Source organism: Orcinus orca, chromosome 8 (assembly GCF_937001465.1).
Source record: "Orcinus orca chromosome 8, mOrcOrc1.1, whole genome shotgun sequence".
Classification (NCBI taxonomy): Eukaryota; Metazoa; Chordata; class Mammalia; order Artiodactyla; family Delphinidae; genus Orcinus; species Orcinus orca.
Window position 1 is genome coordinate 42,074,816 of NC_064566.1, and position 144,179 is coordinate 42,218,994.

Consider the following 144,179-nt stretch of genomic DNA (forward strand, 5'->3'; position numbering starts at 1 on the left):
TAACCACTGGACTGCCAGGGAAGTCCCTGCCTCTCTTCATCTTGTATATAAGTATAGGTATTGTATGTGATCTGTGACAAAGGAAGGGAGGGAGGGAGGGAGGGAAAGAGAGGGAGAAAGAAAAGAAAGAAAACGACAATTATAGCCTTATTTGCCCACCATAAAGATATTTACCTCATATTTATCACTTTACATTTTTCTATATAAATGTATTCTTACAGCCATCAACTTGCAAAGGAGCACGTCAAACTTAATGTTACTCAAATTTTCTTTAATAAAGGAAAATCAAAGGAATAATTTAACAAATATGCTCAAATGACAAAGATGATTTGTTTAGGAATCTTAAGGGTAGCAGAGATGTATGCTAAGAGAGTACCATCATAAAAAAAAAAGGCATTCATTCATTCTATGACTTGAAAATGTCTCAAGATAAAAATACTAATTCAATAAGAAAATATTTCATATTTCTTTTATCACAGAGACTGTAAATTTAATTAACACATTTCTATATCAAGTTATGCAGTATACCTTCCTTTCTCTAGCTTCTCATGCAAAAGATTAGGGAGTTTTTCTCAAAATAGAGCAAGTCTGTGCTAATATTTTCAAGTCACAGCTTGGAGTCAGCCTAGAAGAGCTTGGCTAGGAAGGACATTTATATTCACCTGTACCCCAGCCTGATATCAGCTCTCTCCTTTTTTAGTTACCCTCTATAACTAATGAATGATTCCTTATACTTACTCAATAGACAAATTACAACAAATGTATTTATAAATTAATATAATATCATTCAATGTGGAGGAGAGGAGCTGGAGCCTAATGATACCCTGGCACTGTTTTTAGAAAAACCACCTCATTCCAGCTAATAAATAAAAATGATACTTTAACAAAAAGTATTCATCCTGCCTATATGCTTCCCCTAAAATGCTGTGTAAGAGATTTAGAATTCAATAAAATTAGGATATAAAAAGTAATGAGTACACCTTTAAAAAGGTAAGAAGTATAAATGAGAACTGTTTCCCGTAATCCTAACCACATTACCCCATGAGTAATTTTCAGGACAATTATTGTAAAAATACAATAAATACTATAATGGAAATATAGGGATTCATTTATTACTTTTTGGTTTACAAACAAAGGCACCCAATAATGCTTCTATTTATTTCTTATAAAAGACTATCGATTTACATTTAAAACAAAAAGCAAAAAACCCTGAAACAGTTCCTACAGACAAGCACAAAAAAGGGAGAGAAGATTTTTCCTCCCTGCTTCCAAGCTTTATTACACAGATTCAGAAAATATTTATTTTATACCATCCTTAAGTCAAAGAATGTATTGCCATGCTTCTCTGTGTTGAGTTTTTGAACATATTAATGTTGCCAAGTCAAGTTTAAATACAGTTATAATGACTTCACGACTGACAAATGCATATGTTAGAATTATAAGAATCAAGGGTGAATAGCGGGAAAAAACCCAATGTTTAAAAATCAGCTTTATCAAATGAGTTAAATGAAATATTAGATTTATTTAACAGGCTATCCTGTTAAAATTTGAGTTTGTGTGTAAAACACAATCAGAAAGAACTAAAAACCATATCTAGCAAATGACATAAATACATATGATTTCCAAAATCTTTGAGTTAAGCTTAAAGTCAAGTTGGTGAGGATTAACAACCTATATACTTTTTATACTAATTTTAGAACTTTAAGTTCCAGAATGACATATTAATTTATTCATTAGCTTTCTTTTGACAGAAGAATTCTAAACACACAAAATTAATGCAGTGGCCTCAGCACCCTCCCAGTTATCATTTCTTTAAGTTAGATTACAAGAACAATTACTAGAACTGACAGAGTTCAGAGACATCACATTCCATGTGCTTCACACACCTGCCAAAGTTGTACCTGATTCTTTTGCAAGACACAAAGACAATTCATCTGATTCTAAGTATATTCAGCAGATGTGTAAAAATCATACAAATGTTAGCATGTTTTCAACACATTATGGAAATGTATTTGGAGAGATGGAGTACTCAATGTATAGAGCATCTATAGTTAACTTTGTGGGCCACTTCAAATCAAAGGCATCGTCATTTATTCCATTTTTAGACACTGCCATGGTCTCTCACACCTTACACAAGGTATGGTCCTAAACCAGAGACTTTAGTATCATTGCAAAGAATACATATGTATTTATATTTATATACATATTTCTTTTAAAATAATGTTTTAAAAGGTTTACTACAGAAAATCTGGCTTCAACATGGAAGCATTTTCCTTTTCAAGATTATACACCTGCATGGAAGAAGGTGGTTTCCTTTACATTTAGTTTTTTCACAATAACAAAATAAATTTCTTATACATTGCATTTAAATTGATGAAGAAAATTAAGATGTAAAGTTCTATGTAACTTTTTGTATTGTGAACTTTCATTAAACATATTCAAGATACATTGTTAATGATTTAAATATAGTACAACTTGATCAGCTAAATTAGAACATGTTATGCTGATATGTTAAAGCAAATGTGTTATAACAGTAAGGAGAGTTACCTATTAAGATTTAAAGGGAATTATAATGTATCATTAAAATATACATCGATTTTCTTGCTATTACTTGTTTCTATAATGAATTCCTTTCTAAAAGCTAAAACCACATGCAGAAAAAAATAAATGATATCTTTAAACTCATTCAACAGTTTGCTACTTTATGTGGTATGTAAATAAAGTTCTTTAATTTTATACACATTATTTTATGTATTATTTTGTTTTTCTGGAAGAAATTCAGCTCTCAAGGTCAAAAATTAGTATGTGTTTACACACGAGAACATTTTCTTAATGCTATGACCACCTGCAAATACATTCTTCCATAGTAATGTACTTTTAGTTTTCATTGGAAAGACAGTATAAGCCTTTTAAAGTCCTATTAATAAAATTTATAAAGGGCAGAGAGCATAAGTATGGTGAATTCCTCCCTGCACCCACACCTGCTTGTCAAAGTCTCAAGTAATCATCCAGCTTCAAAATATGAACAAAGTGTCACAGAACGGATTTTCATTTGGTCATAATGTGGTCAAGAAAAATGTATTCCTGTTCTTTTTGATACTGTCTTACTGAATTTTCATTTTCCTTCTAAAAACACATAGCATATGTTGACATGATTCTCAAACTCATTTAGATCCAGTAGGGCCTCTATAATAATATATAGCCTTCTGATTATGAAAGCAACTGACTGCTTATAGAAAAATGATATGCATCAGACCTCTAATCAGAGAAAGAAAAATGAGAACGTGTCTCTCATGTCTGAGACTACTCAATAACTTACAGGATGAAGTGAAAATAGTTTGGTTGTAATTTTAACAAAACTAAAACCCACTTGAACTGATGAAAAAAATCAAACACTGAACAATCAAATATCTACCAATTAGCTAGTATTCCTGTCCAAATAAATGCTTTCCACTGCACTAAATATTATAATTAGAAAATCACTGTATGTTAAGGCATATTTTAATTAATATGTTCCAGAATTGCACAGTTATACTGGTCAGTGTTCCTATTTCCCCACTCCTATCCTCACCCAACCCCTTTTCCCCAGGGATCAAAATGTTAAGTCATGGTTTTGGTGGCTATTATAGATTTGAGTTGGCATACCACAGTGTATTCACTAGGTTTTTATGAGCATATGTTACATAAAACGTTCCATAATTTACTCCACACTCTGAGTTAAGATGGTTTAATGTCTTGACAAAAGGTGAAATGACTTAAGTACATTTTACATTTTGTGCATTTAGACCACCATATACATAGATGTTCTAATGCTAAATTCTTGTCTTCAGTATCTCATAGTGCTGGATGCTCGGAAGTAAGACAGAAACTTGTAGCACAGACTAACCACAAAGTACCAGATGTTTCTTGCCATTTGTGATCTTGCGATAAAAATGCGCCAAATCAGGATCACGAGGATAGTATTGAAACCGTAACGTATGTTCCTCAACCTGAAAAGCAAATCAAGAAATGTAATGGATACTATTTTCTAGAATAGAATATTGTTGGACAGCAGATAATTCATGCTCAGTTTTAATCTAATCAAAATTCAAATCCATATTAAGCTGCAACTTATTTAAAAACTAACTAGAAGCAACTTCCCTGGTGGTACAGTGGTTAAGAATCCACCTGCCGATGCAGGGGACATGGGTTCGAGCCCTGGTCTGGGAAGATCCCACACGCCACAGAGCAACTAAGCCCATGTGCCACAACTACTGAGCCTGTGTGCCACAACTACTGAAGCCCGTGCACCTAGAGCCAGTACTCCGCAGCAAGAGAAGCCACCGCAATGAGAAGCCTGTGCACCGCAATTAAGAGTAGCCCCCGCTCTCCACAACTAGAGAAAGCCCGCTCGCAGCAACTAAGAACCAACGCAGCCAAAAGTAAATAAACAAATCTATTAAAAAAAAAAAAACTAACTAGAAGTCCTTAAATTAGAAAGTTAGCAAACATCAAACAAATCTGACTGTGCACATTCTGGACAAGAGTCCATCAAACAATGCATTACCTCTATTAATAATGAATAATGGAAAGTTTTTTTATAACTACATTTGGGATGCAAATTTATTTATTTAACAAGTATTATTTAGCATCCTTCTGTATGCCCTATACTGTGCTAGTCAGCAAGTACATTAGTAGGTACAATAGACATATCTCTTGCACTTTGGAGCTTCCTATCTAATCTAAAAAGGTAGATTCATCATATACATCATCCTACAGACAAAATAAACATTTTTTGGACATCTTTAGCTGCTTACAAGTTGTCAGACAAGTGAATTTACTCCTTCAGTCACAGGATCAAAAGCCAACTGGACAAGTCCTCATTCATGAAAGAAACATGGCACTTGCTCTAAATAGGAAGACCCTCCTGTTCTCAAAGAGCAACATGCACATTATCTTGCTCATGTTTCAAAACATTTTTGATGTTTTTTAATGGTGTTAGAAAGGAATATAAATCCTTTAGATATGCAATACTGTTACATAAATTCCATTAACTTCAACAGGCAGTGAAAGATATAGGACTACAGTTGATCCTTGAACAACGTGGGGGTTAGGGCATCGACCCTCCAACAATCCAAGTATAACTTCACAGTCAGCCCTTCTTACCCGTGTTTCTGCATCAGTGAATTCAACCAACTTCACATTGTGTAGTAATATAGTATGTATTTGTAGAAAAAAATCTACATGTATCAATAAATGGACCCATGCAGTTCAAACCTATGTTGTTCAAGGGTTAACCAAACAACACACAAACAATGGGTGTAGACAAAAGAGCTTTGAATTAGGAGTCAAAGATCAGTATTCTAGTTTGCCCTGCCACTTAATACAATACAACCTTGTCAAACACAATTTTCTTAAGTCTCCATTTCCTCATCTATACAACTAGCTGCCCTACAAATTCTCAAAGAGTTGAAAACACAAGAATAATAATGTGAAACTTTTGAAAACTGTTATAAAACTTGTATTAAAAAATTACTATGGGGGCTTCCCTGGTGGCGCAGTGGTTGAGAAGTCCGCCTGCCGATGCAGGGGACACGGGTTCGTGCCCCAGTCTGGGAAGATCCCACATGCCGCGGAGCGGCTGGGCCCGTGAGCCATGGCCACTGAGCCTGCGCATCCGGAGCCTGTGCTCCGCAATGGGAGAGGCCACAACAGTGAGAGGCCCACGTACCACACACACACACAAAAATTACTATGAATAAAAGAGATTACTATTAAAACTAACTGCATCTCTGAATAATGGATTAATAGTAATTTTTCCTTTTCTATTTTCTGAGGTTTTTTTTTTTAACAATTAGTATGTATTACTTTTATAAGAGACTAAGAGAATAATTACAACTATTTTATAAACAAGGAAAAAAATTCTATAGTGAATAATGTATTATTATACCTCTTTTCCTCTTCTAAAGATGTATTTAAATAGGGTAAAAGAAACTTTACATTACCTCCAGTTTAAAATATATTTTTATTTTCTCCTAATATCTTTACTTCTTCCTTCACTAGCATTAAGGGAAGATTAAAGTGATATTTAAAACTAAATTCCACCTGACTTTATTACTAATGGACAGTATAAGCTGATGAAAATAGTAAGGTTCCACAATCATAGGCTAAATTAATACTACCATAGTTACAGCTCAAAGGCAACCACTTTTCTTAAATATTGATACAATATGTTATTAGCAGTATCTCAATTTATCAGCTTAGAAAAAATTGTAATATTTCATAAGGAAGACAAGATGAAATCAAACCCATATAAAAACGTACTTGTTCAGATGTTTTCTAGCTGCAGGGAGGCCAGACATTTCTTCATTCAATACATATTTCTTAGTTCCCATACAGTAGTTCTCTATATATTCTGCCCAATGTAACTGTCGTACATCAATATTAAAAGTCTACATAAACAAAAAAATTATTGGTTACTTTCTTGGATAATTTTTTTCACAACCAGTCAAAAATTCACACTTTTTCTAAAGGCTAATTCCACATGACATGATTACAAAACATTTACTGTATTAATTGTTTAAATGTTACTGCTATTCACAAAAAAGTTCTTATTTCATATCGTCCATTAAACAAAGAAACATTTGAGAAGATAATCTAAAAACTCATGTCAGCTTTTAAAGAGGAGTACATGAAGAAGAAAGAAGCCTGCACCATTAAAAATAAATAAATAAACCGACAAAATCCCATTGTCCAAATAGACCTAAGTATTCCTTTTATACATGTAACAATACACCTGTTTCCAGTTTCCTTCTGTCTACACTATCTCTTCTTTTTGAACATCCTGCATACCACACAGATTAATTTTCCTAGAGAAACAGTATTGACATCAAGAGACAGAATATGTTATGAAAGCTGGCTTAGGAATTTAGATAACTTTAAGTAGGCCATTTGATGAAAAGGGTAGATAAATCTGAAAAAGAAAGCCTTACAAAAATGCTATTTCATGACAAAATAAGAGGGCTATACACTGCTCAGTGCTCCTCCACACACAATCAGGTAATTTTTTTGGTGTAATAAATTATTCACAATTTAATTTACCATTATTTCTGAAAATAGCAAGTTCTAGACCAAAAATAAAAAAGCTACCATAAATAAATCACTAAAGTACCAGTGCACTGAAATGGAGACTTGACTTAAGATATATTATGAGAAGGTCACACATATGTGCAACTGTATTCCCATAGGAAGAGTGAAAAAGAACAGAACAGAAGCAGTATCCGAAAAGACAATGGCTGGAAATTTTCCAAAAATGGTGAGAGACCAAGCCAAAGATTCAAAACACACATATACCACATATACACACATATATCTACACATATTAGAGTAAAACTGCTGAAAGTCAAAGAAAAAATTTTTTTAAAAACCAGAGAAGGCACTGTGGATTACCTCCAAAGAAACATTAGTCTGACCAACTGACTTCTGAAAAGAAGCAGTAGAAGCCAAAAGACTATGAGAAGATGTGTTCCAAGTGCTCAAAGAAAGCTGCTAACATAGAATTCTATACCAGTATAAATATCTTTGAAAAATAAAAATAGTCCCAGAAGAATAAAAACGGATACAAACTGACATCAATAGAAGACACACACTAGAGGAAGTATACTAATGGGTACTCTTCAGGCAGAATGAAAATGATTCCAGATTGAAGTCTGGAATCATTAGAGGAGGGTGGACGATGGAGGAAGAAATAAGAGCAGTAAAAGGACAATTATGCCAGTAAATCTATATGAATACTAATTGACTAGGCTACAATAGGAATGATTGTGAGGCACATAACATAAATACAGAATTAAAAAACATAACAACATAGCAGATAGGTGTTACCCTTTGCATTATCCAAGAAAAGGTAGAAGTATCAATATTATATTAGACCTTGCTAAATTAAGAAAGGATACTGTAAAGCAGCCGCAAATTAGACTGGCTTTTCAACACTAAGAAAATAAGACAAATATAAAAAGAAAGTTGTCTTTAATGTGCTGAAATCATGTAATCACAAACTGAGAATTCACTACCAACATACCTGCTACTCAAACATATTCTCATATTCTGGATATATTTCAAGCAGAAAAAAAAATAACCCTAAAGAGAAGATCCTATAGCAAAGACTCTAGTAAATATATAGTTAAATCTCAGTAAAACTGAACAAAATAATCATTTCTAATTATGAGGTTTAAGTAGAGAACTAAAGTAACATATAACCATATAAGTTAATGAGGATGGTAATCAGAGCTAAAACATTTTATGGTCCTAAATATTATTAAGGAAGAGGCTATAGAAATTGCTCAATTTAGACTTTGTTAAGTATGCATGTTCAAATATCTAAGGTAACCTTAAAAAGAAAATACAGAGTTTAGTCTCAAACTAACAGAGAGCAAAATGTGGAATGGCAAAAAGTAAAAGAGTATACAAAAGCAATTTCTGAGAGGTTTTCCTTAAAACTTAAAGAAAACAGAGTGTTTGGGGGGAAAATGCATAAAGAATTCAAAATTCTCTTTGAATCTGGCATTAAAGAGAAAAAGAGAATCAACATGTCAATCATGCTTTGAAAATACCTCTGCTACTCTCATACTTACATTATAAATTCTAGGATAAAGCAACTTTATCACCACCAATTATGACTGAAGCTTTAATGGGAGAATATAAATAGATCAAATTTCTTATTGTATAATGGTTGGGGGAAATACTCAATTATTTCTCGGGTTGCTAATTAGCATACTCTAATTAGTATGCTACTTGTTTTCTAATATAAAACAGAAATTACTTGCCTTTTTATCTTCCGGGTTTAGTTGATTCATTAACATATTGACATTGTCAGTATTCCAAACCCAAGAATTACTTGTGAAATATTCAAGAAACACCATAGCTTTGTGAAGACGAGTTATTGTCTTCATCATCCTGTATTATAAGAAAAATTGAGATTCATAATTTGCATAGATAGGGAAAAATCTCATCACCACCCAGGGAACCAGTTTCTATTTTGAGACATTAACAATAAAATTGTAACACGTAATTCAATAAGTGTACCAAACCACCAGGAAATAAGAATATTTCTGCATCTTAGAAGAACATTCTATAAATCCAAAATGAATTTAATACAGCAGCAGTAAGTTTAAGCAGCAGTAATTGAATTTAAGCAGCAGTAAATGCCTAAAGAGAGTTCTGCTGATATATGAAATTAATTTTCAAAGGAAATGCAATACTTCAAGCTCAAATTTTCTACATACAATACTAAGCAAATAAATGGATTCAATTAGTATTCCTTTCCTTTTTGTTCCTTAAGCCACATTTTAGTTCAGCTGCATTTTACTAAGATTATCTGTGAATTCATAACATACTGTTCCATTATAATTTCAACTCTTCATGGAAGCAAAGTATACAGAAATATTCATTTGCCATTTAGTCAACTCTCTCTATATATTTTAAATAACTTTCTCTTGAACACTAACGGGTTCCGTGATTGTCTGGACGTGCCATGAAATCAATGACTCATGTTGACAGCTTTCTGAAAAAAATATTCAAGATATTCAAGATATTCACTCACCTTCCCAAGTCCCCAATATCCATCCTTATGGAAACAAGGGAGTTCGATACTTTTTTTGTTTCTTTTTAGAAGTGTGAAGGGCTTTAATCTTTAAATTTGTCATTTTATATATCATGGCTCACCATAAGTCATTGATATCGTAACACTAACCAGAAAAGCAACATCTATACAATAATAATTACCTATGATAAGTAGAGGAACGGAAGAAAGAACTTTTTGAAACAAAACACACACCAAAAATTCCTAACCTCTGGTAAACAGAAAAATTACGTGTGAAGTAATACTTTAAAAGAATTCTATTTATAGTCCCACAATAAGTAATAGCATTATATGCAGTTTAGAAGTCCCAAAACTATGGGCTTCAGAAACGGGGGAAATAGGAGAAAATTAGAACATTAGAAATGGGGGGGGGGAATCAAAACAGTAACATTAGCTAAGAAATTCTGATGACATATACATTTAGAAAGAAACCCTAAATCCAGAATACTGAAAGAAAAAGAGGCAACATGGACTATGTAAAGAAAAACTGTACTTCATGCAAGGAAGCAATTCCAAAATAAAACCTCCATTAAACACAAAAAGAATTATTGAGCATCAAAGGCTAAATGTGGACAGGAATAGTTCAAATAGAAAGTACTTGAAGGGAAAAAAAAACAATTCATGCTGCTTTTAGAAAAGCGATTAGGCAATTTTTTTCTAAAAAACAACAAAAAGATTTAACAGATTTGTAATTAACACCCACTATCACAGCCAGTATAGTACACTTGAATCACACATATACACATATTTAGTTAATGTGATTTTCCAACATACATCTTACTAAAAAGTTTTTCTTCCTAACTCCTTTTTCACTGACAATTCTCACCTAGTCTTATTTTCAGATTCATTCAAGTGACAGAATTACCCTAAAACCAATCACTGATTCAGCCATAATGACAATAAAAAATTGGAGGGGGAGAAGGAAATCTGAAAGGTCATATATGTGTGAAGTTCACAGAATACTTATCAAGCAATAAAACTCTGGATTGAATACTATGGGGGATAAAAAGAAACTTAAAGCTTTGCACCATCAATCTTTGGTTAAACATGCTGTAAGAGCAGATGCCTGGGACTACACTGCCATGTATGTTCTGAGTATTTATTCTTTATTACAGCAACCTGTAAAAAATAATCACAATCTTTTAGAGGCAGGCAAGATCTTAATGGTCATCTAGTCCAGGGTTCCTCAACCTCAGCACTATAGACATTTTAGGGCAGATAATTATTTGTGGTAGGGGGCTGTCCTGTGCACTGTAAGATGCTCGGCAGCATCCCTGGTCTCTACTCACTAGATGCTAGTAGCACCCATCCCCCAGTTGTGATAACTAAAAACATCTCCAAAAATTGTCCAATGTCCCTTGAGGGAGGCAAAATTGTCCTCCACTGAGAATCACAAAGATAAAAAAATATCATATTCAGAGAAGTTAAGCTGGAGAAAGTTAAGCTAAATAATCAAAAAAAAACAAGACAATGGAAACATTTTTTTTAAATACCATTTTAAGAGTGATGAAATATCTACTACATTTCAAGAGCTAGAGTAAATAATTTATACTGCTTCTACATGTGATAATATCATGCATCTTAGTCCCCAGTGACTATTAACCAGGAATCCATATGATGTGTATACTTTTTAAATTATGTCAAGATATAGAGTAAGTCAGATTTTTATCTAGCTGGTACTCAGAATAATGTAAATGAGTAAACTGGACATCATGAATGACATGACTGACATTAGTTTAATGCAGAACTAGGCATTATATTAAGGCCCCAATATAAGGTATAGAGGCCAGTACCTTGCTCAGTAAATATCTGAACAAATTAATATAAACTACATATTTATATTTGTAAATATGTAATTTATATTACATATAAATTAATATAAATTTGCTATATTTATATTTAACATTTATAATATTGCCTAATAAAAAACCTTTATGTCTCTTGTTGCTTTTACAGTATAGGCTCCCAAAGCATTCCTGCTTTGATACTTAGGAAGCCTTGTACAGGACAAACCTCATGTAAGAAGATTCTTTATTTGATGTTTCCTATTTGTATTTTAATTTCCAAAGGTGGCTGCAAATATTATCTCCCATCTTACATGTTCACCTATAATATCACCTTAATTATCGCCCTATTAAGAGGTGAAGGTAACTTATACAAAAAGAATGAGGAGGAAGTGACACTGTGTGACTTCCGTGGGGAGGTAAGAAAAAGTGATGTAGCTTTCTGCCTTGCTCACTGGAATACTCACCCTTGAAGCCTTCAGAGGTCATGTATGCTGTCCAACTCCCCCTGAGGCTGCCAGGCTGTGAGGAGGCCCAAATTAGTCCACGTGTAGAGACCACATTGAAAGGCTCTGAGACTATATGAAGAGAGAAAGATGCCTGGCCACCCAGCTGCTCTGTACCCTTTCTCTCCTTTACCATTCCTACAGTGTACCTGTTCCAGCCCCTATGACTGCAACCACTTGAAAGATCCTGAGAAAAAACCACCCCATCAAAGGCTTCTAGAATTTCTGACCCACAGAAATCATGAGCAATAAATGAAATGATTACTGTTTTAAGATACTAAGTTTGATGTCAATTAGATCTCAATTTTTTAAAAAAAGAAAGATAATAAATTTGAAAGATTTGCTATGCAGCACAAATAATGGGAACTGAAAGATTTGTTATGCAGCACAAATAATGGGAACAGATATCAGTACTGGGAGTGAGGGACTGCTATAATAAGAATCTAAACATGCAGTACTGACTTTAGGATTAGGGGGCAGACAGAAACTGGAAGGCCCTGGAAACCACTGCTAAAACCTGGAAGGACCAAGAGTGTTAGTGGAAAAAATAAAAGGGCTCTAAGGAAACTGTTGGTGAGAGTTTCAAGGTAAGTGAGGAAAATAATGTTGGAAGTTAAAAGAACAAAATTGTCACCTGTGGTCACATGGAAAATGTATCTAATAAACTCGATGACCTAGCTAAGATTTCCTCAAAGATAATCTTAAAAAATGAACTATCTGTTTGGGTGCAACTTGGAAGGAATGTAAATTTCCAGCCAGGAATTCTTTAAGAAACAACTTCTGGGGATAGATCAAATCCAGAATGTAAATATAAGATTCTTTGTTAGGACCGCAGAAAGATTTAAGGTAGTATACTTCATAGAACCTTTCAGACAAACAAAAGTTTCACTCTAGATGTTAAAGACATGTCTTACATAAGCTCTATTGTTTAAGAGGCAGGATGTAAGAGTCTAAGGATCTAAGATTCAAGGGTGTTATCCCACAGTAACCTCATAAGGAACCCAAGATAGAGAAGGTTATGTCTCAAAAAGATATGTGGGCTTTGGTCTAATGGAGTGGATTGTTTTAAAATAGATACAAGGGAAACCCACACAGTTTTAAAAGGAATCCTATGAGTTTACACTTAAAAGGACAGAGACAGTACCAAATGAAAAGAGGCCTCTGGATCAAGGGCCAGCAAACCAGAGCTTAGGGGCCAAATCCACCTGTTTTTGTAAATAAAGTCTGATTGGAACACAGTCATGCTTATTCATTTACATATTGCCTAAGGCTGCAGAATTGAGTAGTTACAAGGTGGAAGCTACATTTAACAGCAGAGTTAAGTAGTTACAACAGAATCCATGGCTCACAAAGGCTAAAATATTTACTATATGGCCCTTTACAGAAAGTTTGCCAATCCCTGCCCTGAAGATTCCCAACTTTTTACAGGCAGGAAGTAGGGTACGAAGGCTGTTCAGTTGCAAACACAGGCCATTTTTTTTATGGGAAAAGAAGGATGACTCAGAGGGGAGAGCCAAAAGCCTCAGAAAACAACCAGGGAGTGGGAATGAGCCCTAACTAAGAAATCATCAAACGGGACCCTGCTGGAATGCAGAACTGTTATGGACCACTGATTGCTGCATGCCTCTCTTTTTCTCTCTTTCGAACAAGACTGTCTAAAGTATTTCCTATGCTTGTCTCACTATTATATGTTGGGTGGACGGGCAGCAGGTAACCTGTCACTTTAGTTCACAGGTTTCAGATTAACACTTGAGGAACTATACCTGAAAAAACACTCCTAAAGAGCTTCATCCACAATTTACCAGATTTCGCTGACCACACTGGCTTCAAGCTGATGTCAGAGAGGTTTTGGGGGGAAAAGGCAAGAGTATTTTCCATGTAGGAGGAATATGAATTGTTTGCACCAGAGGCCTGACTATAGCAGACTGCACTTTCCAAAAATGGCTGCAACAATACCTTTCATCTCACCCGTTCATTTACAAGATGATCTTGACTATTCTCTATATCCCTTCTTCAATCTTGGAGGATCTGTGACTCGCCTGTGACTAAAAGAATGAGGTGGAAGTAGTGCTGCATGATTTCCTTAGGTAGGTCAGAAAATGCACATAACTTCCACCTTGCCTGCTGAAGCACTTTTCCTTGAAGCCTTCAGTTGCCAATGTAAGTAGTCCAATTCCCCTAAGGCTACCACTGGTCCTTGCAAAGAGACTCTATGAAGAGATCCTGACACAACATGAAGAGACAGTGATACCAGCTGTTCCACTGCACGCCCCCCTTTCAGCTCCATCTGACCACAATCACATGAAAGACCTCTAAGACAAAGTTGCCCAGTGGATTCCTTCCTGAATTCCAGATCCTGAAAGAAATAAAATGACTACTGCTGTTTTAAGCCACTAAGTTTGAGATGATTTGTTATGTAGCAACATCTACTATAAATTATTTAATAAACTTTGGCTCTTCATTTTTTAAGTTTACTAAGCCCCATTTTCTGTGTAAAGCACTGTGATATATTTAACTTATTTTACTTTTTTGACCTAGTTTTGATTGTTCTGCTCTAATTTGCAACAACTTTATTAATATCAAGACAGCATCACTGCCATCACTCATAAATTTACATCTGCTTTTTAGCCACGAAAGAATGTTGCCAATGACAAATACTGTACTTTGCAGATCATTCTAGGAAAACTTGAAGATGGTTTTAATGTATTTTGGATCTTCTTTCCACTGAGTATTTCTTTACCTATTCTAAAGTTGTTCAATTCAACACCTCTCTTGTATTTCAATATTTAACATACAGGGTTAGAAACATAATGGACAACTGAATCCACAGAAAATTCCCTACATGTAACTCAGATCTTGATACACTATAACTGGAAGATACCTCACTTTTATTTTTTTGAGCAGTTGATGAAAGTTCTGGAATCAGCATCTTCTTTATACATAAATACTCAAATCCTGAACTCTCTAATCAAAGGCTCCACTATAATGCCAATGTAGTTAAAAAAATAAATATTTTATAGTATATTTCACTATAATTGTGGTAAAGACAGTAGGATTACTTTATTTAAGTTTGTGGGGTTTCAATAAAAAAGAAAAGAAAGAAAGGCCATAACAACTATAATAGAAAGTTTTCCATTTGTTAACTTCTGTTTTAAATTCTCAACCTTAAAAATTAGTCAAAAACGGTAATTACCATATTATAAGCTGAATAGGAAGCTGAGATAGCTCAAGCAGTTAATTTTCTAGAAGCATCCTAGGTTTTTTCATATAAAACTGCACAATCCACTTAAAGCAAAACATTCAACCCTTAATCCCCTATAAAACTCACCTCCAAGTTTTTAACGGGGAGAGAAGGGCTCAATTTCAGCTTGTAATAACAATGACAACCTTGACGCTGGACATTTCCTATATTATGGGATTTTGGAGGATCAATGGCCCAATCAGATGAGATCCACAGTTAGTCTCCCCAAATATGCTTAATTTCTAAGAAATGTCCTAGCATCCTGACTGTGATTGTGATTAATCAGGTTAGTAATTCTAAAGGTAAAGCTCATGCTAGCGACTTTTTGTCTCTCCAGCAAGCTTCCACCACCTTACCAATACATAGTGTATTTACTGCTATTCTTCTTACCACGGTTTCTGACCTGTCAACCTGAGTGCAAGATCGAGCAATAATGCAGGTACTGTATGTCTGACACCCTTCCAATAATGAAGCAATAAGTTGTTGGAATACAACTTAATATTGGGGCGCCTGAATACTTGGTTTAAAGGATTCATCTTGAAGGAATGATTTAGATAATATCCTGTAGGAAAAATAAGCATCAAAGCATTTTGAATGTTATTTGTTATTCAGAAAAAATACCTGAAGTTAGACCTAGAATTCAGCACATGACAATAATTTATCATCCAAACTTTAAAACAGAGTGAATTATAATACTACCTTCGCTTTTCTGACAAATTCTTAAATTCAAGAGTCTTCTCATTCACAAAAGGCCATTAAGCCTTATCATAAGCATAAACAAATACAGAGTTAATATGCATTTTAGCGTAAGCATGGGTTGCTTAACAGTCAGAGGAACAGATAAGACAGAGCTAGTCACCATTACCTTGGGCTTCTTCCAGTCATCCTGAGGTAGATATCATACAGGAATGCTGGGGCCTTATGGCTTACAGCAATCCAGTAATGATATAAAAGGTGATTGGAGGTTAGATTTACATTGGGCCGTCTGAAGGCCTGTTCGAGAGGATTCCTCTTGAAAGTGGAAATTACATGGTATTCTGAGGAAGAAAAGTTGTGTAACAGCTTTGATAATAACCATGTAATGAAGTTTTGAAAAAAAAAACAAAAACACATGTTTTTACAAAGCAAAATATTTTACCAAAGATGTAAGAGTTTGCTCATTTAAAAAACAAACTTTTCTATTTTCTATAGTAGCTAAGAGAATATGGGTATTAGACTGCGGAACTCAAATGATTTTAGAACTGCCACTATTTATGAATTTTAATTAGATGAATGAATTTTTGCTAAAATTCACTCTTAAAAATCCTTTTAATGTTTTACCTACATCAGTTTACAATGTCAGTTTCTATATTTCACCTCTCATGATAGCTTCTTTCTTTCTGTTCCTCCTTCCAGATTCTTATTACTGTACTTACTTAAAAAAGAAAAGGGAAACCATCATCCTTTGCTTGTGAATAATTAAGTTGCTCAAATTAACATATATCAACAAGCTTAAAACAACCCCAAATTAACTTCTGTTGTAATTTATTTAGGTTATGCAATATCAAAATAATCAAATCTATTATCATGTATGTTAATACTTCAATGGAAATGTATACTGGAATATTCACTAAAATAAAGCTCAACTTGATTTTTGCTAAACTTCATAACACAATGAAAGACTACAAAAAACCTAACTCATTAAAGTGTTTTAAAATTCTTAAAAGAATACAAAGTATCATAAAATTAAAAGCACCCTAGATTTTCTTTTTCTTATATGCTCTAACAGTCAATCTTTCAATTGAAATAAAAATGCCATAAAAAACCCGAGGATGAAAGACAAAGATTTACTTTAAAATCAAATCGCTCCTCAAGGGTAACAAAAATTGTTCAATTAGAGGTAAAATAAGACCTAGTACTAAATCAACACTGTAAATACATTTTACTTTAAATTTGAAAACATAAACCAACAACTTAAAAATGATTCAATTTAAGTAGGCCTTTAAGTTATACTATTCCTATTCTAAAACAAGTAACATAGCATATACACTACCTGCTGTGAATCTGTGAATTTAAACAGATTAATAAATGTAATAGAAAATATTCTGGCAACATGTATTCTACTTGCTAATTCCTTCAGTTATTACTCTTAGGACAACTAGCTATCTCCTACAATATACCAACTCTTGTAGTTGGAAGTGATACTGCCTGTGAACAGGGAACATCAGGATTGAGAGTACCCACGAGGGAGGAAAAAAGCATTATTTCCATACCACGAGTATCTATAGGCGTTGCTGCAGATGGCAGCAGAGAAATAGTAAGGGTCAGACAAGGGTGGGATGAGGAAGGAATATACAGCAGGATATTTTAAAATTTATGAAACATTATTAAGGACCAAAAGGCAGTACTAGTAGATATTCTAACATGGCAATTAAAATAAGAATAAATTGGTAACTGGTGGCTTTAATGCCTCATGGGTTATTCTAACGTAAAAACTCAGTGAACATTTTAAGTTCGTTAAAATTTATTCTAACATTCAAAAACACAGGTAAAATCATACCAACTTCACCCCAGTGGAAAGGATTAGTGCTGCCTGTTGTACAATTATACACCATGATGTTTCTTGGTCTGCAAAGACAAAGATCAAAGCAATGAAACATAAAAAGAGGCTAAACTTAACCAATCTAAATCTTACATGATACTTAAGTAGGAAGAAATGAGGATGATGGCTACCTCTTCTACAGTGAATATTTAAAATATTACCTTTAAAGGATTAATTTTTGTGTCTGAACGACTATTTACACTACCCTTTTTCCCTATTCTACCAAAAAAATTATTTATAAAAAATAATATAGACTTCATATTTTCTTCTTTGTATTAGCAGGAGTGTCTGTTTTTCATGCGAGGAAAAAGAACAACAAACAACCTCAGCTCTTCCTATCTCCTTCCCATTTTCAGAGGCTCTAGCTGAAACAATTATGAATTGAGTTCCCTTTCACCAGAAACAATATATTCATATAATCATATCCCTCCTTTTTAAGATATAAAATACTGACTTCAAAAATAAGGGCAGTTTATTATTTAGAAAAAAGTTACTAAGAAGCTTAGGTGTTTAGGCTTAGGTGTTACCTGTAAATGCTACTACTCCCTTTTAAAAGGAGGCCCATGAGTTGATTAAAGTGCTGTAGTGTGCATATTTGATATATGTAAGCCATTCTCTGCGAATTTTAGCTCTTTATATACGCCAAGTTTATACCAAGTTCTAGTTTGGATTTTTAAAAAAACATGTTTTTTTAATTTCTAATGACCTTGTCCATCCTGTGGGCAGTACACAAGAATTTATGTTAATTCTTAATAATTGCTGATGGAACCACTTCATCGCCTATTTAAACCAACTCTTGCAGTTTAAAGTGATAATGCCTATATAATATTGGTATGGGTTAATAAAACTGATAAATATCAGTTATGAGGGATTATTTAACATTAGTATTCCCATCTCAGTTACTATATATTTAACAAGTGACACTGTCATCTCATATACCTATTAACTCCGGAATACCAGGCTGCCGCAAGACTCATGTTGACAACTACATCTACAGGAACAAGATCTGCAAGGGCATTGTTGGAGGCACGCATTGTTCGAAGAATTCCTTTCCCTGCCTTTGTTGAAATTAAAAACAACACCTTAAGATATATAAGCCAAAGCACATATACACAATATACAGATACACAGAAAACAGAAAAAAAGTACAGAATATTCAATAAAACAAAAGGCTTACTTACCGCAATAAAGAGACCACTTGGTCCATTAAAGTTATCAATCCATCCCTAATACCAAAAATTAAAAAAAGGGAGGGAGCTTAGAAATATTATGAAACTAGAGATTTATCATTTGAAATCTATAACTCCACATACATACTTGGTAGTTTTCTTCTAAAAACTAAAAAACAGACTAGATTCAGGCCAGAATATTTCTCCCCATCTTAAATAGAAGCAGTCTTCCTCTGAGATTGCAAATGACTAAGTAAAATAGTTTTCAAAGGCATACCTACTCTTCCATTAACTCTCTGCAAAGAGAATTTTTAAAAAAGGAGTTTATATCTGTCAAATATTTTAGCTAAATGATGACTGTTTAAGTTTGATTTTGTGCTATGTACTAAGGCAGCAGCCTGAGATTGAGGGAAATGGTAAATCCTCCTCAAAATTACTGAATAAAACAGAAGAAAACAGAATAATGCCAAAGCAACAGAAGAGATACTATCATTTACTACCATTACAGAGACCTAAGTTTTTCCTAAATCAATTTATCTCTTATGTTTTCTCTTATTTCAGGGATTCACAAATACCATAATGCCTTGCTTTTCTACAGCAGATCACAGAAATCTCTTATCTTCCTTAGCTTGTAATCTATACAGGGAGGAGTCAACCTCTTGGAAGGCCTGCCTCTTTTTGGTACTAAAAAGCAAATGAAATAAAATAAGATCTGAATATTCTCATCTCTATTTCCTTCACCTCTGCAAGGGAAACTAATCTGCAAATAATTTTAAACTCCAACAAACGTTGACGTGTCAGAGTCCAATCCCTCATCAATCATGAAGAAAACTCATGGTCTCCTTTGACTCCAGACAACACCATAGCCTTCGATTTAATTTTCAATTAACATTTTAAAAATTGATCTGCATATGTATACATACAGTATTACATTAGAAATAAAAGTACCAATAAGAGTGTCTCTTTCTACAAACAGAAACAACTTTGCCATAGTAAGCCATGTTCAGTAAACAAAACCCGCTCATAAAAAATTGCCAACTCTTTTTGTACAGAATTATGCCTTAAAATTCCCAATTCCAATTATTTACAAAGATTTCTAACAACTTACTGGAAAAGGTTCTTTCCAACTGGCACCAACAATTGATGGCCTCACAATCGCCACATTTAGCTTTGCTCCTTCTTGTTGTACAACATATTCTGCCAATGCTTTTGTGTATATGTATGTATTAGGTCTGTCTCCTATCAATTTTGGTGTGATGTCATTTACTAGGCCATCATCCATCCACCTGGTAAACAAAGAAATTGCATGCAAAAATATTTTCGGATGTTTTACTATAAAATGAAAAAACACTTTGCATATTTCAAACATATCTGTTGCTCTGACTCAAGTGATCTGACAACAACTTTTACTAAAAAAAATGGAAATTAGCTTTACTTTCATTAAATATCAACCAGAACTCCATTATCTCTTATATCCAGTTTCTATACCCACAAAGGTCTGAAAACCAAGAGTTCTTTAATAACTCATATGGTCGGTAGCAAAAGTGAATCAGAACTGATTTATGTTCTTTTTTTTTTTAAAAAAAAACATCATTTAGTTGTACGTATTCATATACTTCATATGTGTTTGATGAGGGGTGCTACCCCGAATCCAGTTGAAGTTATTTCATATTACACAATACATAGATTATATTTCCTTTCTAAAGTCTAAATAAATTCCAAAATACATCTGGCCCCAAGGGTTTCAGATTAAGAATTACAGATTTGTGTATAATCACCATAACAGCATAACATGTAAATTATATACATTTTAAATGAACATACATTTACAATCAACATAAAAGGTCTAGTAATCTAAATATTTAAGGTGAAGCACTAAAACTTGTTATACTCTCACTAGCAACACTAACAAATACTGGGGTAAATGATAAAAATAAATTGAACCGTGCTGTAAAAGTTCAATTAGCAACCTACTGTGAAGTCACAAAATTCCTCCAATTCTCTCAGTGTCTCTGAAGAAAAGTTCTACTATGATAATCTGTAAGAGGAGGGTGATACACTAGGTGATCTCTATAGTCTTTTCCAGTCTAAATTTCTAATTCCAAAACATTGTGTACTTGTTTTCAGATAGTTTTTCTTCCTGTCTATAATACAATGCATACTAAGTACTCTATCAGTGCACAAATGATACCCATACTAACTGATAAGGGTGCATAAAATGGAGACTATCAAGATAAACTTTCTTCTGTATGTGGAAGTACTTTTTGCATGTAGAAGGAAAAGAACACTAACAAAATTGAAGGGAGGTTGCTACTCAACTTAGGAAAAATTCCATAGTGGAGATGAACTTTGAAAAATGGAAGAGAGAGCTGCTATATTAAAAAAAAACAAGGGCTTCCCTGGTGGCGCAGCAGTTGAGAGGCCGCCTGCCGATGCAGGGGACACGGGTTCGTGCCCCAGTCCGGGAAGATCCCACATGCCGCGAAGCGGCTGGGCCTGTAAGCCATGGCTGCTGAGCCTGCGCATCCGGAGCCTGTGCTCCACAACGGGAGAGGCCACAACGGTGAGAGGCCCGCGTACCGCAAAAAAAAGACAAACTAGCTAAATCGAGGAAAGACTTTTAGAGTCAGTAAGCCTCATCACTGGAGTGAGTTTACAGAGCCAATCTATGAGTTATCCTAAAATTATCTGTTGGCCAGTTGGTCAGATTTCTTTGTAAGCAAAGAAAGGAAATAATAGAATTAGAAGGTTATAGGCTCTTTCTCAGCAACTTCGATGTCTGGACATACAAACTGCTAATAAGAGAAAAAGTAAAAAGATTTATTAACTTCCACACCCAGCTGTTCCCAGAGATATTAAACACTTCTGCCTACTGACCTGAGGAAAATGAGGTAGACATTTGGGACCATCTAAGAAACGAATTAGAAAACAGAAACCAGGGAACTGCCGTAAGAATGTCTCAGTAAGCTCCCATACTTATTAGTTTCCTTACAAACCTGTCCACTTCCTCATATTTCCAGGAAAACTTTAAAGAAATGGACTTATGTGTTTATTTTAGAAGAAAACTTGGAGAAGGAGCTACCAACATTCTGTAGCACCCTTGGGAAGAAAAGAATTCAACTGAGAAAACAGGGGATGGTAACTGAAGAGCTGAACGTGAATAGGATTCCTTGGAAGAAAAGAGACCGAAAAGCAAACAGAATAAAGGAGGAAAAAGCTCACAGGAATATTATATGAGTATTAACAAGTATGTGAAGATACGGATACTGGAATTTTCTATAATTATCGTCTATAAAAGACCCTTTATTTATTCTTGCTCTGATCCTGTTTGTTTGTTTCACTCGATGAGAAAGTAAAGGCTGAAGCAAATGAAATCTTGGCCATGCCTATTTGTATCCATCAAATGCAAACATTTCTCAAGTAATAATTGATGACAGGATCCTAGTCCTCAGAAAGATGACAAACAACAACACTAGGAGTATCAATTAAAGGACCATGACTCCTCCGATTCCCTAATGATTCAAGGCCTCTCTGCAGATATACAGTTGACACTTGAAAAACATGGGGTTGGGGCGTTGACTGCGTTGACTACGCAGTCAAAAATCTACATATAACTCTACAGTCAGCCCTCTGTATCATGGTTCTGCATCAAAAGATTCAACCAACTGCAGATTGTGTAGTACTAGAGTACTTATTTATTGAAAAAAATCTGTGTATAAGTGAACCCACATAGTTCAAGCCCGTGTTGTTCAAGGGTCAACTGTACTCCATTGGGCAAAATAAAAGGATAATCTTTTAATAAATTAGACCTTGCGACTGAATAGGCAGTCATTAGTCTCCATGGATATCAGGTACTTCTTAGCAGCTAAGATTGATTCCTTGGAAAAACGGAGACTCTAATACCATGGATGAGTTGTTCAGAGGCTTTCCTCCAACCATCACACCTGGTCAAAAGTGAAAGCTCTACACTGACTTTACACATTGACTTTATGGAAAGTCATTTAGGTACAAATCTATACAATAAAAAGAACATAGTAGATACATAATAATTTGCTGAATAAGGAAGAGGTAAATGTATACATAAGCATGGGTGGAGATTTAGAGAGAAAGAGATAGAAACTGAAACAGACCAAGAGATACATGTAAATAGATCCAAAACTCGGATCCAAAGTTTGGGGTCAAAGCAAATGTATATAAATTTCAAACAAACGTACTCTAAAGAATCAATCAGCTTCTTGGGATCCACAGGGGGTGGATAGACTACTTCATCAATATGCTTTCGATTGCAGTAGGCATATGCCGTTGATACATGCATGAACACTTCCAGATTCTTCATCTGTTGTGCAAGCAGAATAAGCTGTCGTGTAGCAATCACATTTAACTGAACAGCATCTCTGTAAAAGAAAAAGTGACAATAAAAAATTGGGAAGCTGTGTCATTTTTTCACCTGTTAAAAAAATCTTATTTCCATTTTAGAGCATCAAAGACAGAAAGGGACAAAGAGGTTTTTGTTTCTTTACAACTGATCCCTTAGCTCAGATTTCGTGTGTTATTTCAACATGAAGTACAACCATTCTACCAGTTGTGTTTAAAATTTTTCTGATTATAAAATAAACTTCATATTAGGATTGTAAAAATAAAAGCACAAATTAAAAATTTTAAATTACCCAGAAATAGACACAGATAATTTCAGTCTTTGGCTTTTATGCATACATTTTTGAAGTCATTTTAGACTTCTTTTGCCTCTTGATTTTTGAAAGCATACTGTTTTCTGAATGGCTATACCACCAGGAGAAGTAAGAATCATTAAGTAAATCAATAAGGGTAAAACAGTCAAAGAAAACTCAAAAACATTAAATTATATTAATATATAATCAAGTAAAAGTATGTTTACTTCTCTCTTTGTAGCAATTAACCCAAACACCTTTTTAAGACTACCTTACAAAATTCAAAGTGGTGTTATAATACATTTGTTACAAGAGGCAAATGTAAGACCCCAAGATGATCTATATATTCCCTTCTTGAAATTTATTTGAGGTAAATAATTTCACAAATGCAAAAGTATATATGCAGAAAAATAATCGATGAAGCGTCATCTAGTAATAGCAAAAGCCTAGAGAGCTCAAATATTCACTATGAAATGGTATAATAAAGTAGGTATCTTATCACAACGAAAGAATACAGCCATTAAATAACTGACAACTATAAAAACATGGAAAATCTGTGTGAATAATATTTTTTAAATATATAGATTATGAAGTGAAACAGGATTAAAAACAAGACTCTGGAATAAGACCTGGGTTCAAACCCTGGTTTAGCCTGCCTATCAGCTAGGATTAGGTGACCCTGTAAAGTCATTCAAGCACTCAGGCCTCAATTTCTTCATCTGTAAAGGAGAATACATAATGGAGACTAACTACTAAGATTTGTATAAAGTTAAATTAAACAAAACAGCTTGCAAGTATTCAGCATTATTCTTAACATAGTCCCAAAATAGGCATTCAATAAATATTACTTAAGGGGTGGATAGTTTTTCCTTTCTATTATACTTTTGTTTATAGCTTACTTGAGGGAAAAAAAGTTGAAATACCCCAAACCAGTAATACTGTGAAAAAACTGGCAAAGTAATACACTGTTGGTGACACTATAAACTGATACAACTGATCTGAAAGAGACTAGGACAAAGTACCAGGAATTACAGAGATGACAGAGTTATTAATCTAGTTAACCCACTGAAATTAACTAAGAGGAAAAACTTGTTCTAACTGTAATTTTTCAAACAGAAAGAAATTAAGATTCCCTAAATTTGTTTTTTGGGTTTTTTGGTTGTGTTTTTGCTTTTGTGTTTTAATTGAAGTATACTTGATTTACAACGTTGTGTTAGCTTCTGGTGTACAGCAAAGTGATTCAGTTATACATATATATTCTTCTTCATATTCTTTTCCATTATGGTTTATTACAGGATATTAAATACAGTTCCCAGTGTATATACATTAGGACCTTGTTGTTTATCCATTCTATCTATAATAATTTGCATCCTCTAGTCCCCAACTCCCAATCCAACCCTCCCCCACCCCTACCCCTTGGCAACCACAAGTCTGTTCTCTATGTCTGTGAGTCAGTTTGTTTTGTAGATAAGTTCATTTGTGTCATATTTTAGATTCTGCATATAAGTGATATCATATGGTATTTGTCTTTCTCTTTCTGACTTACTTCATGTAATATGATAATCTCTAGGTCCATCCATGTAGTTGCAAATGGCGTTATTTCATTCTTTTTCATGGTTGAGTAATATTTCTCTGTGTGCGCGTGCGCGCGCACGCGCGCGCGCACACACACACACACACACCCCACCACATCTTCTCTATCCATTCATCTGCTGATGGACATTTAGGTTGTTTCCATGTCTTGGCTATTGTAAATAGTGCTGCTATGAACACAGGGTTGCATATATCTTTTTGAATTATAGTTTTGTCCAGATATATGTGCCCAGGAGTGGGATTGCTGGACCATATGGCAACTCTATTTTTAGTTTTTGAGGAACCTGCATACTGTTCTCCATAGAAATTGGCTGCACCAATTTACATTCCCACCAACAGCGTAGGAGGGTTCCCTTTTCTCCACACCCTCAGAAAAATTCCCTATATTTGCTATACTAAGTGAACATGACATAAATTACAGTATAATAACATGATGAAATATCATATCATGAAAATTATAACTATGAAAAAGTTAGAAATATGGAAATTGTTTCAATAAGTAAAATTACAAATTCTATGTTTACGTTTTATGGAAAACAACGTATTTTCAAAGAGAAACCACAAGAAAATTTTTTTAAAAAATAAAAATAGTTTTGAGTACTTTCCGAAATTCTTACATTTTCAGTATTTAAGAAGAAAAAAATCCAACTGTTCTTTTAAAAGGCCAGGATATGTCACAGATAGAATCTGGTCTACTTGACTGTAAAGTAGTTCTTTGATGCGTATCACATTTGCAAAACAGTGGGAATGGGGAGGGTACTGTTTTCGAAAAGGTATACAGAGAATATCCTGTTACAGGTTTCTGAGGACAGAACAACAAGTTCTGGGTCACTAGGAATAAGAAGTAATTCATGAGAGGAAAAATTCTTGGGACTTATTTTTTCTTTTAATTTAATATTATCTGAGAACCTATGAAGACATACTAAAAGAAAAAAAAATTTTTAATGGAATAATTGGGCTGGGATCTTAAAAACATGAGTGTATCTTTTTCCCTCCTTATCTCAGCTGAGGGAGGAAAATCTGTTTAAATAGATATCCAGCAAAAAAGACGTTTCACAGAGAGGATACTGTCCACTAGACTATAAGGCAATGTGCTATTTTCTTTTGCATTTGCAAAACAATAGTGGTAGGGAGAGTGATGTTTTGGGAACAGAACACAAAGGATATTTTGTTACAGGTTCCTGAGGATGGTGACAGAATTTCTGGGTCACTGAAAATAAGGAATAACTTGAGAGAGGAAGCACTCCTGAGCTTTGCCTACTCACCTCTTCCCATCCATCTGCACCTGACAGCGCAAACCTGAAGGCATTTTGTGCCCATGTAAATAACTTAGTATCTCTGCCAGGCTAGTATCCTCATTCTGTTTTACTACCATCCAATTTGTACACCTTGAACTTTAGGCTGAGACCCTGACATGTTAGATCTGAAAGCATTTAGCAGTACCAAACAAACATAAAGTTCTCACTATGTTTTGGTTATGGGTATTCATAAACGCATCTTATATAACACTGGCTTTTTGGGGGGAGAGCAAAAATGAATAAATCTTTGTAATTATGGTCCATCACTAATGTAGACATAGAAACCACTTTAATAAAGGAAAAAGCTCAACTTGAACTGCCAATAAATTTTCTTATTCACCTGTCTTCTATTGACATATTGGGTTGTTCAAAATCTATGCTGATAACACTTTTAAGACCTTAAACCAGAGATCATGCTTTGCTTGACAGACACCTGTGAGCTTATTAAAAATGCAGATTGCTGGCCCTCATCTTCAGGCACTTTTTAATGTGTCTTAAATCACATCTTTTTTTTTTTTTGCAGTACGCGGGCCTCTCACTGGTGTGGCCTCTCCCGTTGCAGAGCACAGGCTCTGGACGCGCAGGCTCAGCGGCCTTGGCTCATGGGCCTAGCTGCTCCGCGGCATGTAGGATCTTCCCGGACCGGAGCACGAACCCGTGTCCCCTGCATCGGCAGGTGGACTCTCAACCACTACGCCACCAGGGAAGCCCTTAAATCACATCTTATATAAGCTCCCCAGGCCATTCTGATCTCTTCCTCATCACTCCCTTCCCCACCTCTGAGAAAATACTACCTACATGAGATCTCATCACTATACTGCTGCTGATTTTTTTTTAACTTAATGAAGATATAGAAACAGATGTCTATTAAGGGGACAATCAATCAGGGTAGGGGATCCAGTCGTTTGTAATTTAAATCACACCCTAGGCTCTTATTAAAAATGAGGATTCCTGGGTATTATCTCAAAACAAGAGGGTCTGAATTTGGCAAATACAGTCCAAGACTATGCTTTTTTTTTTTTTTTTGGCAGTACGCCGGCCTCTTACTGTTGTGGCATCTCCCGTTGCAGAGCACAGGCTCCGGATGCGCAGGCTCAGCGGCCATGGCTCACGGGCCCAGCCACTCCGCGGCATGTGGGATCTTCCCGGACAGGGGCACGAACCCGTGTCCCCTGCATCGGCAGGCAGACTCTCAACCACTGCGCCACCAGGGAAGCCCAAGACTATGCATTTTTAACACATTTTCCAGTAATCCTTAAGATTCATAATACATTCTAAAGTTTGAGAGTCCATGCCCTTAGGCTCAACAGTTTCTTGATCTTTTCTAAATCATCTATCTTTACTTCCACTCCTTTCTGAACACCTACTCTCATATTCATACCCTGGGCCCTCTCACCCAAAATTGCTCTAGCTCTAAAATCTCATACTATGAATTTTCCCCAGACCACACTATCCGTCCTCCCATTTCTGCCCTTAAGCCTGTTTTCTGTCCTCATCATGGTCTTTAGTCTTCTGATACTTCTTTACTCTCAAGTCCAATGGCCCTGTTCTACCTTCACTTTCCTTACTAAGAGATACCATACCTGTGGTCAACTATTTAAGTAACTCCCTTTATTATCCTCAATATCACTCTCTCCTCAACTTTTGTCAGTATTTCTTTATAATTCCTAATCTTGATATCCATTTTTTCCCACTTCAAGATTTATAGACCACCGTATCTGAAAATAAATGAGCTCTGCCACCTCTCAACTCTCACAGCACTTTAATGTATGCTCTTCAGTAACTCCACATTTTCTATCCTATTTTATGGTTATTTAAGTATATTCCATTTCCTCTAATAGACAATATGGACTTTGCAAATAGGATCTGTGTACAATTTATTTTGATTTCTCCCAAAATACAGAGTATAATGTTGGGAGTAAAATCTGGATTTTCTTGTCCTGGCAGTAAAGGCTCTGAACAATTTTTTATTTGTGGGCTAACTTAAAAAGTGGCTATAAAGAATAATTGTTTTGTAAGTAGTTATTATATGTCAACCTACAGTATTTTAGAATGTTGTAGTATCACCACTTAGACATCAATATCCATTAAAATTGCTCCACAGAAAACAATAATCTCAATTAATGACTAGGATTAGGTCAGTAAATATGCATGCCCTGACAAGGAAGAGAAGAACAATAAATTTTCTTGTTCACCTGTCTACCTCCTTCCACTATGGCATCTCTAGTGAAAGAAGAAAGAATAATAATAAAAAGATTTCCCTTTTGTTAATGGTAACCTTGTTTACCCTGAGGGGAAGAGAAAGAGGAGAAAACATTCCCCAAAAGTATTACACTTTGGTTCTCCTCGTTACTTGGATGAGTTTCACCCTAATGAATGTTGCCTGTTTGTAAAACAACTTCCCCTTCAAAAGCATCTGATTTTCCCTTTGAGGACTATACCATAATTATCAAGTATCTATATACCTTTTTCCTTGAAAACAGTTTCATAAGGCTATGTGAACTCTTTCTTTTGGTTATGAAAAAAATGAAAGCTAGAACTACAGGGAAAAATACCAGTTAGACGGACTATTTCATATTAAAAACCTACCTGTAATCGCACTATCCAAATATAATAACTGGCCAATATTAAAAGATATGTATATAAATACACATTTATGTACATACATATTTTATGAAAATGAGATTATACTATAGTTCTAATAAGATTCTTTTGTCACTTTTGAATCCTGAACACATAATTGCTGCATAAAAAGAACTAAAATGTAAATAAATTATTACCACCAGATAATAAAGGATAAAGTCAAGATTAGAACTAAGGTGTGTAATTCCAAAGCTCATGCCCTCTCCATTATACAGTGCTGCCTCAGCTTCCTCAAGTATAAAATAGATTTGACCATTATACTACATTGGGTAACATAAAGCATGGAATGAAATAATGAGCGAGAAAACACCCTGAAACTATAAAGCATTGTTAGAGGAATCTAAGGGACTATTATAGTGTCCTTACCTGCAATATAGGCAAAACCCACTGTAATGCTTTGGCACTGAACTGTCATGTTATACATTGTCGATTAAGGTTTATACTTCTACACATAGACAATATGGGGGATAATCTCAAAACTCTTTACAATCAGAATTGAACTTAAAAACATTTTAAGAAGGCCGTCAAGCAATTATGAAATCTAAAGAAGTGTGCACCATTTTAATTGATATGAGACCATACAATTAGATTAACATTATAAAACTGTATATAACATCAAAAAATGCTCTGAATTAAGCACCATTATTTGAAATGTGTATTTGTTAGATTTTTAAAAACATAGTGACCATTTAAAATGTTATTTTTTTCTTGAAATAGGGCATCTTGAAGGAAGTCCAAACCGTTTTTAAAGTAAACCTATATCCAATGTACCCTGCCCTTAACACTGATACCAAAGTTTTAAAACAAAAACAGGGTATGACTTCAGTGTATAAGCCATTTCATCTTACTCTGCAAAACCTGAGCCTAACTTTTTAAAATTTTCAGATGAATATGTGTGAAGTAGACAAAGCTGCTGGGGTATATACTTCTGAAAGAATGGAGGGCAGAGGAAATAAACATTATTAGTTGTTAAGACTAATACTCCTACCCAAGGGAAACTTCTCTTTCTTCTACTCCACACTTCCCATTTCTTGCCTCCTCCCTGCCCCATATATAAATTTATGGCAACTTCTAATAAACATATACTAGCTATCCGATGTTTTTAAACTGTTAAGAAGAGAAAGAAAATTCTTTTAATACTCTGTAGGACACGGAATGCTACAATTAACAGAGAGCAAACATTTTCAAAACACTTTCAAATGACTTGACTAAAAAGTAGAATTAAAATTAGATCTTTTAACTGTGCTGCAGTTCAAATATCATATAAATACCTTTACTTACCTCAAGTTTTCATTAAACCTTACTGTAGCTGCACAGTGGAATATAATATTGGTAGACTCTATGATGATCTCTTTATCTTCTTCACTAAGAGCCAGTTTAGGTTGGGTGAGTTCACTGTTGACTGCTATGATTTTCTCCCTAAAATCTGGATTTTCATCTCTCAATCTGTCAAAAAGCTATCAAAGGGGAAAAACATTTTAGGGCAGTATTTTTCAACTTTCTAAAACCCATCATCACCACCTTTTCCTCCCCCAAGGATCACTATTTTTTAAATTTCAACTACGTGAATCCTAAGGTTGCTTAAATTGCTATCATTCTGCATGAAAAACACTCTATGGGGTCCACATTGTTATCCCCATTTTATAGATGAGGAATCTGAGACACAGAGAGGTTAAGTAACTTGCCAAAGGACATAGGGCTGGTAGCTTGCAGAGTTAAATTTTAACTGTCCATGCCTTTGTTGATTAGATTATATTATCTCTCAGAATAGACATAAGCAGCACAGACATCAGAACAATGTTTACAATGATCATCCAGAGACTTCCTGGTGGCGTAGCGGTTAAGAATCCGCCTGCCAATGCAGGGCACATGGGTTCAATCCCTGGTCCGGGAAGATCCCACATACCGCGGAGCAACTAAGCCTGTGCATCACAACCACTGAGCCTGCACTCTAGAGCCCACGAGCCACAACTACTGAGCCTGTGTGCCACAACTACTGAAGCCTGCACACCTAGAGCCCGTGCTCTGCAACAAGAGAAGCCACCGCAATGAGAAGCCCGTGCGCCGCAATGAAGAGGAGCCCCTGCTCCCCACAACTAGAGAAAGCCTGCATGCAGCAACGAAGACCCAACTCAGATAAAAATAAATAAATAACATTTTAAAAAAAATAAATAAAAATAAAATGATCATTCAGATTTCTAAAATCCAAACCTTAATTTATCACTGCATTTTATTTTGCTTTTAGTCTCTTTTAGTAGATTAAAATACCATTAATCATACTCTACCTAAAATCTTAGGAAAATTTTAAAGGGGAAAACAAAGTAAGTATGTTAAAGGAAAAAAAATTTGGTAAGCAAATGTGAATATGAAGCTGGATAAACTTGAGAAATACATATAGGATTCTAACTTGAAAATAGAAAATTCAATATTCCTTAAGTATACTCAAAGGAATAAATTTTTAACTAGAGAATCAGATCCCAAAATGGTTACAGTATAAAGGTACATTCAATTTTGAGTCAAATTTAATTTTTTATCCCAGATTTTATAGAGGAACAATGATGTCACCTCCAGATCACTGTTCTATTACACCCTGACTCTCCACTCCATTTAAAGTCCATATTTGTAGTTTAAGCAGAGATTCTGAAATCTGGGGAAAAAGTCTATAAAACATATATGGTACTCGCTTTCACCTTCCCAGGTGACTTTTAGTAAGTAACAGTCTTCCCCTCCACCACTGCTAGCTAGTGACTTCAATATTATTGTTTTTTTATATTAATTAATAAAATATTTACTAAGCATTTCAGATGAACTAAGTACCTTCTAGACACTGAGAAAACAAGAATTATGACCTTTGCCTCAGGCTATTTAGAGTCTAATAGGAAAAATTAGACAAGTAAACAGTTAAAATATAATGTTATAAGTAATAAAATAGGGATAATATAAGTGTTATGAGACTGTACAGGAGCAACATCTAGCCCTGCTAGTTGGGAAGGACCTAAGATTATAAAGTAGAAGAATAGTGTTTCAGGTAGAGAAAGTAGCATGTATAACCACCTAGAAGTAACAGAGCATTAATGTTTGGGAAATTTAAAAAACTCAGTAAGACTTGGCCAATGACTGGAAGAGGGATAAGGAATATAAACTCCATGTGGACAGGGACTAGGTCTATTTTGCTCAGAACAAAGGCCCTAGATAACAGAGTGCCTGGCAAGATAGTGACATGATAAACATTTGTTAAATGAATAAATTCATTAGGTGGAAAACACTGGAAGAGAAAGAAGTACAGCTATGGAGATATGAGTTCAGTTTTGTGAATGCTGAGTGTAAAGTGCCAATGAGAACACACCAGAAGACTGGTCTAGTAGAGATAACTGGCTCTGTGGGTCCTGAGTTCAGGGAAGAAAGAGTCAGACTACTGATATAGATTTTATTAACCACCCAGTAGCAGCAGTGATGAGCACCCAAGGTCCAGACTATATGAAGCTTTTTCCAAATCTAATTTAAAATACAACCTTTCACCTCACACAAAACAGAAGGTGCTGAGTAATTACCTAAATGGACCTAGTAAAAAGAGATCAAGGCCTAGGACAGAATTCTGAAGAATATTTAAGGGGCTAGCAGAGAAAAAGGAGCCTGAGGAATGACCAGAAAAGTACTTTTAACACACTGAATTCAGACTTTTTCATTCTCCCAGACTGCCAATGACCTTTAATTCCCCTTCATATCAGATATCTCCACCACTACCACCAATACATGATCACGCTGCTTCACAAGTTACATCTCAAATGTGATGCTCTTCCCTTCTTTAGCTACCATCTCTTTATTCAATACCATCTTTTCCAAAGTTTTTAACCCACTGGTATCCCAATTAGTTCCTACTTTACTAAGTCCACTAATGCCCTCTTTAATGTATTTTATTCCCTTTCCAGAATTTATTTTGTGGTCCACTATTTGCACTCCTTGCCAGCAATGAGGTTTACCTTCCCAGAGACATTCCTGTAAATCAGTGGTTCTCAAGTTGGGGCAATGTTAGCCCCCAGGGAACATTTGGTGATGTCTGAAGACATTTTTCTTTGTCAAAACTGGGATGGTGAGGAGAGGGAGCTGCTGGCATTCAGTGGGTAGAGGCCAGGAATGCTGACCACCCTACAATGCATAGGACAGCTCCCCATAACAAAGAATTATCTGGCCCAAAATATGAATAGTGCTGAAGTTGAGAAATTCTGCTATAAGACAATGTCCCACTATAGTATATGCTCTATGCCTATGCTCTTTCATTCCTGTTTCAAAATCATAGAAGGCTCTACCTAAAAGTTTCTTAACAACTTTAAGTGTACATATTCACTGCTACTTGATATAAAAAGAACTCATTTTATTGATTCACCAGAAATGCTATACATAAGTGGGAATGAATGGCCCTAGGAGTAAGTGGTGGGATGTGCTGGGAGGAATTAAAAGCATAAGATAAAATGACAAAATTTTATAGAGTATTTTAGTTAAATATTTATTTAGACAAACACTTGGGGACAAGGCATTTTTATATTGAAAATAATGGCCATATGTTTAGACTAAACTATAAAAGTTCAATGAAATTTCAGGCTTTCAGTAGAAGATAATCATTTTCTTTACAAATCAGACTTACTGGTGAGGAAAAATTTTAGAAGCATTACCCTGGAGACCCCAGAGAAGATGCCCAACTCTTTCACATTTTACTTAGGTCCTCAATTCCAACCAAGACATCAGCTTCAATAATTGCTCCTATCCAATCTCTCTTAACACCTCTACACTCTCTCTTCCTTCCCTCCTCCCTCTTAAAAACTCTCTAGACTGTAGGCTCCATTAAGGCAGGGACTCTTATTTATTCCTGAATTCAACCCCTTACATCAAGTCAAGTGCCCAGCACTGAGTACACACAATAAATGTTTTCTGAAAAATAAAAAATGAATAAGAAAAAATAACCTCTCACTAGGGGGAAGGAGGGTGTTGGGAAGGGAATTACAATATACCAATTACAAGTGGTTCATGATAAAATGCCAAGATGAGTAAACAAAGGGCAGAGATGGCAGCAAAACACACATGCAGGCATTATTACTTAAAATAGGCCTTGTGGTCTGATAGCCCCCTTGATGACTCCCTTCTCACAGGTTTTCAGGGAAGCAAAGAATTCCAAAAGGATCTGGCAAAAAATCAGAAAGAGGAAAAAGAAGAGAGACTAACATACACTATCTGAGTAGTTAAGAAGTTTAGGGATAACTTCTAAATTTTGGAGAAAGGATTTTACATCCTACAGTTAAATAAAAATAAAAGCAACATGTTAAGTATCTGCTGCATGATGTCAAAGAAAAGCTACTGTGACATGACAATTAGTTCTAATCCAAAGAACTATCACAAAGGTATACGAAGTTCATTCAAAGTAAAAAGTCTGGTTAGTTGCTATGTAAGGATTTGCTAATTTTTTTGTTTTTTCCAACAGGACTATAAGAATTTAGATAGACAAATGAGCATCATTCTCTTCCAAAAAAAAAAAAAATAATGCTATCATTGACATTTCTTTGGAGGGATATGCCTATAGAGTCAGAGCCCTTGCAAAACTGAGCTCACAGCTTTCTAATCACTTTGGTTTCTGACTCCAATTTTATTCTCTGAATCTTTACTGCCAAGCTTGGGTTCAAATTAATTTTCGATGTCTGCAAAAGTCAACTCTCTCCTTAAAGCATGAACATTTGCCCCTATTCAGTATATCCATTAGAATGTGCCAGTAGGCTGTCCCCACATGGTCTAAGCAACACTGTACACTCTTAATCAGCACCAGTTCGCAAAGTGTAGAAGATCCTAGGAGTCCCTGAGACTCCCACTTAGGGAGTTCACGAAGTCAAAACTATTTTCATAATAAAAGTAAAACATTATTTGCATTTTTCACTTTCATTCTCTCACAAGTACAGAGAGGAATTTTCCAAAGCTACATGTGTAATGACATCATCACTCTCGATGGCTCATGGAATGTGTGCTTGTATGTATATTCTTTTACTTTAAAAATTTCTCAATTTTAAATGGGACCTAATGAAAAAAGCTTTTGCACAGCAAAGGAAACCATAAACAAGACAAAAAGACAACCCTCAGAATGGGAGAAAATATTTGCAAATGAAGCAACTGACAAAGGATTAATTTCCAAAATTTACAAGCAGCTCATGCAACTCAATATCAAAAAAACAAACAACCCAATCCAAAAATGGGCAGAAGACCTAAATAGACATTTCTCCAAAGAAGATACACAGATTGCCAACAAACACATGAAAGGATGCTGAACATCACTAATCATTAGAGAAATGCAAATCAAAACTACAATGAGGTATCACCTCACACCAGTCAGAATGGCCATCATCAAAAAATCTACAAACAATAAATGCTGGAGGGTGTGGAGAAAAGGGAACCTTCTTGCACTCTTGGTGGGAATGTAAATTGATACAGCCACTATGAAGAACAGTATGGAGGTTCCTTAAAAAACTAAAAATAGAACTACCATATGACCTAGCAATCCCACTACTGGGCATATACCCTGAGAAAACCATAGTTCAAAAAGGGTCATGTACCACAATGTTCACTGCAGTTCTATTTACAATAGCCAGGACATGGAAGCAACCTAAGTGTCCATCGACAGATGAATGGATAAAGAATTGGCACATATATACAATGGAATATTACTCAGCCATAAAAAGAAACAAAATTGAGTTATTTGTAGTGAGGTGGAAGGACACAGAGACTGTCATATAGAGTGAAGTAAGTCAGAAAGAGAAAAATAAATACCGTATGCTAACACATATATATGGAATCTAAAAAATAAAAAAAAAAAGGTTCTGAAGAACCTAAGGGCAGGACAGGAATAAAGACGCAGACGTAGAGAATGGACTTGAGGACACAGGGAGGGGGAAGGGTAAGCTGGGACAAAGTGAGAGAGTGGCATGGACTTACATATACTAACAAAGGTAAAATAGATAACTAGTGGGAAGCAGCCCATAGCACAGGGAGATCAGCTCGGTGCTTTGTGACCATCTAGAGGGGTGGGATAGGGAGGGTGGTAGGGAGACGCAAGAGGGAGGAGATACAGGGATATATGTATATGTATAGCTGATTCACTTTGTTATAAAGCATTAACTAACACACCATTGTAAAGCAATTATACTCCAATAAAGATGTTAAAAAAAAAAGAAAAGAGGAAACTAGAAGAGGAATACAGCATAAAGCTTACTTTGATAAATCTATACACAGAAAAAGATGGGTGAAGAGCTGAACTCGGGAAGCATAGATCATACCTACAGTGTGAATACCCGACTGTTTGGAAAATTGTTCTTGTTAAATAACTCTCAGCACTCGATGAATGATCTAGCAATCCAGTATAAAATAAATCAATATTAATATTGCACTACAATTATCATAAGTACTAAATCACTATCATTGCTATTACTGCTTCTATCATGTTTTGAGTTTTTACTATGGCCCAGGCTCTGTGCAAAATGTTTTAAATAGCAGTATCTTATTTGAATCAATCATTCAACATGTATTTAAAACGTAGTCTGTGTAAGGTATTGTTAAAGTCTCAAAACTTTACAAAGAGGTGTTACGGACTGAAAAAAAAAATTCTCAATTTTAATCTCTACTACGATAAACCATCAGTAAGATATCTGAAATAAAACCTCACAAAAACAAAATCTCTTTGAAGTCCTCAATAATTTTTAAGAGTGTAAAGGGGTCCAGAGATCAAAAGTTTGAGAATCACTGCCTTAAATAAACAGAATCTTTCAACCTATTTGTATGATATGAAAAAATACAGCCATAAGGTAATAATATCAGTCTGCAATACACTGCAGTCAATATACATTATCAAATAATTTGCTCAAGAGTTTTAATTAAAAGTCACTTGGAAAAAAGCTATAAATTATATCACATTTTTAAAAAAGTCCTTACACTAGGCTACCAAATACTTTTAATTTTAAAATGATATTGAATACAGTTTAGTTGATCTTCCCAGTTCTCAGGAAAAACTGAAAATGACCTTTGTACCTACCACACTTTAAGATGGCAAATTCTTCAAGCATAGTTATTATGTAGCTAGATTTTACGGTAGTAAATACTGAAATATTAACTCACATCTTTTTTTTATTGTCTCTAAAGAATTTAGAAACAATAATGAAAATGACTAAAACTTGTCTTTTTGTGTGTGTGTGTGTGTGGCCATTCCCCTTGGCACCCGGGATCTTAGTTCCCCGACTAGGGATCGAACCCATGCCCTCTCCAGTGGAAGCAAAGAGTCTTAACCAATGGATCGCCAGGGAAGTCCCTTGTCTTTTTTTTTAATTGAGATAACTAACACTGGTTTATAACATCATATAAGTTCCACGATTAGGACATTATATTTTGACTCCTATATACACTACTGCGTGCTCACCAACAAAAGTTTAGTTTCCATCTGTCACCATACAGTTGACCCCCTTTACCCATTTCACCCTACCCCCAACCCCTTCCTCTCTGGTAATCACTACTCTGTTCTCTGTTTTCACATTTAACCCACATCTTACTTTTAAAAATAAGTACATAGAAAGTTCATGTGATAATTCCTTAATCTAAGAGTTTAAAGTTAACACTTGCTACATTTTTCTCATGTATAAGTATAAATATTTGTTTGAAGCCCTCTTCCTCAAGTCAAACAAGCAAAAATTTAAAAGAATAATTAACAATTTCGATTGTATTTTAAAAGGCAAAAACCTCACTTGGGTAGAGGAGAGTGTTAGTAGGAATACTCCGGCACTTAGTATTTACTTTACATGCCTTATACAGAGTCCAGTAAAGCAAACACCACAGCTTGCTCTGACACTCTTCCAATCTGCCAAGTAGTTCTCAGAGCCTTTGCCCGTGCTGTTCTCTCTACCTTTAACACTCTTCCTCCACGTACCAATGGATTCTTCCTCACTTCATCATTCAGGTCTCTGACCAAATGTCACCTCAGAGAGAACTTTTTCTGACCATCGTATCTAAAGCAGCACCTCCATCACTTTCAATCTCCCTTTTCTGCTTTACTTTTGAACAGCACGTGGCACTATTCAACATGTTATATAGTTGTTAACTTGTCTCCCTAACTAGAATGTAAATTCCAAATGCTGGGATTTTGTTTTCTTCATTGCCGTATCTCTAGTAACCTGAACAGCTTCTAGTATGTAGCAGGACTCACATCTTTGTGGAAGGGAGGGCAAATGGGAAGAACACAAGTGCATGAGAGTTTGGGGCAATGGGAAGAACGTTACTAGAGTATAACTACCCTTGTGAGCTATACTGTCACTGAGTAGCCCTCAAAGAAGTAGATTTGTTTTAAAAAGTAATTCAGAGAAAAGAAGTTTTTCTAGTTGAAATAAAGATTATTTAAAGTTTTCATGTGGGGACAAACTCAATAAACAGTGGGACAAAAGTAAATATTATTTTTATTCTTTAATGCCCTATTAATAGTTTCAAACAATTTATTTTTTAAAGTAAAAACAAATATTAATTTACATCACTGTTACAACCCTGTAGGTCTAGGATTACCTCTTAATGGGGAGGAGGGGGAATACAAACAAGAAAAACGTGGATGCTTCACAAAAGAGAAGTTTATCTTTCTGAACCAAAATTATATTTGAATGGAAATCATTCTCAACGTAACATCTTAGTAAAGCAAACATTCTAAATATAGTTTAACCTTTTCTTAATTTATCCTAAGTCACTGTAGTGAATATTAGTGATTGTATTTTATTATAACTCTGTAATGTTAAGAAAATTAAAAGTTATATTTAAACCCTCCCACACTTCTGTACAGGTCTTATTGTGTACCTTCTCTTTTTCTCTTAATTATTTTTCTGTTATTATACTTTATCACTCCTAGGAGATAAGCTTCCCACTACTGCCCTAACCCATAAACTGACTCTTATTCCTTCTGATGTTAACCTCTGTTATTCGCTGCCCTTCATGCACTTCTCTTTTGCTTTTGTCGTCTTCTCTTTTAATTTTTGTAAACTTGGGCACCAAGCTTTTTGCCATTGGCTTAGGGAAATTAAGCTATTTTTACTCAGTGTGTACCAGCTACAACATACAACTAGTAAGGTATCCAACTCTCAAGATTACTTTTTCCATTTTATCACAAAGCGTTCCATCATCTTTGCCTTACTTTCTTATCTATTGGGGAAGTAATGCTATAAAGTAGAAAGGGATTTGTTATCAAGTCATCTCCGTTATATCCGACATCTATTAGCTACACAACTTCAGATAAAATAACCACCTCTGAGACTCATTGTCCATATTTGTAAAATGCAATATATCAACATCTGTCCCTGCCAGAGCATGAGCTCTGGTTTCAATCGTTCACAGACACTGGCTCTAACACTAACTATATGACCTTGTAGAATGGGAATAAGACCAGTACTTACCTTGAAGAGTTCCCGTGATAATTAAATACATATAAGGTGCTTTGCACACAGTGCCTGGCACAACTTAAGCACTCAATAAATGTCAGCCACTATTAACTATGGATTTCTACTGAAAGATCAAAACAGGCTGGAATACAAATCATGTCTAATAAATTATTTATTAACTGTAGAGAATTGTTAATCTATAATTAATCAACATATCTTTTGATACTTTTCAGCAATTCTTTCACTGCTCAGAGTAACTCAGAGGTTTCTAGTTTTGGTCTTTTTTGTTTTTTTATACATAAGTCACAGCTGCCCTAGAAGGTTAAAAGGTACCAGATACCCACCTAATAACTAAAAAATTACATAGCTACTATACCAAACTTACTAACAATGAATGTCAGATAAATTCTAAAGCCTATAACTGTGAAATAATTTTACTCCAGCTCATTTCCATTTTTTCTTAGCCATATTTTACTAAAGGTTCAAATGTATGACATACTCTTGTATTCTATATAACCCCTCTGTCACCATGTTCTTATTTGTCAAATGGGAATATGTGACTTTGCTACTTCCTAATACTTTTGTGAGGAGCAATTAGTGCTTACAAATTTTTAACTGTTATCAAAGCACTCTCACAGCATAGCAGAAGTTAGAAACTAACTCATTATTATCATTCTGAAACTATTTAAACATCTAGTAATTACAAATAACCTGCCTCAAATATTCTAAAAACACATTAAACCTTTACCATAAAGGTAATTTAGAACTTGTTATATAATTTTGTTCATCATAGAAGAAAGCTTTTTTCAAAAAAAAAAAAAAAAGAAGAAAGCTTTTTTTCTCCTCCTGATCACAAGTCATATTCAGTTTACTGCCATTCTTATAGGGGTTTTTTTTACCAATTTTTTCAGGATACTTAAGAAATATACTAAGCTGTTGATGATTACAATAATTACATGCACAAACACACACTTTTTTCTCTCTTCCAAATGATCATTTTCCATACTTACCTTGCCACTAATGACTTCTTCTACTCGTTCCTGGGGTGTCTGTCCAGCTTTCTGCCTCACCAAAACATACACTGAATTCACCTTAGGACAAGACCTCAGCAACTTTTCCAGAAGTACCTTCCCTAGGAAACCAGTAGCTCCAGTGAGGAGGACATTCTTGCCTTCATAGTATTCTGGGATTGAAACCATTCTGATCCTATGGAAAATATGACAAATAAGCATCACTTCAAAGATTTATGTTCACTGTTACATACTGAAAATCTCTTGGTATTCAAATAAGTATTTTCAAGGACAGGCAAAAATCAGAGTTCAACGTTAACACAAAAGGGGACATTAACGTTTGGCTCATTGTAGTAAGGTGGAAAGTACAGTGAACTGCAACACTGGCTTCTAATCCCTGTTTTTACCTGGACCACCTCAGACAAGTCACTCACCTTCTCTGGGCCTGGGTTTCTTTAGTACAGTTTGTACCAAGTGACCTCTAAAAATTCCTTCAGCAATAAGAATCCAAATCTTCACTTAAACCTCAGTTAAACCCCAAACATGAATAAGTGGTGTTTCTCTGTCTCCAAAAGTATTTATAACACCAAATAGAGGTCAGCAGCAAGACTCAATTGCCTAGCTTGTGTAACATGGTGAGGTGTCATATTCACCTATCATCACCAGTTGAAACAAGAGGTAACACCAAGTCCTTTCTTTTATATGTCTGTAGTGACAATATATTCAAAAGGTACTTAAACCTCCCTTTTAGTAAGAAATATAGTAAGGAATATATAGACTGACTTATCCTCCCTACCCAAATTCCACTGAAACAGCAGAAAAGAGAGTATACTAACAGAATGAACACACAAAAGAACCATGATGAGTGGAAAAAACAAGATGCAGAAGGACTCATGCAGTATGTCACTATTCAAGGCTCAAACACATTCAAAATGATGCTACTTACTGTTTAGAAATGCATATACATGATAATATTAATAAATGCATTAGAGAGAGTATAATACAATCAGAAAAGAGAATAAGAAGCTTCAATTGTATTTATGTTTTGTTTAAGCTAAGGAGTAGATACCTGTATTTTATATCTAAATTTTTCACAATTATAAAAAATTAAATTCATAACAATCTGAAAACCCATTAACAAGCAAAAAGAAAAGAAGGAAGGAAGGTAGGAAGGAAGGCAAGAAAAAAGAATTTCCACAAGAAACAGATGAGACTAAACTGATAGAGAAGCCATAGCATAAGAAATAACAACCTAAGCAAAACAAACATAGGAAAGCACCATAAGGAGGCAAGAGCTGTCCCAACCCCCTAAATAGAAAACACCAAGTTCAGGATCAAGAAGCTGAATAAAAGCTTAGGGAAATTAAGGTACCTAAAGGTTGCTCACAGAACAGCAAAGCCACTCCTGACAGTCTTACTTCCTGTATAAACTTTGGCTCCCAGGCTTAGTATCCAGATCTGCTGAGAACATCCAGCATGGCTGCTAAAGGACAAAAGAGAAGTAGGGCTAAGTTTGAGGTTGCTCTGTACATCCACAAATGGAGGTGGGGCACTGGGAGAAAGGAAACAAAAACAACCAAAAGAAGAAAAGTCTTCAGAGCACTTGTGCCCCAGAAATAAATTTTAGGTCCTTAGATTATCTGGCTGCTGCTGACCCTTAAAACAAACTCATACAGAGCTCTCAGTAATTCCACTTGGAGAAAAGATCTCTTGGAAAATCAGGCTTCAGAAAACTGAGAGGAAGGCAGTATCAGCTACCAAAACCAATCATACTAGTCCTTCATAAATATGGATAACTAAGGATCATCAGATATTTAAGAAATATCCACAAAATTAAGAAGGACCAAAATGAAAAGCAACAGAATCAACCACGAAAACTAAGGTAATGAAAAATTTACAGGAAATTTAAATTCTAATAAATACCCTCCAAGTCATTCACAAGAATATTGCATCCATCGAGTAAACTACTATGAAAAAGGAACAGAGAATAAGAAACCATTGGAGACGGAGCTCTGCCCACCACAGCAACAGCCAGCTCTACCCACCACCAGTCCCTCCTATCAGGAAACTTGCACAAGCCTCTTAGATAGCCTCATCCACCAGAAGGCAGACAGCAGAAGCAAGAAGAACTACAATCATGCAGCCTGTGGAACAAAAACCATATTCACAGAAAGATAGACAAGATGGAAAGGCAGAGTGCTATGCACCAGATGAAGGAACAAGATAAAACCCCAGAAAAGCAACTAAATGAAGTGGAGATAGGCAACCTTCCAGAAAAAGAAATCAGAATAATGATAGTGGAGATGATCCAGGACCTCGCAAAAAGAATGGAGGCAAAGATCAAGAAGATGGAAGAAATGTTTAACAAAGACCTAGAAGAATTAAAGAACAAACAGAGATGAACAACACAATAACTGAAATGGAAAATACACTAGAAGGAATCAATAGCAGAATAACTGAGGCAGAAGAACAGATGAGCGACCTGGAAGGCAGAACGGTGGAATTCACTGCTGCGGAACAGAATAAAGAAAAAAGAATGAAAAGAAATGAAGACAGCCTGAGAGACCTCTGGGACATTAAACACAACAACGTTCGCATTATAGGAGTCCCAGAAGGAGAAGAGAGAGAGAAATGACCTGAGAAAATATTTGAAAAGATTATAGGCGAAAACTTCCCTAACATGGGAAGGGAAATAGCCACCAACGTCCAGGAAGCACAGATAGTCCCATACAGGATAAACCCAAGGAGAAACACACTGAGACACACAGTAATCAAACTGGCAAAAATTAAAGACAAAAAAAAATTATTGAAAGCAGCAAGGGAAAAACGACAAATAACATACAAGGCAACTCCCATAAGGTTAACAGCTGATCTCTCAGCAGAAACTCTACAAGCCAGAAGGGAATGGCATGGCATATTTAAAGTGACGAAAGGGAAGAACCTACAACCAAGATTACTCTACACGGCAAGGATTTCATTCAGATTCGAAGGAGAAATCAAAAGCTTTACAGACAAGCAAAAGCTAAGAGAATTCAGCACCACCAAACCAGCTCTACAACAAATGCTAAAGGAACTTCTCTAAGTGGGAAACACAAGAGAAGAAAAGTACCAACAAAAACAAACCCAAAACAATTAAGAAAATGGTAATAGGAACGTACATATTGATAATTACCTTAAACGTGAATGGATTAAATGCTCCAACCAAAAGACACAGGCTTGCTGAATGGATACAAAAACAAGACCCATATATATGCTGTCTACAAGAGACCAACTTCAAACCTAGGAACACATACAGACTGAAAGTGAGGGGATGGAAAAAGATATTCCATGCAAATAGAAATCAAAAGAAAGCTGGAGTGGCAAAACTATATCAGACAAAATAGACTTTAAAATAAAGAATGTTACAAGACACAAGGAAGGACACTACATAAGGATCAAGGGATCAATCCAAGAACAAAACATAACAATTATAAATATATATGCACCCAACATAGGAGCACCTCAATACATAAGGCAACTGCTAACAGCTATAAAAGAATAAATCGGGGCTTTCCTGGTGGTGCAGTGGTTGAGAGTCTGCCTGGCGATGCAGGGGACACGGGTTTGTGCCCCAGTCCGGGAAGATCCCACATGCCGTGGAGTGGCTGGGCCCGTGAGCCATGGTCTCTGAGCCTGCGCGTCTGGAGCCTGTGCTCCGCAACGGGAGAGGCCACAACAGTGAGAGGCCCACATACCGCCAAAACAAAACAAAACAATAAATCAACAATAACACAGTAATACTGGGGGACTTTAACACCTCACTTACATCAATGGACAGATCATCCAAACAGAAAATTAATAAGGGAACACAAGCTTTAAATGACACAATAGACCAGACAGAATTAATTGATATCTGTAAGACATTCCATCCAAAAATAGTAGATTACACTTTCTTCTCAAGTGCGCACGGAACGTTCTCCAGGATAGATCATGTCTTGGGTCACAAATCAAGACTCAGTAAATTTAAGAAAATTCAAATCATATCAAGCATTTTTTCTGACCACAACGCTATGGGATTAGAAAGCAATTACAGGGAAAAAAACGTAAAACACACAAACACATGGATTGTTCATATTTTGACAAAACAATATGTTACAAAATAACCAAGAGATCACTAAAGAAATCAAAGAGGAAATCAAAAAATACCTAGAGACAAAAGACAATGAAAACACAATGATCCAAAACCTATGGGATGCAGCAGAAGCACTTCTAAGAGGGACGTTTATAGCAATACAAGCCTACCTCAAGAAACAAGAAAAATCTCAAATAAACAATCTAACCTTATGCCTAAAGGAACTAGAGAAAGAAGAACAAACAAAACCCAAAGTTAGCAGAAGGAAAGAAATTATAAAGATCAGAGAAGAAATAAATGAAATAGAAACAAAGAAGACAATAGCAAAGATCAACAAAACTAAAAGCTGGTTCTTTGAGAAGATAAACAAAATTGATAAACCATTAGCCAGACTCATCAAGAAAAAGAAGGAGAGCACTCAAATCAATAAAATTAGAAATGAAAAAGGAGAAGTTACAACAGACACCGCAGAAGTACAAAGCATCCTAAGACACTACTACCAACAACTCTATGCCAATAAAATGGACAACCTGGAAGAAATGGACAAATCCTTAGAAAGCTATAACCTTCCAAGACTGAACCAGGAAGAAATAGAAAATATGAACAGACCAATCACAAGCACTGAAATTGAAACTGTGATTAAAACTCTTCCAACAAACAAAAGTCCAGGACCAGATGGCTTCACAGGTGAATTCCACCAAACATTTAGAGAAGAGCTACCACCCATCCTTCTCAAACTCTTCCAAAAAATTGCAGAGGAAGAAACATGCCCAAACTCATTCTATGAGGCCACCATCACCCTGATACCAAAACCAGACAAAGATACTACAAAAAAAGAAAATTACACACCAATATCACTGATGAATACAGATGCAAAAATCCTCAACAAAATACTAGCAAACAGAATGCAACAACACATTAAAAGGATCATACACCATGATCAAGTGGGATTTATCCCAGGGATGCAAGGATTCTTCAATATACGCAAATCAATCAATGTGATACACCATATTAACAAATTGAAGAATAAAAACCATATGATCATCTCAACAGATGCAGAAAAAGCTTTTGACAAAATTCAACACATATTTATGATTAAAAACTCTCCAGAAAGTAGGCACAGAGGGAACCTACCTCAACATAAACAGGCCATATACGACAAACCCACAGCAAACATCATTCTCAATGGTGCAAAACTGAAAGCATTTCCTCTAAGATCAGGAACAAGACAAGGATGTCCACTCTCACCACTATTATTCAACACAGTCTTGGAAGTCCTAGCCACGGCAATCAGAGAAGAAAAAGAAATAAAAGGAATACAAATTGGAAAAGAAGAAGTAAAACTGTCACTGTTTGCAGATGACATGATACTATACATACAGAATCCTAAAGATGCCACCAAAAAACTACTAGAGCTAATCAGTGAATCTGGTCAAGTTGCAGGACACAAAATTAATGCACAGAAATCTCTTGCATTCCTATATGCTAATGATGAAAAATCTGAAATAGAAATTAAGGAAACACTCCCATTTACCACTGCAACAAAAATAATAAAATACCTAGGAATAAACCTACCCAGGGAGACAGAAGACCTGTATGCAGAAAACAATATGACACTGATGAACGAAATTAATGATACAAACAGATGGAGAGATGTTTAACATGTTCTTGGATTGGAAGAATCAATATTGTGAAAATGACTTTACTACCCAAAGCAATCTACAGATTCAATGCAATCCCTATCAAATTACCAATGGCATTTTTTACATAACTGGAACAACAAATCTTAAAATTTGTATGGAGACACAAAAGACCCCGAATAGCCAAAGCAATCTTGAGGGAGAAAAATGGAGCTGGAGGAATCAGACTCCCTGACTTCAGACTATACTACAAAGCTACAGTAATCAATATGATGGTACTGGCACAAAAAGAGAAATATAGATCAATAGAACAGGACAGAAAGCCCAGAGATAAACCCACACACCTATGGTCAACAATCTATGACAAAGGAGGCAAGGATATACAATGGAGAAAAGACAGTCTCTTCAATAAGTGATGCTGGGAAAACTGGACAGCTACATGTAAAAGAATGAAATTAGAACACTCCCTAACACCATACACAAAAATAATCTCAAAATGGATTAGAGACCTAAATGTAAGGCCAGACACTATAAAACTCTTTGAGGAAAACATAGGACGAACACTCTTTGACATAAATCACAGCAAGACGTTTTTTGATCCACCTCTTAGAGTAATGGAAATAAAAGCAAAAATAAACAAACGGGACCTAATGAAACCTAAAAGCTTTTGCAAAGCAAGGGAAACTACAAACAAGATGAAAAGACAACCCTCAGAATGGGAGAAAATATTTGCAAATGAATCAACGGACAAAGGGTTAATCTCCAAAATATATAAACAGCTCGCGCAGCTCAATATTAAAAAACCAAACAACCCAATCCAAAAATGGGCAGAAGACCTAAATAGACATTTCTTCAAAGACATACAGATGGCCAAGAAGAACATGAAAAGCGGCTCTACGTCACTAATTATTAGAGAAATGCAAATCAAAAGTACAATGAGGTATCACCTCACACCAGTTAGAAGGGGCATCATCAGAAAATCTACAAACAACAAATGCTGGAGAGGGTGTGGAGAAAAGGGAACCCTCTTGCACTGTTGGTGGGAATGTAAATTGATACCGCCACTATGGAGAACTGTATGGACGTTCCTTAAAAAACTAAAAATAGAATTACCATATGACCCAGCAATACCACTACTGGGCATATACTCAGAGAAAACCATAATTCAAAAAGACACATGCACATCAATGTTCATTGCAGCACTATTTACTACAGCCAGGTCATGGAAGCAACCTAAATGCCCATTGACAGACAAATGGATAAAGAAGATGTGGTACATACATACAGTGGAATATTACTCAGCCATAAAAAGGAAAGAAATTGGGTCATCTTAGAGACATGGATGAATCTAGAGACTGTCATGCAGAGTGAAGTAAGTCAGGAAAAGAAAAACAAATATCGTATATTAACACATATATGTGGAACCTATAAAAATGGTACAGATGAACCAGTTTGCAGGGCAGAAATTGAGACACAGATGTAGAGAACAAACATATGGACACTAAGGGGGGAAAGTGGCGGGGGTGGGGTGGGGGTGGGGTGGGGGGTGGGTGATGAATTGGGAGATTGGGATTGACATATATACACTAATATGTATAAAATGGATAACTAATAAGAACCTGCTGTATAAAAAAATAAATAAAATTTAAAAAAAGCATTGGAAATCAGAAATGCAAATGTACGCAGAAAATTCAGACAATACGTAAGTAAATTATTAGAATTACGAAGTGAATTTGAGAACTAGATACAAGGTTTATACAGAAAAAAAAACAAATGTATTTCTATACACCACCAACACACAAGAAATAAAGTTAAAAAAAAACTATACCACTTATAATACCATCCAAAACACCAAAAAATTATGGAAAATATCAAGTATCGACTGATGAGGATGCAGAGAAACTGGAACTCATGCACATTGCTGATGGGAATGAAAAATGATTCAGCTGCTGTGGGAAAGTTTAGCAGTTCCTCAAAAAGTTAAACAAAAAATTATCATATGACCCTGCAATTCTGCTCCTAGGTATACACCCCAAAGATCTGCAGATAGGTACTCAAAAAGTACACATACACACTTGCTTATAGCAGCAGTGTTTACAACAGCCAAATAGTACAAACAGCCCAAAAGTCCATCAACAAATGAATGGATCAACAAATCATGTATATATAGTGGAATATTATTCAGTCATAATAAGGAATGAAGTACTGACACGTACTACAATGGGGGATGAACCTCAAAAACATACGAAGTTTAAAAAATCAGATATAGAAGATCACATACTATAGGATTTCATTTTTATGAAATATCCAGAATAGATAAATCCATAGAGACAATGCAGACTGGTGGTTGGCAGGAGCTGAAGAGTGGAGAGAGTGGGCAGTGGAGGAAAACTGCTTCAGGAGCTTTACTCTGGAGTGAAGGAATTCTGGAACTAGACAGAGGTGGCAGCTGCATAACATTGTGAATGTAGCAGATGTCATTGAATTTTTCCCTTTAAAATGATTAATTTTATATTATGTGAATTTCACCTCAACGAATTTTTTTGGGGGGCTGAGTTGGGTCTTTGTTGTGGTGCACGGGCTTCTCATTACGGTGGCTTCTCTTGTTGCAGAGCACAGGCTCTAGGCACATGGGTTTCAGTAGCTGTGGCTCACGGTTCTAGAGCACAGGCTCAGTAGTTGTGGTGCACAGGCTTAACTGCTCCATGGCATGTGGCATCTTCCCGGGCCAGGGCTCGAACCTGTGTTCCCTGCATTGGCAGGCGGATTCTTAACCACTGCACCACCAGGGAAGCCCCTGAATTATTTTTTTTTTTGAGAACACCAAAAATTAGAAATAAATGTAAAAGATACTAATGGAAAACTACAAAACATTGAGAGAAATCAAACAATACTTAAATAAATGGAGAGATGTACTACATTCCTTAGATTCAATACAATCCCAATCAAAATTTAAGCTGTTTTTATTTATGTATGGAAACTAAGACTCTAAAATGTTACAGAAATACAAAGGGCCAAGAGTAGCCAAGACAAGCATTAAGAACAACAAAGCTGGAGAACTTATATTACCATGTAACAAGATGTATTATAAAGCTACAGAAATGTGGTATTGGGACAAGAAGAGAAGAGTACAATCAATGGATGTCCATATAGCAAAAAATGAATCTTGACTTCTATACCACACCACACACAAAAATGAATTCCAGACAGACTATACACCCAAATGTGAAAGGTAAAATAGTTATGATTCTAGAAGATGACACAGAACATCTCCATGATCATGGGGTAGGCAAATATTTATTAAATAGGACACAAGAAGTGCTAACCAAAAAGGAAAAATATTGATAAACTGGAAGACACTAAAACTGAGTTCATCCCACAACACTATTAACAGAGAGAAAAGGCAAAACAGGTAAAAGATATTTGCAGTAGTATGTATAAATGACAACTGATTACTACCCAGAATATATGAAGAACTACAAATGAATAAGGAGAAGTGAAAAAAACAATAGAAAATGGGAAAGCCTTGAACAGAAAAGGAAGCATAAGGGAGAGTATCCAAATGGCCAATTAGCACATAAAAAAGGGCTGAGGACTTCCCTGGTGGCATAGTGGTTAAGAATCCACCTGCCAATGCAGGGGACATGGGTTCGATCCCTGGTCCGGGAAGATCCCACATGCCACGGAGCAACTATGCCTGTGTGCCACAACTACTGAGCCCACGCACCGAGAGCCTATGCTCCACAACAAGAGAAGCCACTGCAGTGAGAAGTCCGCGCATGCAATGAAGAGTAGCCCCCGCTCCCCACAACTGGAGAAAGCCTGCGCACAGCAACAAAGACCCAATACAACCAAAAATAAATAAATAAAAATAAAATATAGTTTTAAAAAGGGCTGAACTTCATTAGTTATCAAACCTCAATGTGATCCTGGTACACTGTCCCCAGAATGGCTAAAATGAAAAAGACAGACAATACATAGTATTGGTAAAGTTTCAGAGAGAGAAAAATGGAACTCTCATCTACTGCTGGAGGAAGTACAGATAGTTATAACACTTAGTAAAAGTTGTACAACCTAATAAAGCTAAACAATCACGTATCATATGATGTAGCAGCTCCATTCCTGATTATATACCCAACAGAAATGAGTACATTTGTTCACCAAAAGACTCATAAACAATGTTTACATGTTTGTAGCAGCACTATTCCTACTGACCCAAAATTTTAAAAACCCAATGTCTGGTCAATAGTATATTACATAAATTATAGTATATTCATACAATGGAATATTAAAAAACAATGAGAATGAAGGAATTATCCTACACACCACATGGATGGGGCTCACAAAGAGAACACTGAGCCAAAGAGGCCAGACACAAAAGGTGTATACTGTATGATATCATGCATATAAAGTTCAAAAACAGGCAAAAATCATCTACGGTTAAAAGTCAGAACAATGGTTATATTCCAGGGGAGGAAGAGGTAGTGACCAAAAAGGGTGTGAGGGAGGCTTCTGGGATACTGGTTATGTTCTATTTCTTGATCTGGGTGGCTCATTTTTAAAACTCGGCAAGTTGTACACAGGATTTATGGACTTTCTAAAGGTATGCTACACGTCAATAAAAAGTTTACTGTAGGGCTTCCCTGGTGGCGCAGTGGTTGAGAGTCCACCTGCCGCTGCAGGGGACATGGGATCGTGCCCGGGTCTGGGAAGATCCCACATGCCGCGGAGCGGCTGGGCCCGTGAGCCATGGCCGCTGAGCCTGCGCGTCCAGAGCCTGTGCTCCGCAACGCGAGAGGCCACAACAGTGAGAGGCCCGCGTACCGCAAAAAAAAAAAAAAAAAAGTTTACTGTAAAAAATAAAAGTAAATATAGGGTGACCATATATGTCCTGGTTTTCCTGGAATAAGCCTGGTTTTACACATTATTCCAGCTTAACTTTGATTAGAGCCCCCTCTTCTCAAAAGTGTTCCAGTTTTCACAGTATGGTTACTCTACTTATAATCTGCTTCAGGTCTAATAAGACTATTTCAAGACTTCGTTGACCCCCAAACCTAATTAAAACTATAGAGCATTAAAATGTTGTCATAGGGGAGAAATGAAGAATAATTCTGCATCAATACACCTAACAAATCTGGTAAGTATTAATGACAATTACATACTAAATATATATATTAAACACAGTGTCCTAGACACATGACCTAGAACAAGTTATTTAATTCTCTGAGCTTCATATGTAAAAATCTATTCAAGAAATATTTATTAAGCACCTACCAGATACCAGGAACCAGAAAGTTTTCCACAGGTGTACACATGCATTTAAGACAGAAAAAGATACTAAGCAGTTTGCCCTTTAATAATTGAGGATTTATAGCCTGAGTATGTGATTGGCTCAACCCTAAAAGGATTGGCTCAACCCTTCCTCACCTACCAGGACACCCTCCCTATAAAAATCTGTTAAAACCAAACAACAGAAAATTTTTACTGAATTTAATACTCTCTCCTTAACAGTATAAAGATTATTTGCTAAGAGAGTTGTAGAATGAAACTACTTCTTACCAGTTTCAGGTAACTAGCTTAAAGCTAATTGCATGTGATTTTATCCTTAAGGTTCTCTTCATGGAAGAAAGAACAGATTCCCACAGCTCCCCAACTTTATCACAACACAACCAAAAACTTTACAAGCACCAAGTATTTTTAAACCCTGTCTCCAGGTATTCTTGATTCCCCCACCCACCAATATACTTTACCCTATTAACTTACTGGCAAAGTAAGTGCATATGAGCACTCCTTTTAAGGAAAGTCTAGACTTATCACATCTTCCACATAGTCCTGCTAGTATGGCCAAAAGCTACAGGAAAAGCAGAAGCCAGGAAAGAAATGCTGCCAATCCTTCCAGAGCATGCTGTTTAGGTTCCTACTGTATGATTCTACTTACACAGGAAAATATCTAAAGCTCCTATCAGCTGTTAAAAAGTAGCTGCAGCACTGCAGTAATGAGAAAAGCAGCAATATTATTCCATGTGCCAGGGCAGAGAAGCTGTGAAACATGATTCATATTTATTTTCACTGTTCTTGAGATGCCTTAGGATACACCACCTAGCAGTGGCAGCTGGGTATTTTCTTCAAAAAGTGCCTTATCCTATGGCTCAATAGTTAGAGAGGCAGAAATCTCTCAGAAGACCAGCAAAATGGTGGGTACCAAATATCACAATTACTTTAGAGGCTTTCTTGCTAAAGTGGGTTTTCCTAGTGGGTTTTATGTTACGCACATAAACTTACATTAAGAGAACATATTATAAAGCTACTTAAACTAAGATACCTTCACTTGCTAGTGGCTGAGGTCCAGGCTCTGCCACTTTGAAGCCATGAGATCCTAAGATAAACCTACTACTCTTAACCTGTTTCCTTATCTATAAAAGGAGAACATGCAGGCTCATGGGCAAAAAGAGCCTGGAATGGATGTAAATGGAGAAACCACAGATAATTCTAAGATAGCACTCACCCAATCAATATAAACTGCACCCTTGTAACATAATTGTAGTCTCTTAATAGATGTCCTAAAATTAATGGAAAGCCAATCATGTTGTCTCATTACTTTCAGAAACCTAGTTAAGATAAATAATTAGAGACAAGTTCCTTCTCTCATTTTCAACTTTTTAAAAAAGAGTTCTTTATACTGTGTATAAAGTGGATGACTGGTGAGAGTCTGCTGGGTGGTACAGGGAGCTCTACTCGGTGTTCTGTGGTGACCTAGATGGGAGGAAAATCCAAAAAAGAGTGGATATGTGTAAAAACCTAAAAATATAAACTTAAATTTTTAAAAAAGAGTTCTTTAAATAGACAAAGCAATCAAAGTGAGAGACTGGGGTATTACAGTAACATGAAAACGACAAAAATCTGCCAAAAAAAGCAGCTCTTTAGTGCCAAGAAATGGGAATTCCTTTGCCTATATTACCGCTAAAAACAACTCAAATTAATTAAAACTTTTAATATACTGTCAAGTAGTTGTTTCAGAAACTTGCTAAGCAGAAAGACAAATGTGAACAAAGTACATGGAGATTAGGATATGGTGAGAGGAACGAGGTGGGTCCATGGGCTTGAAGCAAAGCTTTACAGAAGTCATTAGTGATGAGAAAAATAAATAATAAAAGGAAGACAGGAAAAGGAGAGATTAAGCACAAAAAACTACATCTCTCATGCTTTCCAATACAATTTCCTACAAGTCTTCTTAATAATTTTTCTTGCCTAAGGTCACTCAGCACCTATATATAGACAGAGGCAAATTTAAACCAGTATCTTCTAACTAAATTCCACATTTATAGAGAGTATAAGAAGTTTCCACTTGTCCTACAGTGAGGTAAAGGCATCAACTCATGGGTAAGGAGTGAGTGCATAACACTGGAAGAGAAGTTGCAGGAAAGTGAAGAGGCTGGAACAGATGGTCTTCCTTTCCATTTCTAAAGTTGTATGATTCACTATAAGAGGAAATGGACAGTATCTTTACTACAGGGTCTTCTTGGCATATAACGGTCAAGAACCTGCTCCACAGAAAATTTTAGCATATGAAATAAGGCAAATTCTGGCTGAAAAATCCTTAAAACTCCACATCATTTCACAGTAAAAGCTGATGGGCCAATTAAGCAACACAGTTTAGAAATGAGACTATTAACTGGTTCAGGTAGACTCTTAAACAATTAAAGCTCAAGAGCAATTAGACTTTACCAGTATTTCCCTGAAGGCCATTTCCAGAGGCACCCAACAAAGAGAATGAGAAAGGAAAAGGTCTGTTGCCAAACTTAGAACTCGACTCACAAGAACACCGAAGCGGACTTAATTATTGCCACTATCAGTTTGAATAAAAAGACATCATTCTCAGGTTAAGAAATACACACTTATCGAAGGTTAGTGGATTTATTTCCAACTCTACTCTACCCGACCCACTGAAAGACCTTTTCTAAACAGAACTATTTATTGGAAGACTAGAAACAAAAAACTCAAGGCAGTAAAGGTAATAAGATAAGGTAAAGACAAGAAGCTCTGAGAGCTTCTTAAGGTCTTGCTTAAGATTAATAACAAAATTCAAACATGTTTCTATAAATATCTATACCAATATATGCAAATATCTGTACCAATATATATACTATGTATCACACTTACCTACCTTTGAAAAACAGTGAGTTCTGTGTAAGGGAGTATGGGATCAGAATTTACACCCCAAAGCTTATCACTAATAGCACATGGGTTACTTTGAGCTGAAGGAACTGAGATTCAACAGATGCAGAAAGAATTCTTCTCAGAGCTTCCCTCATCTGATTAAAAGCAGAAACTTCCAAGAAATGAGGGCTGCCATAATGAGGACTCTCTGGGTGAGTTTTATGGCCATGAAGAAGATGGAATGTTAGCAACCAATACCTTCTATTAGTTTTCCCACATATTTACCTTCCCACAATTTATTGCCCCTAGAAGCCCAAACTCCTTTTCCTTTGTCTAGTCACTTCTCCATAATTTATAACCCTTTGTTAATATGGTATATAAGCTCTCAAGTCTAACCATCTTTCTTTGGGTTTTCACTTTTCTGTGAAGCCTTTATGCACATTTTAAAAATATACATATGCCTTTTCTATTAATGTCTTTTGTCAGTTTAATTTGCAGGCATCAGTCCTAGAACATAAAAGGATAGAAGAAAAGTCTTCCTCCCTTACATAAGCTATTAAGAAATTAAGTCTCTAGTGAAGCCATTTTCAGTACTCTATTGAATCCGGCCCTGTTATAAACTGCTTCCTGATAAACAAGGTAGGCCCCCTTTGTGGAAACAAGCCTTTCAGATAACCCAATGCCATGATGTAGTGGGGACCTTTGGGCTCTGAGTCTAGCAGGGCTGGGCTGGAATCCAGGCTCATTCATTTATCTTGGGGGTGAGCTTACTTATCTGTTTGTTTCTGTAGTTTCCTCATTTCTAAAACATATAGACAGCATATACATCCCCACCCCTTCACTTCATAGCATCTGTGTAAGGATTAAGGCTGGGCACATAATTACATTTCCTTATTCATCTTCCCCATACTTCTTTGGCAGTGATTTCTCTGTGGTCCCTCAGCAGTCAGTCTGATCTGTAATATTTCAGTCTAAAAAACTTTAATTATCTTTTTTTATGGAAATAATCATTTAGTTATGAGTGTAATTTTTAGACTAGGAAAAAATTTTTATTACCAAAGTAAAAATAATAGCTACTTTATCTCTGGACTGTATACTGTTACAGTCACATGCACATATACCCATTTTTTTAATTCTGGGAAGGAAATTAATGATTTTAGGAGAAGTAGGTTTAAACCAAACCTCTGAGGACTAAAGAAGGAAAGAGGTGGTTCAACTTATACTGATATGAAACACAGCATTCATGATTAACTTTAAAAGCCAAGATGTAATATTCTGTATGATATACCACCTTTTATGGAAAAGGAATGAAAAAATGAATGCATATGTTTATAAATACACAGATTTTTCTGGCAAAAAAGCCAGAAAACTGGTAATAATGGTTGCCTCTGGGAGGGAGAACTGGATAACTAGGGAAGAGAAATGACGGGCATTTGCTTTTCACTATACACACTATATATCCTTTTGCACAATTTAAAATTATGTACAAAGTGCATGTGTTATATATTTTAAACTACTGGTGCAGAAAGAAACATACAGGTAGAGCCTGTAAATAGAAAAATCAGAAGGTACCAAAAAAAATTTGAAAGCGTATATTTTCCCATCAATTAGCCAGTCTATACTATCTTTTGTCCTCTAACAATTTACAAACTCACTTTCATCTATGAGAAAAAAAGTACGAAAAATCTTTTCTAAAGTGAAAAATAAAAGATGAGCATTGTGTTAAGAAAAAAAGTGTAATATCTTTCTTCTGCTCATCTTTATTACTTGAGTTTTTATTTCATTTCTTTATTAGATGGCAAACCTACTAGATTAAAAACCAGATGATGTTTTAACTATGAAACTGTTGTTTAACAAGACTTTAGCAGGCTGGATTTCCTAAATGGAATGTGAGAAATTCTTCCCCCATCTGGATAATGTTGATCTTTGGATCAGATACCACTCTCTCCCATCTCCTGAGAGGACCCCTACGCTCACCATGTTCACCAAGGAGTCAAGTACACAGAATTACCAAACACAGTTCTGAGGTGAAGTTCTGCAGTGAGACTGGCTCTACCTATATGTTTCTTTCTGCACCAGTATTTATTGAACATACAGTAAAAACTGACAAAAGGTAATTGTAAGAACCCTTAGTTCCTTGTTTTAGCTGCTATAAATTTAGGGAAACTAAGCACTGAATATGAAAATCTCTAGACAATGTCTAAACATTCAGTCCAGCTTCCTATAAATTTCCACCTACAGCTACACCTTAAAGTAGGATCTACTTAGTTGTCTTCTTCTTACAAAGTGACTCCTCTGTGCCTCTAGCATGTAAACAAACCCAAAGTAAATAACCTACCAATGGAGACAGTGGGGAGAGCAAAGAGACAAAGAATAAGCTATTTCATCTATCTTTTTATTGAGAGTCACTGATTGACTCCCAATCAGGGGCAATTCTGTGTTTAACACAGACACATCCAATGCTGTTTTGTCTCATAATCCTACTACACCTCTAAGCTGGAGGACCACTTGGCAGGAGTACTGGAGGAAATTCAAGCAGCAGTAGATAGAATGCTGAGCTAAATGGTCTTTTAATATCCCTTAGATTCCATGGCTGAAGAAGTAAAATAAATAAAAGAATTTCAAATATCCTTAAAAGAGGGGGAATTAATTCCAAAATATTCGAAACCAAGAGTTGGCAAAGGTTTCTGTAAAGGGTCAAGTAGTAAATATTTTCAGCTTGTGGGCCATACAATCTTAGTAGCAACTACTCCATTCTGCCATTTGGGGCACAAAATCAGCCATGAACAGTAAGTAAACAAATGGGCATGGCTCTGTCTCAATAAAACTTTATTCACAAAGACAGGAAAACAGTTTGCAGGTCACAGTTTGCCAACCCCTGTTCTAAATAAAGATTCTGAATATTCCACATTCAGAAAAATGAACTACTAAGAAAAGCATCAATGGGAAACCAGCACAGTCTAAATATCCATTGCCTATGATTTCACTATTACTAGAGTTACTATGTATATCACTCTAAAATGGACAGTAAATAATTGATATAATATTTTCAAAACAAAAACAATAAATGAATGACAGGCTTCAGAAACACAGATATGTCAGAGACTAAACACAACACAAAGACATGATCTTTAGCCTTTTTCAAGGTGTACCTAAAAATACGTATTTTTAAAAAGAGAGCCCATTAAGATAAGATGTTCAGGGGTGAAGCTTGGGCGATATTATTTTGGAGAAAAGGCTACAAGTGAAGAAGAGCACAGAATATAATCCTGTCGCAGACTCAGAAACCCTAGACCGCTACCATGTTCAAAAAAATCTTGATATAATAATCAAAAAATAACACAGAATTTAAAGAGGTCAAGAGTTAACCCAACACTGTTGCAGGATACAAAGCTTTGTTTATATACTGTGTACAGGTCTAAAACTACATAGATTATTCTTTTCTACATAAAAGTATAACGTTACTTATAATTTTATGTAGCCAAAGGTTATAATACATGGCTAAGGGAACGGGAACGGAAGCAGAAAAGAGACTACGCACATGGTAAATATCACAGAATTATGAAAATTCCCCAAAAAGCTGCACTGAGCTACAATGACCATGAGGGGATTCCATATACATTACTTCTGCTTCCTCATTATTTTTCCTTTTCGTTTGCTTTTCCACTAAAAGGGAAATAGAAATTAGGTATCTGTAACTGATGGGAATTAATAACTCTCTAATCCAGAAGTTCATGAACAGGCTTGGGGGGTGGCGGGGAAATCCAAGAACGTGTTAAAGTTTCATGCAAAATATTGTTTTGAGTGTGTTTATGTGTGTGTGTACAAGTGTGCACTCCCGTGCATATATCTGTACATTTTTTCCAGAGGAAAAATCCACTGTTCTTATCAGATTCTCAAAAGGGTCAATGAGCGTAAACAGTAAAAAACCACTATCAAATTTTATGTGTAATATGTATGTATGCTAGAGAGAAAGGGGACCTAAACTGCAGAGAATAGAGCTTCATGGTCACTGATTAAAAACCCCATTCACATCTAATCTGGAGTAAAAATGTTTAAATGGTTAACACATAATTATATCAATCTCCCTTGAAGCCTGTTATGGATTGAACTGTGTTCCCCCTAAAAAGATATGTTGAAATCCTAATCCCTAGGACTTCAGAATGTGACCTTATTTGGAAATGGGGTTGTTGAAGGTGTAATTAGTTAAGGTAAATGATATAACACTGGAGCAGAATGGGTCTCTAATCCAACATCACTGGTGTCCTTATAAGAGGAGAGGCATGTAAAGACATAGATATACACAGGGAGAACTCCACCTGACAACAAAAGCAGAGACTGGAATTACACAGCTACAAGCCAAGGAATATCAAAATTGCTAAGAAAAAACTAGGAAGAGGCAAGGAAGAATTCCCTCACAGGTTTCGGACAGAGCATGGATTTTGGGCTTCTAACCTCCAGAACTGTGAGACAATAAATATCTGTTGTTTTAAGCCACCCAGTTTGTAGTACTTTGTTACAGCAGCCCTAGGAAACTAAGAGAAGGCCAAATACCATAGTAACTAAAATTAAGGTACAGAGCAAAAGGCCTTCTAAAGATGATCATATGCTCTCATGACATAATAAACATATCATGGACACTTTCCAACAAACATGACAGTTTCAATTACCAAAATACATTCTACTAAATAGTTAAGGATGGAATGGCTTTTCCAAATGGGTACAGGAAAGAATGATAGAAAAAAAGCTTTATATATCAAAGGTAAAGACCAAAATAAAGTTAATGTTCAGATCCCAGAACAAATCATTGCGGTATATCACTAACTGTACATCTGTACACTGACAAATCTCAGTATATAGTAGCAGATTCAGGGAAAGTAGTGTTCTGATTATCTATTGCTATGTAACAAAATCACTCTAAAACAACATCTTAAAGCAACAATAATCATTTTTATTCTCTCTCATAGTTTCTGAGAGTTAGGAATTTGGGAATGGCTCAAATAAGCAGTTTTAGCTGAACAGTTCTAGCTCCTATCTTAGAGCCTCTTCACGTGGTCTGTCCACATGAGGCAGTCTGGGTTTCCTTATAGCATGGCAATCTCAGGCTATACTGATGAAAAGCTATTGAAGACTTCAAGACCAGTATTTTGGTGAGCTGGATGGAAGCTCACCTTTTCTGACCTCACCTTATTGCTCACAAGTGATTCACAAGAACACCCAAATTCAAGGGAAGGGAACATAACTCCACCTCAGGATGAGAGAATGGTCAAGGTCACAAGAACATGTGAGAAGGGACACATTGTTACAACTACTTTTAGAAAATACAATCTGCCACAAAGAATATGGTAAAGTAACTGCTCATTACTCCTGAGATGGTCAACCATTTGAAACTGTCCCATAGGTTAACAGAAACTGATGACTAAAAGAAATTCTTGAGCTTGTCTTACAGAACAGCAGCTAAGGGAACAGCTTATTAAAAACCCCCCTGATTGTAATATGCTTTCACTGATCAAGCTCATCTTAATTATTTCTTTTGGCTCCTTAACCACCACCTATAGATAACACCTCTGTCGTATGGGTCCCTACAGTATTGGGGGCTTATGCTGTTTTCCAGAAACTTGGAGTCAGCTCTTATCCAGTTCAAGCCAGCTAAGATTTTTGGTTGGGACCACTGACCCTAAAACTGGGCCTGCAAAGGTGTCCAATAAATGACCTTTTGACATCAGAGGACTCAAAACTCCACCCTCAGATCATGCTAAGTGCCTCCATTTTTGAACATGCATCTCAAGAAGAAGCATGTAACTCAGATATGCCTGCAAAGAACACCAATTACCTCACCTTTTCCCTACCTCCAATCACCTTTCCCCATGCCTAATATCACCCTGCTTCTTTATCCCATAAATATTTCAAACCCCTTGCCTTCAGGGAGGCAGATCTGAGATCTGCTCTCCTGTCTCCTGTCTCCTCACTTGGCTGTCTCCTGAATAAACCCTTTCTCTGCTGCAAACCTCGGTGTCTCAGCGTTTGGCTTGCTGCACATCAGGCAAACAAACCTGGTTCGGTAACCCATTTAATCCATGTTCAAGTTACCCAAAATGCCTTAAAAAAAAAATGGCCCCATGGGCCTCATACTTCTAAGTACAGATGATCCTTGAACAACACAGGTTTAAACTACATGGGTGTACTTATGCACAGATTTTTTTCAACAAATGCATATTACAGCATTATACAACCTGCAGTTGGTTGAACCTGAGGAGGCAGAACCACAGATACAGAGAGCCAACTGTAAAATTACACACAGATTTTTTTGACTTCTAGGAAGACTGGCACCCATAACTTCCACTGCTGCTCCAGGGTCAACTGATTTTGCCCACCAAATAATCTCATTCACTGAATAAAAATTTCACTTTCCCATATTCACTTAATTGTGAACTTATAACCAGTAGATTTCCACTTGGAGTTGACATACTTGCAGCCAAAAACAAGCCAACTCATTTTAGTTAGACTATTAAGAGGCCTCATATTATAGGTAAGCATATATTTTCTTTTAAAATTTTTGATAGACTCTCATCTGGAGGCATATCGGGAACCACTGGTATAGCGTCTTTTTACTATATTTTAATAACTCTAGAATATTTAGTGTTTTGATTAAGACAACATAAAAGAAAACCTCTGCAAGTGAACTGTAAACAACAAAAGAAGGACTAAAAAATGCAAACTCAAAATGTACAAGTTGATAAGAATAGTGGGTTCCTTTTTCTTTTCAAAAATTAAGGCTTACAAAGCATTTTTCAACAAACAAAAGAATAACTCTAGCATCTTGGTTTTCAATAAAAGATGCTAGTGTCCAAACCTGTTGTAAGCACCCATTGAAGTGAATATAATGGCCACTCTGTTTGCCTACACAGACATTGATATGCCAATATTTAACTCTCTATATCCAATCTTCCCCAATTTCTACAACACATCTTGGTAAGGAATCTCAGTAGGTTCGTTAGTTCTTAGGGCACTACACAACTATTTTGTATACTGATGTTACTCCGTAAGCATGGCACTTTGGCAAGTTAAAATGCCTCTAAAACCTCATTATCCTGGAAAATATTAAACGTTAAGAAAAATCAGACTCAGAATTCCTTTGAGTGATGTAAAAATCAAACACAAAAACATCCTTAAAAGTCAAGTTCTACTTCATCAGAGAGGAAATGTCAATTCTACAGCATTAAAATTATTTGCTGACAAGAAAACTTAAATTTTTTAGCAATACCCATTTTTCTTTGTTTCTGTCCTTGAGGCTTGTATACCAGTAGGGTAACTTCTCTACTGTAAAGCCTACAGAAGAAGGGCTGTGCTCTTGTTAACACAGTTTGGTAATAAACAGTTCCACAGCTTGCAAAAACATGTATCCAATTCCATTCTGGGAGAAAACAATCTTAAAAAAGTAACCTCCAAAAGTCATACATGATTTTCTTTAGATCAACTATTGTGCTACAGATGCCTTACCTTAATAAAAATGTTTTCATGTTAAATATTGTAATTTTTATCCTAACACTTTCAGACTCAAAAAAGTGAAATACAATATACAAAGGCATACTAGTATTTTAAGTGTATTAGCAAAGATAAGGCTTCTTAAACTTCTCCAATACAACACAGAAATCGAAATATCCCATTTTGCTTAAAAACTCATTAAAGTTGTGCATCTGATTCCATAATATACCTAAGAATTAATATAAAAATATTTCACTCTTTTCCTCTCTGGCTGCTTGAAGATCAGCAACCATCATAAATGACACAGTAGCTCTCCAGACCAGGAAGTTCATGACCAACCAACTACTTTAGCAGAAACAATTGGTCGACATCCTTCACCCTGGGAAGGCAAAAGTAGCTTAGAGAGATATTCAGGAAAAACTAGCCAAAATGTACAAGACCACACCAGATGTCATCTTTGGATGTGGATTCAGAATCCATTTTGGCAGTGGCAAGACAACTGGCTTTGGCAGGATTTACGATTCGTTGGACTACAGAAAGAAAAATGAACCCTAACACAGACATGCAAGACATGGCCTGCATTAAGAAAAACACCTCAAGGAAACAGCAAAAGGAACGAAGAACAGAATGAAGAAAGTCAAGAGGACTGCAAAGGCCAATGTTGGTGCTGGGAAAAAGTGAGCTGTAGATTGGACAACAGAAGGAGTAAAGACTCTGCAGTGATTGTATCTGTGGTGACTGTGCAGATTTTTCATGAGACGATTAATAAACTAAGAACTTTTACGTGAAAATATATACACATTTCAAATTACTCAGCAAAATTGATTTTAACATGAAAATGTTCCATGTATACCGCGAACATTACATGTAGACGTACACATACAAGTTTACCCAAAAAATTGACTCAGGCAGATTACTAATCATGTATCTTGTGTGGTCTGATTTAAAACTACCAAAGCCTATTCATGAAGATTAGTAACTTTAAGAACAAGTTGTTAGAATCAGGTATTTCACTGGTTACAGAAGTAGACTTTGTTTGAAAGCTGTTTATACTCAGTCTGATTATTATAGCAAATAACCTGCAACTCTTAACTACGGAAAAGTGCTTTGAAGTTCCTGCTGTATGCTGTTATTTCCTCTCCATTTCTCTTGTGTCACCTTCTTATGAAGCCTTCTGAATCTGTTCCCAAGGCTGAACCTAAAAACAGGCTCTAGTCCACCAAGGCAGCATTTTCCAAATTGTGGTAAATGGGGCTGGGATGCTGTACATTTTATCCCCAACCAGGAGAGCTACAAAGTGCATTAGCATATCAAAGACCTACAAAATGTACTGAGGTAAAGAAACTCCTAGACCTCTTTTTTTAATTTAATTTTTTTTTATACAGCAGGTTCTTATTAGTTATCCATGTTATACATATTAGTGTATACATGTCAATCCCAATCGCCCAATTCATCACACACACCCCACCACCCCCTGCCGCTTTCCCCCCTTGGTGTCCATACGTTTGTTCTCTACATCTATGTCTCAATTTCTGCCCTGCAAACCGGTTCATCTGACCTCTTTTTAAGGCTGGGCTTTCACCAATTTCCCAACACCGCTAGGGAAACAATGCTCCTGAAAAGCTCATTATTGCCACATCAGCCTTCTAAGGTAATGACTATACAAACATGGACCAAACCTCCCATGGTCTACAATGATTTAGAAAGCATGACCTTCCATTGATCCACAAGGCTACTTATGAATAAACTATAAAGCCAGTTATTAAGAGTTGCAAATATGAGTATGTTATTAGAATGTACCGAAAACTTCAGTTTGTATACAATTAATAACTCTGCTTGCTGCAACTCACAATGCTCCAAATATGCACACTCAAAACTGGAATTCTGTAATTTTCAAGAGGAGCAATCAATCATTGTCAGTGAAACTGGTCATGGTTTTCAATTATCATTATTCTTACTTCTAATTAAGTTGAGCTTAATTATTATCATTTTAGTTGTTTTATTAAACCAGGAGAATGTGTTATATAATTCCATCACTAGAATTTGAGACCTACAGTTTTCTAACTAGTCTAGACTTTAAGATAAGTATATTTTTTGTGATTCAAATAGGAACCATCCATTTCCCTAACTGCTGAAGAAAGTCCCTCTCTCCCCCAAAATGCTTATACCTTGACAATTTAGTTGTTATTACTCCACTAGAAAATGGGAATTACTGAGCTAAAGAATGACCCAGCTAAAGGGCCGGGATTAAAAGAGCTGGAGGGTCACCGTTCTAAAGGTCTTTACCCCAGCTACAGGCGCAGGTCTTCTCCCTGGTCACCAGGTCCACACCAACCAAATGTGGCATTAGGACTTGGAATCAGAGCCCTTCGTGGAAGTAACAGAAACTTCTCTGAACTTGAATGTCAATGATCCCTCCAGTCTCTAGTTTTGAGGAGGAAGCTTCCAGGAATCTCTTTAAACAACTGAATCCCATAACAAAGCCTCTTCTCAAAAATCTTCCTGGTCTAGCTTTAAAACCTTGCCAGGTTCTTATGTAAAGCTTGCAACAAACAAAATGCTGTCAAGCATAGAAAGGTACAGAAAACAGGAGGGAAGTGTTTGATGACTTTGTGGATTCTTAGAATCTCTTTCCAGCTCTGAAACTGACTTAACGCATCTAAGAAGCCCAGCGAATTCTTAGTCAATTTATCAATTGAGAATCAAAGTCACAATGCTAAAAACTCTGTCAAGATATTTCCTTCTCCAGAAACTGAGATCCAGAACGAAAAGACGGCCAAGATAAATAAGAGCAACAGACTACACTGTTGTGACTGCCACTAACCACGTGACCTTGGGCAAGTCAATTAATTGCTCTGATCAGTCATAAAATTCACTGAAGGAGAGGCTAAATCACTGATGGATAAATCCTCTTCTAGCTCTCAAAGTCTATGTATTACTGTATATTAGAATAAGTTTATTTCCTAGTAATACATTAGATACTCAGAAAATTATTAACTCCAATGGGTCACAAGGTTATCACTTTAAAGCCATACACCTAATATTCACTGATCTTCAAACAACCTATGCTCTGCTCTGCAGTCAAATGTCTCATTTAGCAGCTAACTGATCTGTTCCTATCTCCTAAGGATTCTGCTTATGCTAATAACCATTATTACGATTATATTTTAGGTACAATCCACAAATTTTTAAAACCCCATACTTCTCACCTCACACTGGTCAGAATGGCCATCATCAAAAAAAAAAATCCTCAAACAATAAATGCTGAAGAGAGTGTGGAGAAAAGGGAACCCTCTTGCACTGTTGGTGGGAATGTAAATTGATACACCCACTATGAAGAACAGTATGGAGGTTCCTTAAAAAACTAAAAACAGAACTACCATACGACCCAGCAATCCTACTACTGGGCATATACCCTGATAAAACCATAATTCAAAGAGTCATGTACCACAATGTTCACTGCAGCACTATTTACAATAGCCAGGACATGGAAGCAACCTAAGTGTCCACTGACAAATGGATAAAGAAGATGTGGCACATATATACAATGGAATATTACTCAGCCATAAAAAGAAATGAAATTGAGTTATTTGTAGTGAGGTAGATGGACCTAGAGTCTGTCATACAGAATGAAGTAAGTCAAAAAGAGAAAAACAAATACCGTATGCTAACACATATATATGGAATCTAAAAAAAAAAAAAAAAGGTTCTGATGAACCCAGGGGCAGGACAGGAATAAAGATGCAGATGTAGAGAATGGACTTGAGGACACGAGGAGGGGGAAGGGTAAGCTGGGACAAAGTGAAAGAGTAGCACTGACACATATACACTACCAAATGTAAAATCGATAGCTAGTGGGAAGCAGGCGCATCGCAAGGGGAGATCAGCTCAGTGCTTTGTGACCACCTACAGGGGTGGGATAGGGAGGGTGGGAGGCAGACACAAGAGGGAGGGGATATGGGGATATATGCATACATATAGCTGATTCATTTTGTTATACAGCAGAAACTAACACACCATTGTAAAGCAATTATACTCCAATAAAGATGTTAAAAAAAAAACCATACTTCTAAGAAATATATTTAGGCCCATCCTTCAAACTAGATGGACAATGAACACTTATGATCTCAGGGTTCTACAGAGAATCAATCCTCTGTCAGACCAATACATGTTTCTAAGCCTCTGTGTATCATATCTAGGAGTTGTTTTAACACAAATGTGAACCTCAAAATACTTTAACAGATCCTTTCCTCCACAGATCTTAACTATTTAAGGGCAAGAGAGGTCAAAGAAGATTTTCCTTTACCTCTGAAAAAGTGGTATTTATGTATTTATTCATTCTTAAATCATATTCTACTTCATCTTAATTCAGGATGGATAGAAGCCATTATATAAAGTTCCATACACTTATTGCAAAATCTTTGGTAAAATCATTCCTACATATTCAAACTGGCTACAGCTTGTTTTCCCCCAAGAATGCAATTAAGAATTGGTCTTTTAAAAAATTAGGCATTGCATAATGAATTTTATAATTTCACTCAATAATGAAAAACACTTGTTTGACTCAAAATTCCTTCAATGACCACTGCTAAGAATGCAGGTGTCGAAGGATCACTGATAGTTGAGAAAATTTTGCAAAGTTCTTCAGAAGTTGGTTATGACGCTATGCTTGGAGATTTTGTGAATATGGTGGAAAAAGGAATCACTGATCCAACTAAGGTTGTAAGAAGTGCCTTACTGGATGCTGCTGGAGTGGCCTCTCTGTTAACTACAGTAGAAGTCGTAGTCACAGAAATTCCTAAAGAAGAGAAGGATCCTGGAATGGGCGGAATGGGTGGGATGGGAGGTGGGATGGGAGGTGGCATGTCCTAATTCCTAGAATAGTGCTTTACCATCATTAATGAGATGTGAAAGGAAGCTCAAGGCAGCGTTCCTCACCAATAACTTTAAGAGAGGTCAGTTGAAGGAGATGACTGAAGAAAAGGCTGGCTGATGTTTAAGAAAATCACTATAACCATCAGTTACTGGTTTCAGTTGACAACACAGAATGGTTTACTGCTGTCATTGTCCATACCTACAGATAATTTATTTTGTATTTTTGAATAAAGACATTTGCACATTCCTGGTAAATGAGTATAAGAGCCATGTACCAATGTACTGCTTTCAACTTAAATCACTGAGGCATTTTTACTACTATTCTATTAAAATCAGGATTTTAGTGATTGCCATCAACAGATGAGAAGCTAAGAAGCAGCCTTTCTGTGGAGAGTAAGAATAATTGTGTACAGAGTAGAGCAATATCCAATTATGTGACAACGTTTGTGTAATAAAAATTGTTTAAAGTTAAAAAAAACAAAAACACTTATATGTAGAAGGTGAAAAGCACAAAGAAATAAATAAAGTTGAATTTTAGCAGTATGCTATCTGCCTATACATTAAAGAATGGATTATTAAACCAGAATCTGTAAACCTTCAAAGATATCTGAATGGGTTTTGAAAGTCTTATTATTAGCCTCCTGAAATTATTAGAAAAACTAAGTGTATATGTATATTTTTTCTGAGGAGAAGAGATAGCACAAAGCTCTGAGATGCTCAAAGAAGTTTATGACCTTTGACTAAGACTCTGCATCATGGGATATATTTTAAGATTTTAATTCTCAGTTAATAGTTCAAAGTTTTTAAGTCAATACTCCAAAATAATAAGATATAGTGGTAAGAATTCCTTACATTCAAGAAGGATTTCTCCTGTGGCTGCCATGCCAACACTTTTGGCAAAAATTCCATAAAGAACAAGAATGATCTAGACTAGATATCTCAAAGCAATCTTAAAACTGTCACACAGTTAAAACTTAAACACATGCACACACACACTCCACCGATGTCATTTCCCATTTAGAATCTCTAATACTGGCATATGATCTTACGTTGCTACATTCTGTTTTATACATGTATATTCAGTCTCTCCAACTACTTATCCCTGTCCTACAGTAGATTATTATATCTAATTTCTCTTGCTCAGAACAGTATAATATACAAGTCTCAAATATATTTATATGAAGAAATTTCCACTTCACTTAGATTAGCATGTCTATTGTTGCATTTATCATGCTGTATGGTAATAACAGGTAAAAATGTCTAGGGACTTGTTTCAAAATTAAGAAGGAGGAGGGGAGTGGGTGGAGATACAGAAAAAACAAGATTGACCACAAGTTGAAAAATGTTAAAGCTGGTGATATGCATATTATTATATTTTTATGTTTGCAATTTTCCATAATACAAAGTTTAAAGACATTGGCCTCGCCTATTAGAACAGAGAGCTTCTTAAAGACAGGTGCAGGAGCTTTCCTCTTTGTACATCTGCCCAGTAGAGAGCAGTTACTTTGCTAAACACATTTCATTCTTTATGTGAAAGGCAGCAGTACTAGCCTTCAATGAAACTTCAACAACTCTTTGATGGTATTTTATTTAAACAATTCTTTTATTAACCCAGATAAAACATATTCATTCATTCACTACTTACTGGTTACCTACTTTTCTCAGATATCCTGTCTTGATAAATGGAGAATATAAAAAGTAATTCATACTCTCTAATAAATTAAGAATCTGACAATACCCTCAAGGATCCATGGGAAAAAGGGCAGGGAGGGAAGAAAGGGAGATAAAGGGAAAGAAAAAATAGTAAAAAGCAACAAATACAGTATTTTAAGAAAGGGCTCTAAGGCATTCACATTTTTAATTAGAAAGAAGGCATACAGTTTCTTTAAGCTAGACAGGTCTAAAAGTTCCCCTCCCCACTCTATTCTACAGATGAGGAAACTAAAGCTCAGAGAGGGGAAGTGACTTGCCTCAAGTTACACATCAAGTTGCTAACAAAACCAAAAGTAAAATTCAGATCTGCTCATTCACAGTGCAATGTGAATTTTCTACATAAAAAACTTCCTCCTACCCCATAATATTCACTACCTAAAGAGAATGACTATTTTATTATTAATATACACTTCAATTCTGTATTCTACCACACTAAAAAAAAAAAGCAATACACTAAGTAAAGGGAGGAGGCTGGGTAGAAAATGCAAACAAACTGCTAAGACAGTTATACATGAATACTATATGCACATACCACACTTCCTTAATTCTGAGACACATTTGACTTTAAGACATAGTATCCATTTTGTAAACATTTTTTAAAAAATATAGACACTGTAAAATCTTCATTTCAAAAAATATTAAAATGTGAAAACACACACCTCTAAAGCAATAAAATATAACGCACCCTATAAGACACAAAAATCACTATCATTTAAGACCCCATGTCACAGGCACAAACACACAGAGCAAGAGTCCCATCTTCTAAAGTAACGAATAGTTACTAAATACCTAAGGCTATGTGGCATTTTTTTCAGTTGTCTGTATTAATAAACAAGTCCTTTTTGCCATACATCTCATATGCATGAGCTCTGGAGTCAGAGAAAGCAAACTGGAATCTCCAGCTCTGCCACTTAGCTCTCTGGCCTTTGGGAAGTTACTAATTTCTCCAAATCTCATTCTCTTCATAAAACAAGATAACCACCTTAGAGAATTGCCTGAGAATTAAATGTAATAATTTATTTAAGGAACATAGTACAGTGCCTAGATGAAATATTAAGTTTCCTTCCACAATTCCTATGGACCAAATGAAATTAAAACTAAAAACTACGTCCCATTCTTGACTTACAAGATTGGAATAAATCTGTACTAACCCTAGGGCAAATACTACTAATTTCCTTTGGAATAATTATTTGATAAGAAAAGCTTATTTTCTTGAAATTTCTCTCTTTTCTTCTTCAAACTGGGAACAGAAAACAATGACAAATTTTAAGTGTTTAAGTTAAACTTGTTATATGTAAACTCAGCACTTTCATGCTGCCTTTACTGAACTGAGACTCTAAGCCCAATACAAACCCACTGAAGAGAGGAACTATAAGCCTACGTGTGGGAGGAGAGAAGGGTATAAGGTCAAAAAGACACATTTAAAATGACTCAATGTACGACTGGTTTGTTTTTTTTAACCTTAAATTCATTTATTAAACAATGTTCAGAAAAGTCAAGACCATATCTCCATGATTCAGGGTGCTTTAGTAACCTGATCCCCCAGATTAAGCAAATGTAGTTTCAGGTTGTTTCCAACAATAACAAGTCATTGCCAAGATGGGACTGTGCCTAGCAAAGTGGCTCATATGCAGTAGACACTGAAATAAGACCATCTTCTCTCCTACCCCAAACATAGTACAGACTAGACCACCCACATATTCTCTCACTATTAGTTCATTTTAGTTGAATGATTTTTCCCCACTAATGATAAAAATAACAATGCTTTTTTTTAAACTTGGAAAAATACAAAAAGTACCAGCATTTTTAAACTACCCATGATCTTACCAGCCAATAACTAAAATATTACAAAAGGACATACCAACATCTTTCCTATGAATTTGACCATAATTATGATCATACCAAACTTTAAATTTGTATAGAGCACTTGCCACTAAACACAATTAACTACCAATCCATATGTTAGTATCCTCATTATGGCTTTCTTAAGACCAAATTCACACTGTTTTTCCTTACTTAACTCAATGGTTTCTTCTCAATCTTTCCTCTTCTGAGTCTCTACATATTTTGCTGATGATCACTTCCTCTTTCTTAAAACTCTATCCTAAGTTTCCCTAAACAGTATATTCCTCAGTGTCTACAAAAGTCTCTCCAACTAATCTTTTTCTATTTCTTCACTGGCTCTCTTCTGTTAACTCCTGACAATCTCTAAAACATGGCTCAGTCCTGACTTTGAATTTGCTTGTCAACCTTGAATCCCTAGCACTTAATAACACAATGCCTGGCATGAAGCAGATGCTCAATTTACGTTTACTTACTGACTTTGCCAACCCTGACCTGCCACCTACTAGTTGTGTTACCTTGGTTAAATTAAATCTTTCTGAACCTCAGTTCTCTCATTTATAAAGTAGGGATAATCAAAGGAAGATGATGCTTGGAAAGCTCAAAACAGTTTCTGGCACAAAGTTGCACCCAATAAATTTTGCTATTATTCTCAACATAATCTAGTACAGGAATCAAAAATATTTATTATTGGGCTTCCCTGGTGGCACAGTGATTGAGAGTCTGCCTGCCGATACAGGGGACACGGGTTCGTGCCCCGGTCCGGGAAGATCCCACATGCCACGGTGGCAGAGGCCACAACAGTGAGAGGCTTGCGTACCGCAAAAAAAAAAAAAAAAAAAAAAAAAAAAAAATTTATTATTATATACGGTTGAACACCAAATCTACTTCTCAATAACCTAATTTACTTTCACCATATTCCTCTTATCATAACTATCAAAAAACATTTTTGTACTCTTCACCACTTATCTCCAATCCATCATCAACTATTCTAATTTTTCTCTCCTAGCCACCATACAAAACCATCATTTATCAACTAAGCTATAACAACAGACTTAGTTGATTTCTACACCTTTATATCTTCATTCATGGGCTTCCCTGGTGGCGCAGTGGTTAAGAATCCACCTGCCAATGCAGGGGACACATGTTCAAAACCTGGTCCGGGAAGATCCCACATGCTGCGGAGCAACTAAGCCCGTGTGCCTCAAGCAACTACTGAGCCTGCGCTCTAGAGCCCGCGTGCCACAACTACTGAAGCCTGCACACCTATAGCCGGTGCTCCACAACAAGAGAAGCCACCGCAATGAGAAGCCCATGCATCACAAAGAAGAGTAGCCCCAGCGCACCACAACTAGAGAAAGCCTGCGCGCAACAACGAAGACCCAACTCAGCCAAAAATAAATAAATAAATAAAATTATTTTTAAAAAGATCTTCATTCAAATCTTCAATCCTCCTTAAAAACCATTTTTAATTTGTCACTCTTGTCCACAGTTGCTTATAACATGTCCATACTACTGGAATGCCATCCTCTTATCTTGCAATAACCCATGTCCCAACTCCTAGTTCAAAAGATGGCTCAACACTCACCTCTTCCAGGAAACTTTCCCTGATTAACTCCACACCACTCAGATTACTTCTCTGCTCCGAGTCGCCTCAGCCCCTCAGCACTTAGGTACTCTGTTATACTAAGAGTAAAATGTGATCAGTGAATAGCATTACCAAGAAATTACTTCCACAAAACTATTTCTACATCCTAAAGAATGGTCCATTACCTATAATGCTTTGTTGATTTGGTTAATTAGGAAACATCCTATATGACAAATGCCCTCTTTGGGTTTTGTCCTTAACACTATACTACTTCATGTTGGTAAAGAAGCACTTAACTCTTCACAATCCTTTTGTCCTATCCTCAGGCAGAAATAATACCTCAGTTGTATCACCTCCTCCTGTTTAAATCCAATGGAAATGTAGTAATGGACCATTTTCTTTTCTACTATCTTTTCCCTGCCCCCAACCTCTGCCCATACCCCGCAAATAAAACTTCCAAAGCTTTAAACAGAAAGGTAGTAGCAGTGATACCACGTTTTTCTTTCCTGTAAGTGAAAAGAACTTTGAACCTATTTAGCTACAAAACTCTTCCCAAGGCTGAAAAATTTCCCAACAAGCATGATGCATAATCAAATTCTACATCAAAATGCTTGATTCTTATAGAGTAAGACAATTGTACTTATGTTCACTCTTACTTGTGTTACTGTAAGAGATCTTACATCATTTTTATGACACATGACTGTTGAGAAACTCCCCTGTATTGCAGTTTTCGCAAAGTATCCTGTGATGTTGTCTTTAAACTAACACATTCTACTTTTTTTTGATATAAGAATTAAGCGATTCCTCACTGCCATCCAATCAAAAGCAAACAATATTTGTGCCATGGCTTGTGAGAAGATGAGTTCGTGTGCTGCTGAGGCAAAACAATGAGATGAACTGTCACACGGGTGGGAGAAGGGTTGGGGAGGAAGGAGGAGGGTTGGGGAGGGAGGACAATCAACCTCAGCGGTGAGAGTTAACAAGTCTGAGAGTTTGGCCATCGATGAGTAGTGAATGAACCTATGGACCTGGCTGACTGACTCCTACCTGACAAAACCGACAGTTATTCTTGCTGACTTACTCATAAAAGATCCACACCCTTCAGTTACCATACATAAACCTACCTCGTTTGCTCCTCGTATACTTTCTCCTAACTGGCCACCTAACGCTTTCTAGTCTAACAGCCTCCAACCACACCTCACCTAAAACCTCTGCCTCTCAGTCACCTTCCGGCTTTAGTAAGTGCCTCTTACTCCAGATTCACGTGTCCCAAGCCTGTCCTCCCTTCACTCCCAGCTGATTTCCCCCCAGTCTCAATCAATGCCTACTTCCAAGAGGCCAACCACACGCCCCGGCTCCGCACCTTCTCCCCGGGCACCCTTTTCTGAGCATCACCCTATTCCCATCACTTTCTTCGTCCCCAGACCCAAAATCCTGCCATCACAGGCCTCCTTTCACTGCCACCCTCAGGCGCACAAACCTGCTCCTCCGTTAACTATTCCGCCCCACCTTCGCCACCTCTACGCGGTCTCACCGCCCCAGGCGGCGCCCCCAGGCTCCGCGTCTGCAAACCAAGCCCCCCCTATGGCACCGCTCTCAGTCCCGGCTCTCCAGAGGGCGGTGGCCCCGCCAAGCCTCGCAGAGACCATCCGGGCAGAAGCGGGCGCCCCCCGCTCTACGCAGCCGTGGGCGGGGGCGGGGCAGCTGGTGTAGCCCCCGCCTCGGCCAGGCCTGCCTCCCCGGCTCCCAGAGCCGTGGCCCCGGCCAGGCGAGGAGGGACCCGCAGCCCGCCTCTCCCGCCCGGCGTCCCCGCCTCTCACCTAGACGCAGAGGCTCGGGCCTCGCTTTCCTCCTGGCAGTCCAGAGAGGGCTCTGTCGCCGTCGGCGTCGCGCTCCCTTCACTCGCTCTTCCACCGCCCCCGACCGGCCGCTGAAGAGCAAACGGGCGGTGGCACGCCCATTGGCTGCGGCCCGCGCTCGCGTCAGCCGGCCCCGACACGGACCTCGGAATGTGACTGGCTAACGCGGCGCCTCTTTTCCACATCTTGTCCTGATTGGCTCTCTAGTGCCCCCTTACTAGGAGGACCGCTCACCCTCCGCCTGGCTTCGGCCTCCCACCCCCTCAACCCCGTTTCCCTCCGGGCGGGAGGAGACGGGAGCGGGCGCGGGTGGGACACGAACGGCCAATGGGAGGGCGGAGAGAGGGCCGGGAGGTGGGCTCTGCTCCCGACCAGCTCGCGGGGAAAGTTCATCCAATGGTCGCGCGCCCCACACCCCGAGCTCACGAGCGCCCCCGCCGGCAGCTCGCGTTCTGGCGGGTCGCGTCCAGGGCCACACCCGGGCTGCCCGTCGCTTGGGAGCGGCGCCCACTGGAAAAGTGGGGAAGATGCGGCGAGGCGGCCGCGGGTGACCGCTGGCAGCCATTGTGGCGTGCTCCCGTGCTGTCTTCGTGAGTCCCGACGCGCCTCTTGGCGGGGCTGGTTTGGGTCGGTGAGAGCGGAATCGTGGCTCTGTGGTCCCCTGGAGCCTCCGCGGGGTGCCCTATAGAGAGGGAGCCGAGCGTGCGTCTCGTCCAGCCCCGCGGGACTGTGGGTCAAATATTTCCACTTAACACTGCTTCCAGAGTAATTTCATACAAAATTTATCCATGAGAGAAATTAGAATAATGGTTATCTCGCGGGGGGGAGGAGGGGAAATGGAAAGGGCACAAGGGAACCTCACGGAAGCTCGGAGCGTTCTGCCTCTTGATCTGGGTGGTAGTTACCGAGGTGGTGTCTGCCTAGATAAAACTTCACCGAGTCGTACTCTTAAGATTAGTTCACTCAACGCACTTTATGTATAATATCTCAATTTTTTAAATGATAAAAGGATTGTGAGAAAAACTCTAATATTACCATAACCGTAGGCTCCATGGGACACCCATGGTATAAACAATCACACTAGGATTTAGCTATCGTTCAAAAACTAGAAACCAGAGGAAGAAAAAAAGGACTGTGAGAATTTAAAGTGAGTGAAAGCTCCTGGCACGGTGAATAACACTCACAGGTTGGTGCTTTAAGGATGAGCTAAGATGGTTCAGAATGATTTTTCTCTGAGGATTTAGAGCCTGTTTCAGTGCCTGACACTGTTACCAGAACTAAAGCACCCATGGTGCTGCACCCAGTTGGAAACTACAGAAATTTACGGAGCTGCGTACTTTACTTTCATTTGAACACCATGGCTTCTGCCTTGGAGGAGCTCACAGTCCAGCACCAAGTACAGTCACCCTCTGTATCCGTGGGGAATTGGTTCCAGGACACACTCTCCCCCCGCCCCCCCGCAAATACCAAAATCCACAGATGTTCATGTTCCTTATGTGAGATGGTGAAGAATCTTTGTTTCTGAACTTGACATATAAAGTTAGGTAAGATAGTATTTTCCACAGAGCATAGGATATAATAAGGACACAGACATAAACAGATAATTCCACTATAATGCAGGATGAAGGAATACATATAAACAGGATCTTACCCAGCCTAGGGAATTTAGGGGCATCTTCTTAGAAGATGCAGAATTAAGTTAACCACTGCTAACATAACCACTGTGCACATCCTCCCACATTCTTTAAATCATCTCTAGTTAACTTATAATACCTAATACAATGTAAATGCTATGTAAGTAGTTGTAAATACAATGTAAATGCTGGGTAAACAGTTGCTGACAAATAGCAAATTCAAACTTTTGCTTTTTGGAACTTTTCTAGAATTTTTTTTCTGAATATTTTCAATCCACAGTTATTTGAATTCACAGATGTGGAACCCACGGATACTGAGGCTGTCGATACAGTCATTCCTGGCAGAGGGCACTGAACACAAAACTAATACAGCTGCCTACCCTCAGGGATGAGTCATTTCCCTAGGCTAGGCAAGATGTATGTGTGTCTAAAACCCAGGCCATTAGCAAAATTCTGAAATATCCAGGGTCAGATGAAACACTTCTTAGCTATAGGTCAATAATATTCTTCCCAAAATAGCCACAAGAACTATGGGCCAAATGCTAGCCTGTGGAAGGGCATCAGCAGCAAAACAAGTTAAAGATTACAGGATTCGTGTTTATTAACTCAGTCATTAAGTTGTTCATTTCTGATAAATACCTTTGTTTAAAGTACTTGTCCCTGAACTAGGCACATAAAGTTAGGTAAGACAGTATTTCCCATAGAGTATAGGGTGTAATAGGGAGGCAGACATAAACAGATAATTCCATTATAATGAAGGATGAGAGAATATATATAAAAAGGATCTAACCCAGCCTAGGGAATTTAGGGGCATCTTCTTAGAAGATACAGAGCTAAGTTAACCACTGCTAAGGTTTATCACCATACCATAAGCAATTAGGCACTATTTCTGGAGAGTACTTTCATTACAAATTTTTAAATTTTTGTGCAAATACCTTCATTTTTTAAAAATAGTTATATGTAAATATAACAATATAATAGCTATATATAAATATATAAATTAATACTTAGTTCTGAGAAAAACTTGTGAAGAAATTAAGTAATTGCTTAATGAATACATTATGACTTTCAAAAATAACTTTAGGGTTGCAAGCTTAAAGGCATTCATTTGATTCAAGTCGATGTGTATGTAACATGTCCCTCCAGCAGAGACCCCCCACAGATGGGCAGCATGCATTCTGGAAGAGGACTTAAAATTAAAACAACGGTTTACTATCCAAGATGGTACAGTCTCATGGGCATGTTGTGTGGCTCATGTCCCTTGCAGTGCACCACCATTTGTACGTGAATTCCAAGTCATATATCTATAAAAAGTGACTAATAGTCTTCACAAAAGGTAATGAAGGATTTTGCCCAGAGTCTAACACTTAAAATATAGTAATACCAAAAAAAAGTAATAATTCATTCAAATGCTTTTCCCATCTCTTTTCAGCAAGAGCCCCGAAAATTGGGCTGCCATATATTGGAATCTACTACATTGTAATTTTATTCACGTATGGAACACCTGTATATACTTTTGATTCTTGCTACAGAAACACAGTTCTGTAAATGAAGGTAAATTATACCAAGCCAAAAATGTATTACTATAGTTTACAGCCTAAGGATACCATACATTACTGAGAAAATAAATAGGAATAGACACCAAAAACACATATGTTACTCATAAACTAGTTATAGCTATTTGTGCATTCCCTCAGACTTCCATAACTTCTTTAAAAACAGAAGTCAAGTAAGGTCAAGCATTAACTTTTTTATGCAAACAGTACCTCTTCCTGCTCTGAGGAAATACTTTTCTCATGGCATGTATCATTTTCTAACCCATATGATATATTGTTCTGTCAATATCTCATTAAACATAGTTTTGTTGAGGTTCTTCACTCCATCTTTACAACAACCCTATGCAAATGTTCATCTATTCATCTGAATTTTGTAGAAGAGAAAATTGAGGCTCAATGAGACAAGTAATTTGCCCAAAGTCACACATCTGTTAGGTGGCAGAAGTGGGATTGAAATCTAGGTCTATTTGATGGCAAATTCCATAATCTTTTTACTATGCCACATTTGCCTCCTCCAAAACAAGATCTGGTCATTTTGCCTTCTCCTCCATACATCTTTGTGTTCCTCACAATGAGTAGCACAGAATCTTACGTATGTCTCTCATGGAACTCATGGTGTTAATAATTCTTTTCACCATGCTTTATCTTTACAGATTTCATGACAAAGGAGAGTGTGAACTATTTAAAAGTAACTACTTCTTTTGACAAAACTAAAGGGAACACAACTTTGTAGTTGCAGTGAAGAGCCCATTACTGCTATCTAGAATGCATCAGAGATGCTCACTTTCATAGCATAGACTGAGCACAGCATAGAAAGAGTTTCAGGCAGCTTTTCTCAAGAGAGCCAAATTTCTAGTGAGTACAGTTACTCCTGCAATTCATTTGGTGATCTCTACCTTGTTCTGTATTCAATTATGACATCCAGAATTGGTCTGCTTTAAACATATTTTTAAAGCTTGTTATTAAAAAGCAAACAAAAAAATTCTACCAAGTTTCTAACATTTCTGCTAATACATCAATTGTCAGTCTGAACGAGTACACACAGGTTTCTGTGGTTTCATTTCCTCATCTGTAAAAGAAGGGTGAAACTTAATGCCCAGTATCTGTTCTGAGTGTTTTAGAGATCTGTGAAATAAGTTTGGTTTTCACCTGGAGGCGAATCATCTGACCCTCAGTTATTCAACAGCTTTAATCTACGTGGAACAAAAATGGAGCTGCTGTGTTCTTGGCTCTTCTAAAATATTCCTTGTGTCCTGACCACTGACTTTCTGGTTCTTGAAGAGTGGCAGAATATGCCACCCCAAAATATGCCACTTTAGCATAAGGATTATTTTGAGCTAAAGTCACCTAAGAAACAGCAGATGCAAGAAGAGCCTTCTAAGCTCCCCTTTTCTTCCTGAAAACAGGAGATAAAAGCTCCCATGTGAAGGATGCTCTTATACCAGAAGAAAAGAAACATTCTTCAGTGGCAAATCAAAGCCGAGTATCCTGTATACATAGACTTTGTTAAAATAATTCGTATCTTCCTTTAGCCTCCCCATATAATTTACTTTTTCACAATTGCCTTTATTTATTCAACCTAGTATAAAAGCCTGTAGATTTTGCCATTTCTTTGAGTCTTCATTTAACATAAACGTGTATACAGTTCTACTGTTAATCTGTTTTATGCCAATTTAATTCTCAGGCCCAGCCAAAAAACCTTAAGAAGATAGAGGTCAAATTTTGCCTCCCCTACAGTTTCTGGTTATGAGGTTGGGATTTCAATGGTTGGGACACTGAGAGATCCTGGGACAGCTGACAAAAAGCCAGCAGAAGGTAAGAATTCTTACACATCAATCCCTTAGATCTCTGCCTGCATGGCCCAACCAAAGCAAGAATAATGAAAGTCTCTCCTTATCTTTTTCCCTTTCTAAATGTAGCTTGGCAGGAGAAAAAGTATGTAAAACTTAGTTCTTTGAGTTGTGACCTTTGTATTTGGTTCTGAGTACCCATTGGTTATAATCCACAGCCTCCTAGTCTTTGTTTCTTTGTCTCTGTCTTTAGTGGTGCTTGTCATAAGGAGGAAAATCATAAAATGAGCTGCACCATTCATCTTGTTTCACATCTTCAGAGCTTGGCTTTGTGACCAGGGAAAATATTCTCTCTGGTCTCCACCAGCTGGACTGGACAGTACAAGTATTGGCTTGAGTCAGGTAACGAGCCAGACAGGGTGGAAATCAAGACACAAAATGACAAGCAGCATTCTCTTTGTCCATCCTTGCCACCTCTCAGAGAAGTGTGTCTTAAGAGAGATTCCAGTTTGTCTTGAGAGATTCCAGTCCATAAGAAGCCTTGGTTGCTGACCTTTGTTGTCTTCATAGTGCTAGGAAGCCCTTATCCTAATGTCACCCACCCGATGCCACAAATGAGCTGGTCTATAGCTGGAGACATTTCAAGTTCCTGTAGGAAACAAGAGACACCAGTTTCACAAACACTATTCTTACTGCCTGTGACAGTAAAGCTCTTTGCATTCTTAGGCTAACTCTGGGAGTGAACTTTCTGGATTTTGGGAGGGCTGCGTCTTTTGTACTGTCTTTGGGGATGCCTCTCATGTCTGTGGCTAAGCCATAAAAGGCTTATTGGTTTTGAGTCATAATTAAAATAGGTATACTCCTGAATATTTGGACTTCTATATCTAAAAGGATTTTTTAGAGAGCTCCCACCCTATACAATTATCCTACTGTTACCTATGGGAAGGTCAAATTGAAAGGAAAAAATTAATAAGATGAAGATAACTCTTGTATAAGTTAGTAAATTTTGTGTTTCTATATTTATACCTAACTCATGGCTAAGGTTTAAAATGAAAACTGTAAGATCTCTTTTTGTATATGTCTCTATATGTCTATGTATACATGTAATATTTTTCTACCTCTGGATGATACTGCCAAAATTACTCTGTAAAAGAGTTCTATTTCATTGGTTTAAAAAAATAAACGCTTATATAAAGTATTCCTAAAACTCTCAGAAATATAGAAACTAACCCAAATGTTTCTCAGGTTCACAGGATCTGGGATAAAAGCTTGTTTAAGTCATGTCTTCAGAGTTGTCAACAGTAAATATAATGAAGACATAGCACTTATTCTATTTGCATTTACTAGTCAAATGAATTTATGTTATCTCTACTAGATGCTTAAGATTGTAAAATTTTAAACTCAATTTAAAATCAGGACGTATAGTAAAAATAAATTGCTTGATGCATGTCAAACACAGCAGTACATTAAAAAAGTTGGAGAGGGCTTCCCTGGTGGCGCAGTGGTTGAGAGTCCGCCTGCCGATGCAGGGGACACTGGTTCGTGCCCCGGTCCGGGAAGGTCCCACATGCCGCAGAGTGGCTAGGCCCGTGAGCCATGGCCGCTGAGACTGCGCGTCCGTAGCCTGTGCTCTGCAACGGGAGAGGCCACAACAGTGAGAGGCCTGCGTACCACAAAAAAACAAAACAAAACAAAACAAAAAACCCTCACTAAATGCCTGATTGTTCACATCATATAGAGATCTAACTTAGATGAGCTACTGCTCTCACCTGCACCACTGCCTCCTTAACTAAGACACAACTGTTCAAATAAACTGACCTATTCTCAAACTAATTCGAGGAGAAACAGAATAATCTGCAAGCTCAGATTCTGCACTATGAATCTTTGGGGTGAAGTTTCACAGGGGAGGAATAAAAAGTGGCAGAATATACCACCCCAAAATATGCTACTGTGACATAAGGATTATTTTGAACTAAAGGCACTTGAAAGAATAGCAGATGCCGAAACGGCCTTCTAATCTCCCCATTTCTTCCTGAAAACAGGAGATAAAATCTCCCAGGTGAAAGATACCCTTCCTATACCAGAAGAAAGAAACATTCTTCAATGGGGAATCAAAGCTGAAAGAATCCTGTATAAACAGAACTGTTAATTCTTATCTTCCTTTAACCTCCCCATATAATTTAGTTACTTTCCCATAATTTCCTCTCTTTGTTCAACCTAATGTAAAAGCCTGTAGGTTTTGCCATTTCTTTGCATCTTCATTTTCTTGTCAGAGCCCCCGTGTCACGTAAAACATATAAATTGGTATACATTTCTCCTGTCTTATGTCAGTTTAATTCTCAGGCCCAGCTGAAAACCCCTAAGGAGGTAGAGGTAAAATTTTGCCTTCCCTACATTCTCAAGTGTCTCCTCCAGACCCTGTTTATTGCTAACAGTGTTCTGGTGTTACCCGACTCACAGGTATTGGGAGGAAGAGGAACAGTATTTGTAACATTTCTTTAAATACCATCTGCTGTCTTTTTTCCAAGTGTCACTGTGGAAAGAAGTAACCATCTTGCTGGCCAGTTTCTTCCCACAACTGATTTGGTGGTCATTTGCCCTTCTTTTGTGGGTGGCATTGTCATTGTTTGGAGCTCACTTTGGGGGCAGTAGTAACTCAGTAGGACCCTGAGACCTGGAAATTATTCTTTTTTTCTTTTTCTTTCTTTTTTAGGGATTTACTCTCTTTGCACATTAGTCAGAACCGAGCTGCTTCAGATGCCCAGAAGTGGGAATCACTAGTTCATTATCTGTATTAGAACATCACAGCATGTTCAAGGTGTAAACCACAGACTCTGTCTCCCCTATGTCCTGCTCTCTGGGTGGTGCTTTTTGAGAACTGTGCCTAAAGTCTTTGAGATCAGTATCAGCTCACCCTTGAGCTTCTAGGGAAAGCCCTCTTCCCAGAAACAGTTGAAACAAAGGACCTGAACTGGGAGAACCTCAGACAGCAAACCACATCTATGTGTAAAAAAAATCTGTCACACACATGTATGTGACACACATGTATGACTCTTAAGGAAATAAAACTTATATTTAACTCAGTTCCTAATCACTTATTCTCCAGATCAGAGAACAGTGCGCAGATTAGGTTCTCCATAAAAAAGCCATTTAACCACTCTGTTATGATATTTATTAGAGCAGCCAATTGTAGGTTTTTTCTAATAAATTAGTCAGTGCTTGGCTTGAGAAGAATAGAGCAGTGATTAACAGTCCTGACTCTGAACACCTGGGTGTAGAATCGAAGCACTACAACTTACTATGTGTGTGACCCTAGGCAAGTTACTTACCCTCTGTGCCTCAGTTCCCTGGGGGTAAATGGAAATGACAGTAATAGCACTTACCTCATAGGGGTGCTATCAAGCTGAATGAGTTAATATTTTTAAGCTTTTTATCACAGTTTCCGGCACATGGTAAGCCTTATCTAAACTCTTACCTTTACGACTGTTAAAATCCTAAGGGGGAAAAAATAAAATGAAAGACTTCTCAGAACCAATAATAATGTCTTCTGTTTTTTAAAGGTATACTAACATGCCAAAGACTTTATAGGTATTATTTCCGAACCCCGCAACAGGTAGCTATTGTCTCCATTTTACAGGGAAGAAGTGGAAGACTGGGAAATTTAATTTCATTGCCTAAGAGCACATAACTGAGTAGTGGAGCTGGGAATTCTAACCAGGTGTGCCTAATTCCAAAGCCTTCCACTGTGCAACATTGTCTCTTAAAATTTATCTGATCATTCATTGTTTTCATGACTCAACTCTAAATGCTCTGCATTCATTTATATCCACACTATTTCAGAACTGGTCTAAGTCTCACTTTGCCCATCCCCTCTGTCTTTCACAAGTAGGAAAACTTGAGTTCTTAACAAACAAGTGGCTTTCCCAAGACTAATTACTTAATGACTGTTAAGTAGCCATTGAATACCAACTAAACATTTGCCTGTAGGGAAAGGAATGAAGTTATGTATATTGCTTACCACAGTGCCTTTCACATGCAATCAGCACTAGCTAATTTTTATCATTGTTCATTTATTCATTAATTCATTTAGCAAGCATTTGTTAGGCATTTCTGACAAGTCGAACACCTGGGAATACAAAAATTAACAAGGTATGATTCCTTTTGAACGTCATACTAGTCTTTCAGTACAGGAGCCATTAACCACATGTGGCTATTGAGCACCTGCAATGTGGCCGGTCTGGAGTGGAAAATGTTATAAGTATAAAAAACACGCACAATTTTGAAGACTTAGTACCAAAAAATAAAATACCTCATTAATAAATGTTACATGTTGAAATGATATTTGGGATGTATCAGGTTAAATTAAAATATTTAAATTCTTTTAATCTGTTTCTGTTTACATTTTTTAATGTGGCTGCTAGAAAAGTTACATGTGGCTTGCATTATATTTCTATTGGACAGCATTGGTCAAGACAGCAGAAAAGATGAACCAACAGAATGTAAGTCCAATGAGAAGAGCCACTAGAACATCTGTGGGAGCACAGAGGAGAAACTGCCCAGGAGTCAAGAAAGTTTTCACAGAGGAGGTAATATTTGACTTGAATTCTGAAGGGTAAGTAAGAATATTGTCAGGTGAGTATTTTCTAGGCAGAAGATGAGCATGTAGAATGTCACATAAACATGAGAGAATAACCCACACATTTTCAATTTGGGGATGGAAGAATGAGAAAGGAAGAGAGGAGATTTAGATGTCCATAACTTGGGCAATGGTAGTGGGAATTCATAAGACAGGGCCACAAAAGATATCTCAGAAGTAGAACTGACAGGACCTGGTAATTCATGTCAGGGAAGCAACAAAAAGAGAGGGATCAAGAGAGATGCCCAGTTGTATTTGTACATGGCTATGTAGTGACACCTCCTTCTGTTCATTCACAAAATATTTATTGAAGGCTTACTTACGTGCCAAGTAGTAGGTAGTAGTGCTTAATGGGCTCCTGGTACAATGTCTTGACGTTATGTGATTATAGGGATCAGAAAAGAAAGTATTAAATCCACATTTAATTACTGGCCCACTAACGAAACTTTTATTTCTGTGGAATAATCTTATTTTCAGGGACATTAAATGGGCAAAGTTCTTGTGCTAAGGTGAGAGTGGCAGTTCCTCCTCTAAAGAGATAGAGCAGGAATCTGATCCCTGAGGGGAGAGATCAATCCACAGACTGGCAGGTATGAAGTCTGATAATATAAAGTTTAAGAAAGGATGTGAAGAAACAGGAGCTCCTTCATAAACTGCTTGCAGATTAGTACGTTGCATTTAGAAAAGCAATTTGGCAGTTTGCAGTAAAACTGAAAATGTACATTTTGTAGAACTTGGCCATTGGATTTCTGTATCCCTGAGCACTGTTCTGCAAAGCAAGGCTCTACCACCCCAGGCATGTGTGGGAAGAAAATGTGAGAACTTCTATAGATGTGTTTTTAAAATATGTATATATACAGAAATGAAAAAGAAATTGAGCTTTACTAAAATTTATTATAAGGATTGAAGCTTGCGCGTTTATTCAGTCTGTATGTCAGATATCATATGGATGCTGACAACTCCCAAATTTAAACATCCAGGCTTATCCTGTCCCCTGAACGTTGCCTACTAAGTATCTTCACTTGGAAATATGTGAGTACGTTGAAAAGGTGGAGAGACTAGGCAGTTAATTGATCATTCATTGATAAAATAAATGAATCAAGAGATAGTGGTATATGCTTATTCTTTAGGTTTATCAAGGTAAGTGACAGAATTCCATCTTGAGGTGCTAGAAGCAAATCTTTCTTCAGTACCATTCCCTGGAGGTGCTGTTCTCTTCCCTCTGACAATGAGAGTGGGCCTTCCGCATTACTGGCACTGGTGCAAGAACAGCATAACAATGGAGTAAGGGTGTGGGATGGTTGAGGAGCAGGGAGAATAGGGGCTGACCAAAGGCTGAAACATGAGGCAAGAAATTAGTGTACAAAGAACCTAAAGAAAGTTCTATGGAAAAGGGTGAGGCATTATTTCAGGGAGTGGGAGAATTAGGGTCTGAAGCTGTATTGGGATGGAGTTTACCCTTTCTCATTCCTTCTCCTTCTCATAAAATCCCAACTTGGGAAGTTCCCAGTCCAGTCAGCCTTTCTTGACCATGAGGGTAGTGTAAAAGTTAGGAAGGAGGTGATGCAGAAGGACATGGTGTTGACTAATACCGTGGCAACAGCAGGTTGGACCTTTTTCCCCCTTCCTTGCTTGCTTTCGCCTTCACCTCACCTACTGTGAGCACAGTATGGAACGGGGGACCAGAATGAAGAGGAAACTGAGTCAAGGCCCTGGGACTCTGGCAAGGATCAGCTCCCAGAGAGAAGAATGAGGGGGGTTAACTGCTCATCCACAAGGTAAAGGGAAGGAAATTTCCCACTCTTTACCCAATCCTGTGAGAGAAATATACAGAAGTCAGGCATTTCAAGGTCCAGGCTTGTCTGTAGCAATAAGACAAAAATTCTCTCAGTCAAAAATCACCCCATCCATTTCTCAAAGTTAAGTGTGTATTTACTGTAGGAAACACACACACACAAAATTATATGTAATCAAGTTTGAATAATGAAAAGGAAACAAATATTCAGCAACTTTACTTTTCATTGTGGGTTACACAGAAGATGCTCTGCATGCCTCTGCTTGATTCACTAACACATTTCTGTTTTTAGTATAGGGTTTGGTGAACTTTGAGTGGAAAGAAAAGCTCTCAGTTACAATAGTTACTAAAAATTATTGACAACCAGGTTAGAGTCATGTGGGCCAGAAGAACTTGATGTTCAAGGCAAAGTTTTAGAATGGATAAAAAAGCGAGAAAGAGGAATGACTTCATACTTGAAATACAAATGACATGAGTACTTCTCTCTTCATCTCTGTAAAGGAAAGTGGCAATTCAGGTTACATAAGCCTTCAAACATAGAATGATAAGGAAAAGCACAAGTAATGTACACAGAGATTAAAGAAAAATTAGTTATACAGGAGGGAGAGAATCAAGTTCTTTTCTTTCAGCACAGTAAAAACCTGGTAGAGGCTGTATTCTAGAGTCATTGTTTATTGGTGTTGTGCCCTAATTTTTCTAGGATACAGCCATAACACTTACTTAGTAAAAATATCAAGGGAGCTGAGGGAATCTCACTTTTTAAACTGGTATTCATGTTATTCAAGAAAGTAAAAGGGATGCCAAGATATCAGAAATACCTTGTATATAGCTGGTATGGTGTTCCTGGAGGTATCACTGGGAGAGCTGACTATTGGCAGGCCTAATGGGCTGGAACAACAACGTGGATAAAGGGGTGCTGGGAGTGGGGGTGGGGAGGAATTGGAGAGGGAACCCACCAGACTGTAAGGTCTGAATTTGAGGCTTGCTAGTCCAGAAAATAGACTTTGGACCCTAGAATGAACAAGTTCTCAGTGAGAGATTCATAACAGAATCTTCTGAGTTGGTGCAATTAGCTTGAATGCTGGATGATTGATTTATAATAAGGGGATATATCTTTCTAGTGACATTATGCTCCTGTGCCCTCTTCACTGCATTCCTTTCCCAGGACCACAGTCCCTTGTAGGCTGAATCAACATTCCGAAAGTTGTTGAATAAGCAGGGAATTCCAGTCAAAGCATATAGTTAGACCTGAGGCATATTTCAGCCAGCTCAGGCCTGGGGAAGTATTCTTGACCCACAGAAGAACGTTTTTCTTGTACTAGGCACTCTGTCAGAATTTGCTTTTCAGAACCACCTTATACTTTTGGAATAATTTTAGATTTACTAAAAAGTTGCAAAGGTAGTATCAAGTGTTCCCTTGTATCCTTCACCCAGCTTCCCCTACTGTTAACATCTTAACACAAACACGGTACAGTTGTCAAAACTAAGAAATTAACATAGTTATAATACCATTAACCTTGCACTTTATTTTTATTTTACCAGTTTTTCCGCTAATGTCCTTTTCCTATTTGAGGAGCCTACCTGGTATCCCATACTGCATTTAGTCATCACGGTTCCTTAATCCCCTCCAATCTTTGACAGTTTCTCAGTCTCTTTGTTCTTTATGACTTTGACAGTTTTGATGAGAGCTGGTCAGATACTTTGAGAATGTCCTTCAATTTGGGTTTTTCTCCTGATTATATGAGAGTTATGAGTTTTGGGGGAAATTACCACAAAGGTGAAGTGCCTTCTCCGCACATCATGTATCAGGAGGTATTATGATATCAAAATGATTTATTACTGATGATGTTAACCTTATTCAGTTGGTTAAGGTAGTACCTGCCAGTTTTCTCCATTGAAAGTTACTATTTTTCTTTCCCATACTTTCTTTGGAAGGAAGTCACTAAATCCAGCCCACACTCAAGGAGAGGGGAATTATCTCTACTTCCTGGAGGAGGAAGTATCTACAAATATTGTTTTGAATTCTTCTGTAAGAAAAATTTGTTCTTTCTTCAGCACTTACCTATCTACTTATTTATTCAATTGTTTATATCAGTATAGGTTCATGGATATTTTATTCTTTGGGTCATAATAGAGTACTGTCATTATTTTGTTGCTCAAATAGTTCCAGCTTTGGCCAAATTTTTCTAGCTTTGAGAGCTATTTCAGGTTGCCTCCAGTATCCTTTTATTGGAGAATTATACTTAGAAACCAAGGTTTGGGTCCTGGGTGTGCTCATTGCTACTGAGTTGCCACTGTTTCTCAGCCCACTCAGTGAACAAAGCTAGTAAATGTGTGTGTGTGTATGTATGTGTGTACATGTAGATACTAACCCATGTAAACACACATATATATGTTTCTGTATCTGTCTACATATATCTTAAAATAAACATGAGTTCATACATCCCCAACTCTAATACAGCACAATAGGATTAACTCTAGCCTCTTTCTCTGTAATTAATTTTTTAACTATTATCTGACAGTTGGAAATCTGCCTCCTATTATCTACAACTTATTTAATTCTTCTACCCTAGTATATATATAAAGCAGTTTCAGAAATGCTAACTCATGTCACTAGTTTTGTCTTTAGCCTTAAAGTATGCAGTCAAAACATCGTTTTCCAAAGTTACTTGTTAGCTCCTGTTTTCCTCACTTCCTTCAGTCAAGTTATATTATACATTTGTAATACAATTATGTTCATTAGTCATTGTCTGCATTCCATCCTGGGATCCCTGGGCATCCTGGTTGGTATTTTTGAAATTTGCATGCAGAAATTCACTATTTGTGATGCATAATTCTGTGGGTTGTGACAAAGATACAAGTCATCTGTCTAAAACTACAGTATCATATAGAGTATTTCCATCACCCTATAAATTCCCCTGTGCAGCCTATTTGTAGTCTGAACTGCTTTAAAATACTAGTTTTTCCTATTAATTGATTTATTCACTTTAACTATGTAGCTGTTCTCAGGGCCTAGGAGACATTTTGCAGACTTCTTATATGTGTTGAGTTGATAGGTTTAGGATTCAAAGAGCAGCATTCTTTCTCATTTCTAAAATTTTAGAAGGCTCCTCACTGCTGCTCACTCCACTGCCAGGAATTAACTAAATAGCTCACCCATAAAATTATAATGACCCAAAAATTGCTTCTGAAAGACTAATTTGGGACTGAACTATGAGACCGTTCCATCCCCCCACTTTGCAATATCATATCAGAGTAAGATATAGAAAACTTTGTTGGAAAGCAAAGATTTATATTTAACCTATTATTTGCAGTTGGTGAGGACTTAGTATTTGTGTAATGAGTAACTCCCAGGGCAGTTGGTAAGGGTGCTGCTTTTTCAGACAGGAGAACCCAGCCTTCAAATGTCAAAAATGGTCCACTCAGTTTAGATGTCTGTCTATAGTGGCTTCTTGACCTTTCTTGGCCAGTCTCATACCCTTCTAGAGTTTTCTGAGAATATGGTGAAAACTATGGACTCATCACCCAGAAAAATGAACACACATCAACTCAAAATGCTGTATGTAATTAGAATGTTTCATGGACCTCCTCCCCCCACCTGAAGATGGGAGACCCTCTAGAGGTCCATGGATTCCAGATTAAGAATCTTTATCTAAATACTAGTAAGGCAAATTGATGAATACAAGGGATTTGTTGTTAATTAATGAGTGTATTCTACTATAGAGTTAAATGTACATGTCTACATTGTGATGGTTAATTTTATCTGTCAACTTGATTAGATTATATGCGCAGTTTGGTCAAACAACAGACTAGATGATCTGTAAGGGTTGTTTTTTTTTAACATGTGATTAACATTTAAATCAGTGCAATTTGAATAATATGATGGGGCCTCATTCAATCAGTTCAAGGCCTTAAGAGCAAAGACTGAGGTTTCCTGAAAAAGGAATTCTCACAACTGCAACATAGAAGCCTTACCTGAGTTCGTAGCCTGCAGCCCTACAGAGTTCTCAATACTGCAACATCAACCTGAATTGCCAGGCTGCTAGCCAGCCCTACAGATTTCAAACTTGCCAGCCCTCCCAACTGTATGAGACAATTCCTTAAAACACACACACATACACACACACACCACCTCACATATATAAAATCTCCTATTGGATCTGTTTCTCTGGAGAACCTTAAATAATACATACATCAAACTGTAACAAATACACAGTGAATTACCATAGAAATGTCCAGTTTTCTTACTATGAAAAATGATGAAAACTCTTAATTAGTTTTTAGCTAGGTATTGCCTCTGTTTTGATCCAGTTTTGATTCCTCTTGTCTTTGCATTGTCCAAGTCTTGTAGATGATCTTCGCTTTGTCTCATGCTGTTCTTATTGTACGTCAGCCTGTACTTGGATGCTCTAATGCTGCTGTAACAAATTATCCCAAACTTAGTGGCCTAAAACAACTTAAATTTATTATCTTATAGTTCTGGAGATCAAGTCTCAAATGGGTGTCAGCAGGGCTACATTCCTTCTGGAGGCTCCAACGGAGAATCCATTTCCTTTCCTGTTCTAGTTTGGGGAGGCCATCTGCATTCCTTGGCTATGGCCAACTTCAACTCTGCTTCTGTTGTCACATTTCTTATTCTGACTCTGACCCTCCTGCCTCCCTTTTGTAAGAACTTTTGTGATTACACTGGGCCTCAGAGGATAATCAAAAAATATTTGATATTTTGATTATTTCATGACAATTTTTTTATTATTTCATGACAATTTATTCATATCTTAACCCCTTTTGCATGTAACATTTACAGATTCCAGGGGTTAGGACATGGGTATCTTTGAGGACTTATTATTCTGTCTACCATAGATGTCCTTTTTTCTAATTTATTCTCTGTTTTACTTAACCTTTACTTTTGTTCATAAAGTTATTTACAAAGTTCACATTAAAGACTGTTTTGATTAGTTCATTTTCATAGGTTTATTCTTCTTATACTCTGCAGAAGTATTTTTCACTTGTTAAACCCCAATTACTTTTCTCTTTTTCTGACTGCATGATTTTGAAGCATTTCTCTCAATATATCTAGGACCTCTACATTCTCTATGAGTTCTATTTTGTCCTTTGTATGGCAAAGGAAGGACAACTTAACAACCCTTTTGGTGAGAAAAATAAATTATTCATTAGTATTCTAACTGAAAATGGGTTTCCTTCCACTAGACAATGGTGTATAGTTAGGTAGTGCACATACTCCACTACTATTCTCCCCCTATATCCTTGCCAATATTGGTTTTGGTTTGATTTTGGTTTGAAGTTGTAACAACCAAAACTGTTCACAGATATTGCCAAATGTCCCCTGGAGGTCAAAATCACCCTCAGTTGAGAATCACTGTCTTAGACCAATCATGACAATCCAGTTCTCCTTTTTCAGTGACTTATTTACGGAAGAGCATATGATCAAGTTCTGGAAAAAAGAAAGGAGAAGTCTGTTTAGGGGTTGGGGTGGAAGGGAGAGAGGTTCTTAGGAAAAGTTTCTTTTCTGAAAAAAAGAGAGATAAAAAATGATAAGGCCCTTTTAGCCCATCCCCTTCCTTGTTGCCTGGGATGCTGGTGTGTATAAACTTGAATCTTGGAGCTGTGGCAGCCATCCTGTGATTTTGAGGTATGGCAGAACAGAAAAATGGGAAGAGATTATATCCTCAAGGACATAGTTAAACTGCAGAAATAACCTTGGAGCTGACTACCTCTAGATACTAGACATGTCAGATAACAGAAAGTATTTATTGTTTAAAACATTGTTAGTTAGAGCTTCTGTTATTTGCAGGCAAAAGCATCCTAACTGATAGGATTAAAACATGACAGAAATAAGGATATGCATTAAACATTCTCTGCCCCTGCAAAATACCCAAATGGTGAAAGTTTAGATGAGTGTGGGATGTTAAGGAAGAAACATCTGGAACTATTTAAATACTTTGCGGAATAAAAGTGTTCATAAGTACGCCTAAGGAAAATTTAATAAGAATTTCCGTTCAATAAAGCAAGAGCTCAAATACCAGATAAAAAGAGACCAGGAGATGGAAAGGGAAATTGCAGAGTTGCAAAACCAATTCAAGGACAAAAATAACACTAACTTTCTCTAACAAATTAATATGAAATAGGAAGAAATAGAATGGGCACAACTGAAAAGAGATTTCTAACACAAAAGAAAGCCTGGTTGATCACTTATAAGAGAAGAAAACAAAGGTGAAAGCAATTAGAAGTTAGACATTGCAGAGGACAAACATTATCCAACATAAGACTAATTATTATCCCTAGAAGAGTGAGCTTAAAAAATGCAGAGTGGATATATGTATACGTATAACTGATTCACTTTGCTGTATAGCAGAAAGTAACACAACGTTGTAAATAAATGATACTCCAATAAAAAATTTTAAAAAAGAGGTCTAAATAGAGGTGACCAAAAAAATGCAGCAAAAAAAAGTATTAAAAGGAACTGAAACTGTAAATTAAAGGGCTGATTTTGATCATTCCAGAATGATCTACCTGAGATGAAACATGTCAAATTAAGTTGAATTTCAAGGATTAAAGAATGTTCTTTAAGCATCAACCCAGAAAAAGAAGGTCATCTATAAGAGGGGGCAATGGGATTATCCTTTGACTCTTCCACAACAGTATTCATGCCAGAAAATAATAGAACAATCTCTAATAAGCTAAAATGTGAGACAAGAATACTACACATGTAAGGAAGCATATTAACATCCCTAATCAGAAAGGAACTCAGGAATCACATTGCCCAGGAGTCCTAGCACAAAACTACTTTAAAAAAAAAATCCATATATCCATGAGATTTAAGTATACAGAAGGTAAAGTAAGAGGATTGGTGGTAAACAATGAATACATTTAAATATGGAGTTAAATAACTGTGATATAGAGCATGGTCTGAAATGGTGTTCACCGAATATTTCTGATGATTATTTCTGGAGGATAGTATTTTTATTTCTTTTTACTTTCTTACTAATATGTTGCTGTGCTTCTTGAATGCTTTTCAAAGAGTGTGCTTTATTTGCCTTTTCACCAACACAGAAGTCATTGGTTTAAAAATAAATTTGTGATATAGATTAAGTAAATTATCTCTAGGAATTTTAGGAGGGGGTAAACTTAATCTGGGACAAAACTTGTTGTCTTGATTTTTGTCTTTTAAATATTTAGTATCTTGTTCGTAATAGTCTATCTTGATATGTAATATTTTGTATTCTAAGGGTAGAATTATGCAGCACAAAACAGTCTTTCATTTTCTTGACTTTAGTTGCATTACTAAAGTCCTTTCCAAACTTCAAAAAAATGGAGGAGGAGGGAAAACTTCCTGACTAATTCTATGAGGCCAGTGTTACCCTAATGCCAAAACCAGACAAAGGCGTCACAAGGAAAATGACAAAACCAAACTACAGACCAACATCCCTGTGAATATAGTCACAAAAATCCTCAGCAAAATAATAGCTGCATATTTATTCATTTGCAGACCACGTGTAGCAACGTATAAAAAAGGATTATATACCATGACCAATTGGGACTTATCCCAAGAATGCAGTGTTGGTTTAACATACAAAAATCAAGCAATGTAATACACCACATTAATAGAATAAAGTTTAAAAATCATATAATCTCAATATTTCTGATAAAAACATTCAACAAACTAAGAATAGAAGGCAACTTCCTTAATGTGATAAAGGGCATCTGGAAAAAACCACAGCTAACATCATACTTAATGGTGAAAGTTTTAAAGCTTCCCCCTAAGATCAGGAACAAGACAAGGATGTTTGCTCTTGCCGCTTCTATTCAACATTGTGCTGGAGAGTCTGGTCAGTGAAATTAGGCAAAAAGAAAAGAAAAGAAAAAAAGAAAAGCCCCATTCAGACTGGAAAGGAAGAAGTAAAACTACTTCTACTTGTAGATGACATAATCTTGTACATAGGAAATCCCAAGACTCCATTAAGACCATTAAAACTAAGAAATAAATTTACTCACTGAAGTTGCAAAATAGAAGCTCAATATACAAATGTCAATTGTACCTAGGTACACCAGCAAACAACAGTAAGAAAATAAGATTGAGAAAACAATTCCATTTTCAATAGCATCAAACAACTAAAATATTTAGAAATAATTTTTTTAATTGTTAAAAATTTTGAAAAAAATTAAAGAAGACCTAAATAAATGTGAAGACATGGTCACAGATTGGAAAAATTAATATTGTTAAGATGGCAATATACCCCAAGTTGATCTACAGATCCAGTGCAATCACTATCAAAATACCAACAGCTTTTCTTTTGATCCTAAAATTCACATGGAATAGCAAGGGATTTGAAATAGTGAAAGTAATCTTGAAAAAGATCAAAGTTGGAGGACACACAATTCTTGATTTCAAAACTTATTACAGAACTACAATCATCAAGGCATTGTGGTACTGGCATAAAAATAGCAATATAGATTAATGGAATCAGGTTGACAGTCCAGAAATAAACCCTTATATTTACAGTCATTTGATTTCAACAAGGATACCAAAACAACTCAATGGGGAAAAGAATAATCTTTTCCACAAATGACATGGGGACAGCAAGATATCCATGGGGACAGCAAGATATCCACGTGCAAAATGACACAGGGACAGCAACAAATCCACATGAATTTGTACCCCCTACCTCACACCATATAAAAAAATTAACTCAAAATGAATCAAATAACTACATGTAAAACTGTAAACTATAAAACAGAAGAAAGCATGAGTATAAGGTTTTGTAACCTTGGATTAACCAATGATTTCTTAAATATGCCACCAAATATGGGAATGCAAATTGATACAACCACTATGGAGAACAGTATGGAGGTTCCTTAAAAAACTAAAAATAGATCTACCATATGACCCAGCAATCCCACAACTGGGCATACACCCTGAGAAAACCATAATTGAAAAAGGGTCTTGTACCACAATGTTCATTGCAGCTCTATTTACAATAGCCAGGACATGGAAGTAACTTAAGTGTCCATCGACAGATGAATGGATAAAGAAGATGTGGCACATATATACAATGGAATATTACTCAGCCATAAAAAGAAACGAAATTGAGTTATTTGTAGTGAGGTGGATGGACCTAGAGTCTGTCATACAGAGTGAAGTAAGTCAGAAAGACAAAAACAAATACCATATGCTAACATATATATGGAATCTAAGGGAAAAAAAAGGTCATGAAGAACGTAGGGGTAAGACGGGAATAAAGACAGAGACCTACTAGAGAATGGACTTGAGGATATGGGGAGGGGGAAGGGTAAGCTGTGACAGAGTGAGAGAGTGGCATGGACATATATACACTACCAAACGTAAAATAGATAGCTAATGGGGTGCGGCCGCATAGCACAGGGAGATGAGCTCGGTGCTTTGTGACCACCTAGAGGGGTGGGACAGGGAGGGTGGGAGGGAGGGAGATGCAAGAGGGAAGAGATATGGGAACATATGTATATGTATAACTGATTCACTTTGTTATAAAGCAGAAAGTAACACACCATTGTAAAGCAATTATACTCCAATAAAGATGTTAAAAAAAAAAGATGTGGCACATATATACAATGGAATATTACTCAGCCATAAAAAGAAATGAAATTGAGTTATTTGCAGTGAGGTGGATGGACCTAGACACTGTCAGTGAAGTAAGTCAGAAAGAGGAAAACAGATACCGTATGCTAACACACATATATGGAATCTAAAAAAAAAATGGTTCTGAAGAACCTAGGGGCAGGACAGGAATAAAGACGCAGAGGAAGAGAATGGACTTGAGGACACAGGGAGGGGGAAGGGTAAGCTGGGACGAAGTGAGAGAGTGGCATGGACATATATATACACTACCAAATGTAAAATAGATGTCTAGTGGGAAGCAGCCACATAGCACAGGGAGATCAACTCAGTGCTTTGTGTGCACCTAGAGGGGTGGGATAGGGAGGGTGGGAGGGAGACGCAAGAGGGAGGAGATGGGGGATATATGTTTATGTATAGCTGATTCACTTTGTTATACAGCAGAAGCTGGCACACCTTTGTAAAGCAATTATACTCCAAAAAAGATGTTAAAAAAAAATGCCACCAAATAAAAATTAGATTGGACTTCATCAAAATTAAAAATGTTTGTGCTTCAATATCAAGAAAGTGAAATAACTAACCACAGAATGGGAGAAAATATTTGCAAATTATATATCAGATAAGAAACTAGTATCCAGAATACATAAAGGGCACTTTCAACTAAACGGTAAAAAGACAATCCAACTAAAATATGGGCAAAGGATTTGAATAGACATTTCTCCAGGGAAGTTACATAAATAGCCAATAAGCACATGAAAAGGTGTTCAGCATCATCAGCCATTAGGGAAATGCAAATGGAAACCACGATGAGATACCATTTCTCACCCCCTAGAATGGTTAAAATAAAAATGAGGGCCAATTGTTGCTGAGGATCTGGAATAGAACCTTATAGCTTGCAGATGGTGTTTGTCAGTTACTCGAAATGTTATACATAGAATTAACACATGACCCAGTAATTACACTCCTAGGTGTATACCCAATAGAATTGAAAACACACATGGACACAAAAAATTGTACATGATGTTCATAACTGCATTATTTACAATAGCTATAAAGTAGAAACAACCCAAATATCTATCATTATGAGTGGATTAATAAATTGTGATGTGTCCATACAATGGCATGTTGTTTAGCCATAAAAAGAAATAAAGTACTAATACATGTTACAACATGGATGAGCCTTGAAACATGCTAAATGAAAGAAACCAGACACACAATGCCACATATTATATGATTCTATTTATATGAAATGTCCAGAATAGGCAAATTCATAGAGACAGAAAATAGACTAGTAGGGACTTCCCTGGTGGCGCACTGGTTAAGTGCATTCGCCTGCCAATGCAGGGGACACGGGTTCGATCCCTTGTCTGGGAAGATCCCACATGCCGTGGAGCAACTAAGCCCGTGCACCACAGCTACTGAGCCTGTGCTCTAGAGCCCATGAGACACAACTACTGAGCCTGCGTGCCACAACTACTGAAGCCCACGCACCTAGAGCCTGTGCTCTGCAACAAAGAGAAGCCACCGCAATGAGAATCCTGTGCACTGCAACAAAGAATAGCCTCCGCTCTCGGCAACTAGAGAAAGACCACGCACAGCAACGAAGACCCAACGCTGCCATAAATAAATAAATACATACATACATACATTTATTAAAAGAAAAGAAAATAGACTGGTAGTTGTCAGCGGTTGAGGGAAGGTGAAAATGGGGAGTAACTGATGAAAATGTTCTGGTATTATATAGTAGTGTTAGTTGCACAAGTTTGTGAATATACAGCAACCACTGAGTCACATTACTTAAAAGGGTGAATTTTATGGCATGTGAATTATAGCTCAATTAAAAAAAAAGAATGAGGGAGTGTAAGGGCCCATGTATTGCCCATTTGGGCTGATCTCTGAGCCGAACCATGCTAAACATTAACTGAGAAAGGAAATACTATTATGTTATGACCCCTTTCCCTTCCCACACGGAAAATGTCCCAAGAAAAAGCTGACAAGTCAAGAGGATCCAGCAGAGCCAAACAGTCTCTGAAGAAGCAAGTTGGGATCTTTTTTTGAGAGGTTTTTGATCATTTCTGTAGGAGACAGACCAAAAAAAAGCAGAAGAGCATCCTTTGCCTCACAATCTGCCTCAGCTGTCTCTGTTGCAAGGGACTGAGAATCATCATTCAAGTAACAGTTATGGGATAGCCGGGGTAATGGTACTCACAGGAATCAAAAGACAGGAATCAGAATCATGTGGGAAGGCCTATGGCAACACAGAAAAGGACAGAAAGCCATGTTGCTGGGCAGTGGACAGTTCTTGGTTTGGCTTCCCTATATTCATCTTTTCCTGTTCTTAGCCCCCCAGTTTCCTTTTCCCCTATTGCCTCTTCCACTTTGATTAATTTGGAGCTATTGTTTGAGATTTGGCTTGTAACCCAAGCTAGGAGGGCAGGCCCATGACTCAAGCTAGGGCATTGTATATTCCCTCCCTGGAATTTGAATCTCTAGCACAGGGACAAAGAGACTGAAGCTATCAATTATCAAATTTCACTCTGTCTGTATAGCAACATCTTGACCAGACCATTCCTGCCACCGAGACAGCTATTGTCTCTAGGGCTGTCTTGCTTCCCACCAGTCCTCAAGTCTGACTCTCCCACCTCCTGTCAATTTGATTATACCCCTAATGCCTCTTCTTTTAAAAAAAAAAAAAATTTATGTATCTATTTATTTGGCTGTGCTGGGTCTTAGTTGCAGCACGCAGGATCTTTTAGTTGCGGCATGCATGCGGGATCTAGTTCCACGACCAGGGATCGAACTCAGGCCCCTGCATTAGGAGAGCAGAGTCTTAACCACTGGACCACCAGGGAAGTCCCCCCCAATGCCTTTTGAATAAATTCCCTTCTGCTTAAGTTAGTCAGAGCCATTTTCTGCAGCTTGCCACAGAGAGCTTCACTCATGAATGGCTGGAACCATGGTAGAGCTGGGTCCCACGGGACTGGGTGGTCATGCAGAATCCAAAACAACTCTTGGGTCCTCAGCAGTAAAAACTGAAGTACTATCTCTCTAGTGCACCATGATCAGCTATTCTTTGTCTGCTATTCTCTGCATCTGTTTCTTTCCCTACTACGAATTCATCCTCACCCTTTATCTTCTCTCCAGCTCACAGTTCCTGTATACTCAAACTTTCAATTAGTCTCTTCAACACATTCATGACCCCTGCAGGGGAGGGAAAACCATTCCTCTACCCTCTTAGGTTCTGTGGCCAGGCCTGAGAATTAAACTGACATAAGAGAGATTAACAGGAGAAATATATACAAATTTTATTGAATATTGTTATGTGTACTTGGAGCCTTTATAGGAAAACTGAAGACCCGAAGAAGCAATTAAGACCAAGAGCTTATATACCTTTTTTTCTTTTTTTAATCAAAAAGACAATAAATCTGTGGAGAAATGACAAGACAAAGGAAAAGAGTTTAACCTTCTAGGAGTGGTAAATTGTGAGGAAGTGACTAGGAAATATTAGGGGAAAGTAATGAAAGATAAGGGTTGTTTTAGTAGGTTGGTTTGTACAGATCAATTTTGGCATTGACTCCCGATCTCTGGTGATAAGAATGTTCTCTTCCTGATACGTGGAGGACACTTTTCTTATGGGAAATTTTATGATCTGCTTTTAGGTAGAAAGGAGAAGTTCGGAGAGCCCTTCCTGCATCTGCTGTTTCTCAAATGCCTTCCACTCAAAATAATCAATGTGTCAAAGCTGTGTATTTCGATTAGCATTTGGCATGTTCTGCTCCCCTCAGGCTTCTGAGCCTCTGCTTTCATCCTTAATTTACTGAAACTTTCAGGATTCAGCAATTAAACTTCTGTGAGTGAGACTCTGCCACAGCTCATTCCCCAATAATCAGAGTGCCACACAGGGCCAGGACTAGGGTGAAGCAGGCAAGGCCCCCAGAGAACAGAATTTCAGAAGGTATGCACTCTGTGATGCCAGCCACGCACTTGTACAACCCTAAGAGGGAATGCCTCCTGACATGCTGCCCCCTGGCGGTCTTGCTGGCCTCACCCTAGTGCTGGCCCTGGACTGCCTCAGCACAGTGTTTGGAGGGCCAGCCTAATGCTTGCTAGAGTGCCCTTGAGTCAATTTCCCCTCCCTAAAGTACATTCCTCAAATCCCCAAGGTTCTGGGAGGGGGCCATTGCTTTTATCTTCCCCACAGAGTCCTCATATTATGCTCCAGAATTCACCTTGTCCCAGGGTGATTGAAGGTGGAAGCACACATTCTCTTCACCCCCCCATTCTCAGAGCTATCCTCCCTTACCTTAGGTTCTCATCAAAAGATTCCTCTGAAAATAATGAGCCGTCCATTTTCCAAAATGTAAACAACTCAATCTTTTATAATATCACATGTAGGCTTACAACCAAGCAGTCAAGCTCGTTTTGGATATTTGTGGCTTGTCTTCAGTTCTAATTTCCTACTTCTAGTTACTTGGACAAAATCACATCCCTTCCTTCAAAACAGTGATTTTTAGGTGTAGGCTATTCTATTTCCAGATTAAGAAAAAATGTTTTTAATATCATTTTCAGGGAATTGGTTCTGCTAAAAAAAAAACAAAAACAATTTACTCCTTTAAATAGGACCCTCGATTTTTCAACATAGACCATCTATATTTGTATATTTTTACAGAATTCCCCAAGGAAAGTTGATAGATACTTGACTCATATTCATGTAACTAAAAAGTCATGCAAAAATAATTCTTTCCAGAGTGCGGGGAGGGTCTGCTCCTAAAAGTAATCTGTTTTTCCATCCTGCGTGGCAGAAGGTGCTTGCAGCATATAAAATGAAAATGTTCTTACATCTACACTTTTTGTTAAGGTCCAGTCTTTAGTAAGCAAACTCCTTCCTCAGTTAAGGTAAAGAATTTCATGTCATTCCACTGTACAGGATGTGGGCCAGCCTATGTATCGGTGGTTCTTCAGTCAGGTGCCTATGTATTGGTGGTTCTTCAGTCAGGTGCCTACCTGGCCTCAATCAGCTGTGGCCATGTGGTATGGGGTGAGATAGTCACATAATAAAAAACAAGGTTACTTGGTCAGCATGGGCCATAAATGGTCTGGGGTAGAAGCAAGGTATTTACATCATTAACACAGGCCACAAGTGATTCTAAGTTGAGAATCCCTAGGAAATGCATCTTTGAAAACAAAAGGTATGTATCTAGTGATAAATTCCCCATAAAAGAGAAGGAGCAGGGAACATCTGTGATTGGGATTTGATCTCCTCTACTCCCAGCCTAACTTGGTGTGCATGGGGCTGATCCATATAAATAGGCAAAGTTTCAGAGAACAGGTTGAGAGAATGGAACATTTTGTTTATGACAAAGACTTCCAAAGGGCAGAGTGTATTGGGGAAGTTGCAGAGGAATATGATACTGCGTCAGATCACTAGCTAGAGGATGCTCAGAGCCATATAATTTAGTACGTCCCATCTTTCAAAAAATGCTTCTTGACCACACTTCCCCTTGCAAAAGCTTCTTTATTTCTCAATTCCACCTTACTGCAAAGCTCCTCAAAAGAGTTGTCTATTATCTCTATTTTACTTCCTATCCTCATATTCTCTCTTATATTCACTCCATTCAGGCTTTATAACTTTGGCAAAGTAATCAATCTTCATGTTTCCAGGTCCAATGATTATTTTTCAGTTTCATCTTGTTAACCACCAGCAGTGGTTGACACAGTTGATCATTTCCTCTTTCTTGAAATATTTCTTCACTTGGCTTTAAGGGCATCATATCTCTTTTATTTTCCTTCTACCTCATAGACCATTTGTTCAGAGCCTCCACTGTTGATTTCTCCTCCTCAGCATTTATTGGAGTCTACCAAGGCTTAATGCCCAGCTCTCTTCTTTATCCACCTTCCCTCCCTAGATTATCTCATCCAGTATCATTACTTTAAGTGGCGTCTATATGCTGATGACTCCCCCAAATTCTTATCTCTAGTCCTGACCTTGACCCCACTCCCAAGTCAATAACTTTTACAACCACTTCTTGGTGTCTCCACTTGGAGAGTGTAGAAGTTTACATGTCCAAAACTGTCTTTCTTCCCCCAAACCTGCTCTTCATATAGTTTTTCTTATTTTAATAAGTGGCAACCCCATTCTATCCGTTGCTCAGACAAAAAAATGATCCTGGATTCCTCTAACACCTCACATCCAGTCACTCTGGAAATCCTACTTCTTCTACCTTTAAAATATAACTTGAATCTAGCCATTTATCACCACCACTTATGCTACCCTGTTTCAAGTCACCATAGCTCTCATGTGGATTAATAGCCTCCTCACTTATCTTCCTGTGTTTCTATCCCCACCTTCCCACATAGTCTATTGTTAAGACAGCAGCCATAATGATCCTTTTAATACATAATTCAGATCATGTTACTCTTGCACAACCCTTCCATCCCACCCCAACCCCTGCATTTCCAATCAGTGAGAGGATACATTTTTAGTACTTGGCATTGGGTATATTTGGATAGTCCTTTGGCTAAATATTTTTATTGAAGCATAATTGATTTAAAGTATCATATTAGTTTCAGGTGTATCACATAGTGACTCTATTTTTATAGATTAAATCGATTTTATAAATTTAAAGTTATAAAATATTGCTTATATTCTTGTGCTGTACAATATATCTTTGCAGTATACTTATTTTATGCATAGTAGTTTGTACCTCTTAATCCCCTACCCCTATCTTGCTCCTCCCCACTGGTAACCACAGTTTGTTTTCTATATCTGTGAGTCTGTTTCTGTTTTGTTATGTTCATTTGTTTCTTTTATTTTTTAGATACCACATATGTGGTAACATACAGTATTTGTCTTTCTCCATCTGACTTATTTCACTAAGCAATAATACCCTCCAGGTCCATTCATTTGTTGCAAATGGCAAAATTTCATTCTTTTTATATGGCTAATTAATATTGTATTGTATATATATCACATCCATTTATCTTTATCCATTCATCTGTTGATGGACACTTAAGTTGCTTCCATATCTTGGCTATTGTAAATAATGCTGCTGTGAACATCAAGGTGCATGGATCTTTTCAAATTAGTGTTTTTGTTATTTTATGGGTATATACCCAGGAGTGGAATTGCTGGATCATATGGTAACTCTATTTTTGTGTTTTGAGGAACTTCCACACTGTTTTCCATAGTGCACACCAACTTACCTTCCCACCAACAGTGTACTAGGGTACACGTTTCCCCACATTTGTTATTTGTAGACTTTTTGATGATAGCCATTCTGACAGGTGTGAGGTCATATCTCATTCCTTTGGCTAAAATTTAAAGTAAGAAATCTGTATTAGTTTCCTATTTCTGCGTTAAAAATTACCACAAACTTAGTGGCTTAAAACAACACAAATTTATTCTCTTACAGTTCTGGAGGTCAGAAGACTAAAATCAAGATATCAGCAGGGCTGTATTCATTCTGGAGGCTTCAGGAAAGAATGTATCTTTGCCTTTTTTTAGCCTCTAGATGCTGCCTGCATTCCTTTCCTCATGTCCCATTTCTTGCCTCATGGCTTATTCCTTGCAGCACTCCAACTTTTTGCTTCCCCTTCAGATCTCCTAGTACTACTTACTCTGATTGCCTGCCTCCTCCTTTTAAGGACCCTTGTGATTACTTCAGACCCACTCTGATAATACAGGATAATTTCCCCATTTAAAAATCCTTAATCACATCTGCAAAGTTCCTTTTGCTATATATGATAATACTCAGTGGTTCTTGGAGGACCACTATTCAGCCTACCACAATCTCTTTCTCACATTGTTCACAAAAATAAATTCTGATGAATTTCAGGCCCATGTGTTTTTTATTTTTATTTTCAAAAATAATTTATTTATTTGGTTGTGCCAGGTCTTAGTTTGGTGCTAAGGATCTTCATTGCCACGTGCGGGATCTTTGTTGCGGCATGCGGGCTTTAGTTGAGGCATGCGGGATCTTTAGTTGCAGTATGAAAACTCTTAGTTGTGGTATGTGGGATCTAGTTCCCTGACCAGGGCTCGAACCCAGGCCCCCTGCATTGGGAGTGCAGAGTCTTAGCCACTGGACCACCAGGGAAGTCTCTCAGATCCATGTGTTTTTTAAAAAACATATCTTTCAAATAATAAAAGAAAATTTAAGGGAATAGATTTATTATCCTAGATGTAGAAAGTCCTTAAATGAGTTTCAGAAACCTAAATCAGAGTGACATCAGTGAAATTTTTAATTTTTTTATTATTTTTAATTTTAAAAATTTTGGCCACCTGCACGGCTTGTGGGATCTCACTCCTCTGACCAGGGATTGAACCTGTGCCACAACAGTGAAAGCACCAAATCCTAACCACTAGACCACCAGGGAACTCCCACATCAGTGAAAATTTTAAAATAGAGAGGGAAATCCAAAGTTCTTCCCCTCCATAAAAGCAGTAAATAAACTGGAAAAAGAAAACTGTCAAAACCAACTTTATCAGAACCTCTAGAAAGTAATAAAAAGTTTGCAACCAGGCAAATGCTTAATCAAGAAAAAAAAAAAAACCAGGTGAATCTTGGTAAGACAGCTTTGTGGAATTTTGATTTTCACTCCTTATCCTCCATCCCTCACTCCCTGGTTCATTCAGCAGCAGCTTTCAAGACATCTTGCATTATAGGTTAAGTTCCAAGTGCCAGAGAGAGAAGAACAGACCTTATTCTCAAAGAATTATGGTAGTTTTTTTTTTTTACTTGTCTGGTGGTTCCCTGAAAGACCAGATCAAAGGACTTGACTTTATTTCACCTAACTTGGATCTCTCTCGATGCTAAGGCAGTTACCTGGAGGTATTTGTCAGAAACATTTAAAGGCAAATGTATTATCTGCTGCTACATGGGGCAAAAAATAACAGTTGGAACAAGCAATAGAAAAGCTTGGGAGGGGAAATCCTGGGAAATGAGATGCTTTGGGGAATAAGGCTTCTGAAAAGTTCCCAAGACTCTGGAAGGGCATTGCATGCCCAGGGCTGGTGTGTGTTCAGAAAAGACCAGAGAAGACCCTGGGCTCTCACCTCTAGCTGGCCTTAAGTCTCTGCTCAAGCAGGAAGTGAAGTCTAAGGCAGAGTTGCTAACATCTGGATAAGTGTTGAATGTGTGCCGCAACATGCACATGGAAACCCGTAACAAACTGGGAGGTTTTCTGTTGTTGTTTTCCAGACATTAAAGGAAATCTGTCAAATCATTAGCTGATCATTGAGATAATTGAACAGAGACTTCAGTGGCCCACATGACCAAAAAAAAAGTGTTTACAAAATTAATTCAGAAAACTCAATAAAGAAACAAACAACAACTACAACAAGCAGGAACAGCAAACCTTGGGGAGGAAAGAATATAATTTCTGTAGATGCTGCATTATAATATTCAAAAGGTACTTGTACAAAGAAGTAAAGGAAACCAGAACAAAGTCTCATCAAATAGAGAATATCAATAAATAAATAGAGATTATTTAAAAATGAACCAAATAGAAATTCTGGAGCTGAAAAATGTATAACTGAAATTAAAAATTCACTTGAGGGTTCAACAGCAGATTTAAATATGCAAAAGAAAGAGTCGGTGAAATTAAAGATAGGTCAATTGAAATTATCTGATCTGAGGAGAACAAAGAAAAATGAATGAAAAAAAATGAAGAATCTCAGAAATTTGTGAGACACCACCAAGCATACCAACGTACACGTAATTGGAGTCCCAGAAGGAGAGAAGAGAAAGGGACAGAAAGAATGTTTGAAGAAATAATGGCTGAAAACCTCCTAGATTTGATAAAAGATGTGAATGGTCATATTCAACAAGCTCAGTGAACTTCAAGTAGGATAAAATCAAGGAGATACACACCAAGATACATTATAATCAAACTGTCAAAAATCAAAGACAAAGAGAATCATGAAATCAGCAAGGGAACAATGACTTGTCAAGTACAAGTGATCATCAATAAGATTAACAGCTGATTTCTCATCAGAAACCACAGAGGCCATAGGGTATGAGACAACATATTCAAAATGCTAAAAGAAAAAAATACCCTGTCAACCAAGAATTATATATCCAGCAAAATGATCTTGCAGAAATGAAAGAGGTATACTTATTGCATCATTTTTCACAATACCCAATATGTAGAAGCAACCTAAATTCCCATCAGTGGATTAAAGGATAAAGAAAATATTGAACATACATATAATAGAATATTATTCAGTCTTAAAAAAGGAAATCCTGTCATATACTACAGCAAGTATGAACTTTGAAGACAGTATGCTAAGTAAAATAATCCAATCACAAAAAGACAAACACTCATGATTCCATTTATATGAAATATCTAAAGTAATCAAACTCATAGAAATGAAATAATAGTAGTTTCCAGGGGCTGGGGTGAGGAGGAAATGGGAGTTGTTGTTCAATGAATATAGAGTTTCAGTTATGCAAGATGAAAAAGTTCTAGAGAACTGTTGTACAACTATGTGCATATAGTTAACAATACTGTAACATATACTTAAAAATTGTTAAGATGGTAAATTTATGTCATGTGTTGTTGTTGTTGTTTTTTAACCACACACAAGAAAAGCCTAACAAAAAAGGAAGAAACCAAGACTTTCGCAGATAAATAAAAACTGAGAAATTGTTTCTGGTAAACATTCCCCTACAAGAAATGAAAAAAGGAGCCCTTTAATCTGAAATAAAAGAACACTAGATGTAAATTCAAATCCACATGAAGAAATGTCCACTAATAAAGGTAACCACATAGCTAAATATAAAAGTCTTTTTAAAAAAAATTTTATTTATTTATTTTTGGCTTGTTGGGTCTTCGTTTCTGTGCATGGGTTTCCTCTAGTTGCGGCGAGTGAGGGCCACTCTTCATCGCAGTGCACGGGCGTCTCTCTGTCGCAGCCTCTCTTGTTGCAGAGCACAAGCTCCAAACACACAGGCTCAGCTCAGTAGTTGTGGCACATGGGCCTAGTTGCTCCATGGCATGTGGGATCTTCCCAGACCAGGGCTCAAGCCCGTGTCCCCTGCATTGGCAGGCAGATTCTCAACCACTGCGCCACCAGGGAAGCCCAAAAGTTAGTCTTAATGTATTTTTGGTTATAACTTCTCTTTTTAGTCTACTCAATTTTTAAAAATCTACATAAAACAATAATTATAAATCTGTGTTGGGCACATATTGTGTAAAAATGTAATTTGAGGCAATAACAGCATAGGGAATGGAGGAGCTATATAGGAACAACGTTTTTATATATTATTGAAACTAAGTTGGTATTAACTGAAATTATCTTGTTGTAAATTAAGATGTTAATTGTAATCCCATGGGAAACCATTAAGAAAATAACTAGAAAATATATAGTAAAGGAATTGAAAAGAAAAAAGTGGTATACTAGAAAAATATTATTTAATTAATTACTATCCGCTTAACACAAAAGAAGGCAGTAATAGGGTAACTACAGAACAAAAAAGATATGAGACATATGTAAAACAAATAGAAAAATCACAAAAGTAAATCCTTTTCTATCAGTTATTACATTAAATATAAATGGGTTAAACTCTCACATTTAAAGCAGAGATTGGCAGAATGGATAAAAATTTGATCAAACTATATGCTGTCTACAAGAGACTCACTTTAGATCCAGGACACAAATAGACTGAGAATGAAAGAATGGAAAAATATATTTCAGTAAACAAAAGAGAGCAAACAGTAAGCAAAAGAGAATTGGAGTGGCTATTCTAATATCAGACAAAATAGACTTTAAGACAAAAATTGTTACACAGATAAAGAGGGGCATTACATAATAATAAAAGAGTCAATTCATCAAGAAGATACAACAATTGCAAACATATATGCAACTAACAACAGAGACCTAAAATATATTAAGCAAAAACTGACAGAGTTGAAGGGAGAAATAGACATTTCAACAACAGTAATTGGAGACTTCAACACCTCACTTTCAATAATCAATAGAACAACTAGACAGAAGATAAACAAGGAAATATAAAACTTGAATGACTATAAATCAACTAGACCTAACAGACATGTGTAGAATACTTCAGCCAAAAACAGCAGGATTCACATTATTTCCAACTGTACGTGGAACATTCTTCAGCACAGAACATGTTGGGTCATGACACAAATCTCAATAAAGTTTAAAATATTAAATGTTATAAAGTATCTTCTCTGACAACAATGGAATGAAGTTAGAAATCAATAAAAGAAGAAAATCTGGAGATTCACAAATATGTGGAAATTAAACTACACAGTCTTAAACAAGCAATGGGTCAAAGAATAAATACAAAAGGAAATTAGAAAATACCTTGAGATGAATGAAAACAGAAACACAACATACCAAAACGTATGAGATGCAGCGAAAGCAGTGCTCAGGGGGAAATTTATAGATGTAAACATCTGCATTTTTAAAAAAGAAGAAAGATCTCAAATCCACAACCCAGCATTCCACCTTAAGGAACTAGAAAAAGAAGAGCAAACTAACCACAAAGTAACTAGAAGTAAGGAAACAATAAAGATTAGAGCAGAGATAAACAAAATAGAGAATAGAAAAACAATAGAATCAGTGTAAGTTTGGTCCTTTGAAGAGATCAACAAAATTAAACTTTTAGCTAGACTGACCCAGCAAAACAGAGAGAGGACTCAAATTAATAAAATCAAGAATGAAAATGGAGACATTACTTTCAATCTTGCATGAATAGAAAGTTTATAAGAGAATGCTTTGAAAAATGTACACCAACAAATTGGATAAACTGGATAAAATAGACACATTCCTTGAAACACACAAAAACTAAAACTGACTAAAGAATAAATAGAAAATTTGAATAAACCTGTAACAAGTAAAAGGATTGATTCAGTTACCTGAAAACTTCCAACTAATAAAAGCCCAGGATCAGATGGCTTCACTAGTGAATTTTATCAAACATTTAAAGAAGAATTAACACCAGTCCTCAAGCTCTTCAAAAAAAAATGGAAGAGGAGATAACACTACCTAACTCATTGTGTGAGGCCAGTATTACTTTGATACCAAAGCCAGACAAAGAAATCACAATAATAGAAAATACAGACCAATATCCTTCATGAATAAAGATGTAGGGGCTTCCCTGGTGGCACAGTGGTTGAGAGTCTGCCTGCTGATGCATGGGACACGGGTTTGAGCCCTGATCTGGGAGGATCCCACATGCCGTGGAGCAACTGGGCCCGTGAGCCACAACTACTGAGCCTGCACGTCTGGAACCATGCTCCGTAACGAGAGGCCGCGACAGTGAGAGGCCCATGCACCGCGATGAAGAGTGGCCCCCACTCACTACAACTGGAGAAAGCCCTCGCACAGAAACGAAGACCCAACATGCCAAAAAATTAATTAATTAATTAATTAAAAAAAAAATAAAGACGTAAAATTCCTCAACAAAATAGTAGCAAATGAAATCCAGCTGCATATTAAAAGGATTATACACCATGACCAAGTAGGATTTATTCCAGGAATGTAAGGGTGCGTCAACATGAAAATCAGTCAGTGTAATACACCATATTATGAAAACGAAGGGGGGAAAGTCACATAATCAACTTGATAGATGGAGAAAAAGCATTTGACAAATTCCAGTACCCTTTCATGGAAAAAAACAAAAAACCTGTATTAAGTCAGGAAGAGACGGAATGCTCCGCAACCTAATAAAGGGCATCAGTGAAAAAACTCACAGCTAACATCATGTTTGAAGCTTTCTCCCTAAAATCAGGAACAAGACAAGGATATCTGCTTTCACACTTCTTTCCACTACCTAGCACTGGAAGTTCTAGTCAGAGCAATTAGGCAAGAAAAAGAAATAAAAGTCATACAAAATGGAAAAGAAGAAGTAAAGCTATTTCTATTCACAGATGACATAATTTTAAATATCGAAAACCATAAAGAATCTATTCAAAAACTATTAGAGCTAATAAATGAATTCAGCATAATTACAGGATACAAGATCACTTACAAAAATCAGTTGTATTTCTATACTCTTCAATGAACGACCTGAAAATGAAATTAAGAACACAGTTCTATTTACAACATCATCAAAAATAATAAAATACTTAATAAATTTAACTGAGGAGGTACAAGACTCATATACTGGAAACTGTAAAACACTGCTGATAGAAATTAAAGAGAACCTGAATAAATAAAAAGACATTCTGTGTTCATTGATTGGAAGACAATATTGTTAAGATGGCAATATTCCCTAAATTTACAGATTCAGTGCAATCCCTATCAAAATTTCAATTGCCTGTTTTCCAGAAATGGATAAGTTGATCCTAAAATCCATATAAAATAGCAAGAGACCCATAATAGTCAAAACAATCTTAAAAAGAACAAAGTTAGGGCTTTCCTGGTGGCGCAGTGGTTGAGAGTCTGCCTGCCAATGTAGGGGACACGGGTTCATGCCCCGGTCCAGGAAGATCCAACATGCTGCAGAGTGGCTAGGCCTGTGAGCCATGGCCACTGAGCCTGTGCTGCACAACGGGAGAGGCCACGGCAGTGAGAGGCCCGCGTACCAAAAAAAAAAAAAAAAAGGAACAAAATTAGAGGTCTCACAATTCTAACCTCCAAAACTTACTACAGGGCTTCCCTGGTGGCACAGTGGTTGAGAATCTGCCTGCTAATGCAGGGGACATGGGTTCGAGCCCGGTCCGGGAGGATCCCACATGCTGCAGAGCGACTAGGCCTGTGAGCCACAACTACTGAGCCTGCGCGTCTGGAGCCTGTGCTCCGCAACAAGAGAGGCAACAGTAGTGAGAGACCTGCGCACCGCGATGAAGAGTGGCCCCGCTTGCCACAACTAGAGAAAGTCCTCACACAGAAATGAAGACCCAACACAGCAAAAATAAATTAATTAATAAACTCCTACCCCCAACATCTTCTAAAAAAAAAAAAAAAAAAACTACAAAGCCACAGTAATCAAAACAGTGCAGTATTGGTATAAATATAGACATATAGATCAATGAAATAGAATTTTGAGTCCAGAAAGAAGCCCTCACATTTATGGTCAACTGATTTTCAACAAGGGTGCCAACACTATTCAGTGGGACAAGAATAGTCTTTTCAACAAGTGGTGCTGGGACAACTGGATATCAGTATGCATAAAAATGAAGTTGGACCCTTACCTCACACCATACACAAAAATTAACTCAAAATGGATCAAGAGTTAATGTAAGAGATAATATAAAACTCTTAGAGGAAAACATAGGAGCAAATTTCCATTTCTTGGATTTGGCAGTGAAATCTTAGATAGGATATTAAAAACACAAGCAAAGAATATATAAGAAATAGGAAAAAATTAGTTAGACTTCATTAAAGTAAAAAAATCCTGTGCACTGAAGGACGCTATCAAGAAAGTTAAAAGAGAACCCACAGAATGGGAGAACATATTTGCAACTCAAATATCTGATAAGGATCTAGTATTCAGAATATATTTTTCAAAACCTCTTACAACTCATCAACAAAAAGACAAACAACTCAATTAAAAAATAGGCAAAAAGCAAAAAGAATAAAACACCAAAGAATAAATCGACCTACAGAGACAAAAGACCTGTATGCAGAAAACTATAAGACACTGATGAAAGAAATTAGAGATGATACAACCAGATGAAGAGATATACCATGTTCTTGGATTGGAAGAATCAACATTGTGAAAATGAATATACTACCCAAAGCAATCTACAGATTCAATGCAATCCCTATCAAACTACAATGGCATTTTTCACAGAACTAGAACAAAAAATTTCACAATGTGTATGGAAACACAAAAGGCCCCAAATAGCCAAAGCAATCGTGAGAAAGAAAAATGGAGCTGGAGGAATCAGGTTCCCTGACTTCAGACTATACTACAAAGCTACAGTAATCAAGACAGTATGGTACTGGCACAAAACCAGAAATATAGATCAATGAAACGGGATAGAAAGCCCAGAGAAAAACCCACGCACATATGGTCACCTTATCTTTGATAAAGTAGGCAAGAATATACAATGGAGAAAAGACAGCCTCTTCAATCAATGGTGCTGGGAAAACTGGACAGCTACATGAAAAAGAATGAAATTAGGGGCTTCCCTGGTGGCGCAGTGGTTGAGAGTCCGCCTGCTGATGCAGGGGACACGGGTTCATGCCCTGGTCTGGGAAGATCCCACATGCCGCAGAGTGGCTGGGCCCATGGGCCATGGCCGCTGAGCCTGTGCATCCGGAGACTGTGCTCTGCAACGGGAGAGGCCACAATGGTGAGAGGCCCGTGTACCGCAAAAAAAAAAAAAAAAAAAAAAAATGAAATTAGAACACTCCCTAACACCATACACAAAAATAAACTCAAAATGGATTAGAGACCTAAATGTAAGACCAGACACTATGAAACTCTTAGAGGAAAACATAGAACACTCTATAACATAAATCCCAGCAAGATCCTTTTTGACCCACCTCCTAGAGAAAGGGAAGTAAAAACAAAAGTAAACAAGTGGGACCTAATGAAACTTAAAAGCTCTTGCACATCAAAGGAAACCATAAACAACGTGAAAAGACAACCCTCAGAATGGGAGAAAATATTTGCAAACGAAGCAACTGACAAAGGATTAATCTCCAAAATATACATGCAGTTCAACACCAAAAAAACAAACGACCCAATCCAAAAATGGGCAGAAGACCTAAATAGACATCTCTCCAAAGAAGATATACAGATTGCCAACAAACACATGAAAGGATGCTCAACATCAGTAATCATTAGAGAAATACAAATCAAAGCTACAATGAGGTATCACCTCACACTGGTCAGAATGGCCATCATCAAAAAGTCTACAAAAAATAAATGGTGGAGAGGGTATGGAGAAAAGGGAACCCTCTTGCACTGTTGGTGGGAATGTAAATTGATACCGCCACTATGGAGAACAGTATGGAGGTTCCTTAAAAAACTAAAAATAGAACTACCGTATGACCCAGAAATCCCACTACTGGGCATATACGCTGAGAAAACCATAATTCAAAAAGAGTCATGTACCACAATGTTCACTGCAACTCTATTTACAATAGCCAGGACATGGAAGCAACCTAAGTGTCCATCGACAGATGAATGGATAAAGAAGAAGTGGCACATATATACAATGGAATATTACTCAGCCATAAAAAGAAACGAAATTGAGTTATTTGTAGTGAGGTGGATGGACCTAGAGTCTGTCATACAGAGTGAAGTAAGTCAGAAAGACAAAAACAAATACCATATGCTAACACATATATATGGAATCTAAAAAAAAAAAAAAAGTTTCTGAAGAACCTAGGGGCAAGACAGGAATAAAGATGCAGACGTAGAGAATGGACTTGAGGACACAAGGAGGGGGAACGGTAAGCTGGGACAAAGTGAGAGAGTGGCATGGACATATATACACTACCAAATGTAAAATAGATAGCTAGTGGGAAGTAGCCACAGAGCACAGGGAGATCAGCTTGGTGCTTTGTGTCCACCTGGAGGGGTGGGATAGGGAGGGTGGGAGGGAGACACAAGAGGGAGGAGATATGGGGATATATGTATATGTATAGCTGATTCACTTTGTTATAAAGCAGATACTGACACACCATTGTAAAGCAATTATACTCCGATAAAGATGTCAAAAATAAATAAATAAAGTTAATAAGCTAAAAAAAAAAAAGAATAGCTACCTTGCTTACCTTGCTGGGTTGCTGAGAAAGGCATTGTAAAAGGAAAAATACTAATAAGATCAAAAGAGTTAGAAAGTTGATATTTCAGATCAACTCAATAATGTAAAATCTCAGGGGGTTACGACTGCCAAAAGACTTGGGACAGACTGTCCACAGAGGCTCATTTTGGACCAAGTCCAACTTTATTCTTTATCCTCTGCATAGTAATACACACCAGCCTCATACTGTGTCCAGGTTTCCCCCTCATCATTTCAGGAATACTGCTCTTGAATCAATGCTAAATCATTTCTATCGTTTCTATCTCACAGGTTCATTGACTTGACTAAAATGTGTATCAGTCACTCCCACCCACTTAAAACATGTGTTTTGAGAATTCTGTATTCAAGTGAGGCAGTATCAGAGAATAATTAAGAGGCTCTTGGGTCAGATTGCCTTGGCTTAAAGCTGAGCTCCACATCTTAACAAATATGTAGGCTTGGTAAATACGTAGGCATGCCTCAGTGAAGTGGGTTAAGAAAAGTACCTAGTATGTAGAATTGTTATGCAGTGAAATGACAAAACAAATGGTAGTTTGTTAGAACAGTGTCTAGCACACCTTAAGCACTCAGTTAATGTTAGCTCTTTTTAACAGTCCCTTTATCTTCCTGGGTCTTTTGTAGAACCTAAATGAGTCCTTCCTGGGTCTGGATTGAGAAAATTCCTCCTCCCAAATGGATGGAAACATCATCTAGGCTTTCCAGACTCCCCACCCTCGCTACAAAGAGGTCTTATTTTTCCATTTCTATAGGTTCATATATTTTAAATTCTTAGACACCACCCCCCACTCTTACCACCCCCAACCCCACCCCACTGAAAGTAAGTTGAAGCTTAAATAAAATACCTATTTCACCAGGTTAGCTACAATCACAGAGCTGGTCACTGCTGATCATATCCCAGCTATAATTCATATTTCCACAGAACTGATGACAAGGACTATGATGATAGCCAACATTTATTAAGCACAGTTATGTACAGCATCTAATAGTACTAGGCACAGTTCTAGTGCTTTACATGTGATTCATGTGATCATAAAAACAATCCTGTGAGGACACTGAGGTTAAATAATGTGTCCAAGACCACCCTGCTACTAAGGTGGAGCCTAGACTGCTGCACCCCTACTCCCTCCCCAAAATCTTAACTACCTTTGCAATAGTGTGGAGTTTTTACAAATCAAATAAAAGTCAGAAATCACAGAAAGTACCAACTTGTTCAACTAAAGCAGTCCATTGCTGGTGGGAGTGTAAATTGATATAATTAATTCAGAAAACAACCTGGCATTATATACTGAAGTTGAATATGATGCATTCCCTATGGCCCAGAAAATCCATTCAGTTTCTAAGTGTGACCCTTAGAACAGCATTTCTCAAATATTTTTGTTTTCAAGACCCTATCATAGTCTTAAAAATTGTTAAGAAACCCGAAGAGCTTTTGTTTATGAAGGTTATAGCTATCAGTATTTCCCATATTATAAACTACAACTGAGACATTTTAAGAATCTTTACTTTTAATTCACTTAACGATAATAATAATCAAGTTGCATGTTAGCAGAAATAACATTTTTATGGAGAACAGCTTTATTTTCCAATACAAAGCACAGTTGACCCTTGAAAAACATGGGTTTGAACTGTGGAGGTCCACTTACATGTGGATTTTTGTTTTCAATAAATATGTATTGCAGCCCTACATGATCTGTAGTTAGTTGAGTCTGCAGATGTTGAATGGCAGAATGGAAGGTCAACTTGTGAACTTACAGGTGAATATTCCACTGTATGGAGGGTCATCACCCCTAACCCCCGGATTGTTCAAGGGTCAGCTGTAGTGAGATGAGTGACATTGTTTTACATTTTTAAAATTAATTTATTTATTTTTGGCTGTGTTGGGTCTTCGTTTCTGTGCGAGGGCTTTCTCTAGTTGTGGCAAGCGGGGGCCACTCTTCATCGCGGTGTGCGGGCCTCTCACTATCGCGGTCTCTCTTGTTGCGGAGCACAGGCTCCAGACGCGCAGGCTCAGTAGTTGTGGCTCACATGCCTAGTTGCTCTGCGGCATGTGGGATCTTCCCAGACCAGGGCTCGAACCCGTGTCCCCTGCATTAGCAGGCAGACTCTCAACCACTGCGCCACCAGGGAAGCCCCTACATTTTTTTAAATTGAAGTGTAATTGACCTACAACACTATATTCATTCCAGGTACACAGCATAGTGATTCGATATTTCTATGTTACAAAATGATCACCACGATTAGTTACCATCTGGTCAACATACAAAGTTATTATAATGTTATTGACTATATTCCCCATGCTATACAGTTTTATACCTTTCACTCATTTATTTTGTAATGGGAAGTTGTACCTCTTAATCTCCCTCACCTATTTCACTCATCCTTCCACTCTCCTCCCCTCTGGCAAGCACTGGTTTATTTTCTTTATCTTTGAGTCTTTCTTTTGGTTGTGTTTGCACATTTATTTTGTTTTTTAGATCCCACATCTTATGATGAATCATAAGGTATTTCTCTTTCTCCATCTGACTTATTTCAGTTAGCACAATACCCTCTAGGTCCATCCATGTTGTCACAAATGGCAAGAATTCATTCTTTTTTGTGGCTGGGTAATATTCCATTGTAAAGATATGATTATATCACATCTTTATCCATTTATCTATTGGTGGGCACTTAGGTTGCTTCCATATTTTGGCTATTGTAAATAATGCTGCAATGAACATATATCTTTTCTAATTAGTGTTTTTGTTTTCTTTGGATAAATACCCAAGAGTGGAATTGCTGGATCATACAGTAGTTCTATTTTTAATTTTTCGAGGAATCTCCATACTGTTTTCCATAGTGACAGCACCAACTTACATTCCCACCAACAGTGCACGAGTGTTCCTTTTTCTCCACATTCTCACCAACTCTTGTTATTATTTTAATAATAGCCATTCTGACAGGTATGAAGTGATATTTCATTGTGGTTTTGTTTTGCATTTCCCTGATTACTAGTGATGTCAAGTGATCTCTTCATGTGCCTGTTGGCCGTCTCTATGTCTTTCTTGGAAAAATGTCTATTCAGACCCTCTGCCCATTTTTTAATCAAGATGTTTGTTTGATGTTGAGTTGCATGAGTTCTTTGCATATTTTGGATATTAACCCTTCCTTGGATATATTGTTTGCAAATATCTCCTCCTATTCAATAGGTGGCCTTTTTTTTGTTGATAGTTTCCTTCACTGTGCAAAAGCTTTTTCATTAGATGTAGTCCCATTTTTGCTTTTGTTTCCCTTGCCTGAGGAGACATACCCCCCCCAAAAAAAAAATTACTGAAACCGATGTCAAAGAGCATACTGCCTGTGTTTTCTTCTAGAAGTTTTATGGTTTCAGGTCTTACATTTAAGTCTTTAATACATTTTGAATTTATTTTTGTGCATGGTGTAAGAAAGTAGTCCAGTTTGATTCTTTTGCATGTGGCTGTCCAGTTTTCCAAACACCATTTATTGATTCTTTAATTCAGCTAGAAGACCTTTCTTCTTCAGAAAAATGAAACATTGTAAGCAACAGTACCTCCAAGACTGTCAGTCCTCATCATGGGTGATAAAATGACCCAATGGCCCACTTCCACAAAATCCTAATTTAGCAAACCAACTCAGAGGGCCTCAGGTTTTCATAATGATGGAGCTTTAAGTTTCAAGAAGTCATGTCCAAGTCTGGGAGACCACCAATAGAAGATTACTTTCTAGACATAATTGGGTCCTTCAGTTTATGCAACATCCTAGCAAATCAAAGTTCATAAATTACACTCTTTGGGGCAAAGAAACAGGCTTAGTTTATCTCCATTTACTTCAGGTAATGGAAGATGTGCGGATCTTTTGCTGTTTGCTCTCAGATCCATTCCTTGCTCTGCCTTGTATTGTAGGGAGCTGTGTGTCCAAGGTTCCCTTGCCAACTGGCTTCCAGGTAGGTTCACCTAATGGAACACATCAGGAGAAAATTGAAATTCAGAAAGTGAGGGGAGAGCCTGGGGATTTCTTCATGGCTTACCATGCCTCAAACAATGTCTCTGGTTCCCATTCCTGATGGGACAGCTCATCTCTCTATGGTCCCTGCTCCCTCTGGGCAGCATTCTAGGCTCTTGTAATACCATTTCCTTCCTTGTCATCTGACCCTAGATATGGTAATAGATCCTTGGTATTGCTAGCCTTGGGGTTGTCTCATACCCTTTTTGGCTTCTCAGGGCTTCCATCACCTATATAATTCTTGTATTAAATTCCAGCTGGATCTTGACTGAAAAAGTATGTTTATACTAAGCCTCTGCGTGCTTTGGGAAACCAGGAATAGTCAAACAATCCGGGCTTTGGAAGAACAGGATTTGTAGTAGAGCCAGGCTTCACAGAACAGAAACTGGATACAAGGCAGTTCTCCAGACCTCTACAGCAGGAGTCTATTAATTCTCTTTAATGCTGTGCCATCAACATGAGTCAGTTATTCTCTCCATATGCCTGTTTCTTTACCAATGACTTCCTCCTCTTATACTCTTGCTGTGTCCTTTGCGTGCCTCATAACTTTGGCTAACTCATAAGTTTCGAATCTCTCTGTCTTCACTTTTCAGTGGCCTATTATGACTTTGACAGCTTCTCTCTACATCAGAAACTTTCTGTTTTAGCTCCCACTGATAATATGCCTTATCTCTCAGTATTTGTTTGTTCAGATCTATGAGAGAAGAAATCTGATTATCCAGGCTCATTTTTTTATAGTAGTCTATGTCATCGGTTGTGGTCAGTCTGTGGATTGGGTAATATTCTCAATTCTGGTATAATCAGCTACTGTCTATGGCTAGGGTCTAAGTTCAAAGACAGACAGAGAGAGACAGAAAGAGAGAGAACACATTTTAGTGATTAAGGTTATGTGCTCTGAAATCAGACTGCTTAGGCAGAAGTCAGGTCCTGCCACTTAGCATGTGTTCATGCTATTTTCTCTGAACTTCCATTTCTTCGCCTATAAAATGGAGATAATGAATGTGCCTGTTTCATAAGCTTGTTGTGAGGATCAATGGTGTTACATGTAAAATATCTACCACAGTGTTTGGCACATGGTAAGCGCTCAGTATTAGTTATCATTACTACTACTACTAGTAATGTAGGACTCCTTCAACAGGACTATGGCTGGGATAGTTTCTCTCAGAACAGGGCAAGGGGATATACTCTATTAATAAGATTTCAATTATGTAAGGATATTTGGAGACTGCTAGGAATTGGGGATATTATAGATAGTGGCCTCCCATTCTTTTTTTTAATATTTATTTATTTATTTGGCTCTGCCGGGTCTTAGTTGTGGCATGCGGGATCTTTGTTGCCGAGTTTGAGATCTTCACTGCGGCATGTGGGATCTTCAGTTGCAGCATGCGGGATCTTTTAGTTGTGGCACGTGGGATCTAGTTCCCTGACCAGGGATCGAACCCAGGCTCCTGCATTGGGAGTGCAGTGTTAACCACTGGACCACGAGGGAAGTGCCACCTCCCATTCTTTAACTTCATCTTCCTGTTTACTGGTTTACCTGCATATACTCTTGCTCCCATTAACAATCCCCTCTCTCTTCACATGGTAACTGTAGAGATCTTTCAAAATCACAGTCTGATTGTGTTCCCATTGCTCTTAAAATGATTGGAAATTTTGTCTCCAAGGCCCTGCCTGGTCTGACTGCCTCTGTCTTCCATCCTCACAGTAGCTTTTCCCATTTGCTTCTTTTTTTTTTTTTTTTTTTTTTTTTTTTTTTTGCGGTACGCGGGCTTCTCACTGTTGTGGCCTCTCCCGTTGCGGAGCACAGGCTCCAGATGCACAGGCTCAGCAGCCATAGCTCACGGGCCCAGCCGCTCCGCGGCATGTGGGATCTTCCCGGACCGGGGCACGAACCCGTGTCCCCTGCATCGGCAGGCGGACTCTCAACCACTGCGCCATGAGGGAAGCCCACCATTTGCTTTTTGCTCCAGTTCAGTTCCTTTCTCACATTCGGCTTTAGAAAATATTTCGTACTAAAGTATTTACTGATAAAATAATGTGATGTATGGAGTTTGCTTGAAAATATCCCATGTCCCTAGAAGTGTTAATGAAAAGAGAAAGGATTTGCAAAATGTGGGAAGTTGTTGAAGCCGAGTGGTGGGTAGTTGGGGGTTCATTATACTATTCTCCATTTCTTTGTGTATACTTGAATATTTTTTACAATAATTTTAATTTAAAAAAGTATTTTTAGGGGCTTCCCTGGTGGCGCAGTGGTTGAGAGTCCGCCTGCCGATGCAGGAGACATGGGTTCGTGCCCCAGTCCGGGAAGATCCCACATGCCGCAGAGCGGCTGGACCCGTAAGCCATGGCCACTGAGACTGCGTGTCCAGAGCCTGTGCTCTGCAATGGGAGAGGCCACAACAGTGAGAGGCCCACGTACCGCAAAAAAAAGTATTTTTAGTTGAATGATAATGAAAATACTTTATATCGAAATTGTGAGCTGCACCTTAAACCATGATCAGAGGGAAATATGTAGCCTTAGATACATCTTTTAGAAAAAAAGAAATACCAAACAGAATTGAGCTAAGCATCCATCACAAGAAAGTGGAACAGGTAACAGCAAATGAAATTCAAATAAAAAAGAGCAGAAATTAACGAAACAAAATAAATAATATGAAGAATCAGCAAGGCAAGTGGTACTTCTTTGGACTATAATAACTTTCCTAAATCTGGTGACTATGGTTAATTTTTTAAAAAGAGAGAAGGGGGATTTCCCTGGTGGTGCAGTGGTTAAGAATCTGCCTGCCAATGCAGGGGACATGGGTTCGAGCCTTGGTCCGGGAAGATCCAACATGCCACGGAGCAACTAAGCCCGTGCACCACAACTACTGAGCCTGTGCTCTAGAGCCCGTGAGCCACAACTACTGAGCCCACATGCCACAACTACTGAAGCCCACGTGCCTAGAGCCCATGCTCTGCACCAAGAGAAGCCACCTCAATGAGAAGCCTGTGGACCCCAACGAAGAGTAGCCCCCGCTTGCCACAACTAGAGAAAGCCCACGCACAGCAATAGAGACCCAACGCAGCCAAAAATTAATTAATTAATTAATTAGCTAAAAAAAGAGAAAGAAGGGACAAATTACTCATGTCAGGAGTAAAACTTAATACCAGACATTCCAAGAAGCAGAAATCTGAATGGTCCTGTATGTATTAAAAAATTAAATCTGTAGTTAAAAACTTTCCCAAATGCCTTTACTGCTGAATTTTTCCAAATATTTAAGGAATAAATGATACCAAGCCTACACAAATATTTACAGAGAATAGAAAAGTGGGGAGAATCTATCAATTCATCTTATAAATCAAGGATTTCTTTCATACAAAAACATGTTGAGAACATAACAAGAAAAGAAATTGTAATTCTCACTCATGAACATAGAGGCAAAACTCTTAAATAAAATGTTAGCAAATCAAATCAGGCAATACATATGTAAACCAATAAGAAACAAGTAGAAAATAAAGCGATTAAATGCCATACTTTAAAAGAACATAAAATATTTAGGAATAAATCTAGCAAAAAATGTACAAGATCTGTATAGAAAACCACAAAACATTACTGAGAGAAATTAAAGGAGATCTAATTATGCATGAATTATAAACCCATTACTATAAAAAATTAATTCTTTCCCCAAAGGTTTTTAGATTCAATGCAATTCTGAAATATCCCAGCATGTATTTTTGTATATATGAAAACAAATTAATTTTAAAATGTATATGGGAAAACAAAGAGCCAAGAATAGCACCATACTCTTATGAAAGAACAAAGTTCTAGAGTATTAGAGAGGAGAATATTTTTGTGATTTTGGAGTAGGCAAAAATACTTGATAAATTGGACTAGATTCAAATTAAGAAATATCAAAAGATACCACTGAGAGGAAAGACTTTGAGAAGATATGTAAAGCCTTATATCTAGAACATATAAAAGAATGCCTATAAATCAATAGGGAAAAAATAAGCAACCCAATTTAAAAAATGGATAGGAAACTTGATGAGGCACTTCACAAACGAGGATATCCAAACAGCCAATAAACATTTGAGAGGGCCATCAGGAAAATGCAAATTAAAATCACAATGTAATACTACTATATATCTACCAAAATGACTAAAAATAAAAAAACATGACAATGCCATATCTGGGGAAATTTAAAACAATCAGATTTCTAAAAACACTGTTGATGGAAATATATTTTGGTGCAATCATTTTTTTTTTTTTTGGACCACACAGCATGTGGGATCCTAGTTCCCTGATCAGGGATCAAACCCGCCCCCTGCATTGGAAGCATGGAGTCTTAACCACTGGACCGCCAGGGAAGTCCCATATTTTGGTGCAACCATTTTTAATCTTTGATTTAGAAAATGAAATCACAATACCAATAGATATGAAATGTTCACAGAAGCATAATTCATTATATCCAAAATTGGCTATTACTTATAAAGCCTATCAATAGTATAGAATGGATAAATATATTGTGGCATAGCCAAGCAAAGGAATATTATACAGCAATAAAAAATAAAGTGTACTGGTCCACAAAATGTGAATGAATCTCATTAATGTAATGTTGAATGAAAAGGAGCCAAACACAAAAGAAGACATACCAAATGATTGAATTTATCTGAAGTTCAAAGCAGGCAAAAATTAAGCCATGGTGCTAGAAGTCATTCTGTGGTAAACATTGGGGAGGAGATAGTGGCAGGAAGGGATTAAGATATAAATTTCTGAGATTCTGGCAACAATATTCTATTTCTTGATTTTGGTGTAATTACCAGAGCATGTTCACTTTTGATAATTTATTGACCTGTACACTTACAATTTGTGCGCATATCTGTATATATGTTATACTTAATTTAAAAAAATTAAAAACCAAACTAGTGTAATATTTTTGAAGAATATATAAATACTTATAAAAATGTATGTATGGAGGGTGAATTGGAAATACATGTGTTTAATATACTATAATGAATGCCTATAGTAGGAGTGGAATGAGAGTGGGGATGAGGGAATAAGAGGGAGACATGTACAATTTTCTTTATTTTAATTTACTCTCTATTACCTCCATTATTATTCCTCATTTTATGTTTTTCTGTTTTTTTCTCTCTCTCTCTTCTTTATTAAACTAGCTAGGTTATCTTTTAAAGCTTGATTTCCTTTAATTTTTTTCTCCAAATAGTCATCCCTTCAATTTTTTTTTTTTTTTTTTAGCTGCATGGCATGTGGGATCTTAGTTCCCCAACCATGGATTGAAACCATGCCCCCTGAAGGGGAAGCATGGAGTCTTAACCACTGGACCACAAGGGAAGTCCCAGTCATCCCTTCAATTTATTTTCCCTCCCCGTGCCATGATTCCATCCAATCTGTTTTTCGCATTGCCGTAACTTACCTTTCTAAAATGGAAATCCAATCAGGTATTTCAATGACTCACCACATCCTACAGAAAAAAGATCAAGTTCTTTAAAAGATGTGATAGATCCTTCAAAACCTTGCTTATACCTACATTTTTTGCTATTTCTCCATTTGGACCTTATACGTCAATTGAGTCTGTCAATTGACATATAAGGTCATATAAGACGAAATTGAGTTATTTGTGGTGAGGTGCATGGACCTAGAGTCTGTCATACAGAGCGAAGTAAGTCAGAAAGAGAAAAACAAATACCGTATGCTAACACATATATATGGAACCTAAGAAAAAACAAAAAAGGGTCATGAAGAATCTAGGGGTAAGACGGGAATAAAGACACAGACCTACTAGAGAATGGACTTGAGGATATGGGGAAGGGGAGGAGTAGGCTGTGACGAGGTGAGAGAGCGGCATGGACATATATACACTACCAAGCTAAAGTGGATAGCTAGTGGGAAGCAGCCGCGTAGCACAGGGAGATCAGCTAGGTGGTTTGTGACCGCCTAGAGGGGTGGGATAGGGAAGGTGGGAGGGAGAGAGATGCAGGAGGGAAGAGATATGGGAACATGTGTATATGTATAACTGATTCACTTTGTTATAAAGCAGAAACTAACACACCATTGTAAAGCAATTATACTCCAATAAATATGTTAAAAAAAAAAAAGACTCCATTAGAAAAAATACATACACACAGATCTGTTCAAGATAAGCTCTTCTCTACCTTGGACTCCTGAGATGGCTAGGTACATAGCTCTTAAGCTTCCTAGAGGCCCTATTGTTTGAAATGTTCCAGGAGGCATACCCTTAATCTCTTGAAAGGGCCCATTGTATGAGTGAATACCACTCTGATCCTTTGATCTTTCTGAGATTCCCACCCACAAGTCATGCTATTGTATTCCTCCATGCATTTACACATGCAATATCCTACTGGAATGTCTGACAGAGTCAGGAACATTCTACCTTTGTTATGGCAAAGTGTGGCTGCTAGCTATGTGATCATTCTTCTGGGAGAGCTACAGGGATTTGTTCACGCAACAAAGATTTTATAAGTTGAAGTAAAAGTTTGGGGTGCAGAAAGAGTAGACCACTCTTCCTTGATTTAAAAAAGAAGTATATTTGTTGGGGTATAGGTTCAGCTACTATGATTTAAAATAATAGTGGCTTAAATAAATTAGAAGATTTTTTTTCACTCTTGGATAAATCTGGATAAACAATTTAGGATCAGTGTGATGGCTCTACTGTTATAAGGGGCCCAGGCTTTTTTGCATTATTGCTCCAATATTCTTACCTGTGGATTCTGTCTTGTGAGTAAAATGGCTGGTCAACACCCACCGTAACATTTACATTCCAGCCAGTAGGCAAGAAGAAATTGTCAAGAAGAAGGCCTTTCTTTTAAGAGTAAAGTCTAGAGATTGCACATTTTATTTCAAAACAATTCCCATTATCTAAATCTGGGGTTCTCAACCAGGGTTAAGTTTGCTCCCCCTATTCATGCCCCAGGAGACATTTGACAAGGTCTGGAGACACTTTTAGTTGTCACAACTAGGAGAGGTGTGCTACTGACATCTAAGAGGGAAAGACCAGGACAGCTGCTAAACATCCTACAGTGCACAACCCTCTGCAATAAAGAATTATCTGGACAACTGGATATCCACATGCAAAAGAATAAATTTGGATCTCTACTTCATACCATGTACAAAAATTAACTCAAAGTGGATCAGGAGAGGCCTTCAAATGTCAGAGGAGTAAGAAGTGGAGATCACCTTCCTCCTCATAAATACATCAAAAATACATCTGCATGTGGAATAACTCCTACAGAACACCTACTGAACGCTGGCAGAAGACCACAGACTTCCCAAAAGGCAAGAAAATCCCCATGTGCCTGGGTAGGGCAATAGAAAAAAGTAAAAACATAGACAAAAGAATAGGGACAGGACCTGCACCGCTGGGAGGGAACTGTGAAGGAGGAAAAGTTTCCACACACTAGGGAGCCCCTTCACTGGTGTGGACAGGGGTTGGGCAGGGGGGAAGCTTTGGAACCATGAAGGAGAGCACAGCAACAGGGGTGCAGAGGGCAACGTGGAGAGATTCCCACATAAAGGATCAGTGCCAGCACTCACCAGCCAGAGATGCTTGTCTGCTCACCCACCGGGGCGGATAGGGGCTGGGAGCTGAAGCTCAGGCTTCAGAGTTCAGACCCCAGGGAGAGGACTGGAGTTGGCTGCATGAAGACAGCCTGAAGGGGGCTAACGCACCACAGCTAGCTGGGATGGAGTCCGGGAAAAAGTCTGGACCTGCCAGAGAGGCAAAAGACCTTTGTTTCAGGGTGCGTGAGGAGAGGGGATTCCTTCCCAGTGTGCCCACAGAAGGCAGAGCACTGCCTAAGTGAGCTCCAGAGATGGGCACAAGCCGCCACTATCAGCTCGGACCCCACAGATGGGCGTGAAATGCTAAGGCTACTGCTGCCACCAAAAATCCTTTGTGCAAGCACAGGTCACTATCCACACCCTGCAGGGAGCCTGTGCAGCACACCACTGCCAGGGTCCCGAGATCCAGGGACAACTTCACCAGGAGAACACATGGCACGCCTCAGGCTGTTGCAACGTCATGCGTGCCTCTACCACCTCAGGCTTGCCCCGCATTCCAATTGACTACCATATCCCTCCCTTTCCGAGGCCTGAGTGAGCAAGAGAGCCCTAATCAGCTGCTACTTTAACCCCCTCCTGTCTGGACAGGGAACAGACACCCTCAGGCGACCTACACGCAGAGATAGGGCCAAAACCAAAGCTGAACCCCAGAATCTGTGTGAACAAAGAAGAGAAAGGGAAATTTCTCCGTGCAGCCTCAGGAGTAGTGGATTAAATCCCTACAATCAACTTGAAAAATGCTGCATCTGAACAATACCTGAATAGACAACGAATGTTCCCAAAATTGAGGAGGTGGACGTTGGGAGCAACTGTAGACTTGGGGTTTGCCTTCTGTGTCAAATTTGTTTCTGGTTTTATGTTTATCTTAGTATACTATTTAGTGCTTATCATTGGTGGATTCATTTATTGGTTTGGTTGCTCTCTTCCTTTTATATATATATATTTTTTTTTCTTTTACTCTTTTTATGAATGTGTATGTGTATGCTTCTTTGTGTGATTTTGTCTGTATAGGTTTGCTTTTACCATTTGTCCTAGGGTTCTGTCTGTTCATTTTTTTGTTTTTGTTTCTGTTTTTGTTTTTGTTTTCTCTCTTCCTTTTCTTCTGAGCCATGTGGCTGGCAGGGTCTTGGTGCTCTGGCTGGTGTTGGGCCTGAGCCTTCAAGGTGGGGGGGCCGAGTCCAGGACATTGGACCACCAGAAGCCTCCCGGGCCCACACAATATCAATCAGCAAAGCTTTCCCAGAGATCTTTGTCTCAACACTAAGACCCAGCTCCACCCAATGGCCAGCAAGCTCCAGTGCTGGATGCCCCATGCCAAACAACTAGCAAGACAAGAATACAACCCCACCCGTTAGCAGAGAATCTTCCTAAAGTCATACTGAGTTCATAGACACTCCAAAACACAACACCAGACACGGTCCTGCCCACCAGAAGGACAAGATACAGTCACCGCAATAAGAAGCATGCTCACCACAATGAAGAGTAGCCCCTACTTGCCACAACTAGAGAAAGCCCGCATGCAGCAATGAAGACCCAACACAGCCAAAAATAAATAACTTAATTAATTAATTTTAAAAAAAAGAAAAAATGGAGAAGACTCAAATCAACAGAATTAGAAATGAAAAAGAAGTGACAACTGAGCCTGCAAAAATACAAAGGATCATGAGAGACTACTACAAGCAACTGTATGCCAATAAAATGGACATCCTGGAAGAAATGGACAAGTTCTGAGAAAAGTACAAACTTCCAAGACTGAACCAGGAAGAAATAGAAAATATGAACAGACCAATCACAAGCACTGAAATTGAAACTGTGATTAAAAATCTTCCAACAAACAAAAGTCCAGGACCAGATGGCTTCACAGGTAAATTCTGTCAAACATTTAGAGAAGAGCTAACACCTATCCTTCTCAAACTCTTCCAAAATATAGCAGAGGGAGGAACACTCCCAAATTCATTCTACAAGACCACCATCACCCTGATACCAAAACCAGACAAAGATGTCACAAAGAAAACTACAGACCAATATCACTGATGAACATAGATGCAAAAATCTTCAACAAAATACCAGCAAACAGAATCCAGCAGCACATTAAAAGGATCATACACCATGATCAAGTGGTGTTTATCCCAGGAATACAAGGATTCTTCAATAAATGCAAATCAATCAATGTGATGCACCATATTAACAAATTGAAGGATAAAAACCATAAGATAATCTCAATAGGTGCAGAAATAGCTTTCAACATAATTCAACACCCATTTATGATAAAAGCTCTCCAGAAAGTGAGCAAAGAGGGAACCTACCTCAACATAATAAAGGCCATATATGACAAACCCACAGCAAACATCATTCTCGATGGTGAAAAACTGAAACCATTTCCTCTAAGATCAGGAATAAGACAAGGTTGCCCACTCACCGCTATTATTCAACATAGTTTTGGAAGTTTTAACCACAGCAATCAGAGGAGAAAAAGAAATAAAAGGGATTCAAATTGGAAAGGAAGAATTAAAACTGTCACTGTTTGCAGATGACATGATACTATACATAGAGAATCCTAAAGATGCTACCAGAAAACTATTAGAACTAATGAATGAATTTGGTGAAGTTGCAGATTACAAAATTAATTCACAGAAATCTCTTGCATTCCTATACACTAATGATGAAAAATCTGAAAGAGAAATTAAAGAAACACTCCCATTTACCATTGCAACAAAAAGAATAAAATACCTAGGAATAAACCTACCTAAGGAAAAAAAAGACCGGAATGCAGTAAACTATCAGACACTAATGAAAGAAATTAAAAGTGATACAAACACTTTGAGAGATATGATATGTTCTTGGATTGGAAGAATCAATATTGTGAAAATGAGTATACTACCTAAAGCAATGTACAGATTCAATGCAATCCCTATCAAGCTACCAATGGCATTTTTTACAGAACTGAAACAAAAACTTTTATAATATTTATGGAAACACAAAAGACCCTGAATGGCCAAAGCAATCTTGAGAAAGAAAAATGTAGCTGGAATCAGGCTCCCTGACTCCAGACTATACTACAAAGCTACAGTAATCAAGGCTGTATGGGGCTTCCCTGGTGGTGCAGTGGTTGAGAGTCCACCTGCCGATGCAGGGGACACAGGTTCGTGCCCCAGTCTGGGAAGATCCCACATGCCGCGGAGCGGCAAGGCCCGTGAGCCATGGCCGCTGAGCCTGCACGTCCGGAGCCTGTGCTCCACAACGGGAGAGGCCACAACAGTGAGAGGCCCGTGTACCACAAAAAAAAAAAAAAAAAAAAAAAACAGACTGTATGGTACTGGCACAAAAACAGAAATATAAATCAATGGAACAGGATAGATAGCCCAGAGGTAAACCCACACACATATGGTCACCTTATCTTTGATAAAGGAGGTGCTGGGAAAACTGGACAGCTACATGTAAAAGAATGAGATTAGCACGCTTCCCAACACCACGCACAATAATAAACTCAAAATGGATTAAAAACCTAAATGTAAGGCCAGACACTATAAAACTCTTAGAGGAAAACATAGGAAGAACACTCTATGACATAAATCCCAGCAAGATCCTTTTTGACCCACCTCCTAGAGAAAGGGAAATAAAAACAAAAATAAACAAATGGGACCTAATGAAACTTAAAAGCTTTTGCATAACAAAGGAAACCATAAACAAGGTGAAAAGACAACCCTCAGAATGGGAGAAAATATTTGCAAGCAAAGCAACTGACAAAGGATTAATCTCCAAAATATACCAGCAGCTCAAGCAGCTCAATATCAAAAAAACAAACAACCCAATCCAAAAATGGGTGGTCGACCTAAATAAACATTTCTCCAAAGAAGTCATATAGGTTGCCAACAAACACATGAAAGGATGCTCAACACCACTAATCATTAGAGAAGTGCAAATCAAAACTACAATGAGGTATCACCTCACACCAGTCAGAATGGCCATCATCAAAAAATCTACAGAAAATAAATGCTGGAAAGGATGTGGAGAAAAGGGAACCCTCTGTTGGTGGGAATGTAAATTGATACAGCCACTATGGAGAACAGTATGGAGGTTCCTTAAAAAACTAAAAATAGAGCTACCATATGACCCAGCAATCCCACTACTGGGCATATACCCTGAGAAAACCATAATTCAAAAAGAGTCATGTACCACAATGTTCACTGCAGCTCTATTTACAATAGCCAGGACATGGAAGCAACCTAAGTGTCTATCGATAGATGAATGGATAAAGAAGAAGTGGCACAAATATACAATGGAATATTACTCGGCCATAAAAATAAACAAAATTGAGTTATTTGTACTGAGGTGGGTGGACATAGAATCTGTCATACAGAGTGAAGTAAGTCAGAAAGAGTAAAACAAATACGGTATGCTAACACATATATTTGGAATCCAAAAAAAAAAAGGTTCTGATGAACCTAGGGACCGGACAGGAATAAAGATGCAGAGGTAGAGAATGGACTTGAGGACATGGAGAGGGGGAAGGGTAGACTTGGACAAAGTGAAAGAGTAGTATTAAAATATATACACTACCAAATGTAAAATAGATAGCTTAGCTAGTGGGAAGCAGCCGCATAGCACAGGGAGATCAGCTCGATGCTTTGTGACCATCTAGAGGGGTGGGAAAGGGAGAATGGGACAGAGGCACTAGAAGGAGGGGTTATGGGGATTTATATATACATATAACTGATTCACTTTGTTATACAATAGAAACGAACCCAACATTGTAAAGCAATTATACTCCAAAAAAGATGTTAAAAAAAAAAAAAAGTGGATCCAAAGACCTAAATCTAAGCACTAAAATTATAAAACTCTTAAAAGAAAACAGGTAAATCTTCATGACTTTGGATTAGGCAACAGTTTCTTAGATATGACACCAAAAATGTGTGCAACCATCCAAAAAAATACATAAAGCAGAATTCATTAAAATTAAAAACTTTTGTGGCTTCCAAGTACACTATTGAGAAAGTGAAAAGGCCACCCAGAGAAAGGAAGAAAATATTTGCAAATTATATATCTGATAAGGATCTCTTTTTAAGATATATAGGAACTCTTACAGCTCAACAATAAAAAGACAATTCAATTTTTTAAATGTACAAAAATTTGAGTAGACACTTCTCTAAAGATATGTACATTGTTAATAGGCACATGAAAAGATGCTCAGTGTCATTAGTCATTAGGGAAATGCAGATCAAAGCCAAAATGAGATGCCATTTCATATCTACTGAGATGGCTATAATAAAAAAAGCAGACATTAGTAAGTTTTGGTGAAGATGTGGAGAAATTGGAACACTCATACATTGCTGGTGGGAATACAAAATGGCGCAGCCACTTTGGAAAATAGTTTGGAAGTTCCACAGAGGTTAAACATAGAGTTATTCTGTGATCTAACTAGTACATGAGATTCATAAAAGCATTTTTTAATATTTATTCATTTATTTATTTGTTTTGGCTGAGCTGGGTTTTAGTTGCAGCACGCAGGATCTTTGTTGCAGCATGAGGGATCTTTAGTTGCAGCATGCAAACTTGTAGTTGTGGCAGGCATGCAGGATCTAGTTCCCCAACCAAGGATTGAACCTGGGCACCCTGCATTGGAAGTGCGGAGTCTTACCCACTGGACCACCAGGGAAGTCCCATAAAAGCATTTTAAATTATAGCTAAAAAGTAGAAACAGCTCAAGTTGTCCATGCATGGATAAACAAAATGTGGTATATGTGTACAATGGAATGTTATTCAGGCATGAAAAAGGAATGGAGTACTGATACTTGCTACAACATAGGTGAACCTTGAAACTGTTATGCTAAGTGAAAGAAGCCAGTCACAAAAGGCCACATATTGTATAATTTCAGAGTAAGCAAATCTGTACAGACAGAATTAGTAGATAAGTGGTGGTCAAAATATGGAGGAGAGGGAGGAATGGAAAGTGACTGCTAACTGATATAGAGTTTCTTTTAGGAGTGGTGAAAGTGTTCTGGAATAGATAGTGGTGAACACACCTTGTGAATATACTAAAAACCACTGAATTGTATACTTTAGTTTAAAACAGTGAATTTTATGTTATGAATTATATCCCAATAAAAATAAATTAAGAGTTATCTGGCCTAAAATGTCAATAGTACTGAGATTAAGAATCACAGTAATCTATATAGATGCTAAATTTAGTCACATGGCCACAGATAGCTACAAGGTAGGCTAGGAAACACAGCCTTTAGCTAGGCAGTCACGCACTCAGTTAAAAATTTTACAATTCTAAATCAAGGTTTGACAAAGTATAGCTGGGGGCCAAATCTTTCCATTGCCTCTTTTTGTAAATAATGATTTATTTGAACATAGTCATGAACATTTATTTATATTATATGGCCCTCAAGGCCAAAATTATTTACTGTCTGGTCCTTAACAGAAAAGGTTTTTTGACCTTGCTGTAGAAGAGAGATGACTATTGGGACCAGGTAAAAGTCTCTGCCTTACTGTCCCACAAAAGAAAGAGCCTGAGTTCCACATGATACATTTTTTTAGTGGTACAGCTCTTTCAGTTCACACATACAAAACAATTTTTCACATAACAACCCACAGTACCAAGGTGGGAGGGTAGAATCATTTCTGCAACTATAGTGTTTTCCTGTGGCCTCAGCCATCAATGTAAAAGCTGACCCACTGATCCATACAACTTTTTTCTTCATGAAGAGTATAATTTTAGGGTCAGTGTTCTCCTGTCCTTTATCTAGGTTTTGGCCAGACCCACTCTGATCCATCAGACCTCTTTCAATATCTTTGTTTCTTTATTTAATTGTGGATATAATTAGACATGTGTGGGAAGAGAAGAAGTATCCTAATTCATCTGGCCATACCCTTAAAAATGAATGTGAGGGGTGACATTAGTCACTAACAGAACCTGAACTCCAAAGCTTTCATTTCAATTAATATGTCCTTTTACATTTTTAAAATGTGAACAACTTTTTTTTATTTTTTTACTGTTATTAATCCATTAACAAAGAAATATGTTTTGAGCACCTATGTTCCTGGCACTAGATACAGAAGTGAACAAGTGAAACATTTTTTTCTCATTGCATTTATGTTCTAGTGTCAGGTAGGTATTGGGGAAGGGAGCAGAAAATTAATGAATAAACAAAAAAACAAAATTGAATGAGGGGTAAGAGAGTCAAGAAGGGTGAGAGGTTATTTAAATAAGGTAGACAGGGAAGGTCATTCTGAGTTGGTGATAATTAAATAAAGACTGGGCTGAAGTGAGGCAGGAGGTCATGTGACTCATCTGGGAACATTTCTATTGGAGAGAACAGCAGGCACAAATGCCCTGAGTTGGAAACTAGCTTCATGTATTTGAAGAACAGCAGGACCAGTGTAGCTGGAGTGTAGTGAGCAGGGAAAGAGCAGGAGGAACCAAGGAGACACAATCAAAACCGATTATGTAAGACCTTGTAGGCCAAGGCAAGGGCTTGATGGAACGTGATTTGAAATTTGATATAAAGACAGTGAAATGATCTGATTTATGTTATAAAATACTTTGGCCACCCCCAAAGCAATGAACAGAATGGCAATAAGTACATACCTATCAATAATTACTTCAAATATAAATGGACTAAATGATCCAATAAAAAGGCATATAGTGACTGAAAGGATATAAAAACAAGACCCATATATGTGGCGCCTACAAGAGACTCATTTCAGATTTAAAGACACACACAGACCAAAAGTGTTGGAATGGAAAAAAGTATTCCATGCAAATGGAAATTAAAAGAAAGCCAGGGCAGCAATACTTATATCAGACAAAATAGACTGTAAAACAAAGAGACAAAGAAGGACGTTATATAATGATCAAGGGACCAATCCAAGAAGAAGATATAACAAATGCACTGAACATAGGAGCACATAAATATATAAAGCAGATACTAACAGACATAAAGGGAGAAATTGATAGTAACACAATAATAGTAGGAGACTTTAGCACCCCACTTACATCAATAGACAGTTTCTCCAGACATAAAATTAATAAGGAAACACTGGCCTTAAACAACACATTAAATCAAATGGATTTAATAGATACAGATAAAGAACTTCTATGCAAAAGCAGCAGAGTACATATTCTTTTTAAGGGCACATGGAACATTCTCCAGGATAGATCACATGCTAAGCCACAAAACAAGCCTCAGTAAATTTAAGAAAATGGAAACCATATCAAGCATCTTTTCTAATCACAACAATATAAGACTAGAAATTAACTACAAGAAAAAAAAACTGCAGTGGAAGGAGATAAAGATCACAGAGTAAGGGGATGCAGAACTCACCTCCCCCCCAACCCATGAACACATCAAAAATACATCTACATGTTGAACAATTCTCACTGAAAACTAACTGAAGACTGTCAGAGAGACTCCTATACAACCAAGGCTGTAAGAAAGATCCACATGGAATCACATAGGAAGAGAAGAGAAGCGATCAGGGACATGTGCCCCTGGGACGGGACTCAGAAGAGAAGGGAGATTACATAGGGGAGATGCTCCCTGGGAAGTTTGAACCACATATTGGGTGCCCCAGCCCTGAGGTCTGGCACTGGGAAGATGAGTTCCCTAGGCTGGTTGAAGGGCCAGCAAGACTAACAGGAGGCTTGTAGGAAGCCTAGACTCCACTCATGAGGAGCATTTGCACACTTGCTCACTCCCAAAACAGCGTGGAGGGGATGAATTGAAACTGCATGTATTGCTGGCCAGTTTCTTGGACCACCCAGGTGTGCACCCCAGCCTGAGCCAAGTCACTACTCAAGCCCCACTTGCTTCATGATGCTCCACACTGAGATGCAGGCTGCTAAACCAAGGAGAGAACCTGGCTGTGAGGCACAAAGGTGGCTCAGACCCAAAGTGACATCTAAGCAAGGTGGGGGCAGCCATTACTAGTGCTTACACAGGCAGCAAATCAGAAGCAGTCTGGATCTCTGACTGTGGCCAGACTGCCAAAACCTGTACCCTGACTCACTCTGAGCATCCATACAGGCCTCACCTACTCTGCATTAAAGCTCCACAACAGGGCAAGGCCAGCATCAGCTGAGGGGAGAGCTCAGACCCAAAGTAGCATCTGAGCAGGGCACAGCCTCTGCTCAGACTCACCAAGTGCCCACACCAGCCCCTCATGCTCCAGCACTCCAATCCTCTGGGGCAAGGATACTCTTAAAGGAAATAGAGCTGGCTTGGACTCAACACTCAGGCTTCCACTCCAGCAACTTGTGACCTGCACTGAATAGGGTGGTGATGGCCACTGGGCAAAGGAGAAACCCCAGCTCTCACCTGGCTCTGCCCCTAGCCACTCCCTCTCCAGTCCTACCTCCTACCAAGGTGTTAGCTTCCAGAACACCATGGGGAAAGATGTAACTTGTGTTCACATCAGATCCAGCTCTCCCACCAAAGCCACTGGGCACACACAGGCTGTATAGGGGCGTGCTTACCCAAGGACACCCTTCAGGACCACAACAGGTAACTGTTTCAACTAATTTCATAAAGACAAAGTTAAGCAAAATGAGAAGACAGAGGAATTTATTTCAACTGAAGGAGCGAGAAAAAACTCCTGAAAAAACAACAAATGAAACAAATAAACAATTTACCAGATAAAGAATTCCAAGCATTAGTAATAAGAATGCTAACTGAATTAGGAAAAGAATAGATGAACACAGCGAGAATTTTAACAAGGACCTAGAAAATATAAAAAAGAATGAGTCATACCACCTCACACCAGTCAGAAAGGCCATCATTAAAAAGTCTACAAATAACAAATGCTGGAGAAGGTGTGGAGAAAAGGGAACCCTCCTACACTGTTGGTGGGAATGTAAATTGGTGCAGCCACTATGGAAAAAAAGTATGGAAGTTCTTTGAAAAACTAAAAGTAGAGTTGCCATATGATCCAGCAATCCCACTCATGGACATATATCTGGAGAAAACTTGAATTCTAAAAGATACATGCACCCCAATGTTCATAGCAGCACTATTTACAATAGCCAAGACATGGAAGCAACATAAATGTCCGTAACAGATGACAGGATAAAGAAGATGTGGTACATATATACACAATGGAATACTACTCAGCCATAAAAAAGAATGAAATAATGCCATTTGCAGCAACATGGATGGACCTAGAGACTATCATACTAAATGAAGTAAATCAGAAAGAGAAAGACAAATACCATACAATATCACTTATATGTGGAATCTAAAATATGAAATAGGGACTTCCTTGGTGGCGCAGTGATTAAGAATCCAGCTGCCAATGAAGGGGACACAGGTTCAAGCCCTGGTCCGGGAAGATCCCACATGCTGCGGAGCAACTAAGCCCATGCGCCACAACTACTGAGCCTGCGCTCTAGAGCCCATGAGACACAACTGCTGAGCCTGCGCACCTAGAGCCTGTGCTCCTCAACAAGAGATGCCACCGCTCACTGCAACTCAAGAAAAGCCTGCGTACAGCAACAAAGACCCAATGCAGCCAAAAATAAATAAAATTTTTAAAAATAAATAAATTTAAAATATGGGGCTTCCCTGGTGGCGCAGTGGTTGAGAGTCCGCCTGCTGGTGCGGGGGGTGCGGGTTCGGGCCCTGGTCTTGGGGGATCCCACGTGCCACGGAGCATCTGGGCCCATGGGCCATGGCCGCTGAGCCTGCGCTTCCAGAGCCTGTGCTCCGCAGCGGGAGAGGCCACAGCAGTTAGAGTCCCATGTACCGCAAAAACAAACAAACAAACAACAAAAAAAAAACATATGATACAAATGAACTTATTTATGAAGCAGAAACAGACTCACAGACATAGAAAACAAACTTATGGTTACCAAAGGGGAAAGAGGGTAAGGGAGGGATAAATTAGGAGTTTAGGATTAGCAGATACAAACTACTATATATAAAATAGATAAACAACAGGGTCCTACTGTATAGCACAAGGAGCTATATTTAATATCCTGTAATAATCCATAATGGAAAAGAATATGAAAAAGAACACTTTGCTGTACCCCAGAAAATACTAGAGCATTGTAAATCAACTATACTTCAATTGAAAAAAAGAACCAGTCAGAACTGAATAATACAATAACTGAAATGAAAAACACATTAGAAGGAATTAACAGCAGAATAGGTGATACAGAAGAACACATAAGTGATCTGGAAGATAGAATAACGGAAATTACCCAAGCAGAATGTCAAAAAGAAAAACAAATTTTAAAAATGAGGACATTTTAATGGATCTCCAGAACAACATCAAACATACCAACATTCTCCCAGAAGGAGAAGAGAGAGAAAAGATGGTTGAAAATGTATTTGATGAAATAATGGCTGAAAACTTTCCAAGCCTGAAGAAGGAAACAGATATTCAGGTACAGAAAGCACAGAGGATCCCAAACAAGATGAACTCAGACACATACCAAGACATATCATGATTAAAATGGCTAAATATAAAGTGAGAATTCTAAAAGCAGCAAGAGAAAAATAAAGAATCATGTACAAAGGAACCCACATAAGTCTATCAGATGATTTTTCTGCAGAAACTTTGCAGGCCAGAAGGGCATGGCATGGTGCATTCAAAGTGCTGAAAGGGAAAACCCTGCACCCTAGGATAATCTACCCACCAAGATTATCATTTAGAATTGAAGGAGAGATAAAGATCTTCTAAGACAAGCAAAAACTAAAAGAGTTCATCAAGGGACTTCCCTTGGCAGTCCAGTGGTTAAGAGTCTGTGCTCCCAGCGCAGGGGGCATGGCTTTGATCCCTGCACACTGCATGGCGTGGCCAAGTAAATAAATAAATAAATAAATTTAAAAGAGTTCATCAATACTAAACTTACCTTAAAAGAAATGTTACAGGGTCTTTTCTAAGTGGAAAAAAAGGCTATAACAAGAAGTAAGCATCTATGGGAAAGGGAAAATTCCACTAGTAAAAGTATATATATAGTAAAGCCTGGGATCAACCACTTAAATAAGCTAATATGAAGATTAAAAGACAAAAAATTTTAAGATCAACTGTAACTATAATAATCAGTAAAGGAATAACATGAAGATGTAAAATATGACATCTAAAACAGAAAATGTGTGGGAGGAGAGTAAAAAATGTAGATCTTTTAGAATGTCTTTGAACTTAAGTGACTACCAGTTTGAAACAAGTAGATACAGTTATTGGTCAGCATATATGAACCCCATGGTGTCCACAAATAAAAAAACCTAAAATAGATACACAAAAACTAAAGAGAAAGGAATACAAGCATACCACTAAAGAAAATCATCAAACTACAAGGGAAGAAATTAAAAGAAAAAAAAAAGAACAGAGAAGAACTACAAAAACAACCAGAAAACAAGTAATTAAATGGCAATAAGTACATACCTATTAATAATTACTTTAAATATCAATGGATCAAATTCTCCAATCAAATGACATAGAGTGGGTGATTGAATAAAAAAGCAAGAACCATGTATATGCTGTTTACAAGAGACTCACTTCAGAACTAAAGACACACAGACTGAAAGTGAGTGGATGGGAAAAGATATATCATGCAAATGTAAATGACAAGAAAGTGGGGGCAGTAATACTCATATCAGACAAAATTGACTTTAAAACAAAGTCTATAAAGAAAAACAAAGAAGGGCATTATATAATGACAACGCAATCAATACAAGAAGAGGATAGTACACTCACTAACGCATAATCACCTAATACAGGAGCACCTAAATATGTAAAGCAAATATTAACAGACATAAATGGAGAAATTGACAATAGCACAATAATAGTAGGGGACTTTAACACCCCACTTACATCAACAGACAGTGTATCCAGACAGAAAATCAATAAGGTATTGATAATACAGTGGTATTAAACAACACATTAGACCAGTTGGACGTAATAGATATCTTTAGGACATTTCATCCAAAAAGAGCAGGGTACATGTTATTTCCAAGTGCATATGGGATGTTCTCCAGAATAGATCATATGCTAGGCCACAAAACAAGTAAATTTAAGAGGATAGAAATTATATCACGCATCTTTTTTTCCAGCCACAAGGGTAAGATGGTAGAAATTACAGGAAGAAAAATAGAGAAAACACAAACATATGTTTAACAACGTGCTACTAAAAGACCAATGGGACAATGAATAAATCAAAGAGGAAATCAGAAAATACTTCAAGACAAATGAAAATGGAAGCACAACATTCCAAAATCTATAGATGCAGCAAAAGCAGTTCCAAGAGGGAAGTTTAGTGATACAAGCCTATGTCAGGAAACAAGAAAAATCTCAAATAAGCAACCTAACCTTACACCTAAAGAAACTAGAAAAAGAACAAACAAGACCCAAAGTTAGCAAGTTAGTAGAAAGGAAGAAATAAAAAGATCAGAACAGAAATAAATGAAATAGAGACCAAAAAAACCCAGAAAAACAGAAAAGGTCAATGAAACTAAGAGCTGGTTCTTGGAAAGATAAATAAAATTGATAAATCTTTAGTCAGACTCATCAAGAAAAAAAGAGAGAAGACCTAAACAGTAAAACTGGAAATGAAAAAGGGGAAGTTACAACTGACAACATAGAAATACAAAGGATCATAAGACATTACTATAATCAATTATATGCCAATAAAATGGACATCCTGGAAGAAACAGACAAATTCCTAGAAATGTACAATCTCCCAAGACTGAACCAGGAAGAAATAGAAAACATAAACAAATCAATTACCAGTAATGAAATTGAATCAGTAATTTTAAAAACTCCCAAAAATCAAAGTCCAAGACTGAATAGTTTCAGAGATGAATTCTACCAAACATTTAGAGAAGAGTTAACGTCTATGCTTCTCAACTATTCCAAAAAATTGCAGAAGAAGAAATGCTTCCAAACTCATTCTATAAGGCCAGTATCATCCTGATACCAAAACCATGCAAAGATATCACCAAAAAAGGAAAATTAGGCTTCCCTGGTGGTGCAGTGGTTGAGAGTCCGCCTGCCGATGCAGGGGACGCGGGTTCGTGCCCCGGTCCGGGAGGATCCCACATGCCACGGAGCGGCTGGGCCCGTGAGCCATGGCCACTGAGCCTGCGCGTCCGGAGCCTGTGCTCCGCAATGGGAGAGGCCACACAGTGAGAGGCCCGTGTACTTAAAAAAAAAAAAAAAAGGAAAATTACAGGTCAACATCACTGATGAACACAGATGCAGAAATCCTCAACAAAATATTAGCAAACTTATCTCAACAATACATGTACATTAAAAGGATCGTACACCATGATCAAGTAGGAATTATCCCAGGATGCAATGGTGGAACAATATTTGCAAATCATTCAATATGATATACCACATTACCAGAAGGAAGGATAAAAATCACATGATCATGTAAATAGATTCAGAACAAGCATTTCACAAAATTCAACATCCATTCATGATAAAAACTTTCAACATAGTAGGTATAGAGGGAGCATACCTCAATATGATAAAAGCCATATATGACAAGCCCACAGCTAACATCATATTCAACAGTGAAGAGCTGAAAGAATTTCCTTTATGGTTAGGAACAATACAAGGATGCCCACTCCCAGCACTTTTATTCAACATAGTATTGGAAGGCCTAGCCACAGTAATCAGACAAAAAAAAAAAAAAAGAAAAAGAAAAAAAAGAAAAAGAAATAAAAGGAATCCAAATTGGAAAGGAAGAAGTAAAACTCACTGTTTGCAGATGTCATCATACCATACAAAGAAAATCCTAAAGATGCCACCAAAAAACTACTAGAAGTTATCAATGAATTTAGTAACATTGCAGGATACAAAATTAATTTACAGAAATCTGTTGCATTTCTGTATGCTAACAATGAACTATCAGAAAGAGAAATTAAGAACACAATCTCATTTGCAATCACATCAAAAAGAATACCTAGGGGGCTTCCCTGGTGGCACAGTGGTTGAGAGTCTGCCTGCTGATGCAGGGGACACAGGTTCATGTCCCGGTCCAGGAAGATCCCACATGCCGCGAAGCGGCTGGGCCCGTGAGCCATGGCCGCTGAGCCTGTGCGTCCAGAGCCTGTGCTCCGCAATGGGAGAGGCCACAACAGTGAGAGGCCCACACACCGCAGAAAAAAAAAAAAAAAAAGAATACCTAGGAATAAATCTAAGGAAGTAAAATATCTATACTTGGGAAACTACAAGACACTGATGAAAGAAATTGAAGACAACACAAAGAAATGGAAAGATATACTGTGCTCATGGATTGGAAGAATTAATGTTGTTAAAATGACCTTACTACACAAGGGTATCTACAGAGTCAATGCAACCACTATTTAAGTACCAATGCTGTTTTTGTACAGAACTAGAACAAATAATTCTAAAATTTACTTGGAAGCACAAAAGATCCCAAATAGCCAAAGCAATCTTGAGAAAGAAGAACAAAACTGGAGTTAGCATGTTCCTGATTTCAAACTATACTACAAAGCTACAGTAATCAAGACAGTATGGTACTGGTCCCCCAAAGACACACAGATCAATGGAGCAGAATAGAGAGCCCAGAATTGAACCCACACTTACAGGGACAATTAATCTACAACAAGGAGGCTAGAATATACAATGGGGAAAAGATAGCCTCTTTGATGAATGGTGTTGGGAAAACTGGACAGCTACATGCAAAATAATCAAACTGCACTATTTTCTCACACCATGAACAGAAATAAATTCAAAGTAGATAAAGACTTAAGCGTAAAGTCTGAAACCATAAAAGTAAACTTAGACAGTATGCTCTTTGACATTAGTCTTAGCAACATTTTTTTGGATAAGTCTCCTCAGGCAAGGAAAACAAAAGTAAAAATAAACAAATGGGACTACATCAAACTAAAAAAGGTTTGCACAGTGAAGGAAACTGTCACCAAAATGAAAAGGTTGCCTACTGAATGGGAGAAGGTATTTGCAAATGATATATCCAATAAGAGGTTAATATCCAAAATATACAAAGACCTCACACATCTCAACATCAAAAAAAATGAACATCTGATTAAAAAATGGGCAGAGGACCTGATTAGCATTTTTCCAAAGAAGACATATAGATGGCTCACAAGCATATGAAAAGGTGCTCAACATCACTAATCTTTAGGGAAATACAAATCAAAACTGCAATGAGATATCACCCTCTCATTAAGAGATAGCCCTTTTCTCTTAATACAGATCCTACTAGCCCTGGTTAGTCTGTAGCTCTGGTCTGAGGGACAGATATCACCTCATACCTATCAGAATAGCTATTATCAAAAAGACAAGTGTTGGCAAGGATGTGGAAAAAAGAGAACACTTGCGTGCTGTTGGTGCGAATGTAAATTGGTGCAGCAATTGTGGAAAACAGTATGGGGTTTCCTTTAAAAAGTGAAAATAGAAATACCATATGATTCAGCAATTCCTCTCCTGGGTATTTATCTGAAGAAAATGAAAACACTAATTAGAAAAGATATATGTACCCTTATGTTCACTGCAGCGTTATTTACGATAGCAAAGATATGGAAGCAACCAAAGTTGCTTAAGATAGATGAATGGATAAAAAAGATGTGGTATATATATTCAGTAGAATATTACTCACCCATAAAAAAAGAATGAAGGGCTTCCCTGGTGGCACAGTGGTTAAGAATCTGCCTGTCAATGCAGGGGAGAGGGGTTCAATCCTAGGTTTGGGAAAATCCCACATACCGCGGAGGAACTAAGCCCGTGCACCGCAAATACTGAGCCTGCGCTCTAGAGCCTGTGAGCCACAACTACTGAAGTCTGCGTGCCTAGAGCCCATGCTCCACAACAAGAGAAGCCACGACAATGAGAAGCCCACACACTGCAACGAAGAGTGGCCCCCGCTCGCTGCAGCTACAGAAAGCCTGCACGCAGCAACGAAGACCCAACACAGCCAAAAGTAAAAACAAATGAATTAATTAGTTTTTAAAAAAAGAATGAAATCTTGTCATTTGTGACAATATGTATGAACTTAGGGTATTATGCTAAGTGAAATAAATCAGAGAAAGACAAATACAGTATGATTTAACTTATATATAGAATCCTTAAAACAAAACAAATGAACAAACATAATAAAACAGAAACAGTCATAGATACAGAGAACAAACAGGTGATTGCCAGAGGGGAGATGGATGGGATAAAACAGAAACAGGTGAGGGAGATTAAGAGGTACAAGCTTCCAGTAGGGTTATAAATGAGTTATGAGTGTGAATACAATATGGGGATCGCAGTGAATAATTATGTAATATCTTTTTATGGTGACAGATGGTAATTAGACTTATCATGGTGATCATTTAGAACTATATAGAATATCAAATCACTATGTTGTGTAACAGAAACTAATATAGTGTTGTAGGACAATTATACTTCAAGAACAAACAAACTCAAAGAAAAAGAGGTGAGATTTATGGTTTCCAAAGGTGGGGTGTGGGGGGCAGGGAGAATTGGATGAAGGCAATCAAAAGATACACACTTCCAGTTATAATATAAATAAGTACTAGGGATGTAATATACAACATGATAAATAAAATTAACACTGCTGTATGTTGTATATGAAAGTTGTTAAGAAAGCAACCCTAAGAGGTCTTATCACAAGGAAAAATTTTTTTCTATTTAATTTTGTATCTATATGAGTTGATGGATGTTCACTGAACTTACTGTGATAATCACTTCATGATGTATGTAAGTCAAATCATTATGCTGTATACCTTAAACTTATATAGTACTGTATGTCAATTATATCTTCATAAAATGGAAGAAAAAAAAGAAAAGAGAAAATATTTTGGCTACTGTGTAGGAGACTAAGAGCGAAAGCAGAAAGACCACTTAGGAGGTTATTACAACAATAAGATGTGGGTTGAGGCTGGCTAGGGCTAAGATGATACTGATGGAGGAGGTGAGAAATGACTACACTTGGTTATATTTTGGTTTTAGAGGTAGATTCAATGCAGGGCATGAGAGAAAGAGAAGAAAAGAATCAAGGATGACTTCTAGTCTGGGGTCTGACCAATCGAATGAATGATTGTGTCATTATTCCTCCAGAAGGAAGGAATTCCTTTCTTCTCCTCCAGAAGGAAGACTGGAGGAGAAGCAGATTCGGGGTGTGGAGGACATCAAGATTTCTGTTCTGAATATGCTACATTTAAGATTCCAGATAGACATCCACGTACAGAACTTGAGAAATCGGGGGAGAACAACTAGCGTCATTAGAGTCATGGGGTAGTCAGAAGAGGGAGGAGAAGGAAAGCCCTGAGTGGAGGGAGACATCAATGAACAAATGAGGGTTTGTCCTTAGATAAGAGCATGCCAATTCCATTCCTTATAATACAGGGTCAACAGAGTAAGCAGATTCAGATGACGGAGGGTTGGTAGATTTGTGATGAGCACCTGCGCATCACAAATCTACCAATCCTCCAGCGTCTTGTCTGGATGTCTTGCCTGCTTGTCTCTAAAAGAAACGAGATTATCAGTCGAGGATAAGGAAAGGGAAGGCGATGTTGGAGATTCAGAGAGGAGAGTAATATGATAGTTTTAGAGAGTGTAGGATGGCTTAGCATAAATATACATGATATAATTGAATGTTGGCAAGTCCATGTCTAACATGTTCAAAACTTGAGGCTGTATAAGTTAGTGAAAGCAATCTAGAGGTTAAAGACATAGAAAGTAATGAGAACAACCATAATTTTCTTTAACTCAATCTTATCCCTGGGAATTGGCCCAAGGCAGCCATGGAAAAGAAAATATTATTGTGTGGCCGTTGTTGACTGTAAATTTTATTAGTGTCATTAATAAAAGTTTGGGACTTCCCTGATGGCACAGTGGATAAGACTCCACACTCCCAAGGCAGGGGGCCTGGATTCAATCGCTGGTCAGGGAACTAGATCCCACATGCATGCCACAACTAAGAGTTCGCATGCCACATCTAAGGAGCCCGCCTGCCACAACTAAGACCTGGTGCAACCAAATAAATAAATAAATATTTTAAAAAGCAAAGAAAATAAAAGTTTTATGCTACACAACCAAAACAACCAATCATGTAGTAGCCACTGAGGAATCATACTTGAGGCTGTATAAGTTAGTGAAAGCAATCTAGAGGTTATAGAGAAAGAGTGTGGATTGTCACCCTTGTCTCATCTGCATTCTGTGCAATTTTAATTAGATGTTCATTTCTCTATTCACTGTAAGCCAACAACTAGGATCAGAGCCAGATGCTTTTCAAGCTCCAGATACTGTCTGTTCCTCATTCTGATAAATAATTTAAGACAGGCTTTCAAACAAGAAGGGCAACCATTTCAGGAGGCCTATAGTGATGAGGAAAATGCCAGTGTTTTGTATCTTGAGCGTATAGAACACCCCAACTTCCTTAGAAGACAATATAGTGCAGTTGTGAAGTCACAGACTGACACTGCTCTGCCTGGGTTTGCATCCCAGCTCTGCCAGTGATTCATAGAATCTTGGGCAAATTACCTACCCTCTCTGTACATCAGTATTCTCTTTGTTAGAATGGGGATAATAGTATATACCTCATAGAGTTGTGAAGATTAAACGAGGTCGTCTATACAAATTGTTTAGAATGACTCTAGCTATTTCAGTTATACTCATGGGATTTTAATTTATGGAGGTGACTGAGTGATGACATGGAGAGGCTAATGCCATTGAAAGAAGATTTTAATTACTTATGTTTCCAAGAGGAGGGGCCACACCACATGATGCAGGGCCACATTGGGAAGCACCAGGGTTGATCAGGAAGCAAAAAGGAGTGAGAGAAAGCCTGGCCAAAGACTTTATTGTTTTCTGTAAGAAAGGCAAGACAGGGTAGGGAAACTGCTTACAAATGGCTAGTTTGAATAATTCAAGTGGGCTCTGGGCTATAGGGGTAGTCACTAGTTGCCTGGTAACTGAACCTGAGAAATTTAGGGCAGGGGAAATATTTGCTTGGTGTAGAAGAGTTAGATAAAGGAGGGACTATGTATTTACTTGGGATTGGTTGATCTGTGTATGAAAAGTATGTCTTTAGG

The 144,179-nt window shown here is 37.5% G+C and overlaps 1 protein-coding gene, 1 long non-coding RNA gene and 1 pseudogene across 7 annotated transcripts; 2 read left to right on the forward strand and 1 right to left on the reverse strand.

The window, feature by feature from the left end:
• Positions 1-256: 256 nt before the first annotated feature.
• FAR1 (fatty acyl-CoA reductase 1) lies at positions 257-74,129 on the reverse strand. 6 transcript variants are annotated; one of them, XM_049713799.1, is made up of 14 exons: positions 73,776-73,908; positions 71,956-72,053; positions 41,917-42,027; positions 40,545-40,740; positions 30,383-30,558; positions 23,115-23,294; positions 20,009-20,186; positions 18,913-18,957; positions 18,671-18,789; positions 17,690-17,757; positions 16,016-16,187; positions 8,805-8,934; positions 6,304-6,431; positions 1,091-3,989 (listed from the first exon to the last, which is right to left on the reverse strand). In XM_049713799.1, exons 4-14 carry the CDS (start codon positions 40,731-40,733, stop codon positions 3,827-3,829), a joined length of 1,548 nt encoding a protein of 515 aa, XP_049569756.1. In that variant the 5' UTR covers positions 40,734-40,740; positions 41,917-42,027; positions 71,956-72,053; positions 73,776-73,908; the 3' UTR covers positions 1,091-3,826. The 6 variants fall into 6 exon arrangements, 4 of the variants coding, with proteins under 4 accessions (XP_049569755.1, XP_049569756.1, XP_033260340.1 ...); XM_033404449.2 differs by lacking the exon at positions 41,917-42,027; XM_049713798.1 differs by lacking the exons at positions 16,016-16,187; positions 41,917-42,027; positions 71,956-72,053 and adding an exon at positions 15,541-15,712 and having other exon boundaries at positions 257-3,989; positions 73,776-74,129.
• Positions 41,384-62,728, forward strand: LOC101276284 (40S ribosomal protein S24-like; annotated as a pseudogene).
• Positions 74,130-76,769: 2,640 nt separating the features above from the next.
• Positions 76,770-109,784, forward strand: LOC117196367 (uncharacterized). Its single transcript, XR_004476507.2, has 6 exons — positions 76,770-76,784; positions 76,881-77,002; positions 77,658-77,859; positions 78,689-78,819; positions 83,256-83,380; positions 102,248-109,784. It is a non-coding gene; the product is annotated as an uncharacterized LOC117196367 (long non-coding RNA).
• Positions 109,785-144,179: the final 34,395 nt, after the last annotated feature.

Bases quoted from the DNA above. Each gene is read 5' to 3' on its own strand.
- FAR1 (XM_049713798.1), bottom strand. From the start codon at position 73,999: ATGTGGAAAAGAGGCGCCGCGTTAGCCAGTCACATTCCGAGGTCCGTG. The intron at 18,958-20,008 runs GTAAGTTGTTAG...TTTTGGTATTAG, and splicing joins GTTGGAAAGAACCTTTTCCA to GGATGGATTGATAACTTTAA. The intron at 6,432-8,804 runs GCAAGTAATTTC...TTGTTTATGTAG, and splicing joins TAAACCCGGAAGATAAAAAG to ACTTTTAATATTGATGTACG.